The sequence below is a fragment of the Balaenoptera physalus genome (genome assembly GCF_965194825.1).
Source record: "Balaenoptera physalus genome assembly, chromosome: 4".
In the NCBI taxonomy this organism is placed as follows: domain Eukaryota; kingdom Metazoa; phylum Chordata; class Mammalia; order Artiodactyla; family Balaenopteridae; genus Balaenoptera; species Balaenoptera physalus.
This window is the reverse complement of record NC_138891.1, coordinates 11548119-11692297: the sequence shown is the minus strand read 5'-3', so window position 1 is coordinate 11692297 and position 144179 is coordinate 11548119. Positions and strand designations below refer to the sequence as shown.

Genomic DNA, 144179 nt, shown 5'->3' with positions numbered 1-144179 from the left:
ATTTCTTGAGACGGAAACTACTCCTGGTGAAGATGCTGTGAAGCTTGTTGAAATGGCAACAAAGGATTTAGAATATTAAATTTAGTTGATAAAGCAGCAGCAGGGTTTGAGAAGATTGACTCCAATTTTGAAAGAAGTTCTACTGTGGATAAAATGCTATCAGACAGCACTGCATGCTACAGAGGAATTTTTCATGAAAGGAAGAGTCAGTTGATGTGGCACACTTCATCGCTGGCTTATTTTAAGAAACTGCTACAGCCACCCCCACCTCAGCAGCCACGACACTGATCAGTTGGCAGCCATCAACATCGAGGCAAGATCCTCCACCAGCAAGAAGTTTATGACTTGCCAAAGGCTCAGATGATGGTTAGCATGTTTTAGCAACAAGGTATTCTTAAATTATGGTATATATATATATATATATATATATATATATATATATATATATATATATATATATATATATATATATATTTTAGGTATGATACCATTGCACACTTAGGCGACAGTATAGCCTAAACATAACTTTTAAATGCACTGGGAAACCAAATAATTTGTGTGACTCGCTTTATTGAGATATTCACTTTGCGTTAGTCTAGAACCAAACCCACAATATCTGTGAGGTGTGCCTGTACCACATTGTCTTGATTATTGTAGCTTTATAGTAAGTATAGTCTTGAAGTTGGATAGTGTCAGTCACCAACTTTGCTCTTCTCATTTAATATTGTGTTGGTTATTCTGGATCTTTTGCCTCTCCATATAAACTTTAGAATCAGTTTGTCAGTATCTACAAAACAACTTGCTGGGATTTTGATTGGGATTGTGTTGAACCTAAATCAAGTTAGGAAGAACTGATATGATATTGATATGGGGAAATGCTCATCTGTGACATATCCACATCCCTACACTTATCCCTATATCTATATATCTATGTACCTATCCTTCCATATCTGTGCTGTCCAATACAGTCACCACCAACCACATGTGGCTTTCAAGCCCTTCATATGTGGCTAGTAAGAATGAGAAACTGAATTTTTAAATTTAAAATTAAAAAATTTTAAATTTTTTAAACTTTAAATTTTAAATTTAAAGTTAAATTTGAATTTCATTTAACTTTAATTACTTTAAATTTAAATATAAAAAAAAGTCCGATTCAGGTATTGGAAAACTTTTACATGTTTGAAACAACTTGGGTATTTCTATCTCCCTTTTAAAAACGTAAGACTATCTTTTAGAGTAGTTTTAGGTTCACAGCAAAATTAATAGGAAGGTACAGAGATTTCACATTTGCCCTGCCCCATACATGCATAGCCTCTCCCATTATCAGCATCCTTCACTAGAATGACAATCGATGAACCTACACTGACACATCATAATCTCCCAAAATCCATAAATTACATTAGGGTTCATTTTTTTTTAAACATGTTTAATGGAGTATAGTTGCTTTACAATGGTGTGTTAGTTTCTGCTCTATAACAAAGTGAATCAGCTATACATATACATATATCCCCATATCTCCTCCCTCTTGCATCTCCCTCCCACCCTACCTATCCCGCCCCTCTAGGTGGTCACAAAGCACCGAGCTGATCTCCCTGTGATATGTGGCTGCTTCCCACTAGCTATCTATTTTACATTTGGTAGTGTATATATGTCCATACCACTCTCTCACTTCGTCCCAATTTACCCTTCCCCTCTGCCGTGTCCTCAAGTCCATTCTCTATGTCTGCGTCTGTATTCCTGTCCTGCTCCTAGGTTCTTCAGGACCATTTTTTTTTTTTTTTTTAGATTCCATATATAGGGTTCATTCTTGATATTGTACATTCCATAGGTTTGGACAAATATATAATATGTATCCATCATTATGGTATCATACAAAATATTTTCGCTGCTCTAAAAATCTCTCTCCATCTATTCATCCCTCCCTGACTCAATCTACTTTTCTTAACTTTGAATTTTATTAGATTTAAATACTTATAACTATTTTAAATGAAAATTGAGCATCCAAATTGAGATAAGCTTTAACTGTAACGGCAGATTTTAGTGTAAATTGCGTTTTTTAAATTTTCTATAATGGACACATTATTTTTATAATCAGAAGAATATTAGTTCAAAAAGAAAAAATAAGGTCATCTTTAGCAGCAAGAAATAATGAAAATATTTCCAATGTGCCTTTCAAGACATTCACAGTACAGATATTCTTTTTTTTTTTTAACATCTTTATTGGAGTATAATTGCTTTACAACAGTGTGTTAGTTTCTGCTGTATAATAAAGTGAATCAGCTATATGTATACATATATCACCATATCCCCTCCCTCTTGTGTCTCCCTCCCCACCCTCCCTATCCCACCCCTCTAGGTGGTCACAAAGCACCGAGCTGATCTCCCTGTTCTATGTGGCTGCTTCCCACTAGCTAGCTATTTTACATTTGGTAGTGTATATATGTCCATGCCACTCTCTCACTTTGTCCCAGTTTACACTTCCCCCTTCCCGTGTCCTCAAGTCCATTCTCTACGTCTGTGTCTTTATTCCTGTCTGGTCCCTAGGTTCTTCATAACCTTTTTTTTTTTTTTTTTAGATTCCATATATATGTGTTAGCATACGGTATTTGTTTCTCTCTTTCTGACTTAACTTCACTGTGTATAACAGTCTCTAGGTCCATCCCCTTCACTACAAATAACTCAATTTCTTTTTATGGCTGAGTAATATTCCATTGTATATATGTGCCACATCTTCTTTATCCATTCATCTTTTAATGGAAACTTAGGTTGCTTCCATGTCCTGGCTATTGTAAATAGTGCTGCAATGAATATTGTGGTGCATGATTCTTTTTGGATTATGGTTTTCTCAGGGTATATGTCCAGTAGTGGGATTGCTGGGTCATATGGTAGTTCTATTATTAGTTTTTTGAGGAACCTCCATACTGTTCTCCATAGTGGCTGTATCAATTTACATTCCCACCAACAGTGCAAGAGGGTTCCCTTTTCTCCACATCCTCTCCAGCATTTCTTGTTTGTAGATTTTTTGATGATGGCCATTCTGACTGGTGTGAGGTGATACTTCATTGCAGTTTTGATTTGTATTTCTCTAATGATTAGTGATGTTGAGCATCCTTTCATGTGTTTGTTGGCAATCTGTGTATCTTCTTTTGAGAAATGTCTATTTAGGTTTTCTGCCCATTTTTAGATTGGGTTGATTTTTTTTGATATTGAGCTGCATGAGCGGCTTGTATCACAATACAAATATTCTGCTTTTCAGGAATAGGAGTCTCTAGACTGTTGGTGGAGCAATACATCATCAGGCAGTACCTAAGTTTTGAGGAAATCAGTCAGTCTGAATGTACATGTCGGAATTTGAGAACATTTGTTAATATTTCAAATACAACTACACAACACATTTTATTGTTAAACTCTTTTCTTGAGCCATGAATGATTTGTTACTGTCTTTCTGAATTTTGACTCTGAGTTAATATTTTCAAATTCCTGAGGGATTTTATAGTTAGATTTTGAAAAATATAAACTGTCACTGGAAACTATGTAAAAGACTAACTTTTCAGTCAGCCTTATTCTTGTGAAGAAGTCATATTTGGACCAAAAGAAGAGAGAGCTTACAATTTTCATTGACATTTTTCTTCCTTTCCTTTGCATTGTAACAGTTTGTGAGTTATCTATGAGGATTGTTCTCCATCATAAGATTTCTGAGACAGGATGATTTTGTTATGTTAGTTAAACGATCACTCCCCATCGTCATTCTTTTATTCCACGCCGGGGGGTGGGGGGAATGCTGAGGGTCTGCAGGGATTGCAGGAATTAGCCTAAACTAATTGTGACTTTCTTCCTACTGGTGATCCCGTCAACTGTAAGTAATCTCCAAAGTGGAAATCATGAACACAATGCACTAGCATTGACTATTCACAGGTGGTTCAAAGACAAGGAAGCTGAGTTTTAGGAACTTTAAGTGTGTAGTAAATAACAGAACTGGTGTCTATTTATATCTCTCTAATTCCAATGCCAGTGTTCTAATTTAACTAGAGGTTTCTCACTAAATACAACATTATAATAGAAATATTTGCTGTGTGTTGTACATTAGAAAATAACTTCTGGCTCATCATGGTGGATGAACACACACACACTTCTGTTCTTACAAACACTTTATATGAGAGAAAGAAAGAGAGAGTTGGTTGACAAACCTCTCCCTCACAACAAATTTTCAATCACTTATTTGCTGCTGCACTCTTAAATACAAACAGACAGCCAAGGATCATTCGGCATCTGAGGGAAGTTCCCAGTATGGCAAAGACCCAAACAAACAGAAAAAGAAACATGGAGAAAAGAGAGGACATAAAACCAAGGAAATCTCTAAGAAAGTAGAACTTGCTCTAAGAAAGCAGAGCAATTCCAAGTATTTCTTGGCTTATAGATGCATAAAGCCAAGAAAACCTCTAAGAGAAGTAGAGACTAGGAAATGGGACAAGAAATTTGGGGAGGTCAGTCTGGAAGATTTTAATCTTCAACAAATAGAGAAGAGGAAATTTGCAAGGAAATCACACAAGAAAATTCCCCAGGACTGAAGGACTTGACTTGCCAGATTGATAGGCTCGTTGTGTACCCACCTCAATTAATTAAAAAAAGAAATACCTAAGAAAGATCTTTATGAATTTTAGGACACCAGTGATAAAGAAACATCCTAAAAGCTTGTGGTCAGAGAACACTTACACATACAAAGAAATGGGAATTAAAGTGGCACTCGACTCCTTAAACCAATACTGGAAGTTATAATGCCATGGAATAGTGCTGTCATAATTTGGAGGTAAATTATGTTCAATTCTATGCTCAACGTAGAATTTTACACCCAGATAAACCATGGATTAGTTTCCTAGTACTTCCATAACAAGGCACCACAAACTGGGTACCTTAAAACAATAGAAATTTATTCTCTCACAGTTATGGAGACCAGCTGTCCAAAATCAAGGTGTTGACAGGTTGATTTCTTCTGGAGGCTCTGAGAGAGGTTTGTTCCATGTTTCTTTCCTGGCTTCCATGGTTGTCAGCAATCGCAAGTATTCCTTGGCCTATAGATGCATCACTCTAGTCTCTGCCTCTGTCTTCACATGGACTTCTTTCCTCTGTGTGTGTTTCTGTGTCTTCCCATGACCTTCTTATAAGGACACCAGTCTTTAGGTTTAGGGCCCACTTTAATCCGGTATGACCTCATCTTGACTAATTACATTACGTTTGTGAAGACCCTATTTATAAATAGAGTCACATTCTGAGGTTCCAGGTGGACATGGACATGAACTTTGAGGGGGACACTTTTCAACCTAGTGCAAACCATGAACCAAGTATGAGGTCAGAATAAAGACATTTGGGGTCATGTAAGGACTGAAAAATTGTATCTCCAGTGCATTGGTTCTTAGGGAAGTTACTGGAGGATGTGCTTTTTCAAAATCAGTAAGTAGACTAAGAAAGTAGAAGGCATGGAACCTGGTAAAAGGAAATCTAACAAGGAAAGAAGAATTAAGAGTCCACACATAGCAGAAGAATGGGGTACTCTGGGGGTGATGTCTCCCAGGGCAAGGAAAAGAAAATGCTAAGTATGTGATATATTTGAATATTGGAAAATAAAATTGACAGTTTTTTGACAGCTCTGAAAGTCTAAGATAAAACAGAAGTCGAGTAAGAAAGAGATATTCATGGTCCCTTCTTGGCTCAATACTGAGTGATCTTTACATAGTCATAAACTAACAATTCTAACTCTTTGTTTAACTTAAGGGACTATATGAAGAAGGTAAGGATGGATGATTATGTTGGATAAATTGCTAAATATTCATCAATCATTATAGGAAGTCAGCAGATAATGTCTAAAATCAATATGACATACAGTTGCAGTATTAGCACATTATCTAGAACTAAGTAAAAAATAAAAGAAGAAAGAAAAGTTTATATGGTAATCTCTGGGAAATGGATCTGGGCGGGGGAAAGGAAGTGATGGCTGACTTTAATTATGAATATTTTAGTGTTATCTGATTTTTTAAAAGTTTGAGCTAGTAATACTTTTATAGCAATTCAAATTTAAAAAATATAATACAACATGCATAAGAATCACCTAAAAATGTGTTAAAATGCAGCTTTGATGTTTACACCCAGAGATTCCAAGTTAATAGAATTGGGGGAGCCTTGGAACTCTTTATTTTAACAAGACCTATGAAATTCTGATGGGAGTGGTCTTGGACCCCACTTTGAGAAACACATGTCTGGAAAATAGCCACAATATTGCTGGGACATCAGCTCCAGCTGGTTTCTGGTAGAAACCAAGCAAATCTGATTCTATGTTAGTCGTGTCCATCCCCTATTGGTTTTGGGGTAAAACTGTGTTGCATGGTAAAACCCCACTTGATTGAAAGTTATTCTAACTCCAGGAGTAAGTGATGAAACAAGAGATCTAGACACCAAGTTCAGAACATGTTTTCAGGCAGTTGAAAAAAAAGTCTTCCAACCTGGCAGATTGCAAACACTGGCAGAAGCCCTGCAGACATTCCCTCCCGTGTTTACAGGGGGCTGAACCAGCCTGCTGGGTACTACAAGGCACGTGTGAAAAAGAATGCCATGACTCTGCCCCACCACACAGTCAGCCCATCGCTATGGAACAGCCATGAGTGTGAAGGTGTCTGAGATCATATTCCAGCCTGTGTGGAGGAGAATTCTTAGAAATGTAGTGGGAATGTTGAAATAAAATTGCTGCTGAAATATGCTACTTAAACAGTGATAGAAGTGTCACAGTGACAGCAAGTCAAATGTATTGTAAAAGGCTTAGAAAGTCATGATTAGCACTCTCCAAAGTTCTATACAACCCTGTTCCCTGCTCTACCTTGAAATTTATCACCAGCTTTCCAGATAGAGTCATTAGGATGGTTACTAACTGCTGTTGAGTAGCTACTGCAAACTGAACACTATCTAATGCACTGTATACACACCACATCTCACAAAACCAGTTTCACAGATGAGAAAATTGGAGGTTCCAAGAAGTTAAGCCACAGGTTAAGCCCAGCATACATAACCAGTATGTGGTAGAACAAGTCTTACTCTTCCCGTGATTCCAAATTGCATACTGGATCATCTTCAAACCCACAGGATATCAGATAGCAGAACAAGGTCATCAGCATCCAAGCTGTGGAGTGTGGTCCATATATCACTGCACATGTGTCCAGAGGACAGAAATTCCACTAGTCTGGCATCAGAGCTCTCACACACATGCTGTAGAGGGATCTGAATACAGCAACTCAGCACAGTGGAGCCCCTGTGAGAGTCACCACAACACTGACCCAGTTCTATCGCAGCTATGGATGAAACACTCACAGCTGGCTGGACATCCTGGGGAAGCTGGAGGAGTGGGAGGGTGACAGGAAGGGTCTGGCTGATTTTAGCAAATACCAATTCTTGAGATCAGGTCACTCGTTGAAGGGTTTCAGAAAGAAGCTGCAAATACCAAAGAAACCAGCACATTCTTAATCACAGAATTTATAAACTGAGGGAATTTTAGGGAAGATGAGCCCAGTCCCATCATTTTACTGTAAATAATGATAAAGAGAAGGAAGAGAATAAGAGTTAACATTATCTATTTTCCATACGCCAGACATTGTGCTAGGTATTATTTCACTTAATCCAGTGAGATGGGTACTGTGTTTTTTTTTTTTTTTAAAGCAGGTTTTGCATCTCAATCCTACTTAAACATTTTTCTTTTATTGAGGTATAATTTACAATGTGGTGTTAGTTTCAAGTGTACAGCAAAGTGATTCAGATATATATATTCTTTTGCAGATTCTTTTCCAGGTATTACAAGATACTGAGTATAGTTCCTTGTGCTATACAGTAGGTCTTTGTTGTTTACCTATTTTATATATAGTAGTGTGTTAATCCCAAACTCCTAATTTATCTCCCTCCCTTTTCCCTTTGGCAACTATAAGTTTGTTTTCTATGTCTGTGAGTCCATTTCTGTTTTGTAAATAAGTTCATTTGTATAATTTTTTTTGATTCCACAAATAGTGATATCATATTATTTGTCTTTCTCTGATTTAGTTCACTTAGTATTATGATAATCTCTAGGTTCATCCATGTTGCTGCAAATGGCATTATTTTATTCTTTTCTATGGCTGAATTATATTCCACTGTGTGTGTGTATGTGTGTGGTGTGTGTGTGTGTGTGTATATATATATATATATATATATATATATATATATATACATACACACACACCACATTTCTTTATTCATTCATCTGTCAATGGAGCTCCATCTGTCGATGGAACTAGGTACAGTTTTTATCCCCATTTTATTGATGAGGAAATCAAAGCCAAGGGATGCAGTGATTCACTCAAGGTGGCACAATTAGTTAGGCATAGAGTTAGGGCTAGAATTCAAGCACCTGATGTCTCATGGTGACTATTTTTCTCTGTACCTTATAGCTAATTTCTCTCCCCATGATAATGCATGAAAAGAAGATGGTCTTTGGAAGAACCAGGCAAATCCAGATCTATATCCCTCTTTACCTTTGACTGTGTGACCATTTCTTTCTGAGTCCTGGATCCCTCATTTATACAATGGAGATAATGATGTCTTACTTTTCCTTTTTTTGTCAGCATTAAATGAAATAATGTATATAAAGCACTGATTACAGCATCTGGTACACAGTAAGAACTCAACAAATGTGTGATATTTTTCTTTTCTTTTCCCTCTTCCTCTTGCCTTAGGTTGGAAATAGTATCTATTTGGTCTTTTCAGTATATGCCCTTTCAGATAGTAATCACCATATATCATATTGATCTTCCAAATGGATCGGCTATATATTCCCACACAAATGAGGACACACATAATGAAGCATTTCAATACAGAATTCATATAGTCAACGCTCCTTCTCCGTGCGCACAATAGAGTGTATGCTTTAAACAAAAACCTATTTTAAGAACAAAGAGCCAGGAGAGATGATTACTTTTTGCTGGATTACTTACCTGATTTTACAGGAAAATAAGAATATTAGGAAATAATTTTGATAAATTTAAGAAGCACCAAAATGGCTCCGTTGTCTGTGTTCCAAATATGATTAAGTGGTATTTAGCTGGTATTCAGCTGCACGATCGAATCACCTGGAGCTTTAAAAATGCCCAATGTCCTGGCTGCACCTTGTACCAACTTAATCAGAATCCCTGGGAGTGAAGTTCAGGCATCAGTAGTTTAAAAACCTCTGCGGGTTTTCCCAAGGAGCAAAAGCAAGAACCATTGAGCTGTGCTTGAGCAGTGGTTCTGAAAGTGTGGTCCTGGGACAAGCAACATCAGTATGGGCTGAAAACTTGTTAGAAATGCACATTCTCAGGCCTCACCCCAGACTTGTTGAATCAAAAACCCTGGGAAGGGAGTGGTGCCTTCTGGGGATTCTTCTGCACAGTCAAGTCTGAGAACCACTGTTCTTGATACCCAGCCCTCTCTCTCTTGCTGTCTGTTACAACTAGACAATTATCATGTCCTGCTCATCTTACCTTTTAGATATTTTTCTTCCATGCCCACTCATTTCCAACCTGAGCAGCACTGTCCACTCTTGCTTGGATATCTACCCGATTATGCTATGCCTAGTTCTTCTCCCCTCCAATTCCCTCTTCCCTCAGCAGCCAGGACCAACCATAATAAAAGTCCAACCACATCCCTCCTCTGGTGCCTCCAGAACAGAATCTAAACATGGTCCGCATGGTTCTCTGTGGCTGGCCTGTATTCACCTCTCCATCCTCATCTCCATCACCCCTAAACCTAGTTAGCAACATGGAATCCATATAGTCAATCCTCCTTCCCCAGGAACACAATGGGGTTTATGGTTTAGACAAAAACCTATTTTAAGGACAAAGAGCTGGGAGAGACAATTTACTTTCTGTTGAATTACTTACCTGATTTTTGCCTGGCTAAGTTGTACTTATTTTCTTCCAGATCAATGGACAGCTTCTTGATGAAACCTTCTCTGGGTCCCTAGTCTGGAGTAAGGAGTCCTCCATATTCCCACAGTTCTTTCTGCACACCTTCACCTTAGCACTACTACATGAAATCGAAGTGATCTCTTTCTGACTCAGTCTTTCCAGCTAGACCATGAGCTCAAAAGATCACCTTTACTTACCTTTACATTCCTTATTTCTGGCAAAATGCATGCCACATGGCAGATCTCCAAAATACGATGTCAACAAGCTGAACTGAAAAATTAGCAAAATGCATCTACTCATTTGCAGAGTTTCAAGCTAGTGAATTCTAGACCAGCACTTCACAGACTTAGATGTGCCCAGGAATAACTTGGAGATGTTCTTTAAAATGTAGATTCTGATCCAGTTGTCTCGGGGCCAAGCCCAGGAATTCTGCATTTCCAACAAGCTCCCAGGTTATGCTGATGATGCTGGTTTGTGGGCCATCAACTATACTTATAGTACTTTGGATTGTGGTCCTCCAACACCATGAAACACAGGGCACTTGTAGATCAATTTATATCATACTAGGAACAACTGTTTTACTTTGCAGAAGTGCTAGTAACTAAAAGAATTTATGGGGGGGAGAGGGATAAATTAGGAGTTTGGGATTAACATATACACACTACTATATACATAAAATAGATAAACAACAAAGACCTACAGTATAGCATGGGGAACTGTACTCAATATTTTGTAATAACCTATATGGGAAAATAATCTGAAAAAGAATATAGGTATATATAACTGAATCACTTTGCTGTACACCTAAAACTAACACAACATTGTAAATCAACTATACTTTAATTTTAAAAAAGATGACTTACACTGTTTACTCATCTATTCTTATAATATCCATCAACCTGGAGTCTTAGATACGCTTCTGTAAGAGATTGCAAACAGTCATCTTGTGAGCCAGGCCCCCACACAGCTGTTGTACTCATCACAGGAGGCGAGAGCTTCCTTCTCAGTGGCATTTGTGTAGAGGACAGCTTCTAGCCCTTATTAGACTTTTTCTCAACACAGAATCCAAATTCAGTCTGGGAAGTAGAAGCCAGGGAAAAGAGAGGGATGCCAGTAGGAAATTAGGCAGGCTCAGCAAGACAGCTTATTCATTCATCCCTTCCTGCACAAAGAAAAATAGTTATGGAGCACATATTAAGATCCTAGCATATGAGGGGAGAGGTGCAAGCATGGTCAAGGTGGATGATGGGGGACTGGAGGAGAAATTTAAAAGGAAATCCCAGAGTTCTGGGTCAGAGATGGAAAGAGGTTCCAATTGAGGGAGTCCCACAGGGGTTGCACAAATTTTCAGCTGTGACTATTCAAATTCTCAACCCCACTGCTCACACTCAGATAAAAGAGTTAGGAATCAGATTTAAAATGTCATATGAAGTTTTCCAGAAATATCACAGGATTCTTGGTCATCTGTAATTCTGACCAGCTATTCAGCAATGCATGATCCATGACATGGAAGCCTGCAATGGCTCAGCTAGAGGTCTTTTCTGCACAGAACCCCTGGGAAAATGTGGGCTTAATGCATGTGCCATGGCTCCTTTCCGAGGACATGTAATTTTGCTTATAGAACACTCCAAATTCAAATACTTTGGCTACTGGGGAGTGGTTCAAACTAAATCTTTAAAGAAGCTCGCTGGGTTTTTTTAAAGCTTTAAAAAAAACTCTTTTCAGCAATTCACTACACTTGCCGTGGCTTCAGCTTCCACTAGTCCCCAGATTTCTAATCCAGCCATACTGGCTCCCTTACAAACTCTGCTCGCATACTCCCAATTTCCCCACTCACTTCAGTGCACAAACACACACACTTTTGTTTTGTTTTGGCTTTTATTTCCTTGTCATTGTTCATGCCAATCACCCCCCACCCCACCCCCATCAAACTAAGCCACATTTCTCTTTCAAGATGAGTTTGTTCATTCATTCAATCTTTATTGGGTGCCTTTTAAGTGCCAGGTACCATCCTGGGTGTTGGGGATACAGTGATGAACAAATAGGGATGCTCTCTTCACTGTCCCTTGGGGACATAGACAAGTGAATGGGTGGAGTCAGTATAACCTTCCCTGGTGAGGACCCAGAGGGAGCGATCCTGGACTGGGAGAAAAAATGGTGGGTGTTGGGGATGGGTTACTCTGCCCAGCTTCAGGAATTTATGGAAGGTGTTCCCAAGCAGGTGAGAGCCAACCAGAGGATGAATAGTAGGTAGGGAGGGGAAGAGGTTCCTTGCAGTGGAGAAAGATTAGGCTGGAAAAGTGAGCAAAGGTAAGATTTTGCAGGATCTTTTAAGGCATTGAAGGAGTGTGTACTGTTATCTTAAAGAACTGGAAGGAGGGACCTGGTGTGAATTCTATTTCTTCTTTGAAGTTTCTCCAGTATTTAAATTCCAAGTGATATTTTTTCCTTCTTTGATTTCCAAAGCAATTACTGGCTCTACTTAGCAGCCTTACTCTGAATTCATACATGGTATTTTTATCATCCTGTGGTCATTCTCTGCTGTTTGTTCTCAACTTTTTTTGTGCCCACAGCACACATTCAAGTATTACATTTTTGACTTGAATGTCCAAAACACATAACATATCTATTTAAAAGTTCCCAGTGTAATTGTTCCTCCCATGAAACAATGTCATTTAATATCACCCTTCTTACCTCTTATATGCATCAAATTGTGACCACTCAGATATAAAATTCACATCAAAATTGAATGTATACTCAATGGTAACAAAAACTAATTTTATACATTGATTCAAATTCTGTGGCATACCAATGAAGGAGACAAGTTTCCCTGATGCTTGGTGTTAAAGGTGTGTTGGATTTTATATAAAAACTATCCTTGCCCCTGAGGAGTTTGCATTAATTCAAGGTTGCTAGAATATATATAAGTATATATTCTCTATATAGGATATATAGACTATATATATGTATTAATTTCTCACAATCTTATCCTGGTTCTAGATGTAGCATAAGGCTTTACTTGAATTCTACATTTATTTCTATGACTTGGTGTACACTTTTTAAATCAAGAAATATGTCAGATATCCAAAAATGTATAAAAAAATAATATAAGGAACACCCACTTTCCACCACCCAGCTTAAGAAATAAAACATTACAATGACAATTGGACCTTAGCTTTACCCATCCCCACTGAAAGATAACCACTGTCTTGAATTTGGTGTTTATCATTCCCACATATACTCTAACTCCAGTTCTGGGTACGCATGAACAATGTGTAGTATTGCTTCTCAGATTTTAGAATGTTGTATGAATGATGTCATAATGTATCCTTCTGCAACTCTTTTTGACTCAGTACTGTCTTTGAGATTTGTCCATGTTTATAGGTACAGCTCTAGTTTATCAATTTAACTGCTGTATCGTATTCCATTCTATGAACATTTAGGGCATTTAGGTTGGTTTCAAGTCTTCACTAAAATACACAGTGCTGCAGTGAACGTGTTTGTATTTGGTTCCTTGTGTACCTGTGTGAGAGCTTCTGTAGGCATGTAGATCTAGTGTGGGGTTGCTGGATTGTAGGACATGTGCATCATCAACCTAATTAGACATGGCTAAGGATGCTGTTCAGAGGCAGGACAATTCACACTCCCATCAGCAGAGTGTGAGTTTCTCTGGCCTTGTTCTATTTTTTTAAAATTAAAGTATAGTTGATTTACAATGTTGTGTTAGTTTCAGTTGTATAGCAAAATAATTCAGTTATACATACATGTATATATGTACATATGTATGTATGTATATATACTCTTTCATATTCTTTTCCTTTATAGGTTACTATAAAATACTGAGTATAGTTCCCTGTGCCATACAGTAGGTCCTTGTTTGTTAACTATTTTATATACAGTAGTGTGTATCTGTTAATCCCAAACTCCTAATTTATCCCTCCCTCTCCCTTTCCTCTTTGGTAACCATAAGTTTGTTTTCTATGTCTGTGGGTCTGTTTCTGTTTTGTATATAAGTTCATGTGTATCATTTTTTTAAGATTCTACATATAAGTGAGTAGTATTCCACTGTATTTATATATCATATCTCCTTTATCCATTTATCTGTTGATGGACATTTAAGTTGATTCCATGTTCTGGTTATTGTAAACAGTGCTGCTATGAACATTGGGGTGCATGTGTCTTTTTGAATTATGGTTTTCTCCAGATATATGCCAAGAGTGGGATTATTGGATCATATGGTAGCTCTATTTTTAGTTTTTTAAGGAACCTTTATACTGTTCTCCAGAGTTGGCCTCACATTCTTGATAATCCATGTTACTTTCAGATTTAGGGATCTGATGTACTCTTAGGGTAAAACAAAACTTTATTAAATGAGTAGAGTTTGCTTTAGAACTTCCCAGAGAACAATAAATGGCTACCGTAAAATTTTTGACAACCTAGAATTAGTTGATTGGATTATTTAAAAAATATTCAAACACAAGAGTAATGTTAAGAAGAATTATAGAAAAAGCCTTTAGTATTACCCCCTTAACACAGTCACTTTTAAAATATACAACATATATTCATTGACTTGGTAATTACTCATTGACTTAACCAAACTGAATAATTTTTAAAACCAACTCACTATTGGCTTATTTTACATTTTATGTATTTTTTCCAAATATGTTTACTCCTGTATTGCTGTTCAAATGGGTCTGAGTTGGACTACAGTTAAGTAAAAATGAGTAGAACAAGTGCCCACATCAGACTTGCCTTTATTTTAGAACTTGTCTCTTGCTAACATTGTAATTCCCAAGAACAGTTCTGGTCAGATAGAGTATTCATGCTTTTCCATAATGTTTTATTTTGTTTGAAGCAAAAATCAAGTACACACAGAGCAAAGCATGCTAAAACATAAAACAGATGATCACAGCACAAAATAGCAGTTTATAAAATTAGCCTCATCTCACTTTTTTCTTTCTTACAAATTCCATTGTTTTGTAAATGCCCTGGAAAGAGCAAGCATTGCCTATAATGATGGGTTTCTATTTCTCTAAATAGACAAAAGACATTCTTAGGAAATTCTAATTCTAAATTGTTTTCACTCGAGTCCAATTTGAGATATAGATGTGATAAAAAATTATGGCAAAAATATCCTTTAGGCAGGTACATCTTCACAATTGATGCCTCATGCAGAGTTGTCAAAGAAAGGATTCAGTTAATTCATCAAGGTCAGTTGTCCCAATTCTTAGGAGAAATGAAATCATTCCTAGTTTCTTGGTTTACTCATTGATATCTTCACTCAGAGAAGTTTTTCCCTCAGATTTGAAACAGAACAAATTTATCATGTTATTAGCCAACTGTTTTCATGAAAAATTCCTGACGCTTAACATTCCACCTCTAATAGATGACTTATGCTTCCTGGTTAGAACCACATAGAATTACGCATGCCAATGGACCTATGTTCTTTTCTGCTATGATTATCTTGTGTCCTCACCATCTGCAAAACAAAAATATGTGTTGCTCTTAATGTCACTGGATTTGTTTAAAATGTTCCCTTTAGAGTCTACTCCTTTTTATGCCACATAAAAAAAATGCATAGTTTTGTCATTTTCAATAGTTATAACAAAAGAGTGATGTGATAATAGATACAAATGAATAACATGTAAGTAGAACTGTAGATATGCTTCTTCCTGGGAAAATACTGGTACACTGATGATCTGAAATTTGATGCTTAGCATATTTAGTGGCTGGTATCACTGATTCAGAGCTAGAAGGAATGTGCAGAGCTAGAAAGACTATGCCCAGAATCCCTCTGATTTTTTTTTTTTTTTTTAGCATTAATTTCTAGGACAACATTCCTTCCCTTCCTATCCCTCTTCCCCACTCCTCCCCGATCACCCCCGTGTGAACTTTGGCTTCCGACATCAGCACATATTATTCTTTGGAGGGCTGATGTCCAGCTACTAGAGTGGCTTTAACCACATAGAGCATATCTGGGAGTTCAAGGCAGCCCTTGACCAATCAATGATCTATGAAGGAGTAAGAAAGCCTTTGGTCAGGACGACTCTGCAGCACAACTCACACACCTGAGTGACTGGAAGGAGCGAGCTAAAGCTGCCCTCTGTGACACTTTCCTGAGATGACACCCTTGTTTGCTTCTACCCCTTCCCTGTCTTGCTGCCTCCCTTTCCTTCTGATTCTCCCCTGAGTGAGTGCCACCTCCATAAGTCACATTCATGTGAATCCACATCTCAGGGTTGGCTCTGGGGAACCCGGCTCAAAACAGGATCTGAAAGACAATCTCGCTTACTTGTCTTCACACACTTTTGGTTACATACCCACCTCAAAGGAAAATAAACATGTACTCTTGCCTTGCATATTTTAAAGTGTACATCTATTTTTTTTAAATTATGAGTTTAAATAGTTGGAAAAGATGTAATTTGTAACATATTGTAAAAACTGACATTTAAAGATAAAACTTCCACATTTCTCCTCTTTTAATTTACCCAATGGAATCTAAACATCACAGTGATCTGATACCACCATTATTCATTTAAATATACCATATGATTTCACTTATATGTGGAATCTAAAAAAACCAAACAAATGAACAAATATAATAAAACAGAAACAGACTCATAGATACAGAGAACAAACCAGTGGTTCTTGGGGCAGGGTGGGAGAAATAGGTGAAGGAGATTAAATGGTACAAACCTCCAGTTATAAAATAAATAAGAGAGGTGTGGCCAAGATGGTGGAGTAGGAAGACCCTGAGCTCACCTACCCCCTGGGTACACCAATATTATTTATAGAGTGACTATCTGTGAAAACGACCTGAAGACTAGCAGAAAAGATTTTTCACAACTATGAGACCAGCATAACCTGAATACCAAAACCAGACAGACAAAGATGACACAGAAAAGATATTACAGACCAACATCACTGATAACACAGATGCAAAAATCCTCAACAAAATACTAGCGAACCAAATTCAAAAATGCATAAAAAGGATCATACACCATGATAAAGTGGAATTGATCCCTGGGATGCAAAGATGGTTCAGCATCCGTGAATCAATTAATGTGATACAACAGATTAACAACTGAAGAATAAAAATCATATGATCATCTCAAGAGATGCAGAAAAGGCTTCTGACAAAACTTGACATCCATTTATGATAAAAACTCTCCAGAAAGAGAACATCTATCAACATAATAAAAGAAATATATGATAAACCTACAGCCAACATCATATTCAACAGTCAAAAACTGAGAAATTTTCCTCTAAGATCAGGAAAAACAGAAGAATGCACACTCTTGCCACTTCTATTCAACATAGTAATGGAAAACCTAGTCACAGCAATCAGATAAGAAAAATAAATAAAAGGCATCCAAATTGGAAAGGAAAAAGTAAAACTGTAACCACTTGCAGATGACATGATATGATATATAGAAACCCTTAAGAAACCACACACACACAAAAAAAACTATAGGAACCAATAAATAAATTCAGTAAAGTTGCAGGTTACAAAATTAATATGCAGAAATCTGTTGCATTTCTATACACTAGCAAACTATCAGAAAGAGAAATTAAGAAAACTATCCCATTTACAATTGCATCAAAAAAAAATACGCCTAGGAATGAACTTAAGCAGTGAGGTAAAAGTCTTGTACTCAGTAAACTATAAGACATTGATGAAAGAAATTGAAGATGATACAAATAGGTGGAAAGATATACCATACTTATAGATTAGAGGAATTAATATTAAAATGACTAAATTCCATAAAGCAATCTACAGATCCAATGCAATCTCTATCAAAATACCAATGACACTTTTCACAGAATGAAAACAAATAATTCTAAAATTTGTATGGAAACCCAAAAGACCCTGAATAGCCAAAACAATCTTGAGAAAGAAGAACAAAGCTGGAGGTACCATGCTCTCTGATTTCAAACTATCTTACAAAGCTACAGTAATAAAAATAGTATGGTACTTGCAGAAAACAGACACATAGATCAATGGAACAGAATAGAGAACCCAGTAATAAACCTACACCTATATGGTCAATTGATCTACAATGAAGGAGACAAGAATACACAATGGAGAAAAGACAGCCTCTTCAATACATTGTGTTGGGAAACTGTATAGCTACATGCAAAAGAATCAAACTGAACTGCTCTCTCACACCATAAAAAAATAAGCTCAAATGGATTAAAGACTTAACTCTAAGACACATACAACTCCTAGAAGAAAACATAGGCAGTATGCTTTTCTTAAGGACTGGTTAAGGACTGGCTCTTTAGCAAGAGAAACAAAAGCAAAAATAAACAAATGGGAGTTCATGAAACTAAAAAACCATTTGCACAGTTAAGGAATCTATCAACAAAACAAAAAGGCAACCTACTGAATGGGAGAAGATATTTGCAAACGGTATATCAAATAAGGGGTTAATATCCAAAATGTCCAAAGAAGTTATACAACTCAACATCAAAAAACCAAACAACCCAATGAAAAAATGGGCAGAGGACCCATGTAGACATTTTTCCAAAGACATACAGATAACCAACAAACACATGAAAAAATGCTCTTCAGTGAAATGCAAATCAAAACCACAATGAGATACCAATTCACACCTGTCAGACTGGCTATCATCAAAAAGTCAATAAATAACAAGCTTTGGTGAGGATGTGGAGAAAAGGGAAAACTTGTGCTCTTTCAGTGGGATTGTAAATTGTTGTAACCACTGTGGAAAACAGTAGGGATGTCCCTCAAAAAATTAAAAATAGAACTGCCATAAAACCCAGCAATTTCACTTCTTGCTATTTACTCAAAGAAAACAAAACACTAATTCAAAAAGATATATACACTTCAGTGTTTGACGCACCACTATTTACAATAGCCTAGATATAGAAGAAACACGATGGATGAATGGATAAAGAAGATTTGGTATATATATATATATATATATATATAATGGAATATATATATATATAATATAATATATATATATAATGGAATATTACTCAGCCATAAAAATGAAACCTTGCCATTTGTGACAACATGGATGGATCTAGAGAGTATTATGCTAAGTAAAATGAGTCAAAGATGAATACCACATGATCTAGAGAGTATTATGCAAAGTAAAATGAGTCAGACAAAGATGAATACCACATGATCTCACTTATATGTGGAATCTAAAAATCAAAATAAACAAACAAAACAAAATGAAAGTAGACTCATAGATACAGAGAACAAATGGGTGGTAGCTGGAAGGGATAAAAGGGGATTAAGAAGTACAAACCTCCAGTTACATAATAAATAAGCACATTGGACGCATGTACTATTATTATATTCTTTGATAAAATAATATTTCTTATAATTTTTTTTATTTTATTTTTTTCAGAATTTTGAAGCTGCAACTTAGCTCATTCACTTTATAGGACATATCCTCATATATCCTAATGGGCAGAACTAGTCTTTACTGTAAAACCAATCAACTAGTCCTTACTGTAAAACCAATTTCTGCCTTAGAAAGACTGATTTCTTCTTCCAATTGAAATAAGTATGTTACTAAGGGTCTCTGTTATGACATCTTGAGATTTCATTCTGAGATACTTAAATGATTAAGGCTCTTGCTATGATTTTTTTGGTCTGATGAAACCACACTTGCTCTCCATTGATATTTCTCTTGGGTGCTCTCTTTGCTTTGTCCTCACAGAATTCTCACTCAGGAGAGATGCACCCTTTGACAAGAGTTGGGAAATGGAACAGGCCAGATTAGTAAGTGAAATTTATCACAACTCCAATCATGCCCACACTATAACATATCTGGGTTCAGAATATCCAAGCATGAGTTCAAATAACAAAGCTCTAGCAACACACTTCTTCTGTAACAGAAACATGTACAGGATGGGAAAGACCTGAATTCTTACCTGGCTTAAAGGAGGTCTACAGATCCAATATTTAAAATGACACTTTGTTTGACAACATGCCCCCCCCATTCTGTGCTTCCCTAACAGGGTTTTACATCTGGACAAAGCACCATAAGATTTAGAATGACTGAGAAATAGGCCATTTTTGTGTGTGTGTGATGTGAGGAGCACTTGTAAAAGGGGATGCAGGAGAGACCTCCATTATTCTTCAGACAAAAACATTCTCAGATAGATAGAGTCCTTTAGTACTAGTTTTTAGAAATCCATGCACTTTAAAGTCTTTGCAGGTCTCCCATGGTCCCCAAGTATAAAAAACACTAGCGTTGCCCAAGTGCCTCCTTAAACAATAAAGTTGAGGATCAGGGCAATCAGGTGACTTTTCATGATCACAAAGCTAGCTAGTGACAGAACCAAAACTAGCTTCTGGATCTCTTCATTCTCAGTTTGGCCTTCTTTCCACCATGGTCATCAACCTCATCATCCTCATCATCTTAAACAATAGCTAACATTTATTAAGCTTTTACTCTATGCAAACTGCTGTTTGAAGGACTTTACATTCATTTACTGCTCACATTAGCCTATGATGTAGGCTCTACAATTACCCCAGGTGGAGAAATGGAAGCTCAAGAGGCAAAATGATATGCCCAAGATCAAATGACCAGTAATTGCAGAAATAAGATTCAAATCCATGTCTGACCTCTGGATTCACTCTTTCAACTAGTTTCCCAAAGTGATTTCTATAAAACATGACCGCAGTAAGACGCTCCCTGATACAAAATGCTGTGGTCAAATTGGTTTGAATATTAGCCCTTTTCTCAGAATCACAATGAACATGAGCCTATTAAAGTCACTGAGAAGTCCTGCAAAAAGGACACCTATTTATTAGTGTTTTACAGAAAAATGATTTTTCCCAAATACTTTTAATATCTAGTGACAGAACGCCCTATTAAGAAGACTAATTTAGGCTCAATATCTGTACACTAAGTCACTGGATGGCAAACTCTAGCCTGCATCAAAATCATCTAGAGGGCCCCAACCCAAGCTTCTGACTCAGTAGGTCTTTGGTGGAATCCACAAATCTGCATTTCTGATGAGTTTGTAGGTGATGTTGATGTTCCTGGTCCAGGGACCACACTTTGAGAAGCACTGCACTTGATGCTGGAAAAATAAAGGCTAAGAAACAAGCCCTGGGTTCGCCCAATGGAAAAACGAATACAGTTACACTTTTAAAAATGTACATTAAAATCTTGCAAGTGTACATTATAATGAGCAAACAGAAAATGTGTACATTAAGTAGGTGGATAAAAGTGAAAACATCAGAAAAATGGGCAGGTGAAAAGAAAAGCCCTCTCTTTGGGAAAACAAAAACAAACCAAAGCAGTGTAAAGGCTGATCATTCTTCACAATGAATTTTTATTTTTAATTGTCAAACATATTACCAGAAAGATAATTCATAGAGGGATAAACCTCGTTGGTTATGTGCCCAACACAGTATATTCTGAGCTTCATAGGTAGCATTTCCAACCTTTCAACAACGCAGAGGTAGGTTTTATTATCTCATTTTCAAGCTTTAAGGTGAACTTGTGTTCTATAAACATAATTATACAGTATGAAACATTGTGACAAACAGTATAGGATTAGGTGCTGAGAATGTTCTTTGGGAAGACACTTCAGATGTCTGCAGCTTCCATTTCCTTATCTGTGAAAGGATACAGTACAACTCAGAGATTTCTAAAGCCATTCCAATTTTCAAATTCTAACCTCCCATAATTCTAAGAAGAAAGTGAAACTGAGATTTTCTGAAAAGACTCAGGCTGACTTCAAGGAGCAGGGCTGTCCAAGTCACCAAATCAAGCTGTCAGCTAGAACTCTCTGAGGGAAATGATTAAAGATATCATCCACTTCTATATGTATGATATATAATTAAATAGAAAAATGGGGAAACCTTTGAAGGAGAAAATTATGAGAAATGATAATAAACAAGAAAGGTATTGGTAATGCTCACTTGATAATAATCCTTTTGATTCTAAGCTTATCATTTTCAGCCAAAAACTGCCTTGAAATATCTAACAGAACTGATTCAATCAGGATTTATAGTAGTGTTTTTCAAACTTGTATGCACACTAGAATCACCTGTGCAGCTTCTAAAAAATATGGATACCTGTGTCTCAACCCCAGAGAATGTGACTTAATTGATGTGGAGTGTGGGGTGGACTGTGGAATTGTCAGCAAATATCCAGCTGATTATAATGTATAGACACGTTTGAGAAATGCAGATTTATAAGGTTCCTTCCTGTGCTTACACTCTTAATTATATCCCCTGCTATGGACTAGACTGTGTGCCCCAAATTCATATGTTGAAGCCCTAACCCCCGCCATGTGGCTGTATTGGAGGTAGGGCCTTTAAGGAGGTGATTAAGGCTAAGTGAGGTCATAAGGGTGGAGGCCTGGTCTGATGGAAGTGGTGTAATTATAAGAGAAAGAGACACCAGGACTCTCCACCATGTGAGAACACAAAAAGGAGGTGGCTGTCTGCAAGCCAGGAAGAGAGCTCTCACCATGAGCCAAACTGGCTGGTTCCCTGATCTCAGACTTCCCAGCCTCCAGAACTGTGAGAAAATAAATTACTGCTGTTCAAACCACCCAGTCTATGGTATATGCTATGGCAATCTGAGCTAAGACATCCTCTCTTACACCCACCCACTCTGCCTCTGATTTACCCCGAGTCCTACCTCCCAGTGTTGGGAAAGCACACTGAATCAGGAGTTGCTAGACCAGGGTCATGTCCAAGTAAAGCACTAAACCTCTCTAAGCTTCAGTTTCTCCATCTGCATAGGAAGGATATTGATTCCTGTCTCCTGCTTTTGGAGGGGAACAAATGAGGTCATGTTTATGAGATTGCTTATAAACATGGAGCTCTGTACCTGGATGAGCTACATCAGTACCTGCCACTTTCCCTTACTCAACCAGCTTCCCTTCCACCCCCCTACTTGATTTCTCACTTGTGTCCCTTCCTCAGTGTCACCTTCCCAGTGCGTCCTCTCCTCCGTCTAGTCACCAGTCACTTGACCTCACTCCAATTTCCTCCTATCAGAGTTGTCCTTTAGAATAGATACGTTGGCAACGAATTCTCTTAGTTTTCCTTTATCTGGAAATGTCTTTATTTTGTCTTCACTCTGGACAGCTATTTTCGTTGGGTATAAAATTCTGTGTTCACAGTTCTTTTCACTCAGCACTTTAAAGAAAAATGGTGTTCTACTGTTATTTGGCTTCCATGGCTTCTGATGAGAAATCTACAGTCATTTCAATAACTGTTCCTTTCTTTTGTAACATGTACTTTTTCTCAGCTGCTTCCAGATTGTTTCTTTATCTTTTGTTTTCAGCGGTTTGATTATGATATGTCTGAGTGAGGTTTTCTTTGAGCTTTTAAAATCTGTAATATTATGTCTTTTACCAATTTGGGAAGTTTTGGCCATTATTTCCTCAATTTTTTTTTCTGAATGAATCTCTTTCTACTTTCCTTCTAGAATCCCAATGAAACAAATGTTGGACCTTTTGATATTGTTCTTCAAGTCTCCAAGGCTCTGTTCATTGTTTTCAATTTCCTTTCTCTCTTCAGATCATGTAATTAATCTACCCTGAAATTCACTGACTCTTTCCTCTGTCATCTTCACTCTGCTACTGAGCTCATCCAGGGAATTTAAAAAATTTCAGATACTGTATTTTTTACTTCTAAAACTTCTTTTTGGTTCTTTTTTGTAATCTCTATGTCTCTGCTGAGAATATTCTTCTGTTCAAGTTGTTTCCGTTTGTCTTATGGAGCACAGTTATAATAGCTGCTTTAATGTCTTTGTCTGATAATTGCAACATCTGAGTCAATTAGAAAGTTGGCATCCATTGTCTTATCCTTTGAATACCATTCACATCTACTTGTTCTCTCTTGTGTTACATAATTTTGGATTGTATCTTGAAAAAAATTTTTTTTTAGGTTGAAGCATCTTGGTTTTTAAAACATACATATAGTTTCTATTGAAGTATAGTTGGTTTACAATGTGTTAATTTCAGGTGTACATCACAATGATTCAGTTATATATACATACATAAATATACATATATGCATATATATATATATATTCTTTTTCAGATTTTTTCCATTATAGGTTATTACAAAATATTGACTATAGTTCCCTGTGCTATACAGTAGATCCTTGTTGGTTACCTATTTTATATATGGTAGTGTGTATATGTTAATCCCAAACTCCTAATTTATCACTCCCTGTCCCTTTCCCCTTTGGCAACCATAAGTTTGTTTTCTATGTCTGTGGGTCTGTTTCTGTTTTGTAAGTAAGTTCACTTGAATTTTTTTTAAGATTCCACATATAAGTGATACCATATGATATTTGTCTTTCTTGGTCTGGCTTACTTCACTTAGTATAATAATCTCTATGTCCATCCATTTGCTGCAAATGACATTATTTCATTCTTTTTATGGCTGAGTAATATTCCATTGTATATATATTCCACATCTTCTTCAAATATTACATTTTATAGACTCTAAATCTATTATAATTCTCTGTATAACTTTAATTTTTTCAGCAGACAATCAATGTGCTAGGTTCAGAATGTCAGTGCCTCACTTTCTGTGGGTAGTGGTTCCAATCTCAGTTTAGTGTCCAAAGCCTTTGCTATCCTGTTTTTGAGTCTTTCCCATCCATGTACAGCTTAGGAGAGAACCTGGGACTTATGTAGTTCCCATCGTTAAAATTAGAGAACCCCTTTCTCCAGCTCTCTTCTCTGAGGCTACCCCCACATGCTGACCAACAGGTCCTCTTTTCTTGGTTACTCTGCCCCCAAAGATAGGGGACAGAGTAATTTCTCTTTAAGTTCAGCTATCTAACCTTCTACTCAGTTCCAAACTGGAGCCCACCTTTAGAGCAAAACCATGAGAGAAAAGAAGAAAAAAATGGAGATTTCTTCTATGATCTTTGACACACAGGGGGCCCTTTTCCTAGTTCTTCTGGCCAGAAATATGGGGGTTTTATCAAGTTTAAGCCACCTGCTCCATGGCCACCATGGAGCTCCAGGACTGGGGCTCTGCACAAGGCCAAAAAAGAAAATGAGAAACTCATGCCTCTTTACAATATCTGCTTCTATTTACTTTTCAGAGTTCTTCAGTAGTTGCTTTTTGTGTTTTGTCCAGTTTTCAGTTGCAATCAGTGGAAGAGAGAGACAGCATGGGCTCACTCCATCCTGAGGCCAAAGTAAGCTTAGTCCTTCTTGACCAGACCATATATTTCATCATATTTATATCTATTTTTCCTTCTTACATCTTATCTTCTCTCTCCTCTTTGCTTATATTTTTCATATTTCCTCTTTCCTTGTCTCTTGTTTTCCATAATTTTGCTGATTTTATTATATTCTATATGCTATCTGTATCTACAATTATACCCATATCTAATATATGTAGTATATATAATATATAACATACAATATACATTGTATATATGTATATGTATACATACATTATATATAATATACATACATTTTATAGATATAGTATATACCATATATAACATAAGATACATTGTATATATGTATATATGTGAAGTATACATACATATATAGTATTTTACATATGTACTGCATACATATATAGTGTTTTATTGCATAATTATACCAACATTTATCATGTGTGCAGTTGAGCATTTTTGTTCCCACTTTAAGGCCACTACAAATAGTTCTGTTATGAACATTCTAGTACCTGACCCTTAGCGAATATATATTTTTCTGTTATATACATTGGGATATATATACACTGGGGTAAAATTGTTGGGTCATAGGATATGCACATTTTCAGCATTAGTAGACACCCAGGAATATTTATTTTAAAATAACTTCTCCCATGATTTTGATACATAGCAGGGACTGTGAACAGCTGCCCTCGAACTGACTATGCTTGCCTCTTCTCCATCTCCTATTTTCTCTTTAGCTATACGTCCACAGCCACTTCCCCACGCAGCCTAACAAGTGTACAGAGATCTCAGAGCCACAGCAGCCTTGTCCTCTCCAGGTTCCACTGCGCTGGGGCTCGGCCAGGAGCCTACATCTCAGACAAGGAAAGCCCTGGTCATCAAGGGAGAAAGCAGACCCTGAGTCTTCAAATTCTGGAGGTCTGTCGCTCAGTTCCTCTCCTATCCCATCTCCACAAGAATGCAGGGCTCCTCCTGCTCCCCAAGAACCTGTGGTCCTTACTCTTCTCCCTCTTACGTTTCTATTCCTTGACCCACCCCAGGCATTTATATCTAGTTCTGGTTTTGTCAAGGCCAGTGGCTCCTTTTTTTTGCCCTCTGAGAGTTTTATCTCCGTTGCCCCTTTGTTTTGGGGACCCCTGCAGCCCTAGTTGGTAAGCCCCTCTATTCTACAGTCTCTATTTGTCTCCATGAGTTCTCATTGCTCATCTTCTACCAGGGAAAATCCAAACAAACAAGGGTATTTCAGAGTTGTCAACTCTAATGCACTCAGGTTACATTTTTCATCTTGTCTGACATTTGCTAGAGCTGTAATTTCTTCCGAATGTGCCTCTTCCTTGTCTTTCATCATCAGTTCCCTAGTTGAAGAGAGCATGTATAACCTCTGGACCAAATCAGTGGTGGTCCCAGAACTGTTACTATGACCATTCCCTAATTCAAAGAAATGCTGCTGCTGGGAATCTAATTCACCCAAAGGCTCACTGTTCTCCATCTCTATTTCATATACCTCAGGAAGAAGGCTGAAGTGATAGAGAAAAACGAAGAAAAATATGTTAACCAAGTCCCTTTCAGGATTCAGTGTAGATACAGACAGATAATGTAACAGGAATCAATTTTATGCATGTTATTGGAATAGTCCAAATGCAGTTTGTGGATGAAATTTGACTGAGGGGCAACTTTTTAATTCCAAAGGGAAATTAGACATTTGTGCCCATGGTTTAGGGTTCCAAACCAATATTATTCTCATCACTGAATTTTTACTGAGTACTTAGGGTTGGACTTTGCGAAATCAAACTTAAACGAATTCTTCCTGCCAGTCTCCATATGGGTTCTGTTTTTGAAACAGGAAACGTTTTTGTTGCCGCTTTGTGAGTTTTTCTTTTTCATCTTTTTCTTCTGCTCTAAAACTATTACATCTAACCTTTGATATTATATGTTTTCTGTTTTAACAGTACCCAATATTTGAATGATATGATATAGTTACTAATAAGGTATTAATAGGGGTCTCTTTTTTCATAAAAGCTACAAAATTGGAAACATGGTTCTTTCAAATATGGATCATATTCTATGTACTATTAACACCAGATCTGTGGTGTTGTCACAAATCAGGAACATTTAAAACACACCCCCCCCACCACACACACACACCCCACAATGAAACTTGCATCCTGAAAACTAAAATGCCATTTCTTTCAAATTATTTTCTTAAGGACTGTTTCCAGTGGTAGTATTACCCAAATTGTGAATGTGTCAACTCACAATACAGTGTTTTCTGTGCCACCATTCTCTGGGTTGGGAGAGGTGATGTTAACACATTTGGGTCTCATATCTGCAGGGGGATATTTGTTGATGGCACCTGGAGAGAGAGTGGGTGGTTAGTCTAAATTTTATCCTTCCATATTCTATCACCCAAAGTCAGTTCATCTTTTCCTGTGGTTGGAGGTGTTTCCAAGAGCAAGCTAATTTTATAAGGGACTCAGCAAAGTATGAACCTTCTGACTTTGCAATACCTTGTTGGCAAAGTCAGTGAGATATAGCAGTGATTGAGTCAAAAATTCTCATGCTCTGTGTGTCACAGGCTTGCAATATAATTCAAGGATATCTCTTAATCCCTTATAACATCCGGTTCTCTCACTCTAAAAGGAAGATGTTTCTAGAAGACAGTATTACTATTGAAATTGTCTGCCCTATTTATCTTGAGGTTGGAAGAAGGCATCATTTTTTTTTTTGCAAGTGACAAGCTTGCCACTAAATATAAATTCTGAGTGCCAAGATGCTGAGGGTTCCATGAGCCCTGGGCTTTATGAGTGCCAGAAAATCTGCATCTCTCTGATTCCCCATTAAACTTGCGGTAGCTACAGACAACCATTCAGGGTGGCCTCTGTCACACTCCTAATTCCCGGCACAGGCCCGGACTTGCTTGATGCTACAAGCTCTTAGGTTTACTACTATAATCATGCCTGGAATTACAGCTCATGGACAGAGACTGGGCAGTCTCTCTCAAATGCTTACTGTGAAAAGACTCCCTTAAACCCCTTGCCTGGCTGTGCCTGAGCCAGCTGTCTGAGACAGAGGCTCTAGAAGAGATTTGTCCCCATGGCTCTTAAGAATTCAAGTCAGAAGCAAAGTTGATTTACAGTGACAAGATGAAACAGAAGTCCTTGGAGTAGGTGGAGGGTGGTGGGAATGGGGTATTATTCATTACAGTAATACCACTGTAATCGTTTATTAAAGCTTTAGTAATTGATGTATAGTTTAATGGATTAGAGCACAGCTCTGGGGTCAGAATGCATAGGATTGAGTCTAGAATTTGCCAACTATTAACTGTCAGCTTTTGAGCAATTGATTTAATGTCTGTGAACCTCAGTTTTCTCACTTGTAAAATGGGGATAATTCTACTTTCCTTAGAGGGCTGTCCTGAGGATTAAATGATACAATCCTTTAAAAAACTTGGCACATAGTAAACACAGATTAGGATTAAAAGACACTTTTCACTTTCTGGCAAAGACCCTGACAGTGGGACAGCAGAGCTCAAGGTCACTAGGACCTGGGATTTTCTCTGTGGTTTTCTCATTGCCTCCTACTCACACCTAGACTCCACCACTCTTGACTGAAGCGAGAATCATGTTACTAAGTCAACTGGTGGATTGTACAAAAAGGTATCTATTGGAAAAGCAACAGAAGAGAAAAACTTAAGTGACTTACGTCTGATTGAATGAACAAATGGCTTGACATATTTGACGATATAGTTCAAATCTGGCTTGTGGGTTCGGCCAAGCTGGACTAAGTGATGATCCAGTGGGTGGCTGGCTAATTCTTCTAATTCCTTGTCATTGTGTAGAGGACCAAAGGAAAACACAAATATGGAGTAGCCCTGACACTTGGCTCTCAGAGATACATTTCTTAAGACTCCCCTGTCTAAAGGGTTGGTTTCACCAGCAGATATAACAAAGATAACTTTGTTTTTCCTCAGGTTGGGGGTTCCGACAAAGACATTGTCAATTGTCCACTGTAAGGCATGGCCAATAAAAACATCTCCATTAAGCTGCTGAAGGGAGTCTTGGAGATGATGTTTCATTTGATGTATACTGTTATAAGTAACCAAATCAAATTCTAGGTAGATGGGGCATTCTTCTGTGTTGGGTATATAGCCTGGAGGAGAGTAGGTCAGGACTGCCACTCTGTCTCCCAAGGTGGAGGTGAGTGGATCTGGGGCCAGGTAAAAGTAATCAAGCACTGAGGTTATAAAAGCTTTCACTTCCTTAAACTCATCATTTCCTATTCTTTGGGAAGCATCTATGAGAAAAGCCACATCCATGTAATATCCTTGAAGAGAGGCATCTCTAAGTTCATAAGTAGGACCTGGTTCTTCTTTTCTGCCATGGTTTTCCTGTCCTGCAACAGAATAACTCAAGTCACTATTTTTAGTAGATGGAAAACCTTGAAACTCCTAGCCAAGAATGGCAATACACAGCATGAGGTGTTGTCATACTTCATTCCCACACCCATGGTATACGTTACTAATCAATATCAGTACTTGTTCCCAGATGCATTCTCTAAGTACATCTCTACACAGTGTGTGGAGAGCCATTACCACTTGACAGGTATTGTCACATGTGAAGAAACCTATTTGCTACCCCATCTCTGATCTTTGTCAAAGGATTGATGGATCCTCCAGCTATTTTCGTATGCAAGGTGAAAAACATACAGTGATTTTTAGTGCATGCCACATGGTTACAAAATTTGGAGTACATACTGCATGAGATTTCATTATACATAATGACCCCAAGAGAAAAGTAAATATGTCAAAGTCACATTTATTGATGACATCTTTATATACATGCTTAAAATATGCACCATAGTATGATGTCATGAGAAGAAGTATAAATGCTGACTTTAGAATCCAAATTCTGTGTAAGACATGACATACTCTAAGACCTTGGTACTCAAAGTACCAGTCCGCAAACAGCTTATTGGCCCATGACAAGATAAGAAGTTTGCACCATGATATAAGTCAACTACATCACTAAGCACACAAATTATTTCATCTGATTTTATTTTATTTATTTATTTTTTGTATCAAGACCTTCTCAAGGAAGGAAACAGTGCCCCCGTTACACTCTGATGCTAACTTCTTATCTTGTTGGAGGCCAGCACTTCTAGTGGCTCTGCTCTAAAGGGTCATGAAACCATGTCTACAATCATGGGGACGATGGCTGGTTGGTGAGGTCACAACAGGAAATGTCAGCTCAGAAAGACAGGAGGACGTGGTCAATATTCTTTTTTTTCTATGAAAGAAGTATGTTTGTGAACCTAATCAAGCAAGAAGTAGATTCCTAACTGGCAAAAACTTATTACTGTCCAATTGTGCTTGGCCCATTATTCATGCTTTGCATCTATTACTTTATTTAATCCTCACAGCAACCACCCTCACAAATGAATTGATTAACCTGTATAAATGCCACAAAAGTTTAATATTGAAATAGAATGCAGAAAAACAACACCAGGGATAATGTTATTAACAAGACAAATACTATCAGATGACTTCTGTATGCTCAATGATCTCTGCATTCCTGGGGTCAACTCCACATTATCTTTTTTTATCTATTGTAGGATTTTTTTCTGACAAATAAAATTTGTATATATTTAAAGTGTACAACGTTCATCAAAAAGTATACAAATAAGAAATGCTAGAGAGGGTGTGGAGAAAAAGGAACCCTCCTACATTGTCGGTGGGAATGTAAATGGGTGCAGCCATTATGGAGAACAGTATGGAGGTTCTTTAAAAAACTAAACATAGAACTACCATATGACCCAGTGATCCTACTCCTGGGCATATATCTGGAGAAAACTATAATTCGAAAGGATATATGCACCCCAATGTTCGTAGCAGCGTTATTTACAATAACCAAGACATGGAAGCAACCTAAGTGTCCATTGACAGATGAATGGATATGGTATATATACACAATAGAACAGTACTCAGCCATAAAAAAGAATAAAATAATGCCACTTGCAGCAACATGGATGGATCTAGAGATGATCATACTTAGTGAAGTAAGTCAGACAGACAGAGAAAGACAAACATCATATAATATTGCTTATATGTGGAATCTAAAAAAATGATACAAATGAACTTATTTACAAAAACAGAAATAGACTCACAGACACAGGAAAGAAACTTATGGTTACCAAAGGGGAAAGCGAGGGGCGAGGGATAAATTAGGAGTTTGGGATTAACATATACACACTACTATATGTAAAATAGATAATCAACAAGGGCCTACTGTATAGCACAGGGAACTATACTCAATATCTTGTAATAACCTATACTAGAAAAGGATTTTTAAAAGAATATATAGATACACATATATATGTATGTATAACTGAATTACTTTGCTGTACACCTGAAGCTAACACAACATTGTGAATCAACTATATTTCAATAAAAAATTTTAAAAATTGAATAAAAAAATTAATAATAAAGTGTACAATGTTTTGATATAAATATACCTTGTATAATGATTGCCACATCAAGCTAATATGGTTGCATTTGATTTGCTAACATTTTGTTTAGAATTTTTGCACCTATGTTTACGAGGAATGTTGGTCTGTAGTTTCCTTTACTTGTAATGTCTTTGTCTGGTTTTGGCCTCAAAGAATGAGTTTGTAAGCATTCCTTCCTATTTAATATTCTGGAAGAGTTTATGTAGAATTGATATTATTTCTTCCTTAAATGTTTTGTTGAAGTCACCAGTGAAGTCATCTGGGCTTGGAGTTTTCTTTATGGAAAGTTTTGAACTACAAATTCAATTTCTTTAATAGGTTTAGGAATATTTAGGTTACTTTTCCTTGAGTGAGGCTTGGTAACTCATGCATTGCAACTAATTTGCCTATTTCACCTAAAATCTCTAACTTATAGGCAAAAACTGCTTATAATACTCCCTGATTATCCTTTTAATATCTGTAGAATATTTCTCCTCTCTCATTCCTGATATTGGTAATTTGTGTAATTTCTTTTTTACTGGTGAGTTTGACTATGGGTTTATCAATTTAGTTGATCTTATCAAAAAACCACTTTTGGTTTTATTGATTTTCTCTTTTCTATTTCATTGAGTTCTGCTTTAATTTTATTACTTCCTTTCTTCTCCTTACCTTAGGTTTAACTTGTTCTTCTTTTTCTAATTTCTTAAGATGAAAGTTGAGGTCATTCATTTGAAAACTTTCTTCTTTACCAGTATAGGCATTTAATGCTATGAATGACATCCTAAGTACTGCTTTAGTGGAATCTCACAAATTCTAGTATATTGTGATTTTATTTTCATCTATTTCAAAATACTTGCTAATTTTGCCTTTGCTTTTTTCTTTGACCATGGATTATTTAGAAGTGCTTTATTTAGTTTCCAAATACTTGGGGATTTTTCAAAGATCTTCCTACTATTGATTTCAACTTAATTCTGTTTTGGTCAGAGAATATACTTGGAATGATTTGAAACCTTTCCAATTTTGAGAATTGTTTTATGGTCTACAGTATGGTCTGTCTTGGTAAATGTTTCACATGTACTTGAAAAGAATGTGTATTTGCTATTTTGTGTGCAGTGTTCTATTAATATCAATTAGGTCAAATTAACTGATACTGTTGTTCAGGCCTACGATATTCCTGCTGATTTTCTGTCTATTCTTTTGTCAGTTATTGAGAGAGGTATTGAAACCCACTGAGGATCTTTTCATTTTTTTTTTAAAGTCTTTATTCTCCTTGAGTTTTATTTTGGATAATTTCTATGGCTACATCTTCAAGGTCACTAGTCTTTTCTTTTATCAAATCTAATTTCCCATTAATCCCATCCAGTGTATTGTTCATCCTAGGCACTGCAGCTTTCATCTCTACAAATTCTATTTAATTTTATTTTTTTTTACATTTTCCATGTCTCTGCTTAACTTTTTAACATATGGAGTATAGTTACAATAACTGTTTTAATTTCTTTGTTAATTCTAACATCTTTGTCAGTTCTGATTTGGTTTTGAGTGATTGTACTTTTGATGATGGGTTCTTTCTGCTTTTTATGCCAGACATTATGAAATTTGCCTTGTTGGATATGGGATAGTTTTATATTCTTATAAATATCCATATGATTTGTTTTGGGAGACAAATTACATGAAAATGATTTGATCTTTTTGGGTCTTGCTGTTATGATTTGTTAGGTATGTGCAGAGTGGTACTTAATTTAAGGCTATTTATTCCCCACTACTGAAGCAAGACCTTCCTGAATTTTCTTCCCAGTACTCTATGAATTATGAGTTTTTCCAGTCTCGCTGGTGGTAACAGGCACTATCCCTGGCCCTGTGAGCAATGGGCATTATCCTCTAATTCTTTCAGAAGAATGTTCCCCCATGCTCAGGTCATTTCCTCACATGCTCATGCTATCAGCACTCTGATGAATGATGAAGGGGCATCCTCTGTAGAGCTCTGGGTTTCTCTCTCTGCACAGCTCTCTCCTCTCTGGTGTTCTGTCCTGTGAACTCTTACCACCTTGTTCTCCCTGAACTCTCAGCTCTGTTTCCTCATCTCAAGGAGTATACTGGATTCCACCTGAATTCCCCTTCCTGAACCATGGCCTGGAAACTCTCTCTTGGCAGTAAGGTGGAGAAATCATAGGGTTCATCTCATTGGTTTCTCATCTCTCAGGGATCACTTTTATTTCTTGAAGTCCAGTGTCCTGACAATTGTTGTTTCATTTCATATACATATATACATATATATATATATATATATATATATATATATATATATATATATATATAGTAGGTAAATCCAGTTCCTATTACTTCACCTTGGGCATTTCTAATAGATGAGAACTAACCATCTTGTTTGAGATATTCCTATATTCTCTCCCTTCTTACAAAGGACTAAGAACTGGTCATTAATGTACCAGACTTTTCCTTTATCAATACATTCATAGTCATTGAACAGGATTTTACATTTCATGAGCTGTTTGAAATCTATGTACCTCCAATCCTCCACCAAGAACCTAGTTTCAAATTCTTAGAATTTTTGATCAATATCAAGATTCTTAATTACTAAATATAAAACTGGAAGTGCAGACAAAAGCATAAATATATTTGTCTATGCAATGGATGCAATGTAATATACTTTAGCCCTAAAATACTGCCAAAATCTCTTCTAGAGTTCTTGGCAATACTGTATCAGGATGTGTGAAGATTAGTTAAATGGACATTTCTTTCCTTTTGAGTTTACAATCCTGGAATTTACTAATCATTACCTGCTCTGCCACCAGGATCTCCATTTTGGCTTTTTAAAAAAGGCCAATCAACACACTTTGTTAAAACATAAGGAAAATCATTTCATAAAAGTTCTGGTAGAAGAGGAAGGGGTAGAAATGAAAAAGGAGAAATTACAACTGATATCACAGAGATACAAAACATCACGAGATACTACAATCAATAGTTACATGTCATACATACTACTATATATAAAATAGATAACTAATAAAGACTTACTATATCACACAGGGAACTCTACTCAATACTCTGTAATGACCTATATGGAAAAAGAATCTAAAAAAAGAGTGGATATATGTATATGTATAACTGATTCACTTTGCTGTACAGCAGAAAGTAACACAACATCGTAAATCAACTATGCTCCAATAAAAATTAAAGAAAAAAAAAACAGTTACATGTCAACAAATTAGACAACCTAGAAGAAATGGATAAATTCCTAGAAACATACAATCTTCCAAGACTGAATCAGGAAAAAATACACAGTCTGAACAGAGTGGTCACTAGTATTAAAATTGAATTAGTAATCAAAAAGCTCCCAGCAAACAAATGTCCAGAACTGATCAGCTTCATGGGGGAATTCTACCAAACATACAACAAAGTGCTAATACCTATCCTTCTCAAACTATTCCAAAAAATTGAAGAGGAGGGAACACCCCCAAATTCATTGCAGGAGGCCAAAATTACCCTGATACCAAAACCAGAAAAAGACACTACAAAAAAAAGAAAATTACTGGCCAATATCTCTGATGAATATAGATGCAAAAATCCTCAACAAAATAGTAGCAAACCTAATTCAACAATATATAAAAAGGATCATACACCATGATCAAGTGAGATTTATGCCAGGGACGCAACAATGGCTCAATATTCACAAATCAATCAGTGTGATACACCACATTAACAAAAGGAAGGACAAAAATCACATGATCACCTCAATAGATGCAAAAAGCATTTGACAAAATTCAACATACACTCATGATAAAAACTTTATAGCACAGGGAACTATACTCAATATTTTGTAATAACCTATATGGGAAAAGAATCTGAAAAAATCTCTATATATGTATACAACACACACACACACACATAAGTGAATCAGTTTGATCTACACCTGAAAATAACACAACATTGTAAATCAACTATACTTCAATTTAAAAAAATAAATTAAAAGCAAACAAAACAAAACAAAGCAAAAACTGTGGATATGCAGGAAACATATCTTAACATAATAAAGGTCATTTATGACAAGCCCACAGCTAACATCATATGCAATGATGAAAAGCTGAAAGGTTTTACTCTAAATTCAGGAACAAGACAAGGATATCCACTCTTGCCACTTCTATTTAACATAGTATTGGAAATCCTAGTGACAGTAATCAGACAAGAAAAAGAAATAAAAGGCATCCAAATTGGAAGGGAAGAAGTAAAATTGTCACAGTTTGTAGATGACACTACACTATATATGGAAAACTCTAAAGTCTCCACCAAAAAACCATTAGAACTAATAAATGAATTCAGTAAAGTTGCATGATACAAGATTAATATACAGAAATCTGTTGCTTTTCTATACACTAATAATGAACTCTCAGAAAGAGAAAGCAGGAAAACAATCCTGTTTAAAATCACATCAAAAAGAATAAAATACCTAGGAATAAACTTAACCATGGAGGTGAAAGACCTATACCTTGAAAACTATAAAACATTGATGAATGAAGGAAATTAAAGGTGATACAAATAAATGGAAAGATAGCTTGTGTTTGTAGATTAGAAGAATTAATATTGTTAAAATGTCCACACTATCCAAAGCAATCTATGGATTTAATGCAATCTCTACCAAAATATCTATGACATTTTTCACAAAACTAGAACAAATAATCCTAAAATTCATGTGAAACCACAAAAGATCCTGAATAACCAAAGCAATATTGAGAAAAAAGGACAAAGCTGGAGATACCACCATCCCAGACTTCAGACTATACTACAAAGCTACAATAATCAAAACAGCAAGGTACTGGCACAAAAACAGACACATAGATCAATGGAACAGAATAGAGAGCCCAGAATTAAGCCCACACACTTATGGTTAATTAGTCTACAACAAAGGAAGCAAGAACATACAATGGAGAAAAGAGCCTCTTCAATAAGTGGTACTGGGAAAACTGGACAGCTACATGTAAAACAATGAAATTAGAAAATTTCCTCATACCATATACTAAAATAAGCTCAAAATGGATTAAACACTTCAATATAAGACCAGAAACCACAAAATTCCTACAAGAGAACATAGGCAAAACACTCTTTGACATAAATTGTAGCAATAATTTTTTGATCTGGCTCCTAAGGCAAAGAAAAAAGAAAGCAAAAATAAAGAAATGGGACCTAATGAAACTTAAAAGCTTTTGCACCGCAAAGGAAGCCATCGACAAAACAAAAATACAACTTACTGAATGGGAGAAAATATTTGCAAATGATATGACTGATAAGGGGTTAATATTCAACTTATATAAAGGGCTCGTAGAACTTGTTATCAAAAAAACAACCCAACCAAAAAAAGAGCAGAAGACCTGAAGAGACCTTTTTACAAAGAAGACATACAGATGGCCAACAGGCACATGTAAAGATGATCAACATTGCTAATCATCAGAGAAATACAGATCAAAACCACAGTGAGATATCACTTCACACCTGTCATAATAGCCATCATCAAAGAGTCACAAATAACAAATGCTGGTGAGGATGTGAAGAAAAGAGAACCCTCCTACACTGTTGGTGGGAATGTAAATTTGTGCAGCCACTATGGAAAATGGTATGGAGGTTCCACACACAAAAAAACTAGAAACAGAACTACCATATGATCCAGCAATCCCACTCCTGGGTATGTATCTGAGGAAAGTGAAGACACTAATTTGAAAAGATACATGAACCCCAATGTTCATAGCAGCATTATTTACAATAGCCAAGATATGGAAGCAACTTAAGTGTCCACCATCTGATGAATGGATAAAGAAGACATTACATATATATATATATATATATATATATATATATATATATATATATATACATATACATACACACACACACGAAATATTACTCAATCATAAAAAAAAATGAAATTTTGCCATTTGCAACAACATAGATGGACCTGGAGGATACCATGCTTAGTGAAATAAGTCATACAAAGACAAATATTGTATGTTTCTACTTTTATGTGGAATCTAAAAAATAAAACAAATAAATGAATGTAATGAAACAAACTCACAGATACAGAGAACAAACCAGTGGTTACCAGTGAAGAGAGGGAAGGGGGAAGGGGCAAGATAGAGGTAGGGGATTAAGAGGTACAAACTACTATGTATAAAGTAAATAAGCTACAAGGATATATTGTACAGCACAGGGAATATAGCAAATATTTTATAATAACTTTAAATGAAATATAATCTATAAAAATATTGAACCACTATGTTGTACAACTGAAATTAATATAATATTGTAAATAAACTATACTTCATTAAAATAAGAGGAAGGGTTGACTTATCATGTTAGTAAAATATTTTTCATACATTGCCCACACCAGAAATAGTACTCTTTTTTTCCCGTTTTCTCTTTATAAATGAGCAAAATCTCAATCCTTTTCCAAAGTACCCAGCAGAACTATTTTCTAAAGAGGTATATTTAACCTCTAAAATCTCTAAAAATAGGGTTTCTACCTATTACAGGATTAGCATGAGAATCAAAGAAGTTAAATGCTGAACTTTAAAATTTAGTCAAACACTAAATAATCACCTATGATTATTCTGCTTTGAGTCTAAATTATCTTATTAGGAAAGATTGGGCCTTTAAAAACATTTTCCTTCAAGAAAATCTGGCAGAAGTGTGGATAAAGGTTACCCACAGCTCAGAGCAATGTTGTGTATTTTCTGGAAATGTCACCATGCCATATTCTTATCTCTAACTCTGTGGAAGAATTTCCTCAGAATGGCAGAGGAGGAAGGGTTTGCTCACTTGTTATGGCTTGAAAGGAATGAGGGATGCAGCTGGATTTCCAGGGAGGTGCCCCCAGGGATTAGCCTAATTTCGGCTGAGATTTAAGCCACAGGGCCAGCTGTACTCTGGTAACTTTTGGGAGAAGCGGAGGTGGAAAGGGAATTGAAGGAGATTGAGCCATCTGGACTGGGATTGCATATGCTGTGGAGCTATGGTATTTGTGAGAAATCTCAAGATATGCATGAGTTATCTTGTGGTCTGCCTTGGAATTTGTACAGGGGCCAAAATTAGCCATGTGTTCTCTATAGGCAAGCTATATGGACAATTGTGGCTACTTTATATGTACATTTCTGTCCACAAGGACTGCAGCAGATATTTTTCAAGTTAACCTTTTTTATAAGACTTCCTATGAGTCTGGCAATGCTTTCTTTTTCAATTTTTCCATTTTCTCAGTATTGAATTGAGCATCCAGTATGCTTCAGGTCTTGTGCTCAGCTCTATGCCTATCTCCTCTCATTTAATATTCCACACAGCACTATAAGGATGAAATTATCATTGCACCCATTTTACAGATGAGCAAGCTGAGGCTTGGAGGGGGCAAATGACTTGGTCAAGAAAAGACAGCCTGTAAGTGGTAGAGGCAGGATTTGCACCCAGCTCTGTGTAACACCTTCAGAAGAACTGCTCATCAGATTTGAGTGTGGAACAGACACATTAAGGGATACAGTAGCCACCTTGCCAAAGGCCCAGGACTTGGTTTGAAGAACAAGGGTCTCAGTCAATGCTATTCCTAGTGATTGAAGCTACTAAAGAAAATTTTCTTCCAAAAGTAAGCCGTTAAATAAAATTTGCAGTATTTTCTTCTCTAGGCATTATGGAACAGTGGTTATGAGCAGAACCTTTGGAGTTTGAGGTCAGTCTATACCATTTGTTAGCTCTGTGATTCTGAGTCTCTCCCATGCCTCTGTTACATTATCTAAAAATTTATAAAATTGTTATAATAAACTATAACCTTATAAGGTTTTGAGAGAATTAAATAAAAATTTCACAGTGCCTAGCATATCCTAAGCACTCTATAAATATATTTTTTAGAAGGGAAAAAAACAGAGAAAAGTCTAAGATATCTGAAAATCCTACCCATGATACTATATTCTGTAAACCAGAATTTCCAAAAAATGCAAAGTCAGCTGATATTAGTGGAACACAATGGACATGCGTACAAGCTCATTCTGTTGTGTTTACACATACTTTAACTGCAGAGGTGTTGGAATGACTTACACACCTCTCCATTTCACACTGCTAACCCAGACCTGTCTGGTGAGGCCACTGGTCAAGCTCTAGGCTGGGGCACATGTCTCTTATGGTCTCTTATGTGTCTCTGACTGTGTGTCATTGATTTTATGCCAAAGGGAAATAGAGACATATTTTTCAATCTCTTGTTTTGTTAGATGTGTTCCTCTCTCAACCACTTGCCTGAACAAGTAGGAGTCCCTGTCTTAAAATCAACTTCATCATTTTCCCCGAAGACAGAAAAAATATCTTTCTTGGCCTAGACTTTTCTAGGTGGCATTTGGTCCAAACGACTCACCCTTGCCATCTATGTCACACTCTGAAACAACAATCTACAGAAAGGTACCAGCACACTGAGAAAAGTCATGCATGCCTTAGGAGTTATTTATACCCAGACCACATGAATCTTTGTTTTTTTAAAATTTTTATTGAAATGTAGTTGATTTACAGTGTTGTGTTAATTTCAGGTATACAGCAAAGTGATTCAGTTATACATATATATATATATTCTTTTTTAGATTCTTTTCCATTATAGGTTATTACAAGATATTGAGTGTAGTTCCTTGTACTATACAGAAGGTCCTTGATGTATATCTATTTTATATATAGCAGTGTGTATATTTTAATCACGAACTCCAAATTTATCCCTCCCACTTTGGTAACCATAAGTTTGTTGTCTATGTCTGTGAATCTGTTTCTGTTTCATAAATAATATCATTTGTGTTGTATTTTAGAGTCTATATATAAGTGATATCATATAATATTTGTCTTTCTCAGTCTGACTTATTTCACTTAGTATGATAATCTCTAGGTCCATCCATGTTGCTGCAAATGGCATTATTTCATTATTTTTTATGGCTGAGTAATATTCCATTGTATATATACATCACATCTTCTTTATCCAGCTATCTGTTGATGGACATTTAGGTTGTTTCCATGTCTTGGTTATTGTAAATAGTGTTATTTTGGTTTTAATGGTGTTAGTTTTTGCTCTGGCCTCTGGATGAGTTTATAAGCAGTTTATAAGGCCAATTTATTCTGGTCTTATGTCCTCTAAATGAGTTATAAGCAGGAATTTTTAGAAATTAAATTAAAGAGACCTTCAATATGGCAGAGGAGTAAGATGTGGAGATCACCTTCCTCCCCACAAATACATCAAAAATACGTCTACATGTGGAACAACTCCTACAGAACACCTACTGAACACTGGCATAAGACCTCAGACTTCACAAAAAGCAAGAAAATCCCCACGTACCTGAAAAAAGAAAAAAGAAAAAACAGAGGCAAATAAATAGGGGTGGGACCTGCACCTCTGGGAGGGAGCTGTGAAGAAGGAAAAATTGCCACACATTAGGAAGACCCTTCACTGGCAGAGGTGGGGGGTGGGCAGGGGGGAAGCTTCAGAGCCACGGAGGAGAGTGCAGCAACAGGGGTGCAGGGAGCAAAGCGGAGAGATTCCTGCACAGAGGATGGGTGTTGACCAGCACTCACCAGCCTGAGAGGCTTGTCTGCTCACCTGCCGGGGCGGGTGGGGGCTGGGAGCTGAAGCTTGGGCTTCAGAGATCAGACCCCAGGGAGAGGATTGGGGTTGGCTGCATGAACACAGCCTGAAGGGGGCTAGTGCACCACAGCTAGCCAGGAGGGAGTCTGGGAAAAAGTCTGGAGCTGCTAGATAGGCAAGAGACCATTGTTTTGGGGTGCATGAGGAGAGGGACTTCCTGTTCTGTGTGCCCACAGATGGCACAGCATGACCTAAGTGAGCTCCAGAGACAGGCATGAGCTGTGGCTATCATCTCAGACCCCAGAAATGGGCATGGACTGCTAATGCTGCTGCTGTCACCAAGAATCCTGTGTGCAAGTGAAGGTCACACTACCACACACCCTCTGGAGCCTGTGCAGCACACCACAACCAGGGACCTGTGAGCCAGGGACAACTTCCATAGAAGAACACATGGTGTGCCTCAGGCTGTTGCAATATCATGCCAGCCTCTGCTGCTGCAGGCTCGCCCCGCATTCCAATTATGGCTATGGTACCCCTCCCTCTCCCCGGCCTGAGTGCACAAAAGAGACCTAATCAGCCACTGCTTTGACCCCCTCCTGTCTAGGTGGGGAACAGACACCTGAGGGTGGCCTACATGCTGAGGCGGGGCCAAAACCAAAGTTGAATCGCAGGAGCTGTGCAAACAAAGAAGACAAAGGGAAATTTCTCTGTGCAGCCTCAGGAGCAGCAGATTAAATCCCCGCAATCAACTTGATAAACCCTGCATCTGTGGATACCTGAATACACAACAAATGTTCCCAAAATTGAGACAGTGGACTTTGGGAGCAACTGTAGACTTGGGGTTTGCTTTCTGTGTCTGACTTGTTTTTGGTTTTATGTTTATCTTAGTTTAGTTTTTAGTGCTTGTTATCACTGGTGTATTTGTTTATTGGTTTGGTTGCTCTTTTCCCTTTTCTCTTTTCTTCTCTTTATGTGAGTGTGTGTGTGTATGTTTCTTTGTGTGATTTTGTTTGTTTAGATTTGTTTTACCATTTGTTTGGGGATTCTATGTGTTCGTTTTTTTTTTTTTTCTTTTCTTCCAAGCCGTGTGGCTTGTAGACTCTTGGTGCTCCGGCCGGGTGTCAGGCCTGAGCTTCCAAGGTGGGAGAGCCAAATCCAGGATATTGGTCCAACAGAGCCCTCCCGGCCCCATGTAATATTAATCAGTGAGAGCTCTCCCAGAGATCTGTCTCAACACTAAGACTCAGCTCCACCCAACATCTAGCAAGCTCCAGTGCTGGACACCCCATGACAAACAACTAGCAAGACAGGAACACAAACCCACCCATTAGCAGAGAGGCTGCCTAAAGTCATACTAAGTTCACAGACACCCCAAAACATACCACAGGATTCGGCCCTGCCCACAAGAAGGACAAGATCCAGACCCACCCACCAGAGCACAGGCACCAGTTTCCCCCACAAGGAAGCCTACACAAGCCACTGAACCAAACTCATCCATTGGGGGCAGACACCAAAAATAACATGAACTATGAACCTGCAGCCTGTGAAAAGGCAACCCCAAGCACACTAACTTAAACAAAATGAGAACACATAGAAATATGCAGCTGATGAAAAAGCAAGGTAAAAACCCACCAGACCAAACAAATGAAGAGGAAATAGGCAGTCTACCTGAAAACAATTCAGAATAATGATAGTAAACATGATCCAAAATCTTGGAAATAGAATGGAGAAAATACAAGAAACTTTTAACAAGCACTTAGAAGAACTAAAGAGCAAACAAACAATGATGAACAACACAATAAATGAAATTAAACATACTCTAGAAGGAATCAGTAACAGAATAACTGAGGCAAAAGAATAGATAAGTGACCTGGAAGATAGAATAGTGGAAACAACTGCTGCAGAGCAGAATAAAGAAAAGAGAATGAAAAGAATTGAGGACAGTCTCAGAGACCTCTGGGACAACATTAAATGCACCAACATTCGAATTATAGGGATCCCAAGAGAAGAAGAGAAAAAGAAAAGGTCTGAGAAAATATTTGAAGAGATTATAGTTGAAAATTTCTCTAATATGAGAAAGGTAATAGTAATATTAATCAAACTATCAAAAATTAAACACAAAGAAAAAATACTAAAAGCAGCAAGGGAAAAGCAACAAATAACACACAAAGGAATCCCCATAAGGTTAACAGCTGATCTTTCAGCAGAAATCTGCAAGACAGAAGGGAGTGGTAGGATATATTTAAAGTGATGAAAGGGGAAAACCTACAATGAAGATTACTCTATCCAGCAATGATCTCATTCAGATTTGACAGAGAAATTAAAACCTTTACAGACAGGCAAAAGCCAAGAGAATTCAGCATCACCAAACCATCACTACAACAAATGCTAAAGGAAGTTCTCTAGGTGGGAAACACAAGAGAAGGAAAAGACCTACAATAACACACCCAAAACAATTAAGAAAATGGTAATAGGAACATACATAACAATAATTACCTTAAATGTAAATGGATTAAATGCCCCAAACAAAAGACATAGACTGGCTGAATGGATACAAAAACAAGGACCGTATATATGCCGTCTACAAGAGACCCACTTCAGACCTAGAGACACATGCAGATTGAAAGGGAGGGGATGGGAAAAGATATTCCATGAAAATGGAAATCAAAAGAAAGCTGGAGTAGCAATTCTCATATAACACAAAATAGACTTTAAAATAAAGACTATTACAAGAGACAAAGAAGGACACTACATAATGATCAAGGGATCAATCCAAGAAGAAGATATAACAATTGTACATATTTATGCACCCAACCTAGGAACACCTCAATACATAAGGCAAATGTTAACAGCCATAAAAGGGAAAATCGACAGTAACACAATAATAGTAGAGGACTTTAACACCCCACTTTCACCAATGGACAGATCATCCAAAATGAAAATAAATAAGGAAACACAAGCTTTAAATGACACATTAGACCAGGTGGACTTAATTGATATTTAAAGGACATTCTATCCAAAAACAACAGAATACACTTTCCTCTCAAGTTCACATGGAACATTCTCCAGGAAAGATCATATCTTGGGTCACAAATCAAACCTCAGTAAATTTAAGAAAATTGAAATCGTATCAAATATCTTTCTGACACCAACATTATGAGACAAGATATCAATTACAGGGAAAAAACTGTAAAAAATACAAACACATGGAGGCTAAACAATATGCTACTAAATAACCAAGTTATCACTGAAGATATCAAAGAGGAATCAAAAAATACCTAGAGACAAATGACAATGAAAACATGATGATCCAAAACCTATGGAATGCAGCAAAAGCAGTTCTAAGAGGTAAGTTTATAGCAATACAATCCTACCCCAAGAGACAAGAAAAATCTCAAATAAACAACCTAAACTTATACCTAAGGCAATTAGAGAAAGAAGAACAACAACCAAAAAAACCCACAGTTGGCAGAAGGAAAGAAATCATAAAGGTCAGTTCAGAAATAAATGAAAAAGAAATGAAGGAAACAGTAGCAAAGATTAAGAAAAATAAAAGCTGGTTCTTTGAGAAGATAAACAAAATTGATAAATCATTAGCCAGGCTCATCAAGAAAAAAAGGGAGAGGACTCAAATCAACAGAACTGGAAATGAAACTGGAGATGTAACAACTGACACTGCAGAATAAAAAGGATCAGAGAGACTACCACAAGCAACTATATGCCAATAAAATGGACAACCTGGAAGAAATGGACAAATTCATAGAAAGTACAACCTTCCAAGACTGAACCAGGAAGGAATAGAAAATATGAACAGGCCAATCACAAGTAATGAAATTGAAACTGTAATTAAGAATCTTCCAACAAACAAAAGCCTAGGACCAGATGGCTTCACAGGTGAATTTTATGAAACATTTAGAGAAGACCTAAGACCTATCCTTCTCAAACACTTCCAAAATATAGCAGAGGGAGGAACACTCCCAAACTCATTCTACGAAGCCACTGTCACCCTAACAACAAAACCAGACAAAGATGTCACAAAGAAAGAAAACTACAGGCCAATATCACAGACGAACACAGATGCAAAAATCCTCAATGAAATACTAGCAAACAGAATCCAAAAGCACACTAAAATGTCATACACCATGATCAAGTGGGGTTTATCCCAGGAATGCAAGGATTCTTCAATATATGCAAATCAATCAATATGATATATCATATTAACAAATTGAAAGATAAGAACCGTAGGGTAATCTCAGTAGATACAGAAAAGGCTTTTGACAAAATTCAACACCCATTTAGGATAAAAACTCTCCAGAAGGCAGGCATAGAGGGAACCCACCTCAACATAATGAAGGCCATATATGACAAACCCACAGCCAACATCATTCTCAATGGTGAAAAACTGAAACCATTTACTCTAAGATCAGGAACAAGACAAGGGTGCCCACTCTCACCACTATTATTCAAGACAGTTTTGGAAGTTTTAGCCATGGTAATCAGAGAAGAAAAAGAAAAAAATGGAATCCAAATCAGAAAAGAAGTAAAACTGTCACTGTTTGCAGATCACATGACAGTATACATAGAGAATCCTAAAGATGCTACCAGAAAACTACTAAAGCTAACCAATGAATTTGGTAAAGTAGCAGGATACAAAATTAATGCACAGAAATATCTTGTATTTCTATACATTAATGATGAAAAGTCAGAAAGAGAAATTAAGGAAACACTCCCATTTACCATTTCAACAAAAAGAATAAAATGCCTAGGAATAAAGCTACCTAAGGAAACAAAAGCCCTGTATGCAGAAAACTATGACACTGATGAAAGAAATTAAAGATGATACAAACAGATGGAGAGCTATACCATGTTCTTGGATTGGAAGAATCAACATTGTGAAAATGACTATACTACCAAAAGCAATCTACAGATTCAGTGCAATCCCTATCAAATTACCAATGGCATTTTTCACAGAACTAGAACAAAAATTTTCACAATTTCTATGGAAACACAAAAGACCCCAAATATCCAAAGCAATCTTGAGAAAGAAAAACGAAGCTAGAGGAATCAGGCTCCCTGACTTCCTATACTACAAAGCTACAGTAATCAAGACTGGCACAGAAACAGAAATATAGATCAATGGAACAGGATAGAAAGCCCAGAGATAAACCCATGCACATATGGTCACCTTATTTTTGATAAAGGAGGCAAGAATATACAATGGAGAAAAGACAGTCTCTTCAATAAGTGGTGCTGGGAAAACTGGATAGCTACATGTAAAAGAATGAAATTAGAACACTCCATAACACTATACACAAAAATAAACTCAAAATGGATTAAAGACCTAAATGTAAGGCCAGACAATATAAAACTCTTAGAGGAAAACATAGGCAGAACACTCTATGACATAAATCACTGCAAGATGCTTTTTGACCCACCTCCTAGAGAAATGGAAATAAAAACAAAAATAAACAAATGGGACCTAATGAAACTTAAGAGCTTTTGCACAGCAAAGGAAACCATAAACAATATGAAAAGACAACCCTCAGAATGGGAGAAAATATTTGCAAATGAAGCAACTGACAGAGGATGAATCGCCAAAATATACAAGCAGCTCATGCAGCTCAATATCAGAAAAACAAACAACCCAATTCAAAAATGGGTGGAAAACCTAAATAGACATTTCTCCAAAGAAGACATACAGATGGCTAACAGGCACATGAAAAGATGCTCAACATCACTAATCACTAGAGAAATGCAAATCAAAACCACAATGAGGTATCACCTCACACTGGACAGAATGGCCATCATCAAAAAATCTAGAAACAATAAGTGCTGGAGAAGGTGTGGAGAAAAGGGAACCCTCTTGCACTGTTAGTGGGAATGTAAATTGAGACAGCCAGTATGGAGAACAGTATGGAGGTTCCTCAAGAAACTAAAAATAGAACTACCATATGACCCAGCAATCCCCCTACTGGGCATATACCCTGAGAAAACCATAATTCAAAAAGACATGTACCACAATGTTCATTGCAGCACTAGTTACAATAGCCAGTACATGGAAGCAACCTAAGTGTCCATCAACAGATGAATGGATAAAGAAGATGTGGCACATATATACAATGGAATATTACTCAGCCATAAAAAGAAACGAAATTGAGTTATTTGTCACGAGGTGGATGGACCTAGAGTCTTTCATACAGAGTGAAGTAAGTCAGAAAGAGAAAAATAAATACCATATGCTAACACATATATATGGAATCTTAAAAAAAAGAAAAGAAGAAAAATTGGTCATGAAGAACCTAGGGGCAAGACGGGAATAGAGATGCAGACCTACTAGAGAATGGACTTGAGGACATGGGGAGGGGAAGGGTAAGCTGGGACAAAGTGAGAGAGTGGTAGTGTATATATGGACATATGTACACTACCAAATATAAAATAGATAGCTAGTGGGAAGCAGTCACACAGCACAGGGAGATCAGCTTGGTGCTTTGTGACCACCTAGAGGGGCGGGATAGGGAGGGTGGGAGGGAGAGAGATACAAGAGGGAAGAGATATGGGAATATATGTATATGTATAACTGATTCACTTTGTTATAAATCATAAACTAACACAGCATTGTAAAGCAATTATACTCCAATAAAAACGTTAAAAAAAAAGATGTGGCACATATATACAATGGAATATTACTCAGTCATGAAAATAAATGAAATTGCGTAATTTGTAATGAGGTGGATGGACTTTGAGTCTGTCATAGACAGTGAAGTAAGTCAGAAAGAGAAAAACAAATACCATATGCTAACATATATATATGGAATCTAAAAAAAAAAATGGTTCTGATGAACCAACATGCAGGGCAGGAATAAAGATGCAGACACAGAGAATGGACTTGAGGACACAGGGAGGGCGAAGGGTAAGCTGGGACGAAGTGAGAGAGTGTCATGGACATATATACACTACCAAATATAAAATAGATAGCTAGTGGGAAGTAGTTGCATAGCACAGGGAGATCAGCACGGTGCTTTGTGACCACCTAGTGGGGTGGGATGGGGTGTGAGATAGGGAGGGTGGGAGGGAGATGAAAGAGGGAGGGGATATGGGTTTATGAGTATCTGTATAGCTGATTCACTTTGTTATACAGCAAAAACTATCACAACATTTTAAGGCAATTATACTCCAATAAAGATGCTAAAAAAAGAATTAATAAATATTTATGGCTTTATTCATGTATGGTTTATAAAAAAGCATGTGAGAAAAATAATTAAATTAAAATTTGAAAATTGAATTATACCACCAAAATTGTTTTAAGAAAAGCTCTCCCATTGATGACATGATGATCGTGAAATTTGGCAGCTGGATATATTCCGTCATTTGAAAATGCAAACAATGCCTTTGCCAGACAACACAGACTACATTGTTAAGTTAACGTTTTTGTGGAAATGGGCATGGATTTGAATCCTGGCTGTGCCGCTTACAAGCTGTGTGATGTTGCTTGAGGATCTTAACCTTTGCATCAGTGTCCTCATCTGTAATATGTAATAGTCATTATAATAATAATAATAGATTTTCAGGGTAAGGATTAAGTTAAATCATGTATATAAAGTGCCCGGCGCATAGTTGCACTAAATAAGTGGTAGCTTCTGTCATTACTAGTATTTCTCATGCATTGTTTGATCATCAAGTGAGACAGTGAATACAATGCTGAAATGAATACTGGCCCCCAAAGCATTCCATCTGCACTTTTTATTAAACTGAATACTTTCTTACTTGTATTAGGCTTTTTTTTTTTTTTTTTTTTTTACTCAGAGTATACTTTGATTATCAGACTACAAGCTCCTTGAAGACAGGGCCTCTGTCTGGATCTTTTTTTTTTTTTTAATCTCTCTAACCCCCCAAAAGACTAGCATGGGGCTTAATTCAGAACAGGAGTCAAGTACATATTTGCTGCGTGGGTATTCATGGGAAAATCCATGTAAACGCTTGGCAGAGTCCTTTCCTATAGGAAGCCCTCAATGAGGGCTGCCACTGCTTTGTCGATCGCCACCACCACCACCATCACCCAATTATCACTTCAACTATCTACGTTTTATTCCATTAGCAAAGAGTCCCCATGAAAACAAGTGTTGCTAACACTATAGAACATTGCTTTAGTAATTGCAGCAAATGATTGCATGAGACCTACAGAAGCAGCGTCCATGAAGTCAAATCATCCACATCCCCTGAACTCGCAGTTCACATTAGCTCTGCCGCATGCAAAATCTTCAAGGAAGACACCCAAAGTATAATAGCTATACAATAAATTCTCAAGCAAAAGTGAATGTCACAACCTCAGTCCACAGCTTAAAATGAACAGGAGACTCAGTTTATCCCCCAAAGAGCAACCAGATGATTGAGATTTCCTAAAGCGTACATGAAACATGTCATTACAATTCAGACATGATCCTAATTCTATCACTGACCTCTTTAGCATGTGTACAGATATGAAAGTAGGACATTCAGCTTGGGGACTGCTCCATTGGGTGACTCAGAAGCCAGTTCTGTTGCATTTAATTCCAGTACAGATTTAAATGTAGCAGAAGATATATGTCTTCAAGTTCAACACATGACAGAAAAAATTGGAAGCAAGCTAAGTGTTCAACAACAGATAAATAGTTAAATACATTCATTCATTGAAAGTAACATTATGAGAACACAGAAAAATCAGTATGAAGCTTGCAGCAATATGTAAAATGTATAACATATGTGAAAAGCAGGATATGAAATTGAAAAAACTATGTAAACCTATATGCCTGTGGAAAAACCAAAAACTGCACTCCACACCACAAATAGCTCAGTCTGCTAAATTGTGTGACTTGTGACTCTGTATTACAATTTTATATGGTATGATAGTACTTTTACAATTTTTTAAAAGTTAGAATCCTGAGGGTGTACTGGGAAACAGTGGACAGGGTGTAGAAATCTTGAGTCCCTATACTGAATGTTTTAGTTCCCTGATCTTGGGGACTTGAAGTTTCTTCTAAAACAGGGTTTCTTTCACTATTGACAGTCTGACTGGATAATTCTTTGTTGTGAGAGGATGTCCTGGGTGCATTGTAGGATGTTTAGCAGCATCTGTGGCCTCTACCCACTAGATGCCAGTAGCACCCTCCAGTTATGACAACTAAAAATATCTCCAGACATTGCAATATGTCCCCTAGGGTAGAGCAGGGTGGAATCATCCGCAGGTGAATTTGCAAGAGCTAATCACTAAATACCTTTCCAGCTCTAATACCTTATGATTGATTCAAAATCAAAAGATACATTGGCTTAAAAAAAAAACAGATTGTAGATCACGATCAAAGTTAGCAAAATAAAAATGTAAAACAAAATCCATGCAAATTCCCTTGAGCACAACTCCAGCCTAGTTTGAAGAGGGAAGTGTTGCCTCTTATTTCTTAATAAAATTCATTGAAAAGAACGTCAGCTGAAATTATCCTAAGGCCAGGGAGTGCTTAAAGCTATGAGTGTGCCCTAGGTTGAGTTTGGGTTGGTATTTAACATTCATTAAAAATTATCCTGTCCCTCTTTAATCTTGACAATAGACTAACTGTATCTTAAGTACTAGTTAACATAGCATCTTTGAGAAAGTGCTAGGCTCACCATTGGGTCAACAGTTGCAATTTAATTAGAATTAAACCACCCATTTTTCATTACATAATTCCAAAGAACTATGTGTATTCCATTGGTGAGTAATTAAGAGCAACTGAATTTTCCAAGGAATTTTTATATTGTGGATGCCATGGTCAAAATGCATAATAGTATCTCTAGATAACCCCTACATATTTGGATCTTAAAATGTCTTGTTAGATAGATGTTGGATGAATAGATGGGTGGATGAATGTTCAGTGTTCTTGGATGAGTAAAATAAAATTATAATCCAGTTTACCTGGATCCCTTTGACAATAAGAATTCTTCTGTTCTGTGATACTAGTTACTCAATTGCTTTTAGCTGAGAACACAGAGCAAATCTGAAAGCACACCAAAGTGGTAGCATGCACAGTAGTTCTTAAACTTCAGCCTGGATCAGATTTTTTGCTTGTTAAAAATCAGATGGCTGAGCCCCACCTCCAGTTTCTGCTTCAGTAGGTCCAGGATCAGTGCATTTCTAACGAGTTCCCAGGTGATGCTGATGCGGCTGGTTTACGGACACACTTTTTGAGAATCACTGGGATAGTGGATCTGAAAAATGAGGACCTACAAAAATCACCCATGGTGGCTTTAAAGCTTGTGGCTTTTTCCTGGCCACTCACACCCCTAAATATGAAGCAGTAATACTGAGAAGGGCTTAGGAATCTATGCTTGTGAAGGGCTTCCAGGTGATCCTGATACAAATTGTCTTTGAGCTGCTGTAAGGAGTGGAGAGGGCCAGGAAAGGTGATGGAATTAAGGATGAACTTGGAAACTGGAGTAGGGAGGAAGAAGCAAGGGAGAGGCCTAGGTAGAGAGATAGTGGTTGTGTTTCTTGTGAAAGAGAGTGATACACAACTCATTGCCAGCCCACAGTACTCTGGGAACTCTAAAAGTTTCTTAAATGGTTAAGGTTCTTGACTTCCCCAGGACTCTCCATTCAAGGGCACAAAAATCAGCCCTTGGCCATAAAAATCACATTATAAATGAGTAATAAGCATAGCATGTGGCAGTTCTTACAGAAGTTATCAATCATTTTATTTGTGAAATACATCTAGAATGTATCAAAGCTCATCTCTTAGCGACTAGATAAAATATCTGAACTACAATTTACTCTCCTTGAGGATGGCACATTATACAGAAAGTTCTCAGCAGCTTTTGACAACTAGCTAGCAATGATTTTAAAAAGAAAAAAAAGAAAGAAAGGAATAGTATGAAGTCCCTAGACAGCACTGATGATCTGAGACTCAGATTTATTTAAATGATAAAAAATATATATTATCCTTAGGTTTGAGACTCTGTTTCCAGGCAATCACAACTCAACATAATCCTCCACAGAACTCCCAACACACTTCAATCCACTGCAAGAGAAATTGGGTGTGGTGGGTGTAACAGCAAATTGACATTTTTTTCCTATAGAGCCATGCAACAATTATTTCTGCAGCCAAATTGGACCTTAAACTGGTTATGAGTATCTTGATACCCAGACATCTGAAAAACCAAATGAAAAGTGTTTCTATTATTACTGAACAACAGTCATTAAAGATGGCTGCAAAGATGAGTTTCTCCTTTTTTCCCTTAAATATCCAATTAATTCTGTCTTTCTTGAAAAGTTCCACACTTCTGAATTATTAGACTTTAAAATGCTTACCACTAACAATACTATCACAAATGACAATTGGGTATTCCAACTCTGCCAAAATAACTTCTCTTTTTCTTTTTTATTCTTCCTAAACCAAACCATAATAAATTCCTATGCCTCGAGGGCTGTTGTAATTACCATATCGTTAAAATGAATACCCCAAATTAACTGCATCCATTAAGAAGAACAAATTTTGTATTTTCTTCTTTGAGCTATGTCTATATAATGATAAAAACCTGTTTTAAATAAGAAATCACACATTTGAATGCCTTAATGCCAAGGAACTACGTACATCCAGGTTTACTTCATTACTTTTTTTTAAAAAGTCTTATTTTTCAACTAATGAGTAATTGACTTTTTAATTCTCAATTCTAGTTTCTATAAAGGAAAGCTTAGCTGCTTTAAAGACAAAATTCAAACGTGTATTTCAGAAATAGGGGGGAAATATGGGGACATCAGTGTTGAACCCAAGGAAAAGAACATTTATTTATCCAAGGAAATTACTAAGAATGAATATTATGAGATTGGCCACCTTTTCTTTCAAACTTGCATATTCTAACATCACACATGATACTTACGACATAATGCTTTAAATGCTGGCATTCTGGCCAAATAAGCATTTTGGGAGACTCTAGATACATAGATGGAATAGCTGAATAGTCTGTTTAGAATTCTTACCCTTTTAAATGAAAATACAGCCAAAATTCTATGATCTGATTTGTTTGAAACTATTAAATCCTGACCAAAAGCATTACTGCTTTGCCATTAAAATGTATAGGGTAGGGGCTTCCCTGGTGGCGCAATGGTTGAGAGTCTGCCTGCCAATAGAGGGGACACGGGTTCGAGCCCTGGTCTGGGAGGATCCCACATGCCGCGGAGCAACTGGGCCTGTGAGCCGCAACAAGAAAGGCCGCGAAAGTGAGAGGCCCGCGCACCGCGATGAGGAGTGGCCCCCGCTCGCCGCAACTGGAGAGAGCCCTCGCGCAGAAACGAAGACCCAACACAGCCAAAAAAAAAAAAAAAAAATGTAGAGAGTTGGGTAGTTTATTTTATTTCCAGTGAAAAAACCTTACACCTTCTCGTGCAATCACATATCACAAATTCTGGGGCACTGGTCAGGCCAACTTTTAAAAATTATTTTAATTCCTCTTTTGCTATGTTATTCTCTATAGTACCTCCTTCTACATCATACTAACCTAAATTGTGGTTTCTAGAGAAATCTTAAGTTTGGTGAGCATATTAGGGACATTTCTTAGAGCTTATCAGTGATTTCCAGAGTGGTACCTGTGACCATTTAAATCTTCAGATCAAATAAAAGCTGCAGTTGTAGCCACCATCTTGAACTTGAAAAAGTTGCTTTTTATAGCCACCTTATTTATTTGATTCTCTATTAGTGTTAAAGGATGAGGATCCAGTTATTTTAAAATTACTGCTATAACTTTTCATTTCCTTACCAGAAGTGAGACTTGCAATTTCTTCAGAATCCTGATCTTTGTCATATTTAGTTGTTAATTTCTGTGGCATAAACATTTGGCTTGGAATGTAAACCAGATGGTCACTTCCACTGTCTTCCAACACAAAAGATGAATCTCTGCCCACACTCAATTCCTGGCCAATGAAGCTCTTCTCTTCTGAAGAAATCTCATGTGGCTCAGGGGTAAATCTAGAAGATAAAAGGGAAAGTTTTAGGTGAACCTATATAACTTTGGGGAATACAAATAAAATATCCCAACAATTTAATATAGTTAATTATTTCTTAGAAGAAAGAAAATTGGGTGATAAAAATCTAAATTTATTTCAATCAAATAATTCATTATACTACAGGGGAATTCTACTAAACATGTAATGAAGAACTAATACTTATCCTTCTCAAACTATTCCAAAAAATTCAAGAGGATGGAACACTCCCAAATTCATTCTACAAGGCCACCAGTACCCTGAAACCAAAACCAGACAAAGACACTACAAAGAAAGAAAATTACATGCCAATATCTTAGATGAGTACAGATGCAAAAATCCTCAACAAAATATTAGCAAAATGAATCCAACAGTATATAAGAAGATCATACACTGTGTCAAGTTGGATTTATTCCAGGGACACAAGAATGGCTCAACATACACAAATCAATCAGTGTGATATGCCACATTATCAAAAGGAAGGACAAAAATCATATGATCATCTCAATATATGCAGAAAAAGCATTTGACAAAATTCAACCTCCATTCATGATAAATACTCTCATCAAAGTGGGTACAGAAGGAACATATCTCAACATAATAAAGACCATTTATGGCAAATCTACAGCTAACATCATATGCAATGGTGGAAAGCTGAAAGGTTTTCCTCTAAATTCAGGGACAAGATAAGGCTATTTAACCACTTCTATTTAACATAGTTTTGGAAGTCCTAGCTACAGCAATCAGATAAGAAAAAGAAATAAAAGGCATTCAAATTGGAAGGGAAGAAATAAAACTGTCCCTATTTGCAGATGGCATGATACTTTATATAAATACCCTAAAGTCTCTACCCAAAAACTATTAGAACCAATAAATGAATTAAGCAAAGTCACAGGACACAAGATTAATATACAGAAATCTGTTGCTTTTCTATACACTAATAATGAACTATCAGAAAGAGAGAGTGAAAAGCCAATCCCATTTAAAATCACTTCAAAAAGAATAAAATACCAAGGAGGTAAAAGACCCATACTCTGAAAACAATAAAACATTGATAAAGGAAATTAAAGATGATACAAAGAAATAGAAAGATATCCTGTGCCCTTGGATTGAAAGAATTAATATTGCTAAAATGACCATACTACCCAAAGCAGATTTAATGCAATTCCTATCAAAATACCCATGAAATTTTTCACAGAACTAGAACAAATAATCCTAAGATTCATATGAAACCACAAAAGATGCTGAATTGCCAAAGCAAGCTTGAAAAAAAGAACAAAGCTGGAGACACCACCCTCCCAGACTTCAGACTATACTACAGAGCTACAGTATTCAAAACAGCAAGGTACTGGCACAAAAACAGATACAGAGATCAATGGAATGGAATAGAGAGCCCAGAAATAAGCCCACACACTTATGGTCACTTAATCTAGCTATGACAAAAGTGGCAAGAATATGCAATGGAGAAAAGACAGTCTCTTCAATAAGTGGTGCTGGGAAAACTGGGCAGCTACATGTAAAACAATGAAATTAGAATATTTTCTCACACCATATACACAAATAAACTCAAAATAGATTAAAGACCTAAATGTAAGACCAGAAGCCACAAAATTCCTACAAGAGAATATAGGCAAAACATTCTCTGACATAAATCACAGGCAATATTTTTTTTTGTCTCTGCCTCCTAAAGCAAAAGAAATAAAAGCAAAAATAAAGGAATGGGACCTATTAAACTTAAAAGCTTTTGCACAGCAAAGGAAACAATTGACAAAACTAAAAGACAACCTATGGGGTGGGAGAAAATATTTGCAAATGATATGACTGATAAGGGATTAATATTCAAAAGAGATAAATAGCTCATACAACTCAATATCAAAAACCAAACAACCCAGTTAAAAAATGGGCAAAAGAGCTAAATAGAAATTTCTCCAAAGAAGACATACAAATGGCCAGCAGGCACATGAAAAGATGTTCAACACTGCTAATCATCAGAGAAATACAAACCAAAACCACAACGAGATAGCTCCTCACACCTGTCAGAATGGCTATCATCAAAAAGTCTACAAATAACAAATGTTGGTGAGGATGTGTAGAAAAGGGAACACTTGTACACTGTTGATAGGAATGTAAATTGATGCAGCCATTATGGAAAACAGTATGGAGGTTCCTTACAAAACTAAAAATAGAGCTACCATATGATCCAGCAATTCGCATCCTGGGCATATATCTGAAGAAAACACAAACACTAATTTGAAAAAATACATGAACCCCAATGGTCATAGCAGCACTATTTACAGTAGACAATACATGGAAGCAACCCAAGTGTCCATCAACAGATGACTGGCTTAAGAAGATGTGGTATACATATACTATAGAATATTACTCAGCCATAAAAAAGAATGAATTATTGCCATTTGCAGCAACATGGATGGACCTAGAGAATATTATACTTAGTTAAGTAAGTCAGAGAGAGAAAGACAAATACTATATGATATCACTTATATGTGAAATCTAAAAAATAATGCAAATGAATGTATATAGCAAAACAGAAACAGACTCACAGGTACAGAGAACAGACTAGTGGTTACCAGAGGGGAGAGGGTGGGGGGGGGGGAGGAGCAGGTTAGGGGTAAGGGATTAAGAGATATAAACTACTGTGTATAAAATAGATAAGCAACAAGGATATTTTGTATAGCACAGGGACTTATAGCCATTATCTTGTAATAACTTTTAATTGAGTATAATCTGTAAAAGTACTGAATCATTCTGCTGTAATCCTGAAACTCATATAATATTGTAAATCAATTATACTTCATTTAAAATAAAAAGCATATACTGATACATTTGTGTAAATTCCCATTATCTTTCCCTTTCCTGCCATCTGCTTATAGCCTATGAAACACTACTTTGGAATAAATCAAGTCTGATTTGTCACAGAGTTTTAGATAAATGACAAGAAACTCATAGGTTACTTGGGACAACCAAATAATGTGTCTTAGTTTGATATCAATCTCCACAGAAAATGTAGAAAATAGTCATTTAATCTACCATCAACTGCTCTGAGAAGAATAAAACTATATAAAATATATCTCATTGACACCATGCTTCCTAAAATGGTGTCTACATTTATATTCTTTGGAGTAAGAATGATAGTTTGAAAATATTGTGTTTTTATTTAGGTGATGATAAAAAACATATTCAATATAAGTTTATTCTTATTCTATTAATGCACATTTATGCAATTTCAAGTCCATGTTTACGTTTGCATTGATACTGTTGTTTGGCACGCGGTGGTACTACTTTAACTGTTGAGAGTTAATGAGGAAAGGAAATAAAGTCAGACATAATGTTATCAACAATACATTCACACCAAGCAAAAGCCAAATGATACGATGACATAGAGTGGGAATGACCGTTTTGCAGTAGTGCAGGTGAAGACAAGTGCTGGGGAATCAAGCACTCACAGAACTGAGTGGGCAAGCTGAGAGCAGAGGTGACTCTGCAGCATGCATCATGTTTTACACATTTTACCAATATGCACCATATTATTAATACTTTTTTAATTGAAGCATAGTTAAGTTACAATGTTCTGTTAGCTTCAGGTATAACAGTAAAGCGATTCATTTATACATACATATATATGTGTATATATATACATATATATGTGTATATATACACATATATATGTGTATGTTTTCAGATTCTTTTCCGTTATAGGTTATTACAAGATATTGAGTATAGTTCTCTGTGCTATACAGTCGGTCCTTGTTGTTTACCTATTTTATATATAGTAGTATGTATATGTTAATTCCAAACTCCTAATTTATCCCCCTCCCCTGCACCTTTCCCCTTTGGTAACTGTAAGTTTATTTTCTGAATCTGTGAGTCTATTTCTCTTTTGTAAATAAGTTCATTTGTACCACTTTTTTAGATTCCACATATAAGCGATATCATATGATATTTGTCTTTCTCTGTCTGACTTCACTTAGTATGATAATCTCCAGGTCCATCCATGTTGCTGCAAATGGCATTATTTCATTTTTTATGGCTGAGTAATATTCCATTGTGTGTGTGTGTGTGTGTGTGTGTGTGTGTGTGTGTGTGTGTTTGTGTATGTACGTATTATATCTTCTTTATCCATTCATCTGTTGATGGACATTTAGGTTGTTTACATGCTTGGCTATAAAATTTCTTATTTTACTTTTTAGGAATTCTATTTTGGCAAAGCAGAATCATCTAATACATTAAATTAGTATTTTAAATTTGTGTCTTATTGAGTTTCCTTGGGTTTGATGTACGAATTTGTTTTTGTTTGATAGTTGCATAGGAACTATACACATATGGTATTTGCAGCTAGATTTGTGTTTGTACATGTTAAAATAACATTATATTAAAATGTAGTCCTGTAAGAAGGGATTTTCCTTTAAATAAGAGTATTGTCTATTCCATGTTGGGAAACACTGCTTCACAGGACATCAGTGCCATATTGTCCTTCAGAAGGTGTGAGCTGCTGGACACTTCCTTGTTAAACTACTAAGTATAAATGAAACCTGACATGAGAGGAACATGTATTTGCATGAATTCTGAGGAACACTTCATCTTGCCATTTTGGATATATGGGTTTTATGGGAAAGACCGCATCTATTTTGAGAAGCTCTTGGCTTAATTGCAATCTGACAGGACAGGGCCATTATGGTCTAACTCTGGGCTTTCACAGACTGTAGTCAGGGATCCAAGCTTGGTGAAATAGAGAGAAAAGCACAGAGCAGCCAAATGGGCCATTCTCGTTCTGTTTGAGGTTCAAGTCCATTCAGATTAATTATTTCTATTTTCACTCAAGATAAAATTTTAAAGAAAATTATTTACATGTGCAATGATATTGTGGGGTCTTTCATGCTGTTTTGGGAATGAAACAATGAATCACATGGAACCCCATACTTCAGTGAGACAAGATATTGGGATAAACTGTAATAAGTGCCTCAGCAGAGGTGTAAAAAGTTATTTAAAAAGGAAAAACTGTGGATTTTGACTGAGAGTAAATATGGGCTTTGAAGAGGAGACAGGTTTAATCAGGGCCATGAAGGATGGGTAGGGTTTCACTGGAAGGAGCAGGAGCCCAGGCAGTGTGACCAGAGGTCCAGGAGGGTGAACTCCTGGACCTCTGGTCACACAAGGCAGACAAGAGTCCAGTGTGGCCGGAACTCAGAGCTTATGATGGGGAGAGATGAGAAGTAAAGTTGAGGTGGGTTGAGACTGAACTCTGGGTTCTATTCTGGGGTAAATTTCAATTTGGAAATTTCTGAGGAAACCATGAATTTTAAAGCAAAATTGTAATAAGCTCATGAGGATGTTATAAAAACATCAATCCAGAAAGCATGCTTGTGTGTAACTTCTGTTACGGAAAATGGAATACATGAAGAGCCTTTCCTTCAGAGACCTTATCATCTGCCATCAGCCAGTTACACACCCCTCAGTCAATCAACAGTCACTTGTAAATATCAGAGCTTTCTAACTCACAGAAGATTGATACTTCGATTATCCTCTTCCTTTGAATTGATGAGTCTGCAGATGTTTTCAAGCATCAGTGGTGGGTACTGATTGAATCCTCCTATTGAGAGAGGAAAATTATAGTTAGATTTTTAAACTAGAAATTGTATTTGCTAGGGAAAGAGAATTCCAACAGGAATCTTCTTGAAGCGATAAATGTCACTAAAGTATTTCAGCACAATTTGGCTGGGGTGAGAAAAGAAAATAGTAACAACTAGAAATAGCATTCAGAATTTGATTTTAGAACATTTTGCAGCCAAAGAATTACCGGGGTCATGGAAACGGACCTCCTCAAATTGTTCATTTAAGGGTTAATTGTGATGCAGAGACACGATTTCCATATGTTCAGGCTAACGTAATTTTATTCTGATCCTATAATACTTTTTCACTCAGACTTATGCTAATAGAAAAAGTAATATTTTATTACATGATGCTATTTCTGTGCTTCTGCACCAATTAACACTGATTTCCTAGGAGGAAAATAATCACAGGAAAGATTTTAGCTTACTGACCTAAATAATATGTTCCTTTACCTCTTTCTATTGTTGTTATATAAACTGTGGAATACTGAGAAATATATAATTTCCCCCTCATTCAGGAAAATAAATAGGTTTTAGTGAAAGGAGATCTTTGACCATTGAATGATCGAAGACTCCGTGAAAATATCTCACAGAATGTTTATGGTTTTATAATAATCATATTTCTCTTGTTCTAAGATGAGCATCTTTTTCTATTTCTCTGAAATGAGACTATGTCTTCTAATCAATTGTAGTTGACAGTTGCTATTGGTGAGGAAGGAATCGTGATGCCATTGTTATCACCTGTGCATGTGGGAACAACAAATGTGCCAGCACCAAAACTTGTAGAATTGGGGTCAATAGTTTAGAAAAAATTCCCGGAAGTATTAGTAAAGGAGACTTTTAACCTCTACAAACCAAGTGGTTATGGGAAGACAGTGAATTGGATGTGTTTAACAACATTGCTCAGATGGAAATCAAAAGTAAGCTAGCTCTAATAATTGCAAAGCCTAATTTAAGAGCCCAGCAAGACCAGTTTTGTGTTATTTCATAGAGTCTTTTTAAAGTGCTGTTCCTTTGGGGTGCATTGACATATACACACTATTATACATAAAATAGATAACTAATAAGGACCTACTGTATAGCACAGGGAACTCTTCTCAGTACTCTGTGATGATCTGTATGGGAAAAGAATCTTAAAAAGAGTGGATTTATGTATATGTATGCCTGATTCACTTTGCTGTGCAGCAGGAGCTGGCATGGCATTTTAAATCAACTATACTCCAATAAAAATTAAATTAAAAAAAAGATTTTCTAAAAAAATCTCTCATCGATCTTGATGGTATAAAGAAAAATATTGCATGGGAAAAGATGGGTATCAATGACTCTGAGTCAAGAAAGAGCTCACAAAAGTCAAATTTTGACTAGAAGAAGTTTTAGGAATGCCTTAACCAAGTCTATTTCACGTATATTCCCTTTTTATGTATGCACAAGAGTGACATATCATAGTCTGTCTAAAAGAACTTTTTTGAAGACTATAAAATAAAAAACTCTAACAGGAAAGTCAGTATCAACATTTAACTGGAAGCACTTTTTCTTTCATTTTTCATAATATAATGGTGCATTATACAATGGAAGGCATTTAGAGTTAAAGAAATAACATGATATCCCCAAAGGGGCAATTATTGGATTCTTCAGTCGAATATGAGTCACAGGAGAAAGGGGAAGCTCCTTCTGCAATGAAGAGTGAACTTCCAAGACGTTGTCACTATGGTGGTATTGGAGATTCCTTGAATACCAGGGCGACTTTGGAATCCAAGGGTGGTGGGATTGGTTCCAACAGAACCTAACTCTACACTTGTCAGATTCCCAGAAAGAAAAGGTTCAGCTCTGATTCCATGGGATCTTCTAGAGCAGGATTTCTCAACCTCAATGCTATTGACATTTTGGGCTGGATTGTTCTTTGCTGTGGGGGGGGGGGCGCCCTGTGCATTGTAGGATATTTAGCAGCATCCTTGGTCTCTATCCACTAAATACCAGTAGTATCCTCTCTCTTAGTTCTGACAACCAAAAGTGTCTCCAGACATTTCCAAATGTCATCTGGGGGGGCAAAATCATCCCCAGTTGAGAACCACCTCTCTAGAAAGAGCATTTCTAAACCACTTGTGGTGAAGGACAAGGTATTTTTATTTCTAGCTTTTTGCAGACTGATACTTTTGGTTTATATCTTGTTCAATGAGACAAAGTCCACTGTTTATACACTTGTATAATGTGGCAATGTCAAATTGCTTTAAAAGTTTCCAGATGCTTATTCTCAATTTCTGTATTTCTTTCTTTCAGAAATATTTCTGTATTTCTTTCTTTCAGAAATATTTCTGTATTTCATCAGTTTATGAAATTTCTGTATTTCATCAGTTTATGGATTAACACTGGTCCAATGGGTGACGTTTTGTAGTACATTGGCCTAGAACCTTTCTACTCAAAGTGTGATCTGTGGACCAGAAACATTGACATCACTGAAGAATCTGTTAGAAATGCAGAATATTAGGCTCCATCCTACACATACTGAATCAGAACCTCCATTTTAACAAGATTCCTGTGTGGTATGTATGCTCAGACTCTTTGGAAGCAGCACTCTCACAGAGGTCTCCAGGGTACTCCAAGGTTGGAAATAAACCAGGTGTAGCAGGAAAAACTTTTATTTAAATGATCAACCTGGAGACCACCTAAGAGCTGCTAGAACTTCTTTATGTTGGGCAAGTGTAGTTCAGGAGATCTCCAGTCACTCTGTTCCTTCTAGTGCTGAGATTTTGGCTAAGAGACATTGTATCGTGAAAAAGGTCTCACCGCATTATGACCAAAGCATAAACAAGGTATAACCAAGATGTGTCCTATTCCTGTCCCCTTTTCATCATCTAATTCACATATTTTGGTTAGCTATAGATACAGAGGTATGTTAGGTTATCAATACTACTAACAAACACTAATTTATTAAAACATAGAGAAAATAAAATAGTGACTTACGTCTAACTGAGTACACAAATGGCTTTAAAAACTTCACAACGTAATCCAGGTTTGGTTTATGAATTCTCCCAAGCTGTATCAGATGATGATCAAGTGGGTGGCTGGCTAGCTCCTCCATGTCCTCCTTATGTGTAGAGCCCAGAGAAATCACAAATATGACATAGCCTTGACACTTGGCCTTCAGAGCCATCTTCTTTAAGAATTCCTTTCTCTCATGATTTTCTCCAGCGGAGACCACAAAGATGACCCTATGTTTTCTCAGTTTGGGTGTTCTTGGGAAGAGATCCTCCACAGTCCACAGTAGGGCATGGCCAATGGTGGATTCTCCATTTAGTTGTTGGAGGTAAGTCTGGATGTGCCTCTTCATTAGAGCTTGATTTTCATACGTTGTAAACTCAAACTCTGTTTTTACCACATCCTTCTTCCTCCCATCCCAAGGAGAGTAGCTCAACAAGGCAATCCTATCACCAGAGTCTGAGGTTACAGGGTCTGAGGCAATATCAAAGTTGTCAAACATTGAGCTCACCAAGGCTTTGACATCCTTAAATTCATCACTTCTTATATTCCTAGAATTGTCTAAGAGGAAGGCGACATCCATGTATGAATTTTCAGGTAAGAAAATCTCTTTCTTGCAAGTATTTGGAAAACATTTATCTGAAAACACATAGAGACTTATTATTGGTTCAATGTCAGCACAAGAAGACACTGTTGTTTGAGATCTTCAAGTGAATAAAGGACTGATTACCAAAAATTAATCATCTGATCAATACCTCTTCAATCTCACATCATTTAAATTAATAAGGAATTTTCAAAGTCCCCATAATTTCTGTGGCCACTAGCAGACAATTTGGGAATGTCTTTGTTGAAAGCAGATGTAAGTAACATGTATACTTAAAGTCTATAAGACATGTCCAAACTCTTTTAGAAAATATTTTAAATATTTTAGAAGCTTTTGATACAAACTATCAAATTGTCCCCAGGAAAAGCCGAATCAATTGGGATAATCTTCTAAACCAATTTTCACATTCTATGGAAACTTCAAACATTACAGAGATTGAAACTCTGACATATGGTGTTGAAAGACTGGAAAACTTAAAATAGAATCTACAATCAAAAATAGAATTCTTTGATAAAGGTAGATTTAATAACTCACCCAGAAGGCATTTAAGTGTTTCAGCACAATAAATTCTTCTCATTAGTCTTACCATAGCAAAGAGTACAGTGCCGAAGTCTTTCTAATGGTTCATATTCCCCATTTGGAGGAACAGGCAGCACCTGAAATGTTCCCGTGTTGTCAAACTGCATTGAAAAAGAAGTATATGTTTACTTGCTCATTTTCTTTGGTCATCATCAGGAATACACTGTGCACACACTTTAAGAGTTTGAAAAACACCTAACTAATCACCATCACCTTGCATTGTAGCCCATTGCTCTATTCAGTGCATCTTTATGCATACACACACACACACACACACACACACACACACACACACACACACACACACTATCCCCCCTTGATCCTAAACATAACCCAAGGAAGCATATAGAACAGGTATCAGCAACCCAATTTTATGATGAGGAAACTGCCACAAGTTAACCACAAGATTCACCCACTGGGGTAGATATTAATATCTCATTCTTATCTCTAAACCTGCAATTCTGCATTGAATTTTCACACACTTCTGATTATGCACCAGCTGTTTATGTACTATACATCAGTTTCTGGGGTTGGGTCTTGCAGAAATTTTACATTCACAAGTTTCCTTTAGCCTCTTTAAGTAGTGATTCCAACTATTTCCAACCAATCACACTATCTAGAAGAAGGCATATCTTTCAGATGTCAAGTGGATTTCTCCAATCACAAATTCCAATTAAAAGTTTATTCCATACTACTCAGCCATAAAAAAAAGTGAAATAATGCCATTTGCAGCAACATGGATGGGCCTAGAGATTATCATACTAAGTGAAGTCAGAAAGAGAAAGACAGATACCACGTGACATCACTAGTGGAATCTAAAATATGACACAAATGAACATATCTACAAAACAGAAATAGACTCCCAGACATAGAGAACAGACTTGTGATTGCCGAGGGGCTGGGAGGGGAGGGATGGATTGGGAATTTGGGATTAAAAGATTCAAACTATTATATATAGAATGGATAAACAACAAGGTCCTACTGTATAGCACAGGGAACTATATTCAATATCCTGTGATAAACCATAAGGAAAAGTATATAAAAGAGAATGTATATGTATGCTTATATATATGTGTGTGTGTGTATACATATATATATATACACATATATATATATAACTGAATCACGTTGCTGTACAGCAGAAATTTACACAGCATGTAAATCAACTATACTTCAATTTTTAAAATGTCTATTCCAAAAGGATGTAGACAGAGGACACTAAGTCTATTCAAAATTCTTGGTAGTATACTGCCTGATTTTGTCTGTTTCTTGATTATATTTTTGCTTTGATACTCACTGAAGTGGGCAATATATAGCATTCATTCATTCATTCATTCAGACTCAATAACTATATATTGGGCATTTACTCTGTATGAGGCACCATGCAATACAGACACTTTAATTACAGTAATAGAAATCTATCATTCCCAGGTGATGAGGGGATCTTTCAATCGACAGAGATGCTCATGCTTTTGTTCTTTTTCCCTTGGGAATTTAAAAGGTAGAAAAACCAACCCCTCTGTTTTTCTGTAAAGTGCTGACTGAGCATTTGGTAATATGTATTATCATTCCAGCCTTATAGTTAGAAAGTAGTTACTACATTCCTACTCTAGTTTTTATGAAACTGGATACTTTGGGTGTTATTTTGTGTTTGACCTTGTTGGTCCCCCATGTAAAGATTAACTGCAACCTTGGTAATCAAGGAAGTTTATTCACAGGAGTCAACCACATGCTCTTCATTCATCCATGCATTCATTCAACAAATATTTATTGAATGCCTACAATGTTAAATAGGTAATATTCTAGGTGCTGGGGATACAGAAATGAACAAAGCAGATAAAATCTCTATCGTACATTCTAGTGGGGGTACATATACCATAACAAAACCAATAAATAAATTATCTATGTTGGGAAGTAATTATTTTTATAGAAAATACTTCAAATTCCTACAATCCTTTCTGTCAGGATCTATTCTACCTATGACTCCTATTTCCAAAATATTCATGGATACCTTACGAGCAGATTGACTCTCTTCATGTTATAGAGAGCTTTTCTTTTTATAGTAGACATGTGTATATGTGTAAAAATAGACCTTTATAACCTCTTGGATGACATAATGATTCCACCCAGGTCCAGGAGCATGTATTTCATGGATAATATGAGTAGATTTTAAAATAGTTGAAGAGTAGATGGAGAAGTTCTTCAGTTTGTGGGGAGAAAGAAGGAAGCACAGATCCCATGAGAATCTGTGAATCCAAAAGGGATGGAACCTCTCTTGGGAAAAAGGTTCATACCCATCAAAGTTTTACACAACATTAAGGGTTCAAAAACCCCCTAAACTTCACCCATTACAGTTTAAGACCAGCTGTTCAATGAGATACAGCTAGCAGATGACAGATTTGAGAAACACCAGGTTGGCAGAGGGCTGGTAAAGCATTATATTGACAGCCCTAGTTCAAATCTTGATTTAGCCACTTAATAGCTGTACAAAATTGAAGAGGTCACTCAAACTCTCTGGGTCTCAGTTTCCTGATTTTTAAATGGAGATAATGTGTATTTACTTCAGAGGGTTGGAGAATGCCTGAGTGTGTATGTAAAGGGACAGTGTCTGGTGCCCAGCAGGACCTGAACAAAGGTGGCTGCTATCATTGGCTACTGTGCTTATTAAAAATTGGATTTCATGGACCCTGGCAACAATACAGCTGTAAAAATTGCAAAGGGGGTCAAAAGGCCACATCTGTCCCCCTACTCCCCAGTATTCCCGTCCTGCCAGTACCAATATCTTAAAAATAAATACGTTGACCAGGGAAGTACTTACCCCAAAAGCCTCGTCAAGGGAAACCCTTTCATTAGAAGCAAAGACTGCAGGTCTGATGTCCAGGGCGCTAAACTCCATGGTGGCCGTGATGATGGATGACCTACTGGCAGATTGTCCATTGCTAAAAAACACAGCGACTCTCTGCACATTGGCTCCTCCTAACGTCCGCTTGAAGATGTTCCGAGCCACAAACTTCATCGTGTTACCAACGTCTCGAACTTCCCCAGAGTTTTGATATTTAATTTGGGAAAGAAGCTGAAGGAGTTGCTTCTTGCTATGGTAGTCAGACCCACGGATGAGGTAGCTGGTGCCTGAGTCGAAGGAAACCACGACAACTCTTGCTCCCACAGGGCAATTATTTTCCCTGATGTGAAGGTCATTGACAATAGAAATGATGGTGTCCCTCGTTTCATTAAATCTCTGCTCTGTGATATCGTAGGACTGGTCCAGGGCAAATACTAGCTCTGTTGGATACACTGGACACTTTTCTACAAAAATGAGAAGCAAAAGTATTAAGTTATTTCACTGGGTCAAAAGTCTTTCCCATTCCCTTTACTCCAGTGAGATAGGTTGACACTGAGGTCTGGGAAAATGCAAGTGTCACGTAAACTCTGGAACCAGAGGTACCCACATGTAAAGGGAGGAAAAGACTCTCCTTTGTTAGCCTGAAGGTGTTACCTAAATACAGAGCAGTGATATTTTGCTATATAATGGTCAGGCTTCACTGCCCACCATCAGTGCTATTTAAAAAGAAATTGGAAGGAGTATTTGGGTTAATGGAACTTCCTGTATCCTGATTGTGGTAATGATTACATGAATCTATGCATGTGTAAAACTGAACAAAAGAGTGAATTTTACTGTATGGAAAAATTTTAAAGGAAACTATGGCTTATCAGAAAATCTGAAGGTAAGGGAACCCTCTTGCACTGTTGGTGGGAATGTAAATTGATACAGCCACTATGGAGAACTGTATGGAGGTTCCTTAAAAAACTAAAAATAGAATTACCATATGACCCAGCAATCCCAACCCAATATACTGGGCATATACTCTGAGAAAACCATAATTCAAAAAGAGTCATGTACCACAATGTTCATTGCAGCTCTATTTACAATAGCCAGGACACGGAAGCAACCTAAATGTCCGTCGACAGATGAATGGATCAAGATGTGGTACATATATACAATGGAATATTACTCAGCCATAAAAAGGAACGAAATTGGGTCATCTGTAGAAACATGGATGGATCTGGAGACTGTCATACAGAGTGAAGTCAGAAACAAATATCGTATATTAACACATATATGTGGAACCTAGAAAAATGGTACAGATGAACCGGTTTGCAGGGCAGAAATAGAGACACAGATGTAGAGAACGAACATATGGACACCAAGGGGGGAAAGTGGTGGTGGGTGGTGGTGGTGGTGGGATGAACTGGGAGATTGGGATTGACATGTATACATTAATATGTATAAAATGGATAACTAATAAGAACCTGCTGTATAAAAAAAAATAAAATTCAAAAAAAAATCTGAAAGTTTATTCTCTACAAAAATCTTCAGAAATGATCTACTAATAATGATAAAGTCAGCTGGAAGATTTTCATCCACTTATGTGCAAACATTTATTGAGTATCCACCATGTGAAATGCAGGGTAACATGTGCTGTGAGATACATATGAAGATGAACAAATGCAAGTTTGCCCTCGAGGAACTTGTCTGGGGAGGATCATGATATTGAAAGGTAGAGAGTGATTATTATTCTTCACAGGTATTCAGAGGACAAAGAGACTGTTTCTAGAGAGAGAGGATTTCAGGGGCTTTGGGATGACAGCGAGGGTGGCAGGAGGAAGGGGGCAGCACAGTTGACCATGGCAGGCTTTCAACGAGCTATTATAAAGATGGGACTGTCTGTAATCTCCAACTCAATCCTAATAGTTTTATGATGACTGCACTTTGGGAATTTCATAGGTAATCTGCCCTATGTATCAAACCAAACTTTTCAAAGTCCTTGTTAAAGTCTGAACACAGGAAGAGAAAATAAAATTATTTAAAAATTAAGCACCCCCTCATCTACATCTACTCTCCCCAATCTGGCTAACTCTCAAAATGCATTAAACTCAAAATACAGCATCTCCCAACCGTTGTTCCCAGTAACAGAAATAGAAGAGGAAGTGTTGATTTCGAGATGTGTTTTGAATCAAGACATTTTGCTGCGAAGAAATTTTTAAAATATGCAAGCCAATAATGAACAAGAAAATGAGAAAAATGTACTATGCCTTATTTCTTAGCCCTATACTAAAAAGGATTAATGAAGTGGTAGATAGCATCTTCAGAGCTGACCTATCATCACAGATTTTCCCAGAAGACAGCACCAGTTTCCATTTATTTTTAATCTCTCCCTTTCTTAGTGCCCAGCAGGGTACCTGATAAATTTAATTCAAACCCCTGAAGTTTTACTGAGTGCTTAGATTTACTAAGATTTTTTATTTTTTTTGAATAAAGTGAATGGTGCCAAACTTTGGGATGAGCTCAAAGATCCGGTGGATCTATGTCAGCAGGCCTCTAGGAGACCAGGAGCTCTTGGAATGGACTTAGCCGGCTCAGGGGTGACATCATCCGAGTGGTCTAAGGCACCACGGAACACCGACTGCAGTCTAGGCTCCAGGAAGACCATCCTCCATCCTCCGGGTCAGGCTGACGAGTGGTGGGCACGTGGAGGTGAAAGGTGTGAATGGAGGTCAGAGGGAGGAAAGGAAGCATCGCCCGTCCAAGGAGCCAGTGTTCACGGACTCAGCAGCAGATGGAGCAACAGAATGGGTCAGGCAGTGAGCAGCCCTGCACTGAATTGTCCAACAACACAGGACCTACCCCGTGAAGAAAATGAGTTGGAAACTGGCAGGACCTGGAAAGAACAGCAGTGTGAAGGGTCTGGGAGCTGGCAGTCAGCATTTTATAGTCAGGTCCAAACACGACACTTAAAGTTATAGTCATAATAAGTGTCTACACAGAAGGAAGAAGTCTCTTTTCCCGTGGGGATGAGAGTTTCTTTCTTTTCCTTTGTGAAGTGTTTATTCAAATATTTTGCCCATTTACTTTTTTTTTTTAAAGTTATTGAAGTATAGTTGATTTACAGTGTTGTGTTAGTTACAGCAAAGTGATTCAGTTATACATACATGTATATATCTATTTTTCCAGATTCTTTTCCCTTATAGGTTATTACAAAATATTGAGTATAGTTCCTTGTGCTATACAGTAGGTCCTTGTTGGTTATCTATTTTATATATAGTAGTGTGTGTATGGTCTTGTCAGAATGCAAGAATTGTTTCAGCAAGCTGCATAATATGGTAAGAATACTCACCTTTCCAACAAGCTATAAAGAGGAGAGAGAGAGAAAGAGTCTGTTACATTTTTGCAATGCTGACTAAAAATAATCCAAAAAATAAAATTTCAAAAAAGTTTAATATTCTGTTTAACTCTAATTGCAAATGGGGCTAGTTTCTAATTATAGGAAGCCAAGGTTAAAGGATGGAGGAGGGCGGACACAGAAGTTTATTATTTTGTGGATCTTCCTGATCTTTCCTCCTTGTGAGCTGTGGCCAGCAGACATTAGCAGAATTCTGGCTGAAATTTGAATCACTGATCACTTGTTTTAGAAACAGAACAGATGAGCCTCTGATTAAAAGGCAAGATAGCTAATATTCAATTTGTTTTGTCTCTATTTTACAGCCTTCTGAGAGCCATTCAACAAGGCAGGACTAAAATACGGGGTCTTATTTTCTTCACTGATGAACACCTTGGGAACCTCTCTTTTTCTGCAGAGCTGTGGGGATTTCCAAATGAACTTTGTCTCTGCTAAAAAAAATACAGCTCCTGTGTTTGAGTGATCTTGTATCCAGACTGAGGGAACCCCCTGCTTTCTCCCAAGTATCTGGTTTCTCCAAGTGATTTACCGGTAAGCATGAGATGTAACAGGGGGAAATATTGGCAAATCTTGAAGAAAGCACAGGCCTGACAATTTCCATGTTCATTTTACTCAATTCCTAGGAAGCAAATGAATCACTCCGAGACTATAAAAGATTTTACTAGCCCTGGCAACAAACTGGTCATCCATCCTGCTGGCCCACAGCCCACAAACCCTCTCACATCAACCCTAGGAACATTTTTGTTTGTCTTCATCCTGCAGTTGCTGAGATGCTGACTGCCAACAGAGAGCACACAGAACCCACGGCCTCCTCTGCATCTCAAGGCCTGAAATAGATCTCTCTTCCTGACTGAGAAGTCCCATTTGTTAACTTCCAGCCCAGCTGTGAGACCAGAAGGACAAACTCTAGAATTAAGTGCATTTGTCTGAGTTTCAGTCTGGGGAAACTACTTGACCTCTTTTAGGGTGTTTCTTTTTTTTAATTTAGTTTTTCCTGAAAATTCTCTTTCTTATGTCTCTCCTAAGACTCCAATTACTTGGGCCCTCCTGTTTTATTCCCAACCTCCCTTTCTCTCTCCATTCTCCCCAGCTTCCTAGATCTCTTACTTTATTCTGGGGGAAGTTCCCACCCACCAGCCCAGGGCCCTCATGCCAGTGCAGCTGGAACTGCTGTAGGGCTGAAGAACAAACATGGTGGAGCAGGAGTCCAACCTTGCAGGGCATCTGAATTTGCTCCAAAGGCCTGTCACCCAAACCCCTATCTCATTTCTGCATTCTAGAGTTCCATGCTCTCTGATCAGCACCCTGTCTGGTTATAGACTCCGCCCACTTCCCGACAACCCACTAATTTCCTGGCTAACTCCTTTCATGCAGTGTTGGAAAATGCCCTCACATCCCAAATCCTCCAAGATAGATATTCACCTCCCTGCCCCTTCCACCCCTTGGGTCTTCCTTGATTTAGATCACACACTCCTCTCCCTACAATAGCTCTCCCCTTGTCCTCTCCCTGTGCCCCAGGCTGGTTCTCACCTCCTCCCTGTGCTGGAGAGCCTTTCAGCTCTCAAGTGACATCTTTGACATGGGTTCCTCCACTCAACCTTGGAGTTTTCTCCATTGACTGCTTCTTGCCTCTTTCCAAGTTGCCCACACTTGGTGGGACTTCCTCATCTCTGCAGTGCCATTTTTTCTGGTGTTGGGCCCACTCTTTTTGGTAATGCATCTCCCTGGGTTCATTCTTTAGAATTCCATTTCTGTCTCTCTAGTTTCACATCCTTTGGAAGCTCATTCATCCCTGCGGCTCTAAGGACGTTAGTAATTTCAGCTTCCATTCTGCCTGTAGATCATTTCACTTTAGGGTCTACACAGCATTCCTCTGCCTTTAAAATGTTTAAACTCATCACTTCTTCCTACCAATAGATTTTCTTCGCAATTCTTCCTCTGCCTCCTCATCCACAGTGGTACCAAACCTCTCCCGCTGTGGCCTTAGAGTTTTTATTTATTTATTTATTTTAAATTTTATTTTATTTATTTATTTTTTTATACAGCAGGTTCTTATTAGTTATCTATTTTATACATATTAGTGTATATATGTCAATCCCAATCTCCCAATTCATCCCACAACCACCCCCTCCCCCCTGCTTTCCCCCCTTGGTGTCCATATGTTTGTTCTCTACATCTCTGTCTCTATTTCTGCCTTGCAAACTGGTTCTTCTGTACCATTTTACCAGATTCCACATATATGCATTAATATACGATATTTGTTTTTCTCTTTCTGACTTATTTCACTCCGTATGACAGTCTCTAGGTACAACCACGTCTCTACAAATGACCCAATTTCATTCCTGTTTATGGCTGAGTAATATTCCTTTGTATACATGTATTACATCTTCTTTATCCATTCATCTGTCAGTGGACATTTAGGCTGCTTCCATGACCTGGTTATTCTAAATAGTGTTGAAGTGAACATTGGGGTGCATGCATCTTTTTGAACTATGGTTTTCTCAGGGTGTATGTCCAGTTGTGGGATTGCTGGGTCATATGGTAATTCTATTTTTAGTATTTTAAGGAACATCCATACTGTTCTCCATAGTGGCTGTATCCATTTACATTCCCACCAACAGTGCAAGAGGGTCCCATTTTTTCCACACCCTCTCCAGCATTTATTGTTTGTAGAGTTTTCCATGATGCCCATTCTAACTGGTGTGAGGTGATACCTCATTGTGGTTTTGATTTGCATTTCCCTAATGATTAGTGATGTTGAGCAGCTCTTCATGTGCCTCTTGCCCATCTGTATGTCTTCTTTGGAGAAATGTCTATTTAGGTCTTCTGCCTGTTTTTTTTTTTTTTTTAAATTAATTAATTAATTTATTTTTGGCTGTGTTGGATCTTCGTTTCTGTGCGAGGGCTTTCTCTAGTTGCGGCGAGCAGGGGCCACTCTTCATCACGGTGCACGGGCCTCTCACTATCGCGGCCTCTCTTGTTGTGCAGCACAGGCTCCAGACGTGCAGGCTCAGTAGTTGTGGCTCACGGGCCTAGTTGCTCCGCGGCATGTGGGATCCTCCCAGACCAGGGCTCAAACCCGTGTCCCCTGCATTGGCAGGCGGATTCTCAACCACTGCACCACCAGGGAAGCCCCCTGTCCATTTTTTGATTGGGTTGTTTGTTTTTTTAATATTGAGCTGCATGAACTGTTTATATAATTTAGAGATTAATCTTTTGTCCGTTGATTCATTTGCAAATATTTTCTCCCATTCTGAGGGTTTTCTTTTCATCTTGTTTATGGTTTCCTTTGCTGTGCAAAAGCTTTGAAGTTTCATTAGGTCCCATTTGTTTATTTTTGTTTTTATTTCCATTACTCTAGGAGGTGGATCAAAAAAGATCTTGCTGTGATTTATGTCAGAGTGTTCTTCCTATACTTCCTCTATGAGTTTTATAGTGTCTGGCCTTACATTTAGGTCTTTAATCCCTTTTGAGTTTATTTTTGTGTATGCTGTTAGGAAGAATTCTAATTTCATTCTTTTACATGTAGCTGTTGAGTTTTCCCAATACCACTTATTGAAGAGACTGTTTTTTCTCCATTGTTTATCCTTGCCTCCTTTGTCACAGGTTACTTGACCATAGGTGCGTGGGTGTATCTCTGGGCTTTCTATCTTGTTCCATTGATCTAGATTTCTGTTTTTGTGCCAGTACCATACTGTCTTGATTACTGTAGCTTTGTAGTATAGTCTGAAGTCTGGGAGAATGATTCCTCCAGCTCCGTTTTCTTCCCTCAAGATTGCGTTGGCTATTTGGGGTCTTTTGTGTCTCCATACAAATTTTAAGATTTTTTTGTTCTAGTTCTGTAAAAAAAATGCCACTGGTAATTTGAGAGGGATTGCATTGAATCTGTAGATGGCTTTGGGTAGTATAGTCATTTTCACAATATTGATTCTTCCAATCCAAGAACATGGTATATCTCTCCATCTGTTTGTGTTATCTTTGATTTCTTTCATCAGTATCTTATAGTTTTCTGAGTACAGGTCTTTTACCTCCTTCGGTACGTTTATTCCTAGGTATTTTATTCTTTTTGTTGCAATGGTGAATGGGATTGTTTCCTTAATTTTTCTTTCTGATCTTTCATTGTTAGTGTATAGGAATGTAAGAGATTTCTGTGCATTAATTTTGTATCCTGCAACTTTACCAAAATCATTGATTAGCTCTAGTAGTTTTCTGGTGGCATCTTTAAGATTATCTATGTATAGCATCATGTAATCTGCAAACAGTGACAGTTTTACTTCTTCTTTTCCAATATGTATTCCTTTTATTTCTTTTTCTTCTCTGATGGCCGTGGCTAGGACTTCCAAAACTATGTTGAATAATAGTGGTGAGAGTGGACATCCTTGTCTTGTTCCTGATCTTAGAGGAAATGCTTTCCATGTTTCACCATTGAGAATGATGTTTGCTGTGGGTTTGTTGTATATGACCTTTATTATGTTGAGGTAGGTTCCTTCTGTGCCTACTTTCTGGAGAGTTTTTATCATAAATGGGTGTTGAATTTTGTCAAAAGCTTTTTCTGCATCTGCTGAGATTATCATATGGTTCTTATTCTTCAATTTGTTAATATGGTATATCACATTGATTGATTTGCATATATTGAAGAATCCTTGCATCCCTGGGATAAATGCCACTTGATCGTGGTGTATGATCCTTTTAATGTGTTGATGGATTCTGTTTCCTAGTATTTTGTTGAGGACTTTTGCATCTATATTCATCAGTGATATTGGTCTGTAATTTCCTTTTTCTGTAGTATCTTTGTCTGGTTTTGGTATCAGGCTGATGGTGGCCTAATAGAATGAGTTTGGGAGTGTTCCTTCCTCTGCAATTATTTGGAAGAGTTCAAGATGGATGGATGTTAGCACTTCTCTAAACGTTTGATAGAATTCACCCGGGAAGCCATCTGGTCCTGGACTTTTGTTTATTGGAAGATTTTTAATCACAGTTTCAATTTCATTACTTGTGATTTGTCTGTTCATATTTTCTATTTCTTCCTGGCTCAGTCTTGGAAGGTTATACCTTTCTACGAATTTGTCCATTTCTTCCTGGTTGTCCATTTTATTGGCATAGAGTTGCTTGTAGTAGTCTCTTAGGGTGCTTTGTATTTCTGTGGCGTCTGTTGTAACTTCTTCTTTTTCATTTCTAATTTTATTGATTTGAGTCCTCTCCCTCTTCTTCTTGATGAGTCTGGCTAATGGTTTATCAATTTTGTTTATCTTCTCAAAGAACCAACTTTTAGTTTTATTGATGTTTGCTATTGTTTTCTTTGTTTCTCTTTCATTTATTTCTGCTCTGATCTTTATGATTTCTTTCCTTCTGCTAACTTTGGGTTTTGTTTGTTCTTCTTTCTCTAGTTCCCTTAGGTGTAAGGTTAGATTATTTATTTGTGATTTTTCTTGTTTCTTGAGGTAGGCTTGTATTGCTATAATCTTCCCTCTTAGAACTGCTTTTGCTGCATCCCATAGGTTTTGGATCCTTGTGTTTTTGTTTTAATTTGTCTCTAGGTATTTTTTGATTTCCTCTTTGATTTCTTCAGTGATCTCTTGGTTATTTAGTAACGCATTGTTTAGCCTCTGTGTGTTTGTGTTTTTTACATTCTTTCCCCTGTAATTGATATCTAATCTCATAGCTTTGTGGTTGGAAAAGATGCTTGATATGATTTCAATTTTCTTAAATTTACTGAGGCTTGATTTGTGACCCAAGATGTGATCTATCCTGGAGAATGTTCCATGTGCACTTAAGAAGAAAGTGTGATCTGCTGTTTTTGGATGGAATGTCCTATAAATATCAATTAAATCTACCTGGTCTATTGTGTCATTTAAAGCTTGTGTTTCCTTATTAATTTTCTCTCTGGATGATATGTCCATTGGTATAAGTGAGGTGTTAAAGTCCCCCACTATTATTATGTTACTGTCGATTTCCTCTTTTATAGCTGTTAGCATTTGCCTTATGTATTGAGGTGCTCCTATGTTGGGTGCATATATATTTATAATTGTTATATCTTCTTCTTGCATTGATCCCTTGATCATTATGTAGTGTCCTTCCTTGTCTCTTGTAACATTCTTTATTTTAAAGTCTACTTTATCTGATATGAGTATTGTTACTCCAGCTTTCTTTTGATTTCCATTTGCATGGAATATCTTTTTCCATCCCCTCACTTTCAGTCTGTATGTGTCCCTCGGACTGAAGTGGGTCTCTTGTAGACAGCATATATATATATATATATCTTGTTTTTTTATCCATTCATTGAACCTGTGTCTTTTGGTTGGAGCATTTAATCCATTCACATTTGAGGTAATTATTAATATGTATATTCCTATTACCATTTTCTTAATTGTTTTGGGTTTGTTTTTGTAGGTCCTTTACTTCTCTTGTGTTTCCCACTTAGAGAACTTCCTTGAGCATTTGTTGTAGAGCTGGTTTGGTGGTACTGAATTCTCTTAGCTTTTGCTTGTCTGTAAAGCTTTTGATTTCTCCACTGTATCTGAATGAGATCCTTGCCGGGTAGAGTAATCTTGGTTGTAGGTTCTTCCCTTTCATCACTTTAAGTGTATCATGCCACTCCCTTCTGGTTTGTAGAGTTTCTGCTGAGCAATCAGCTGTTAACCTTATGGGGGTTCCCTTGTTTGTTAGTTGTTGTTTTTCCCTTATTGCTTTAAAATTTTTTTCTTTGTCTTTAATTTTTGTAAATATGATTACTATGTGTCTTGGTGTGTTTCTCCTTGGGTTTATCCTGCCTGGGACTCTCTGTGCTTCCTGGACTTGGGCGGCTATTGCCTTTCCCATGTTAGGGAAGTTTTCAACTATAATCTCTTCAAATATTTTCTCAGACCCTTTCTCTCTCTCTTCTTCTGGGAGTCCTATAATGCAAATTTTGGTGCGTTTAATGTTGTCCCAGAGGTCTCTTAGGTTGTCTTCATTTCTTTTCATTCTTTTTCCTTATTCTGTTCCATGGCAGTGAATTCCACCATTCTATCCTCTTCCAGGTCACTTATCCGTTCTTCTGCCTCTGTTATTCTGCTATTGATTCCTTCTAGTGTATTTTTCATTTCAGTTATTGTATTGTGCATCTCTGTTTGTTTGTTCTTTATTTCTTCTAGGTCTTTGTTAAACATTTCTTGCATCTTCTCGATCTTTGCCTCCATTCTTTTTCCAAGATCCTGGATCATCTTCACTATCAATATTCTGAATTCTTTTTCTGGAAAGTTGCCTATCTCCACTTCATTTAATTGTTTTTCTGGGGTCTTATCTTGTTCCTTCATCTGGTACATATCCCTCTGCCTTTTCATTTTGTCTATCTTTCTGTGAATGTGGTTTTTGTTCCACAGGCTGCAGGATTTTAGTTCTTCTTGCTTCTATTGCCTTCCCTCTGGTAGATGAGGCTATCTAAGAGGCTTCTGCAAGCTTCATGATGGGAGGGACTGGTGGTGGGTAGAGCTGGGTGATTCTCAGGTGGGCAGAGCTCAGTAAAACTTTAATCCACTTGTCTGATGATGGGTGGGTGTGAGTGCCCTCCCTGTTGGTTGTTTGGCCTGAGGTAAGCCAGCACTGGAGGCTACAGGCTCTTTAGTGGAGCTAATGGTGGACTCTGGGAGTGCTCATGCCAAGGAGTACTTCCGAGAACTTCTGCTGCTAGCGTCCTTGTCCCTGCGGTGAGCAACAGCCACCCCCCACCTCTGCAGGAGACCCTCCAACACCAGCAGGTAGCTCTGGTTCAGTCTCCTATGGGGTCACTGCTCCTTCTCCCTGGATCCTGATGCACCCACTACTTTGTGTTTGCCCTCCAAGAGTGGAATCTCTGTTCCCCCAGTCCTGTTGAAGTCCTACAGTCAAGTCCTGCTAGCCTTCAAAGTCTGATTCTCTGGGAATTCCTCCTCCTGTTGCCAGACCCCCAGGCTGGGAAGCCTGACATGGTTCTCAGAACCTTCACTCCAATGTGTGGACTTCTGTGGTATAATTGTTCTCCAGTTTGTAAGTCACCCACCCACCAGTTATGAGACTTGATTTTGTGATTGCACCCCCTCCTACCATCTCATTGTGGTTTCTCCTTTGTCTTTGGATGTGGGGTATCTTTTTTAGTGAGTTCCACTGTCTTCCTGTCAATGGTTGTTCAGCAGTTACTTGTGATTCTGGTGCTCTTGCAAGAGGGAGTCCTTACAGTTGTTTTAAACTTGTTTTTGTTGTTGGTCTTTCCTGGCTACACACTTGCAATGACTACATTTTTATCCAGTCTCCTACAATGTCTTTCCGATTTTCCCATTTTCCATTCTTCTGATTGTGATTGTATAGGCATGATTATAAATTGAAATGGAAACATGAAGAAAGACAAATCACCTAGAATTCTACCACCCTAACACAATACATGGTTACATTTTCCCAATTCCTCTTCTAGTATTTGCTTCTATGTACATATATTTACCTATATGTAAAAATGAAGTTAATTTAATTTTCTGCTTTTTAATGACAATATTTTTCATATTTGTGTGAGTCTTCATAAAAATCATATCTGCTTAATATTTTGTCAGAGGATGATGGACTATAACCCAATTATTCTATAAGTATAAACAGTCTACATATATAGTCATTTTTCTCTAATGAATAATATTTCAACAACCTCTGTATCTATAATTTTTTTCCTTTATTTCCTTAGCATAAATTTCCAGAAATGAGATCACTGGGATTTTTTCTACCTCATATTCTCCTTGATCATAATGACAGACAACCTCTCTCTTTGTTGACCCTGCTTTATTCCTTTGCTGAAACTACTCCCTTCTTCAAAAAATTTATTTTATTGACGCATAGTTGATTTACAATGTTGTGTTAATTTCTGCTGTACAGAAAAGTGATTCAGTTATTCATATATATACATATACACATTCTTTTCCATTATGGTTTATCTCAGGGTAGTGAATATGCTTCCCTGTGCTACACAGTAGGACCTTGTTGTTTACCCTTTCTATATGTAATAGTTTGCACCTGCTAATCCCAAACTCCCAATCCATCCCTCCCCACCCCCCACCCCCTTGGCAACCACAAGTCTGTTCTCTATGTCTCTGAGTCTGTGAAACTACTCTCTTGCTGCTTCCCATCACTTCCTATAACCAGATTCAATGACTTCCATTCAAGCAGCCTTCTTTAATTAAGTAGCCAAGCAACCCCAGATCCCCATGTTCTTCCCTTTAACACCATGCCCTCCAGGCCTTTGTACATAATTGTTATACTAGTGTGAACTGAGTCACACACCTTTTGAGTTGATCACTGATTGTTTCCCACAGGCATGTTTTCTCTCCCTCTAGGAAGCACACCTCTGAGCTAAGGCATGTGCCTTTTCCTTCTTCCTTTGTTGTGAGCTGTTCCCACAGCAGGCACTCACAGCAAGCCTGCTGCCGAGGACATATGGCTTCTCCACCAGTGAGTTCAGCCTACTGATTCCACATCCCCACACTGCCTTCATCCTAAGTGCCCTCACTAATCAATGATGCTCTACGACACACAGATACTCACGACTATGGTCCTGCATGAATTGGATTAGATCACATTGCTGTACATGAAAAAGGAGAGAGAAAATAAGAAACATAAACACAGCGAATTCCAAGTGGCCATATTCATTTCCCAGTGAACATGTTGCATTTTTGTGTGTGTGAATAAGACGATACATACAGAATATACCCGCTGCCCTGCCATGCCTTTAGGGCCCTAGGAAAACAAAAACAGAGAAAGTTATTGGTATGTGAATTGGAGTCTTCAGTGCTCTCCCCCCACACACTGAGAGTATAAACCTTTCTGTTTCAGTGTTTGATCAATTAAGCTAATGTCTATCTAGACTGAACTGAATGATTTTTCTAGGACGACAAGAAGGAAAGAAACAGAAGTACTTTTTAAAGATACTTGTACTGCAGATAGAACATTTAGAAGGCATTTCTCATAAGAATACTTAAAATTATAAACAGCAGGCTTCCCAAAGAGTAGCATGAAGGAGAGCCATTTACTGAAGTATATTTAAAACACTGGCAGCAGCACACAACCCCAACATATGTGAAAAAAAAAAAAAAAAGACAATTACATAGCCGAATGGACATTACACAGAAGAAGAGCATACACACTAAGCTCATAAATGCTGAAAGGTGATGGTGGAAAGTAGTACAGATAATTGGGTGTGATGAGTCAGGGAAGGCTCTAAACACAGTCAGCTGCCTTTCTTGATAGTGTCAGCTTTTCTCTTTTTCCTTTTAATTCCTTTTTATCAGGATCAGCCTTCTTCTTGGCAGTTGGTTCCTAATGTGTTTGCACATATGAATTCCTTTGGGCAGCTGTTGAAAGCTAGGATGTTTGGTGGCTTCAGAAAATGCTGTCACATGCTCATGATTGCTGTACAATTTCACTGATCCCTCAGAAGCTCATCCATAAATGTCAGTGTAAGAACCTCTGTTCTAAACGACAACTGGGCATCTGTCCATCCATCCATCTATCCATCTATCCATCCAACCATTCATCCATCCAATGAACAGTTAAGTGTCTGCTGAACGCTGAGGTGGCCCTCTGTGTGCTGCTGGTAGTAGCCGGAACTGTCATGGCATCCATGATTCTACCCACTGGGGACATATTTTCTTCCTGACCCAAATCAAGAAATACGCATCTCACTAAAAGATTCAGAGACTTATTCTTCCCTTTACAAGTGACAGCAGAAAACAGAAAAGAATGCAGAGCCATTTAAACAGAGAGAGGAAGAGTTTCCAGCTAAAGAATAGAGTAGGCAGCCCACACCCTACAGAAAATCAGAACTGTGGAGAGTAGGTTCCAAAAGACTGAGTTTAACAATAACTTCGAGCAACTTCTTAAGGAGAGACTGAGAACCACAGGCATGAGACAGAGAAACCATGGTATACCAGACCAGCATGGCCAAACACAAGAGCAGGAAGATATGGGACCTCCAGGGAGAGCTCCAGAATCTGGAAAGGAGGCAAATCCAGACCAGTCCAGATTGACTCAGAGACCAGATTCTCACCCACCTGACTGAGAATAGCCACCAGTTCCTTAATTCAAAAGAAAGAAAAGATTGTACCAGAGTATCCTTTACAGTGAGTTGATTACCATTCTACTACGGATTCAGTTTTCCACAAAACATCCATGTTTTTGTTTTCTTTATAAAGTTGCAAGTTAAAGAACCCCTACAGGTAGTCAGAAAACAATCACAATACACAAAACAAGAGAAGCAGTTGCTCCTGTCCTTACACACAAGGTAAGGTGCTTCCTGCACCTCACACACAAAACACAGATGGTGGCAACATTTAGTTCTTATTTGACTGTTCTCTTTAGGGGAGAGAGACATGTTAATGTCATCACAATAACACATAAGGCACTAAAATAAAGATATGGATATCTTGTCAGTGGGAGATGTGCCTGGCTCTGCCCAGGAACGCTTCTAGAGGTGCCATTTCTTTTGTAGTTGAATCACAGTGGAAAGTTGCAATTTTATTTCCAAATCTCCCCAGCGTCTAAATCGAGAGGTCAGGAAGGCAAAAATAGTGGTTTGGGAAATTCTATCAACTTGTCAGGACACCTTAATGAAGCTTATGCATTCCCGTCCCGATTTTTAAACCTTCAGTAAAAATTAACAGTCACAGCTCATATTTGCATTGAACTTTATAGTTTATGAAGAGGATTCACATTTGATTATCTGATCCTCACAGCTACCTTTTGAGGTGTTTCCAACAGGACATGTCATTCCCATTTTAGAAGGAAATTGAGAGACCCAGAGACTAGTCCAAGGGCACCCAGGTAGCAAGAAGCAGAGTCTGGACTTGAACCAGTGCTTCTGACTTTAAATTCTGTGCTCATTCCAGTGGGCACCCTAGGAAGCAGCACATGCCCCTTAGTTCTCATGAGTGTACTTACTCTCCGTCCAGGAGGGCCTTGGGGTCCTTGAGAGCCTTCTTCACCTTTCAAGCCTACAGTGAGCTGCAGGTAGAAATATTCATGAGTTTCCACATCCTCTATCCATGGAGACTACCTCAGCCTTAATGTGACTTTATAATTAAAAAAAAAATTTTTAGCAAAAGCAACTATTAATTCAAGTTAAGCAAATTCCTTAGGTGTAATATAAATAGCCATTCTTTTTTTCCCACAGAACTCACAGAAAAATTAATTTTTCCAGTAGTTCATTGTTAGTGTATAGAAACACAACTGATTTTTATATGTTGATTTTGTATCCTGCAACTTTACTGAATTTGTTTATTACTTCTAACAGTTTTTTGATGAAGTCTTTAAGATTTTCTATCTATAAGATCATATCATCTGCAAACAGACACTTTTTCCTTTCCAGTTTGGATGACTTTTATTTCTTTTTCTTGCCTAATTGCTCTAGCTAGGACTTCCAGTATTATGTTGAAAAGGAGTAGTGAGAGTGGACACCTATGTCTTGTTCCTGGTCTTAGCAGGAAAGCTTTCAGCCTTTCATTGTTGACTGTGATGTTAGTTGTGGATTTTTCAAATATGGCCTTTATTATGTTGAGGTACTTTCCTTCTATACCCAATTTGTTAAGAGTTTTTATATTGAAAGGATGTTGAATTTTGTCAAATGTTTTTTCAGCATTTATTGAGATGATCATATGATTTTTATCTTTCATCCTAAATAGTCATTCTTAATTATTGGTAAACATCCATTTCCCTCTTAGCCTCTTCATTTAGTGATATCCTTTGCTCTGGCACTGGCTGTGCATTTAAATCTAAATTAGTCATAAGCTAGAATTGGTGCTTTAAACAAGTGAATACACTAGAGCATATGGCGATCTAATAAAAAGCTGCCATCTACAAAGAATCAAATAAGAAAAATAATTCCCCACATATATAAGGACATGGGTTGGCTGTATCATTCCCATAACTCAGGGTGATGGATTTAGATGCTAATGAAATTTGTCCAGCCAGATGTAAAATATCTGTTGAATTGCATCTCTTTCATGCTGGTAATGACCATCGATATTACACTGAAACTTTAAAATGAAAGGATGCTTGTCTTGGCATTTTGGTTTTTTAATAAGTATAACACTCTACTCTGCACTTTGCTATTTAGAACATCTCAACAGCCTTCCTTAAAATGAATACCCCAGGTGACCTTGGCTCTGGGGACTGGAACTGTCAGAAAATCCTCCAGGACACAGTAGGAAGATGTCAGCTTCATTTCCACTCACAGGGTTAATATTCTGGGCTTTAATATGTGCCCTAGAAAAGACTGGAAAACACTGGTACTTTTTAGAATAGCCTGTTATCAATCTGTAAATACTTAAAATAGTTCAGATTCATGGAACCATAGAATTTTAGAGCTGAAAGTAGCTTTTGTGTCATTAAGTTTAACTCCCATGTTATAGAACTAGAGAACTTGAAAAGATGTGTTGAAGATCACACAGCTAGGAAGTGGCATTTCAGATGACCCTGGGTTGGATTGACAATCCACATTTATAATTACAACATAAAAGCCAGAATCTTCCAAAGAAACATTTATTATTTCTGGAATTACAGGTCACTTACTGTTTGTCCCCTAACTCCTTTGGGTCCAGGCCCCCCAGGAATTCCAGGATCACCAACAACACCCTAAAGATTCAGATATAAGAAATCAAGATATTAAAATACTTGCTATGAAAGAATAAAAATAATTCTCTCCAAACCAAAATCTAATTGATCTTATAACTATATCATATATTAAATATTAAATGTCATTCCTTCTTGTCATTTAGAACTAAGTCATTGATACACCTAGATATTCTCCAAACTATTTTAATTTTCTGAGAATACAAATATTTATGCATCAATATCAATACAATGGCTATCCAATCAGTTACTAAAAATACCTAAAGAAAAATGCTTGAAAATCAAGGAAAACATATGGGGTATTGACTACATAAAGTACTAAATAACGAATTACTTCCTAAATTCGTGAATCATTTCTCAAAAAGTTGAAGGTAAAAAGAAATTTATTCTGACTTTGGTGGAAAACTAATTTAACACTTATCAATATGCTAATTTAACATTTATCTGTAAATTGAAATATGCTAATTTTCTCTTTATCAGCAAATTAGAAAATTGGTCCTTTACAATGAGAACTCCTATCCTAACAGTTATTTATATAGTCCCTTCTTGAACCCTTCTCCACTTAAGGAAAGAATCTCTTTTAGTAATTCATCAATTAAAAGCACTTTTAAGGGAATCAAAAATTGGTTATTTTCCTATACTGTAGTTGATTCAATTTACTTAGACATTCTATTTTTTAATCCATATTTTCTATTTTAATTTGAGCATCAATGATTGGAAGACATACAAGATACTTTCATTTATTTAATTAATTTTTATTGATGTATAATTGATTTACAGTGTTGTGTTAGTTTCAAGTGTACAGCAAAATGACTCAGTTATACACACACACAAATATAATATATATATATTCTTTTTCAGATTCTTTTCCTTTATGGGTTTTTACAAAATATTGAGTGTAGTACCCTATGCTATATATACAGTAGGTCCTTGTTGTTTATCTATTTTATATATAGTAGTGTATGTATGTTAATCTCGAACTCCTAATTTATCCCTCCCCCCTTCCCCTTTGGTAATCATAAGTTTGTTTTCTATGTCTGTGGGTCTATTTCTGTTTTGTAAATAAGTTCATTTTTAAGGATTTTTTAAAAAAATAAATCTTATTATGGAATTCCAGTGTATAAAACAGATATAACCTGAGCTACTCTGGTTGAAATGGAAGGAATGTCTTGTCGTAGAGCTTGGAGGTGAATTTCAGGCTGGTAGGCAATGAGGAATTCTAGAAGATGTTTGACCAAGAGAGTAACATAACTAAGTTATACTTTGGGAAAAATCAAGAGAGTAGTGTTTGGGATTAACTGAAACAGGTTAAAGTTGCAAGTAGGAGACTAATGAGACTATGGTAATCTTTCAGGTAAGAGGAAGTGAAGGCCACGATAATGAAGGGCAAAGTACAATAGCAGAAGGCAAGAGTTTTGCATGAGATCACCAGGGTAGAGAAATCAAGAAAAGGACTAAGGACTAAACTTGAGAGGGTACCTAGAGGTAGGGTTTCAAGATAAGGGACATCAGGCAGTGAAGGACAAATTTTCCAATTTAAAGGTTCATAGGAGTTAAGTATGGTCCTTTCTTCATGAAGCTCAGGCAAACCGATTGTCTTGCTTTTTTTTTCCTGTTTCATTCAGATCCACAGACTTATCTTAATTCTCAAGTAGAAGGTCAAGATCATTGTAACTTTGACAAGTTATGTGCACAATACCTTTTGACCCATATCTCCAAGGAATCCTCTTGGGCCCTACGATTTTCAGCAGAGAACATAAATAAATCAACACACCATTTAATTGATTCACCAGTTAAAGAAATAATTGTTTTCCATATTTACCTTTACTCCTTTTCGTCCCATAGGACCGTAGCCCGGAATGCCATAATCACCCTGTGAATATATCAGTTCATTTCAATTTCTCAAGAGTGAAAATTAATTGTAACCTATACTGGGAAGATTATGGTGTCAGGATAAAAGCACCAGGGACTTCCAGGTGGAGGGGGCCTGATGAACTTGAACTCTTACACTATTCATGCCGTTTAGTTTTCCACACTTCCTGGTATGTGCCCTGGTACTTCTTTGGTCAGCTCCACTGTGCAGACATGACAGGAGGCAGAGGGATGGTCGTTTAGGAGTAGTGGAGTCAGTGGCAGTTACTTGCCTGGAAAATTAGGAGCTGGTCCAAAGAACACTGGGTGAGGAATTCCCCAAAAAGGAATTGTAAATGGCCAATAAACATATGGAAAAATGTTATCCTCACTAGTAACCAAAGAAATGCAATTTGAAACAGTAATGAGACATCATTTTTGGTCAGTAAAATTGGTAAAGATGAAAGAAAAGAAAGTGACAGTACCCATTGTTGGTGTGTATGCCCTGAAGTGAGCACTCTTCCTGCACAACACAAGGGTATATATACGTCCTTGGAATTTTCCTAAGGACACTTTGCAATAGAGTTCAAAGCCTTAATTAAACATGTACCTATTCCTTGACCCAGCTATGCTACTTCTAGAAATTTCTATGTAGAAATTAATTATGGTTTTATCCAAAAATGTCATTACATACAAGAATGTTCATTGCTGTGCTATTTTAAGACAGTGAAAAACTGAAAGCAAACTAAATATACAGTAATAAGAAGGTGGTCAAGTGAACTAAGGTATATACATTCAGTAGAATATTTTGAAGCTATTGAAAGTAACTTTGAGGGAAAAATATAATGACATGGAAATATGCCCATGATACATTGTTAATAGGGAAAAAGAATGTTTTTTTTCTATCTCCAGGACATTAATGATAAATATTTCAAAATGGTGGGATTATGGGTAATTTTTCTTTCCCATTTCCCATGTTTTATGCTTAGTCAATTTTCTACAATATCTATGCATAACATTTGTAATAAACGTTATTTTTGAAAAGAAATTAATTTTTTTCCTATTTTTTTTCTTATATTGACTGCTTTATGAACTGAGACTCTGGTACAGCCAGAGCAACTAGAACAGATACCCTGTTTCTTGATCCTACTACCCTCTTGTCACTCTGGAGTTTTGCAAGAAGTCACCTGATTTTCAACTGACATGGCCATATAGGTTGTTAAAATACTGAGCTCATCCTTTATTCCCTCTGCTTTCTCCTTTCCCTCTTGCTGTTCTCCCTTTGTTTTAGCAGACAGACTAGCTATAGAATGAGTGCTTCAGGGAGCAGGAGGAATGTCCCTACATCTTCCTAGGAGGTCCCAAACTACTTTCAGGACCCCAGGTGCTTAAGCTGATGGTGTCAGCCCCCTTCTCTTTACTGAGCCCTTGGAGCTGCTAAAGGGTAAGAGTCCTAAAACCTCATACTTGCTTTCCTCGCCGTCCAGCTTGCCCCAGTGGCCCTGGATCTCCAGGAATTCCAGGTTCTCCCTAGTGAGACAAGGAGAGCTTCAGATCAGTAAAAATCAAACTTGGCTCCCACCATAGGACGTTCTGTACACTAGTTGGGGACACTCAGGGTTCTCAGTGAGGGCTCAATGCTCAGTAAGCAAGATAGTGTAGGAAACAAATAACCATCTTCCCAAAGGCAAGCAGGAAACATTAGCACAGCCCAAAGCTGGACTCAGTACTGCTTTCCCAGTGCTATAGAAAGACTAAAGGAGAAGAGAAAGAGTGGAAAATTTACTCCAGGGAAAGTGGATTCATTTGCTGATTTATTCACCCATCCAACAGTTATTTATTGTCCTGGAAAAGGAACTGTTGAACATGCCCGATGTGGTCCTGCCCTCACCAAGAATACTCTGGTTGGAACGAGAGACAATTAGGCAATTCTATACTGTGTGATAAAGTTCAGGGTGCTGTGGCAGCAGAGAGAAGGGGACTCTGAGTCAGATTTGGTGGGGCGGGCAGGCTGGCTGCCTGAAGGAAGGGAGCAGGGATGCTGAGGCTTAAAGGATAAGTTGTGTGAGCTGGAAGAAGGACCAAGGGAGGAGTGAGAATGGAGGAGGAAGGCACAGTGAGAAGCCTGGGAAGGCACACAGGAGGGAGATGAGCTAGGAAGCCTTAGAATTAAACAGGGTCAAAGGGTCTTCTAAGCTACTGGAAAGTTTGGAGATTTTCCTAAGGGTCATCTGAAGTTAAGACCAGTGACATAATCTGTGGGACTCAAATGAAAGCATGGGCCCTTAACTCAAAAGCAAACTTTCCAGACTGTGATAGCAGAGCTTGAGGCCAAGTAGGGGTGCCTTCTAAGCGAGGCCCCCTGTGTGAATGAATGGGTCCCAGGCCCACGAAGCTGGCCCTGGGGGAGGGAGCTGCTGAAAGGTTTTGAGCATGGGAGTGAGATTCTGAACAGGCCAATGGTCTGTTCTCTAACGATCTCCAATAAGGACATTTCTGAGAAGGTAGGTTGAGTTAGACCGAGAATTGCATGCATGAACAGATCTGAGTTCTGACATCCCCCATGCCCCTGGCCGACTCTACCACCAAGTGTCTTGACACATTCAGGAAACCAGCGAGTTGAGTTTATCAGAGTTGTTTCATGATAGGTGAATAAACCTTGTCTCTCCTAGTGAAATGGGGCAGTTTCAGAGAGGAAGGAAAAGAATATTGGCAGAAAGCTGGTGAGTGGTTGATTGTGCTTGGATCGTGTGAAGAATTAAAATGAAAATCAAGAAAAAAAATGGAGCTACTATTTTCTCAGTATCTGAAATCTGTAAGAAATAACACGTACCTTTTTCCCCAAAAGTCCAGGCCTTCCAACACTCCCTTTATCTCCCACTGGCCCAGGAGGACCCTGAAAGAATATAGGAAACACAGATGTTGGTGCTACAGCAATTTGTACAAAACCTGTTAGATTAGTTTTGCTTTTCTTCGTGTCATTTCTAACAATTTCTTGATGCCTCCTTAACAAGAAACCCAGCCTGAAACCAGGTGACTCGGGCTACAGTCCTGGTTAGAGGACCCCAAGTCTTCATCGGCAGGGACATCGCTAGTCCAAATGGGGGCTTAGTGAGAAATAAAAAAGGCACTCTTGACACAACACATGTTATTTCTGAATGTGGCAAGTTTGTTATGGACTGATTTTGTTAGAACAAGACTGTGCTGTCATTGTCACTTTTGTGCTCTGTGCCATCCACACATATAAAATGGGATGTCAAATGTGTTTCAGTTTCCCGATCTGCAAAGGGGCAAAACGGTCTTTCACAAATATGCTGGGAAGATAACTGAGCAAACATGGGTATCGCTTGCCTTCTAAACTCTCGCTATCTGAGCTGAAAAACTGAATAGATTCAGAACATTTTTCATATGAATCTCTCACCATCCAAACTCTCATTACTTACTGTCAGAAACTTGGGAATCAAGTAGTTTCAGAGGGTGAATTCAAAGCTGAACTTAAGAATCAAATAAATTTGGGTAGCGAGGGATCTTTGCAGAGTCCATTTCAAATATCTATAGTCAATGGAGATAGGCATGGCACTGATAATTTTTAAAAGTTAGAAAAAGCAGAATAACGTATCAGGTTTTGAAATGTTCAAGAGTCAGCAAGAGGTGCATTCTTCTAAAGGCTTCCTTCAGGCGGATGAAGTGAGTTTGTGCTTTCCAAGTCAAACCCCCGGGAAGGAGAAAGGCGAATGTACAAGGAATCTGAGTTGTGCTAAAGATTTGTCCCCAATTTGTCCCAAGTTAATCCCCAAATGAAATACTCCATACTAGATAATATAAAATAAACTCTACTTGAAGATGTCTTTGAAGCAAGAGGAAAATGAAGGTTGGAGACCATTTATGGTACCATCTGAGTCACGCACCTGAGGTCCTTTGTGCCCCTCATTTCCCTTCTCTCCTTTCCTGCCGGGAAGTCCATTTGACCCCTTTGGTGGTAATAAAAGAAACACAATGCAATGAAGTCAATGAAAAGGGACTTTCTTCATTAGCGCTTTTGAAACACCTGCATAGAAAAGCATCTATCCAGCCCTTCAATCAGCTTTAACACTGCGATTAAGCATGTCTCAGAAGAGGAGTTGAAAGGAGACCCAGACTCAGTGGAGCAGCTCTTATGAAGGAATTTCCTGCCTGGGTGTAAGACCTCATCCCTCTGTGGCAGGGAGACATGGAAAAGAGACTAAAAGGAGAAATAAAACCCATAGAAGAGGGAAGTGAGACATAAACAATAGGCAGATGGATTCCTTTGATGGGGCAGGTTACCTGGGCCAAAGTGCATCAATGTGTAAAAGAGAAAGCAAGTTAGCACAAAAGGACATTTTAGCAGCAGATCCCTATCAGAGGAATTAAAGCATATTTTTTTGGTCATATTTCCCATTAAATGCATGGATCTCATATGGTTCTCTCACACAGAAAGAAAAACTAGAGGTGCTGGTACTGTTTCTCATCACCAAAGCAGTAGCTGTAAGATGTTCTGGCTGCCCAGTGCAAATGGTGGTTACAGCCCCTGGGCTGGCCTTGGTTCACAGCCTGAGCATCAGAGGGACACTGGAGGGGCTGAGGTAATGTCATCCCTCTCCCTAAAAAGTCTGGGGATGGATTTAGGCTGGTCCCATTGTTACTCATTCTAGAGGACACCAGAACCACTCAAGAGAATTCCAAATTCAGTCTTAGTATGAAGAATCTAGAACTTTCTAGAAGAAAAATGAACTCCTGGAAAGGTCTTAGGATGGACACATCTATGTAGGCAGATCCTTCCAGACAAGTTCAGGCTTAAAGTAGACTCCATCAGGTGACTATGTACCCATGTGTTGCAAACCATTCTCTAGGATGACCCTGGCATATTTCTGACATGGAAAAGAAACAGAGATGTCCTAATTCCAATGCCCATCTCACTAATGTTATGACCAAGAAAAAATGCAGATGACTCACATAGAGCCCTATCGGTGATATTCCAGAAGCACTGTCACCCCCTGTAGAGTCAGCTTTGGAAGAGGTGAATAATAGTTGCCAATTCCTAACTTTCCTTCATCGGAGTCTGTGTGCAGGACCTCACTTAAGAAAAATCAATTTGTTGATCTAGATACTGATTACTAACATAGTATTAAGGTCTCAATAATTCACTATGACTAAAATGCAGACATGATGCCAGGTATACACAAGAGCAAGCCTTTCTTCTATTAGTGAGCTACAAATTTTGACGGAGCAAAATCACCCACCCACAATGGGAAATGTAGAATCCCAGAGAAATGTACCATGGTGGACGGCGGGGGCAGCTTCAAATTGTCTCAGTTATTTATTTTTTATACAGAACTACATCTTCCCATCAGAATAACAGCATTATCAGTATTACAAATATTCCAACATACCTGTAAGCCTTGTAATCCTTCGGCTCCTGATGCACCTTTAAGTCCAGGGTTCCCTGGTTCCCCCTGATGGATGAGTTTTCAGTGTTAAGATTCTCTTCACATGGTTTCCATATACGTTTTCTCTTCATAGTACCTAGTGCTCCAGGGCTTCAGGGCATGGTACCCAGGAACTGTCTTGTCTGACTCTTGGCTCATGCCCTACTTGGCCTAGGATTGTACTCTTCCAAAATGTCTGAGAATTGAACTCCAGGTCATTTCTTACTCTAAGACAGAATTTCACTCTCTTGCAGTCAATGCCCAGGGTGTGTGAATAGCACAGCCTGCAGGGCTGCACAGGTCCCCTGTCTCTGAAGTGTCTGTGAAGGAGGCTTGCTTTAGGTCAGCCCTGTCCTGTGTCTGGCAGTCTAACTGATCCCCCAGTCGGTGGGGCTCATGTCCAGTGCTCAGCACTTCCTACAGCAGCCGCATCAAACACTAACTCATTGGCAGTACCATCTGCCTGTGAGACATCTCCTTGGCCTCACCTCCCACAGAGGACAGGGTGGGGGGGAAGGATACTTACCGAGGCACCCTGGACCCCCCTCTGGCCTTCTCTTCCCTGGATCAGAAAAGACAAAATGTTAGTGTGTGGGTGTCTAGATGGAGACTCCTTAGAGGCAACCTGACCTGTCTTGTCCCTGACAGACAGAGTAATGAACAGCTCGCAGAAATGGTTTCCTCGAATCGCTCTCCAAAGACAAGTTTACACACTGGGCATTTAATTACCAACTAACATTTGGAGGATTGATCGCAAACCAACCCAAAAGTCATTACAGACCTAGCTCCAGTCTGACAACCCTGACAATTATCTGGGAGGCTGTTTGGAGAATGAAATCATCCTGAAGCACCTGTCTGATACCTCCCTTCTCCAGCAAATCCTACAAAGTACTGTCTGCTGATCAGAGGTTTCCTGCATGAGAACAAGCTGTGCCATATCCGTCTCTCTCTGTCCTGGGTCCCTGATGGTATCTTAAGGGGGATTACAAACACGTTATACACAGTGCTTCCCATGGGCCCACTGGGGTTAGACTCCATGGAATTCTCCAAGGAGGAAATGGCTGATGGGGTCAGGTCAGCTCTGTGCTGGTCCAAATGCCACCATCAGGGTTGTCTGAGAAAAGCTGGTCTGAAGCTAAAATCTGGCATCACCTCTCCAGAAGCTACCTCAAGTTGCCAGTGCAGGCTCTCCACCTAGTGGCTGTCTCTGCTTTCCAGAGGGTAGCCAAGCAGGAAGAAGATCCAAGCCCCAGATCCTAACTTTCTCCCTAAATAGCAATGATGTCTGCTCTCACCCCTCACCTCCCACCTCTGTCTCAATGAGAGAGCCACGGAACATCTCACCCATTGATCTACTTTGTGTAGTGATAAACAACTATGATTATTTTATGTACAAAACAAATACTTAAAAATTCTTCCTACATTCACTTGGAAAGGTAGCCATGGAAATGATTTCAGAGCAGCAGTTTTCTTTCAACTGCCCAGCTTCTGAACCTCCTTAGAATAAAACACCTGACCAAATATCACCTCACCAGTTTGGCTGATGATTAGAATTCTTCCACGGAGGTTCTACCCCTCGATTCAGGTACTCTTTGCTTTTAAAGTGCAAATACCCTTTGGGAGAAGTTACCCATTGTAACTTGTCAGCCATTTGTACCTTGATGTGACTCACAGAACTCTTGACAGATGAAAGCAGAGCAGAAACAGTAAAGTTTGAAGCCACTGTTTCCATGATGTCATAATTCTGTCTACATTAAAAAGCAAGGATAAAATAGCATTCCTATTTTAGTAGCACAATGGTTAGGGATGTGTCCTCAGAAGTCAGACAGCCTTGAGCTCACCCCTGCCCTTTAAAGCCTGGGTGGCACAGAGCAATTGCACAATAGGTCTGAGCCTGGCTGATTAGGAGTGAGACTCCCTGGGTTCAAACCCCAGCTCTACCATTTACCTATCCTGATCCTAGGCAACTTGTCCAAGGTTTCTTGCTTTTTCTCATCTGTAAAATGGATATAATGATAGTATCTACCTGATATATTTGTTATGAGGATTAAACAAATTAATATTTGAAAGTGATTTGATTAGGAACTGGCACAAAATATGTGCTCTAGAAGTATAAATACTATTATTTATATGTATTCCTTGTGCCTGACAGGCCAAAGGCAATGGGCCTGGAACATGGTTTCAAATGCTCTGGTTCTTAGTACATGGATCCGTTGCTTTGTCAATAGCTGGGGCAACAATTAATTTACACAGGTTGAAATTCTGTCATGTGGGAGGAGATGTCTTAGGTTTGCTTGTGTTTTTAGAATTTGTCATCCATTTAAGATCCTCTGACCATCATAGAGAAGTCTAGCCTTCACTGGAAAGGTGAAGGAGGGTGTAGAAAAGCCATTGTTTTATATCCATCCATGTTGATTTGTTTAATTACAAAGGAGAAGATGGGCAGGAAAGTGGGTGAGAATGGGGGAGGGAGGCTGAGAGCCTCCTGTCCATGGAGTGACTTAAACTCATTGGCTGGTTTGTCCAAGTAATAATCCCCTACCCCACCCCACTATTTTTTAAAAGTGCCTGATTAATGATGACAGTTATAAAGCTATTTCAAACTAAAAGTATTTTCTCTTAAACCAACAAAACTACATATTTGTCTTTAAAATTTATAGCATTTAGTTCATCTTGCTGTTCTCCTGCTTCCTCTGATTAATTGTAATTCTCTTGTATGGAGAGGAGGGCAAAGTCCCAAAGAATTTCACCAGAAGCACTGGGAGGCCTAAGCCATCCAACTGCAGACCCTTTCCCTTAAGAACTAAGAGTCAAGATAAACAAAGGCAAGAGGAACTAAAACGTTCATCCACTATCTTTCCCAGAGGGAGAGGCAATCAGCCACAGCTTTCAAAGTGGTGAGACGATTCCAAGTTTGTGACAGAAAAGGAAGCCAAGTATTTTCAGTGTCCTCGTGAACAAAACTCAGGGCCAAATCTACATTTGGACATTATTCTCTTTTGAGAATAATGAGTGCATGATGAAAGGGTTTCTAACACATTATAAATAGCCTCTCTAACTTTGGTAGTCCACAAAGGGAAAAGTGATTTCTTGGTTGTTCCTTAAAAAGAAGCAGAAATCCAACATTTCTGTTTTAAGCTTGATATCACATGGGATGCTGTAAAATTACCACAGCATCTTCAGGTTGCCACCGGTTTGGCCCTAATCGCCAATGTTTTGGTTTATTCAGGAAGAATTTATCTGTGATTCTTCTTTCCTTTGGTGACATATGAGGAGGAAGAGAGCACATTTACCTATTTCTTAATATTCTACAGAAGCTCAAAGATGCTAAGCTACTGGAGGAAGGTTTTTATGTGAAAGTCACTGGCTCTCTTCAAAGACATTTAAAAGTTTCTGGAAGGTGGAAAGGGAAAGGCAGACTGTCACAGTGGTTCTCAACCAGGGGCAATTTGCCCCACCACCACATCCCGCATTACTCTCGACTACATTTGGCAAGATCTGCAGGCATTTTTGGACATCACAACTGGGGAGGAGTGGGTGCTACTGACATCTAATGAGTAGAGACCAGGGATGCTGCAAAACATCCTATAATGCACAGGCTAGCCCGTCACAACAAAGAATTACCTGGCCCCAAATGACAACAGTGTCAGTATATCTGCCCTGGATCAGCTAACTGCAGCGACACATATTCTGAATGCCTCTTGGCATCTCCAGGTGATAAGGAGGGGAAATAAATGTCCACGGAAATACTTACCCTGCTCCCTCTGGAACTAGGACTGCCTTGTGTCCCTTTCGGGCCGGTTCTACCCTAGAAACACAATTGTTCCCCCAAGATCATAAGGCAAAAGATTCTGAGTAAATGACAAAGACATCAGCATAAAAATCTCAAGCACTATTAAAACAGAACAAATGTGTCATGCCAGAATGTTTCTGCATATTAACCCTATTGGGTATATATCCATTAAAGAGGAAAATGGTATAGCAACACACACTGCTAATGACCAATTTCCCCATATAATATCACCTGCTAGAAACTTAATAACTTTGCCTATAGAGGTGTAACCTACTACAGGCATACCTTATTTTAAGAAAATAAGGCTCTCTTAAATGGGAACTTAGGGGTGATTGTTAGAAAAACTGTTATGTATTTTACTAAATTAATTTAGACTTTAGGAAAGCCTCAGCTCGATAACAGAATTAATCAACTCAACATATATGTAAAATAGATCCAATTACTTGTCTTCCTTGTTTTCCTTTGGAGCCCTTTTGTCCTTTGATGTTATTGCTTTGTCCTGGATTACCCTAGAGGAAGATTTTAAAAGTACTTTAGAATCAAGAAATATCAGGGTTTTTTTTTTTTTTTCTCAAAATGGTACAATATTAAGAACTAAACTAATTTGGGTTAAGTAATGAGAGGTGTGAGAAAATTCTCCATATTTGAAACTCACAAATTAAAAAAAAAAATGAAACAATATTTCTCCAAGTCTGAAGGAGGCTTAGTGATAAATGAAGAATTAAAAGAGTGCTTGCTGAAGCTATGGCGAATTTTCCCTTCTCTGTACTGGCAGCTTCACTGATGCACTCATCCAAACATGCTTATGCCAGTCTCTCAAAGGTGTAGTAAGATTCCCCTATAATCGAGTCTTCAAATAGGGAATCAATAAGGTTAGAAAACCAATAAGCAAAATTATGGAAATTTCATTCCCAAAGGAACTTGAAAGTCTCAAGATACATAAGGATGAATAAGATGGTATTTTAGTTCCCATCTCTGAATTTTTGACATAATCAGCCCAAATCAGATGCAGGTTTTCCCCAAACCAATAAGCCTCAGTCAACACCTACCACCACTTCCCAAGACATGCCTTTGCCTACAGGTTAGCAGGAGACACAAGAAGTGTGGAGTAAACTACACAATTCAGAGCCACTTGGGCCCCAGTAACTTACAGTATCCCCTGGGAAGCCCTTCTCCCCATATCCCCCAGGAGGGCCTCTGGAACCTGGGCTGCCCTGAAAAAAATAAAATGAGCTTCTGAGTTAGCTTGTAGGAGGGTGTTAAAATGTCATGGGTCATGGTGTTTGGAGGGGAGAAAATCAATCAGACAAAATGATCCATGTTCCTCTAACCCAGCCAGATTCCCTTTGACCTCTCAAGCAGTACAAGGTCCAGTTTTAAGCCTATAGTCAGGATTATTTATAAAAAGGCTGGGGAAAGGGAAAACTTCTTATGGTCTAGCAGAGTACTGGCCAGCAGAACTTTCTGCAGAGATGGAAATGTTCTCCATCTGCACTGTCCAATATGGTAGCCACTGGCCATAGTTGGCTGTCGAGCACATGAAATGCGGCTAGTACAATTGAGAGTAGAATTTTTCATTTTAGTTAATTTGAATTTACTGGTCACATATTGCTAGTGGGTATCGTATTGGACATCCCAGCCAGTCTAGCAACTTCTGACATCTGTAATTAAATTGTCCACTGGAAACCACCACTGGGATGTTCCATTGTCACCTCAAACTCAACTGTTCCCAACTAAACTTGCCCAAGCTGGGATCCTTGCAGGCATTTTGACTGGCTTCTCATTCCCCGCTCCTCTGGCTACCTGGAGATCTGATATCCCGGAGTCAGAACTAGGGCGAGAAAAACAAGGTACCTAGGGTGCAAAATTTAGGCAGGCACTCACGCTTTGCTTCACTCTGAGAAAGAGTGCTTCCTTAAATTTTGCACACTAGGTCCTCACTCCAGCCTGGACCCTGTTACAGCCTTCATGGGTCTTGTGTCTGTTGCTTTACTTGAAGTCTTCATCACTTCTCACCTTGATTATTACAGATCTGCCTCTCATATTTGCCTTACCTCTATGTCATCCCCAATGTATCCTCCACACTACTGTCACGGAATATTTCTAAAGTGCAAATTCAATTGTGACCTCCCTACTTAAAATTTTTCTAAGGGTCCCCATTCCTTAATGGCTAAAATCCAGACTCCTCCTCCTTGGCTCACCAGTGCCTTCACCAGCTCTTCCCACCCGCTCTTGAACCTCACCTCCCTCCACCTGTACCCTAAAGCTCACACAAAGCAGAACAACTTGCAGGGTCCCCAAGCCTACATGTCTTTGCTTATGCTGTTCCCTCTGTCTGGACTGCCCTTTCTCCACATCTTACTAATTCCTATTCATCTTCAGCTCAGAGATAATTTCCTCCGGGAAGGTTTCCTGCACTCCCTCCCCACCCTGCAGAGTTTGGTGCCCTTCTCTGGGCTCCCACCTAGTTACCTATAACATGACCCCAACCACACACTGTGTCATCATTAGCTATTGATATGTCTGTCTCTCCAACTACACCGGGGGATCCTTGAAGACAAGGACAGTGTGGTTCATCTCTGAGTCGTTAGCACATAACTTAGTGCCTGACAAATGCCAGGTATTCAGAAGTATTTGATAAATAAGTGAATCAGAACATAAAAGGAGAGCCGCTTGGAACCAAGGAGGCACACATTAATGAGTGTCAAAATGAATTGAAAATAAAAAAATGTTTCTCTGTGATTTGCTACACCAAGGCCACCAAAATAATTTTGTCTCTTTCTCTTGCTTTTTATTTTTTTCTGATACAATAAAGAGAAGAGGTAAGCTGCTAACAGGCAAATGCATTCATTTGCAGACTTCTGAAAAACGTGCTCATAGAAGATCCTTGCAAGTCTTGAATCTTTCTAGCTGGAAATTCTTGAAAACTGCATAGTTACCCACTTGCCCCAAATGGGGATGTAGCATCTATTCGGTGGTAATAGGCTTCATTGCTGTCAACTTTATTCCTCATAACCTGTGACACACAACAATTAAGACCATCTCTAACACCAAATTCTCCTTCTTTGATGTAATGAAAAGTGTTACCTGGGATCCTGGATCACCCTTTTCTCCCTTTTTCCCAGGAAGTCCATGAAAGCCCTAAAAGAAGACAAGGCAAAATTTCCCATTAAAGAAATACATCAACCTCATGATGATTTCATGGTACTTGAAGAAAAATGGCTTACCTCTTCCCCATCGAGTCCAGCAATCCCATCGTCTCCATGTTCTCCCTGAAAGACAAAGATGGGCAGCAATCAGGTCAAGGGAGATCTCTGCCACGTGCTTATCAGTAAACTGAGTCCATTAGGAAGTGAAATTTGACTGAAGAAGTAACTACAGTACCTTATATCCAGCAGATCCTTTGGCTCCCTGTAAAAGATTAAATATCTCTCACTGGCATGTCAAGGAGAATGTGGATTCGCAGTCTGTTGAGGCAGGAAGGGGCTGCCTCCGTTAAGAGAGTGATTTTGTATTTCTTTAGTTGCTTCTGGGTTTCCAACGACAAAGAGGTTATAGGTGGAATTTAATAATGCTCAAAATTTCTTGAGATGACTAAATAGACTTCCTCTGCAGAAGAGGAAACTAACATGTAATTGGAGAAAGGGAAAGTGGGAGGGGGGATGGAAGAGAGAACACAGAAGAAGGAGGAGATGGAGAGGATGCCATAGAGAATTTAAAATACAATATTTACCTTTCGACCCCGCTCCCCTGGACATCCTGCAATCCCTCTGTTTCCTTGGGGTCCAGTGTCTCCTTGTCTTCCCTAAGAAAAGGTACCCAAACAGGTATCCAAAGTGACTCTTTTGCCAGAAGCTGCCAACTGTTTACTTTTCAAGAGTGAAGCCGGAGCAGCTGGGCACTCTGAGCTCTAGACAAAGCAAACTCTCCTGCAAATTCATTAATTAACTCTGTTTTTCCCCTCGATTCAAGCATTTTCCCTTCAGGGCTTCCTTACAGATCCAAGATCACACAAAGGTGTGGGATGGGCTCAGTTGCTCCCCTGCCCTTATCAGAAAGCACAGCCAAAGGTTTGAAGTCACTTCACTTCACAGCCACATTCCCAATGCTCGACTGATACCTGTTGGCCCTAACATCTTGCCCAGGCCCTAACGCTGGCCTGGAAAACTCAGATTTGCTCATGGCAGAGAAGCAAGTTTGTGCCAGGGGACAAGAACTGAGTAGAAGCAGTTGATAGGAAATGACACTGCCCCAAGACAGTGCTCATGGGAAGGACCACCAGGCTAAAGATCCCCAAAGTTAGAGCATCCACACAGGGAAGAGCACTCAAGGTCAATGACATGTGCTTCTCCCGTTAGTCTGCCTTCTCCCAGGAAATATTTAAATACAGGCAAGGGCTAGAGTAAAATGAGTCTCAAGAGAAGAACGATATTGTGTTTCCTGAGATCAGGAACCCCCAACTGTCTCTTTTCCCGTTGTGTCCCTGGTGCCTGGCTCAGATCTGTGTGCACAGAAGGTGCTAATGGTTTGCTGTGTGGATAAATACTCATCTAGCAATGAACTTAGTTCTTCCTTTCCTGGTAGGTGAGGGGAGAGGTGATTTTCCTTTTGCTGCTTTGCTTTCTTTATTCTGAGGATTGTTCCCAGTAAAAGCAGGAGGCCTCACCTATGGCCACAGTTGCTGAGAGCCAGCTGTGGGCTCACAGTCAGGCATTGGGTGACACTCTTCCCCTCACTCAAACCCTGGCTGGCTCAGTGGGCTCCATGACCCCTCTGCAGGTACAGGGTGGATAAACTACAGTCTTAGAGGAATTTATAAGTGTTTACAGATGAGGAAACTGAGGGTCAAGTAGTTACATACCTTGTTAAGGTTTCAAGGTCAGCCCTTGACTGTCTGACTTGGGAGCCTATACTTTTATTTATTTATTTATTTATTTATTTTCAGATCTCAAAAATGATTTTACTATTCTTTTTTTTTTGAATTTTAGAATTTTATTTATTTTTTTATACAGCAGGTTCTTATTAGTTATCCATTTTATACATATTAGTGTATATATGTCAATCCCAATCTGGGAGCCTATACTTTTAATCACAACTTGCTGTGCAGATAAGGATTCTAAGGGGATGGAGATGCAGGCTGGATGCCTCCTAAGCTTTTCTTATCCCAATGGAGCCACCTAAGTGGTTTCAGTTCCTCCAAATCCATTTTTATAATTTGGTGAACCAAGTGAGAGCTCTGGTTTGGGGGTCAAAGATTGAGATTCGAAAACCACATGTGGCGTGGGACCACGACACCATGTTTAGGGGGTGCTTTGCCGTCTTCTATTTCCATGTCGGAAGCACTGGGCTGCAGGTCCAGAGAGAGCCCCTAACGGATAACCCAGTTTCACCCTGTGCAGGGGCAATAAAGAGGATGTCCAGCTCCCTGCCACCCACAAAAAAGTGCCGGGCAAAATGTAGGTAAGCCTGCTCCCTCCTTCTCCCAAAAAGTAGGTTTAGCAAGTGCCTCATGATTAAGACAAGGAAAAGGAAAAAATAAAAGAAAAGCAACCCATTCCCCCTCCCCCCAAACTACAAAAAATATATAAACAAAACCCCATTATCCCTTCTGGAAAATAAAGCTTTTTTTATGAAAAAAGGAAATCAGTAAGTATGATGGGCAGTGGGTCACAAAAACTTACAGGGTCTCCTTCCTCTCCGCTGTGTCCTCTGCTGCCTTTCAGACCTGGAAAACCCTGGGAGGAAAGAGAGAAAATTCGATTTTAGTCATCTTCCATCAACTCAAACTTGTTACATTAGGCATTTTAGGCAAGACCCTCCTCCATCCTGGTTGTGGTTTTTGCAGGTGTGGCTGTGAGTGTGAAGAGAGTCAGACAAGTTCTGGGGCTGGCTTTTGTCCTTGTTATTGGCTCTGAAGCCCTCTGCGGAGGTGGCCTCCTGATGCCTACAGGAGGCTGAGTTTGGGACCCAGTGCAGCTCAGGGCTTCAGGGTCAGCCCTGTGCCTGGGGGGGCGTTGCATGGAGGACAGTGGTGGCCACCAGGACCCTTTCAGCAGGCAAACTGATAACATTTCCAAAGAGATCATTTTACTTTCTTCTGCTTTTTTGAGAGCTCAAAAAAGAATAAGCCCTTCTCCAACAACAAGATTATGCATATTTAAGTTGCTATCATCTCTCCCTCTGCGTTTAACTGCCTCGTGGTTTATTTTTGGCAAGGATTTCCTTTAAGGTTTGCTTTCCTCACCCTCTAACACAGGTCCACACTGTCTGCTCAGTATATTGGGGAGTTTTGCTCTTGGAATAGAATTCTATTACCAAGCAACATAATAATAGAGGAAACTGTGCTAAACAAAACACTGTAACTTAGTAAAAAGTCAAGGGGAGGGATCAATTAGGAGTTTGGGATTAACATATACACACTACTGTGTATAAAATAGATAAACAACAAGGACCTAAAGGGAGGTCCTTGATCAATTATCCTTTCACAAGGATGGACAATGCAGCACTCAGGAGCAAGAATCGTGTTGAGCTCTTAAAATAAAATAGACCAGACTCCTTTTCATTGTGATATCTAAAATGCATTTGAAAAAGTGCATAAAAGTAAATAAAATAGAAAGGTACAGCTTAATTATTACAAAGTGAACATCTGTGTCACCACCACCCAGGCCAAGAAATAGGACATGGCTGGTACCCAGACACAGTAGCTACCCCAATCACAAACAATTCCCCACCCCTCCCCTGGGAACACACTCCTGCTTTTATGATAATATTTCCCGGACTTTAAAAAAAAAAAAACTTCACTACTTAATCATTCATCCCTAGACACTATGGGTTAGTCTTGCCTCCTTTCAAACTTTTTATAAATGAAATCATACCATACGTACTTTTCTGTGTTTTGCTTTTTTTGGCCATTACTGTGTTTGTAAAATTTATCCCTGTTGTTATGTGTAGTTGTAGTTCATTCATTTTCACTACCTTAGAGCATTCTACTGAATTAAAATACCGTGATATATTTATCTATACTATTGCTGTGTAATTGATCTTTCATAATCTTTTTTGAAGGGCTATTAATCTGCAGTGCTATGTTCTTTTTGCAGTTCAATCACCTATCATTGCTGATGAAGCACAACTTTCCCCACCATTTCTAACACCTCTTGCTGCCTTTCAAACTGTCTAACGTGCACCACCTAGAGGGGTGGGATAGGGAGGGTGGGAGGGAGGGAGACACAAGAGGGAAGAGATATGGGAACATATGTATATGTATAACTGATTCACTTTGTTATAAAGCAGAAACTAACACACCATTGTAAGGCAATTATACTCCAATAAAGACGTTAAAAAAAAAAAGACTTTAAAAAAAATAAAAAATAAAAAAAAGCAGTTTCACGTGAATTAAAGAGAAAAGAAACCTCAAGGAATGATTAAACATAAAAAAAAAAGTATAAATTGCAAAGCCAAGGAGCAACACCACCAAGGATACATAAGAGAAAAGGGAGTCATTCTTAATAGTAGCATCAAAAGTGAGCCTTCTGAACCCTCTTACACTGTTGGTGGGAATGTAAATTGGTGCAGCCACTATGGAAAACAGCATGGAGGTTCCTCAAAAAACTAAAAATAGAGTTGCCATATGATTCTGCAATCCCACTCCTGGGCATATATTTGAAAATATTCTAATTCAAAAAGACACATGCACCCCAATGTTCACAGCAGCACTATTCATGATAGCCAAGACATGGAAGCAACCAAAAAGCCCATCAACAGAGGAGTGGATAAAGAATATGTGGTATATTTATACAATGGAATATTACTCAGCCATAAAAAGATGAAATAATGCCATTTGCAGCAACATGGCTGGACCCAGAGATTGTCATACCAAGTGAAGTAACTCAGACAAAGACAAATATCATATATCACTTATACATGGAATCTAAGAAATGATACAAATGAACTTATTTACAAAACAGAAATAGACTCAGACATAGAAAACAAACTTATACTACCAAAGGGGAAGGAGGGAAGGGATGAATTAAGAGTTTGGGATTAGCTTATACACACTACTATGTATAACATAGAGAAACAACAAGGTCCTGCTATATAGTACAGGGAACTATATTCAATATCTCATGATAAACCATAATGGAAAAGAATATGAAAAAGAATGTGTATATATGTATAACTGAATCACTTTGCTGTATTGTAGAAATTAACACAACATTGTAAATTAATACTTCAATAAAATATATTTTTTTAAAAATGTGAGCCCTTCTGATCTGGCTCCTACTCCATAGAAGTCACACAAATGGCCCAAAGTAATTACATCAGCATCAAGCAAAAGTTGCAAACCCAACTACTCAATCTCAGCTCCACCTACACCAAATCAAAGCCTGTTAGGTAAAAGCATGTCACAACTGAATGGCACCTTTAAGGTTTGTGGTCCTCGGATCCCTTGAGGTCCTGGAGTCCGTGAACACTTGCAAAACGTACAGCAGCAAGTCCTCTCTGCAATGTTTCCCTGGAAAAAAGAAAAAATGAGTGAGCAACTATGGTGAGGAACTTCATCACATAAGAACTGAATTGACATAAATCATAATTCACCACCTACAGCCTGTCCTCTCTCATTGGGTGAGGGGCTGCAGAGAATAAGAGGTGTTTTTTGACTTAACCCTGAAGAGAGAGCACCAGATCAGCAACTGCACTGGTGAACATACCTTTTCTAAGGAAATGACCTCTATTTATAGAAGGGGCACTCACCACACAGATGGCCACAGGCCAAGTGTGCACAAGACTGGTTGGTTCCTAGTTGACAGCTCTTGTTTCCTGGGATTTCTGCAGCATAAACTGTTGGGGGCTTTTGATTTGATTAGGGGTTGGTTGGATTTTAGCTTCCTATGCATTCATTTGGCGAGATGACAAAGGATGAAAGGGCATGGAGAAGCAAAAAACAATGCTCTGGGCTTTCACACTTTTTCATATGCTAAAGACCATGTAACTGAATTTAGGGCAAACAAGGGAATCTTTGGAAATACTCAACAGGATTCCAATTCCAATTCCAATGTTCCCAGGGCATTTTGAATAATGGGTTTTTTTCTTCAGCAACTCACCAGATACTGTGATAACCTATTGCCCAATTCTCTCATTCCAATGGTCAGGTGAGTCCTGTAATCAAATCCTTTTCCAAATTCAAAGCTGGAAAACTCATCATGAGAGGTTGAGTTTAGTGAAACCACCAGCAAAGCATCAAGTCCTAGGCAGTAAAAACAACAGATATAAAACCCCAGGAATTGTACACAGAAAAGAAGAAAAGTCCATCTTATTTCCATTCAGTGAACATGACTCGAAGAATCAGAAAGGGGGGAAAAATAAGAGAAAAGAGTGTTCTTGATACTGAAGAACCCAAAAGCGCTTTGCCTGCATCTTCAGTACACACATGAGGCACTGGTTCCTGACCTCGGCATGAAATCTAAGAAATCTTACAGAAAAACACTAGCAGAAAACTGTGTTTAATTCCTCACCACCAATCTTAATGCAGTTCTTGGGCATTTGAAAGCAATTTTTTAAGAAAGGATATTGTCCATCTTCAGAGTTCTTCTGAATTTTCTTTTTAATATGGTAGTTAGTAACTTTTTTTTAATTTATTTTTTTCACCATTTTTAAAAATTGAAGTATAGTTAATTTACAATGTGTTAGTTTCAGGGGCACAGCAGAGTCATTCAGTTATATATTATATATAACAGAATATATATATATATTTTCCATTATAGGTTATTATAAGATATTGAATATAGTTCAATATCTGTGCTATACAGTAAGTCCTTGTTGTTCATCTATTTTATACATAGTTGTATGTATGTGTTAATCTCAAACTCCTAATTTATCTCCCCCACCACTATCCCCTTTGATAACCATAAGTTTGTTTTCTATGTCTGTGAGTCTATTTGTGTTTTGTAAATAAGTTCATTTGTATCATTTTTTTAGATTCTGCATAAAAGTGATATCATATGATATTTGTATTTCTTTGTCTGATCTCCTTCACTTAGTATGATAATCTCTAGGTCCATCCATGTTGCTGCAAATAGCATTATTTCATTCTTTTTGTGGCTGAGTACTATTCCATTGCATATATGTACCACATCTTCTTTATCCATTTATCTGTTGATGGACATTTAGGTTGTTTCCATGTCTTGGCTATTGTAAATAGTGCTGCTATGAACTATGAACTTTTCTGAATGTAAATTAATTACATTAACTTGTAAATTAATTACAAAATTTGTAAATAGAATGTAAATAGCTCTCAAATCATCTACACTGCCAAACACCCTGGGAGCTGGGTGGGCCCTGGAAGCTTGAGGAAAGCCCAGGGTGATTCCAGTCTCAGCTGAACTCCTGGCCATACCCAGGAACTCATTTATTCACCCATTCACTCACTCATTAATTCATTCACTGGTCCATTCACTCTTTCCCTCCTTTCATTAAACAAATATTTGCTTATTAGGAGTCTATTATTTATTAATCATTGTAGCAGGGAGAGGGTCAGGATGCTACAAAAGTCTGAAGAAGAAGCTCCTAACTCGGTTTTGGAAGGTCACACAAGGTTTCTGTGAAGAACTGATGTCTAGACTGATACTAAAGGGTGAATGGAAGTTGGTCAAGGGAAAGAACCAGAGAAGGGAGGTGGTGAGAAGAACTTGGGGGAAGCTGAGAGTGGGGAGAGTACCAGGCAGGAGGAAAGAGGACATGCAAGGGTGGGGAGGGTGAGGTTGAAAAGGACATTGGAGGGAGAATGGAAAAAGTTCTGATGCTGGAACAGAGTGTGAGCAGCAAGGTAAAGCTGAGTGGGAAGTGGGGCCAGATCCTGTAAAGCCTCACAGGCTGTATGAAGGAATTTGATATTCTAAGAACAGTGGGAATGTATACTAGGGATTCAAGAAGGGAGGGTGACACAACCAGGACATTTATGGCCCCTGGGAGTTTCCATGGAAGCTGAACACTGGAAGCCATGAGGGCTACACCAAGGAAGCCTCCAATAACATGCCCCACTTGCCAGTCACCTGCCTGCCTCCTGTCTCTGTATGTGACTCTCCACTTCTGCACTTAGCTCCCAGCTCTTCTGAAACTATGACATGGACAGGGGAGGTATAGTGAGAAGTGCTTTTCAAAATCCATGTTGCAATCTTTCCCATGGAAAATCAGACACAATAGGAAGTGTCTTAGGTTCCCTAGAAGCAGAATCTGAGGGAGGAATCTGTGTGTAAGTGGCTTACAGAGGGAGAGAGAGAAGCAGGAAAGGGAAGGGGAGGTTGTGAGCAAGGATGTGTCTCAGTAAAGTCCTCACCTGGGTCTGATTCCTGAGGGTCCCTGGAGTGTAGGCTGTACCAGAGTTGACCCACTTCAGGCAAGAGTGCTGGGTTTCTGTTTCCCTCTGCAATAATTACCCCTGCTCCCATCCCTCAGGTGGGATGTGTGACCCCAACCCCCATTCCAAGCATCAGGTCACTGTTGGGGTCAGTCAAGGGCACACATCTATAGAAGGTCACAGGTATAAGAACTTGGCTGTAGCGTTTGCAGCATTTGGGGGATAAGTGGGCAGCTGGTCAAGGGGGTTTGGGCAGGACACCAGCAGCAGTTGCTTCAAGTGGCCAGGCAAATCCCAAGCTCCAGAGCACCCTAGTAGGTACAGACTTGTTCAGCAGATTCCATGCTTCATCATTTACTTTTTCAATTTCAACTTTACCTGCTTCTCTGAGTCTGTCCGATTTATCTTCAAGCATTATTTTGCTTTCACCCCCAAGACCATCTGAAAAGATGAGTAATACCTAGAGAAAGAGGAAAGCATAGAATGGGATGACATGATAACAAAACATATAACTGGGAGGGAGAAACCAATACAAGAGCATGGAGATGGGAGCTAGAATGTGACACGGATACCTGTCCTCGGGATGCAGACGTATCCTTAAACGTGTCCCACATGGACTGCACGAACTGTGCATTCAGGTGAGTTGGCCCATTGACGGTGACTTGCAGTAGGCTGTCAAATATTGTTTCCTGGTAGATTTGGAACTTGGCAGGGAAATTCTGGTCACTATTCACCTTAAAGGCCACGCTCACCTGTACCTCTGCGCCTGCCCCGCAGCTCACACCCCTGAGGGAGGTAATGTCCTCTAAGATGCCTGGGAGGTATGATTCCAGCCGGGGGTGGCCATGGAACAATGGCTGCCCCAGCAGGTGAGTGGAAATGTCGAAGCTGACCACTATGTCCAGAAAGCAGTCTGGAGAACAAGGGAAATAAGGCCAAATTAATGAGCAGACAGGAGCAAGGAAGGGCAGACAGGGCAGGAAAAGGGGAAGCAGTCATGGTCTAGGGCTGGAGGGTCTCTAGGACCCAAAAGTGTCCAAGAAGGAAAATACTGTAGCACAGGTTCACCCTCACCCTCCCCTCCCTTGCATGTCCCGTTCAAATGTTACATGTTTCAGTAACTGTTTGAAGTCTAATCATGGTTTAGTTTTATTCTCAGTGGCTGGTCTCATGTGTGTGTGTGCGTGCGTGCATACATATTTTCTTCTTTTAATGATGACATTATGATTCATATAATTATAACATATTAAATATTTGAATTGTTCTTAGAGTTTATTTAATCCAGAGGCCACTAACTCAGATGGCGGCAAAGGCCAGGAGGGTAATGTCAACGAGTCAAGTGGGCAGGGAATGAGAAAATGAACGCAGAGCAACGACCCATCTGTTCACCGTTCAGTTCCAGCTGAGAGTAGCCATGTGGGAAACGGGGCCTAATGTGGTTACGTTGTCTGATTTTTCAAAAAGAAACCTGAAATCTGCATTTTAATGCAATATCTCCAGTTTGTAAAAGTTATCAATTAATTAAGAAGCTGTCAACACCAAATAGGACAAACCCAATTCAGCTACAAGTTGCCACTTGGTCACCTCTGACCCTGTCCTGTCGCTCATTTTACACACGAGGAGATGGTCATGCATGGAGGTTGCTGCTGCTGAACCAGAGTGGGAACCCTGGTGTTCTGATTCCAGTCTCGGGCTCCTCCACCACTGTCATCTGCCCCCAGTGAACACCCCAATGGAGAGCTTGGAAAAACCAATGCGTTTTGTAAAAGAAGTCGCTTCCATCATAACGAGTCTAGAAACAGAAGCACTCTGGGGAATTTCTGCCTGTTGTGCAAATTCCACAAAATATTAACCTTCACTGTTGCTCTGTCCTCCCAACTCCCAGCTCCAAGTGTACAGAACCTGAGTCCCACATGGCAACTCTCAGCTGGAGCTGAAGAATGACATCGTCATCAGGTGAGCCATGGCTCTGCGTTCATTTTCTTCACTCCCTGCCCACTTGACTCACTTCCATGACCCACCCGACCTTTGTAGCCATCAGCATTGGTAAACTCTGGAAATTAAATAATCCCCAAGGACAATTCAAATCTTTACTATGTTATGATTATACGAATGCCATCATTCAAAGAAGAAAATGTACGAGATGTGTGCTGACACATCTGACACAGATGGACAACATACACACACATACACACACTGAATCCCTTACAAGATGGTTTAACAAAGTTAAAATAGGAAAATGTCCAATCAGCAAATGCTTATTTTACTTAATTCCTGTGGGATGCAGGGCATTGCTCTAGGACTTCCAGAAGCAGAGAGGGTAGAAATAAGCTGAGTTCCAGGTGTTAGAGGAGCATAACCACTGGATTACATTGGGGGTCAGGGATGACCAGGGGACACAACTCAGGGCCTCCTCCGGCCTCTGCACCCTTTCCCCTGTCTCTGAGGGAGGCTGACCGATCTCAATTTCTGGAAACAGAGGAGGTGTCTATTCTCACCGCACACGTGTTCTGCTGGACTCGCCCACAGACACCTTAGGAAATGGACAACTGGGAAGCTGCAATCAAATAATAAAAAAGAAAGAGCAAGGGAGCACTCACTGGTTTTCCCGCAACTCTGGCAGATTTCACGGACCATTCTTTTTTTCACATCCACATTCTTTAGTTTATCAAAGTCTTTAAAAGTGATGATTTTTTCAGAATTGCCCGTTATTGACAGGAGCTGTTCCTTATAAACATCTCCTATGCCCAAAGCCAGAATGCAAATGCCATCTTCTCTCAGGGTCTTCACTGCTTCTGCCACATCATAGCGGGGACCCCCAGATGTGATAACCACCAAAGTCTGAGGGACACCAGCCTTCCTTCTCCCACCAGCGGATTGCTCAAACATAACGCTCACTTGTTTCAGGGCCAAGTCCATTCGCGGAAGCCCGTTGCTCTTCGTGATAGTTTGAATTCGAGACTTCCACTGGGTTTTAGTCAGAGAGTTTTGCAACTCAATAATTTCTTGGTAACGACTCCCAAATTGTGCTATCCCAATTTTCATCCTTTGAGACTGAATGTCAAAATTATCAATTAAGTCTGACAAGAAAGTTGTCATGGTAACAAAGTCTGAATCAGATACCATGTCAGAGCCATCACAAAAGAAAATCACATCGGCTTCTTGAATGTTACAGACTGCAGTTGAAAAAATAAATCAGTTACTGTCCTTGTGAATCATTCCAAATTTTCCCTTTGCTCAAATATTTAAATTGCTTTACTAAATCCTCACATTCATGGCAAATTGAGATAAGGTAACAGACGAGAGAACCACTATTGGCCCTCAAAGAGAAGAAAAAATAGTGGGGAGGAGAAAGCTAATAGACTTTGTTTCAAATTTTAATTATTTACATGATTCATTTGAAAGGACACTGAACACTACTCTGAGAAAGAAAGTAAGACGTTTGACTAGGTTGAATATATTCATTAAAAGGTCATTACAAAGGCTTGAAATCCCTTCAAAATACCCATACTGGAATGTTCACCCAAGCCAAGTACCACTGTACTATTATTAGTAATCCTGTTATTATTAATGCTACCATTTTACATTTGTGTTGAAAATTATCATTTAAAAAACCTGTTTAGCATACAATAATGGTTAATATTCATGACCACCTTATGAGGAATTATTCTGTTTGTTAGGTAGAGAAATGGAATTCAGAGGTTAAGTAAGTTGCCTCAGAATACGCAATTACTATGCAGAGGACTGGTACCTAGGTCCCTTTTATCCTTAAATCCAGCACTTTTTTATATTACAAATTGTTTTAATAATATCATAACCCAAATATTAAAATTTCATGGACAAGTGTTAATAAACAGGGTACAGGGTCATCTCCCTGAAGTCCAGTGTGAAATGGTCCATAACCAAGGGATGATGCTCGGTTCCCTTCAAATGCAAAGGCTGGGATTGGGCAGCACTAAAGTGATCACGGAAGGTAACTGAGATGACGGAGCATGTATTGCTGACTTCTACTGCCTGTTCTGCCTTCCTCTCTTTCTTTCACAGCTGTGCCTCCCTAATAAAATTCTTGCATCCCAAACTCCATCTCAGCATCTACCTCCAAAAAGACAGGTGTGGAAGATGAGAAGAAAGCAGTCCCCATATTCCTAGGAAAAGACTGTAGTCCTAGTAATGTCCTAGATTTGGTGAGGACCCAGTGATAAACAAGAGCCCAAGCCTGCCCAAGGAGCTTGTAGTCTTGTGATGGGTACAGATAAGGAAACAGCAAGTATGTGTTAAGTGCTACCACTAGGAGAAATAGAAGGTGCAGGAGTTGAGGGACACGGTTGGGACACTGCCGGGTGCTGGGTCAGGAAACTGGCAAATAAAGGCTGGATGTGACAGATAAGCTAGGTGCAGCCAAGGGAAGTGGCAGGCTGGTGTGTTCGCGGTGGGTGGAATGATGCATGCAAAGATGGAGGAATTTCAGGATGATGGGAGATACTGTGAAATGGGGGGCAAGAGGTGAGGTGGGAGATGTCAGCAGGGGCTACGTGGATCTCAGGAGTTTAGGAACTGTAACCTGTGAGCAGATCAGTGACACAACGCAGTGTGTATCAGAAAGATCACTCCGTGCTAAGGATGGTCTGGAAGGCAGCAGGACAGATGGCAAGGGTGAGAGTCTAGGGAAGGACCAGACAGGTGCAAGAATTGAGCTGGCCCCACTCCCTTGGGAAAAGTCATGTTTTTCTTAAAGATGATACCATTATTCAGTATCTGAAACCAAGAAGATGTATTTATTGCTTACTTAAGTAAAGTAGAGCTGTGGAGGTCAGAAGTAGTTTCACACAGCCCAGCAAATGCTGGTCCGACACAGGATATGGGGGGAGGTTTTGTTTGGGGTCGGACTATTTCACAGAGATGAGAGTGAGTTAATGTCAGTTGTAAAAACATGATTTCTGTTGGATACAAAAGCAGGTTTCAAACTGGTAGAGAGGAAGGAAGGGAGGAGGAAAGGAAAAAGAGAAGGAAGTCAGAAGAAGGGAGGGAAGAGGAAAGAAGAAAGGAAGTTAGCTGGTTGACTGATGCATCTGCCATGTCGGGAGGCCTGGACTAATATCTGGCCAGGATTCCAGCCTTCCAAGGAGGCACAGAGATCTCCTAGATGACTTGTCAATAACTGCTGCTTTGAGGTCAGGTGGCAAATCTCACCCTTTCCTCACTCAGATGTGATGCCTCCAGCCCCTCCTGCCCCGGGGTATCTCATGAATCAGCTTTGGCCCCTTCCCTCCTGGTTCCTAGCAGCCAGTCTCTATTACCCCATTCCTGGCCTTTATCCGGAAAAGCTCACTATACCACTTGGACTTCCAATGGCCCTACAGGATGCCGACAATCTGATTTAGAGGGCCCTGGAACTTTGAAGACAAAAGTCTATCTGTTTAAACCATGAAACTCTCCACTTGAGTTTAGCCTGAAACTGATACCGAGTAGTTGCACTTGGGGTCATTAAGCAAATGGGCAGCTGTGAAATGAGGAAAGGTGAATATGGCCCTAAGAAGAGTCCTTTCTGCCAAGAAAAAGGAAACAGGGAGGCCAGATAGCAAGGACTGCTTCTGAAACCTTCTTGTATAATGTCTTCAATATGGTGGCAAAGGACCTTTAGGCTCTTGCTTAATCAATAATGCATTTCTTTCAGAAATGAGAAAACTGGTAGCATGAGCAGAGAAATGTTCATCCTGTGACACCCAGGTAATGGGAAGCCAAGTTATCATTTATTTTTTGTGTAAACTTGTATTGCTATCCCTGTAGAAACTTTAACAGCCCAACTTACCCTCTTGTGCATTGGTACACATACTATCTTGCAGAGGCAGGTAAATATCTTTCAGTTTGTTGAAATTACTGACGTGGATAGTATAGTTTTTATTCCCCGCCATAGTCTCCAGTTCTTCTTGTTTGGCCTTTCCTACACCCACTGCATAGATGATGATGCCTTTGGCTCTTAATTTCGAAGCCACGTCACTGAGCTGATTTCGGTCATGGGATACCCCATCTGTGATGATGATCAGCATCTGCTTCACGTTTTGCTTGAGACGGCTGCCATGTTCCTCCGTGAACAGGTTGTTTGCATGCTTCAGAGCCCTGGCAGTGAAGGTATTCCCTCCCGTGCCCCTGGGCCTCCTCAGATGCTCAATGATGGCTGATCTGTTTGAGTACGTATTGAGGTAGAAGAGAACCTCAGGATGATCCGAGTATCTGAGCGCTCCAAACTGAACTCTGTCCGGGCCAACATCCGATTTCTTCACCAAATGGATAGTGACGTTGATCATGCTTTCTTGGTCTTGGGGCAGGATGCTGCCTGAATGGTCCAGCACAAACACAACGTCTAACTGTCTAATACTTTTACAATCTGAAAGGAGAAGAGAGCAGGCATCACAAACTTTCTGCAGTGTGTTCTGCACAGACAGACTAGAAGGGAAGCCAACTACGTTTGCCACGTCCCTCCCACGTGCCAGATACCGCACTTCACTTAGGTACTGTTGCCATTTTAAAGAGAATGAAGCTGAGGGCTGAGAGATGTACAACTTGCCCACATCATGATTCCAAGGACACTGGCACCCTTATCTATGTAACTCCATGATCAGATTGGTGCTCCTCATGCCTCCCGACTCTATTCTGCTAAATTTCATCGGGTCGTGCAACACCTTTTGCTAAGCAGGCTTTCAACTGGAAGGGAATGTCAGAAGGTAATTCAATGTAGTATAGTGGTGAGACACAACTAATGTTTGCCAGACTGGCCTGTAGTTTTGAAAGGGTCAGGGGCTCAGTGGATAAACTGGGAGTTTCATCCTGCTCCTTCAGGCTCCAGCTGTCTCCTCATCTTCTAGTAGATAAACTTTCCCACGTGCACCATGCCTCTTTGTATTTATATGTATTCCTTCCCCTGACTTCTCAAATTGGAACCCAGAAAAGCCCACGTAGGGGGAGAGCTAAGTCTCCTGTCACCTCACCCCAGCCCCAAGCCCTCTTCCACGTTAGAAGCCAAGCAACCACTCTGGCTCAGTCTCTAAAGTGTGAGCTTGTTTCCACTCTTTTCCTTCCCTAAGTAACTTAAGCACATGCTTCCCAAAGGTTCACCCTCCACCTGCCTATCTTACCTCCAAACCTTATTTCTGGCAATGAGGCCTCAAAATTTCAAGTCTCATCCACTGTGGATGAGCCCAGGCTATGTCAGAAAAACAACCCAGTGTGATTTGGTGACTAATCATAACTTGATAAATATTTATGAGTTGACTTGATAAATATTTATGAATTGATCTAATGTATGAGTCAGCTAAAACTTCACCTCATGCTATAGACAGGGTCTCCACAAACATTACATTTCTCAAAATGAAGAAAGGCCAGAAAGAGCCCTTTGGATTTCAAAGGTGGGGCCGTGGCCTTAAGGTAAGCCTTTCTTAGAATGTCTCCACAATCCCAAGAATTTGGGAATCACTGCCATTCTTGGAGGAAGAAAAAAAATTCCAGTTAAGCTGTTCCAAGAGAAATCTTAGAGCTATTGTCTAAAGCTCAGAGTTTATACTAAGACATCTTATTTGTTAACTTTCTGAAATTTTGAAACACATAATCCTGAAGAACAAAGTCCAGAGGAGGCCTCTGTTGCCAGAGGAACAATATACAATTACTAATGCTTTGGTTTGTTCCCTTAGTTGTATCCAAAACACAGATAACAACAGCACGTGGTAGATTTAATAGCACAGGTGCTGTTAGCCTTACATGTGGATTTATAGCAAGTTCTTACTCGAGTCATTAAAACTGATGGGCTCAAACTGAAGGTTGCTCAATTCAATTTGAAAAGGATTACAGTTTGTCAGATAAAAGTGATGACCCCAAGCAATTGTTTTAAGAAAAGTAGCAAATTAAAATTTTCCAAAGGGATAGACACACGAACAGCTGATACATGATACTTAGCTGATAGAGGGTAAGAGAATAATGTGAAGTAATGAAAATATACACTATAACTTTAAAATACAGAGGGTTTTTGTTGGGGGGATACTGTGCTTAGGATATTGGTTTTAATTTAACTAAGAGGAAGATGAATTTGTATTTCTATTTACTGCTTAACAATGGTTATAGGTAGCCAAGAAACAATTTGGGGAATCATTTGGGATTAAAAATTGGCTCTGGAAAATCTAGGTATGCAGGTATTAAAGAGTTGAAAATTTAATGTAAAATTCTGAGACCTTCTTGGAATATATTTAAAGTCATCAAAATCAGAGTACATTTTGCCAAATTAGTTGACAAAACTGTTATTCTAGAATATGCCTTGGTATTTTGTATATATGTTTCTGAGGTCATGGGTATTTTAACATAGCATAGATAAGACCAAAATTTAATACCAAAGTCCAGTTGGAGGCCAAGCCCAGTGTCCAAGTCACTGTTCATCCCACTATAAAGTCAACAGCTCACACCCTTGAGTCCTGAAGGATAACAGGGTCACTTACCATGAAGAGCACACACACGGAAGATGAGTTTACTCTCTATTGCCTTTAGATCATCGAAGCTCTCAACTTGGAAGACCAGGCTGCCGTCCCCACTGATCTCCTCCAGCTGAGTTCTATTGGCCCCGTACACCCCCACAGAGAAGATGACCACACCTTTGTCCCGAAGAGCTTTTGCAGGGTCTATCACATCATCTTGGGCTTCTCCATCAGTGATGAGGATGAGAAACTTTTTGACCATTGAACGGCCCCCCTTGGGCTCAGTGAAGTATGGATCCACAAAGGTTAGTGCACTTCCAGTCAAAGTGTTTTTGTTGATGGGAGACATTCTGTCTATTGCATCAGAAATTTCTTTTTGTGTATAGTATTTATCAAGCTGGAATTCTTCCCTATTATAATCACTGAATTGAATGACACCAATTCGGGTTTTGTCTGGGCCAATCTGAACCTTAGCTAACAGGTTTTTCATGAAGGTTTTCATTTTCCCAAAATTTTCGGATCCTATACTGCTAGAACCATCCACCAGAAACATGATATCGACCTTCATGTATTCACATCCTGCATGTAATCAAAAAGACCAGAAATAAGCCAGGTTGGAATTGTCCTCAGAATGTATACAAGACAGTAAAGCAGAAATAAATCCTTTAATCAGAAAACATCAAAAATTAACTCAAGCAAATTCCATTGCATTTGAAATTTTTATCTGCTTCTTTTGTAGAAGCCTGCTGACTAGAACCCTAAATCAGAAATTCACTGAAGATTACCTAAGAAGTTTTAAAGAAGAAATGCAACTTCAAAAGTATATATTCATTCACTCACTTATGCATATATGCATTATGCATTTATTCATAATTATTCATTCATAATTCTTGAAGTTTATGAAATAGAAAGCATCAGGCCATCATTAAGGATGCAATGTGATCAAAAAAGAAAGACAGAGAAAAGTAAGCAATTTTTGGCACTAATATGACTAATATTCCAGGGTTTTATGTATATTCTTGAAACACAAAATTCCAGGTAATCTTTATATAGCATTATTTTCTGGGATAATTTAAAGTGATTTGGGGGGGGGTACCTTCAAGATGGCAGAGGAGTAAGACGTGGAGATCACATCCCTCCCCACAAATACAGCAAAAATATATCTACATGTGGAACAACTCCTATCGAATGCTGACAAAAGAAAAAAGAAAAAGCAGAGACAAAAGAATAAGGACTGGACCTGCACCTCTGAGAGGGAGCTGTGAGGGAGGAAAAGTTTCCACACACTAGGAAGCCCCTTCACTGGCAGAGACAGGGGGTGGAAGGGGGAAGCTTCAGAGCCATGGATGAGAGTGCAGCAACAGGGTTGCAGAAGACAAAGAGGAGAGATCTCCTCAAAGAGGATCAGTGCTGACCAGCACTCACCAGCCTGAGAGGGTTGTCTGCTCACCTGCCGGGATGGGTGGGGGCTGGGAGCTGAGGTTCTGGCTTCGGAGGTCAGATCCCAGGGAGAGGACTGGGGTTGGCTGCATGAACACAGCCTGAAGGGGGCTAGTGTGCTACAGTTAGCCGGGAGGGAGTCTGGGAAAAAGTCTGGACCTGCCTAAGAGGCAAGAGATAATTGTTTTGGGGTGCACGAGGAGAGGGGATTCCTTCCCTGTCTGCCCACAGAAGGCAGAGTGCCACCTAAATGAGCTCCAGAGATGGGTGGGAGCTGCAGATATCAGCTCGGACCACAGAGATGGGCATGAAATGCTAATGCTGCTGCTGCAGCCACCAAGAATCCTGTGTGCAAGCACAGGTCACTATCCACACACTTCACCCCCCAGGAAGCTGTGCAGCCAGCCACTGCCAGGGTCCTGTGACCCAGGGACAACTTCCCTGGGAGAACACATGGCACGCCTCAGGCTGTTTCAATGTCATGGAGGCCTCTGCCACTGCAGGCTCGCCCCGCATTCCAATTATAACTACCGTACCCCTCCCTCCCCCAGGCCTGAATGAGCCAGAGACGTATAATCAGCTGCTGCTTTAACCCTGTCCTGTCTGGGTGGGAACAGATGCCTAAGGGTGACCTACATGTAGAGGTGGGGCCAAAACCAAAGCTGAACCCCAGGAGCTGTGCAAACAAAGAAGACAAAGGGAAATCTCTCCATTCAGCATCAGGAGCAGTGGATTACATCCCCAGAATCAACTTCATGTATCCTGCATCTGTGGAATACCTGAATAGACAATTAATCATCCCAAAATTGAGGCGGTGGACTTTGGGAGCAAATGTAGACTTGGGTTTGCTATCTGCAACTGACTGGTTTCTGATTTTTATGTTTATCTTAGTATAGTTTTCAGCACTTGTTATCATTGGTGGATTTGTTTATTGGTTTTGTTTCTCTCCTCTTTTTATTATTTTTTTTTTTATTTGAATAATTTTTTAAATTATTAAAATTTTTTTTTCTTTTACTTTTTCTCCCTTTTCTTCTGAGCCATGTGGCTGACAAGGTCTTGGTGCTCCAGCCTGGTGTCAGGCATGAATCACTGAGGTGGGAGAGTCAAGTTCAGGACATTGGATGAGCAGAGACCTCCAGGCCCCACATAATATCAATATGCGAGAGCTCTCCCAGATATCTCCATCTCAATGGTAAGACCCAGTTCCACGCAACAGTCAGCAAGCTCCAGTGCTTGATGCCCCATGCCAAACAACTAGCAAGACAGGAACACAACTCCACCCATTAGAAGAGTCTGCCTAAAATCATACTAAGTTCACAGACACCTAAAAACACACCACCGGCTGCAGCCATGATGACCAGAAAGACAGGATCCAGCCCCACCCACCAGAAGACTGGCACCAGTTCCCTCCACCAGGAAGCCTACACAAGCCACTGAACCAACCTCACCCACTGGGGACAGACACCAAAAACAACAGGAACTATGAACCTGCAGCCTGTGAAAAGGAGATGCCAAACACAGTAAGTTAAACAAAATGAGAAGACAGACAAAAATGCAGCAGATGAAGGAGCAAGGTAAAAATCCACCAGACCAAACAAATGAAGAGGAAATAGGCAGTCTACCTGAAAAAGAATTCAGAGTAATGATAGTAAAGATGATCCAAAATCTTAGAAATACAAGGGAGAAAATACAAGAAACGTTTAAGAAGGACCTAGAAGAACTAAAGAGCAAACAAACAACGATGAACAATGTAATAAATGAAAGTAAAAATTCTCTACAAAGAATCAGTAGCAGAATAACTGAGGCAGAAGAATGGATAAGTCACCTGGAAGATAAAATAGTGGAAATAACTACTGCAGAGCAGAATAAAGAAAAAATAATGAAAAGAATTGAGGACAGTCTCAGAGATCTCTGGGACAACATTAAATGCACCAACATTTGAATTACAGTGGTCTCAGAAGAAGAGGAGGAAAAGAAAGGGTCTGAGAAGATACTTGAAGAGATTATACTTGAAAACTTCACTAATATGGGAAAGGAAATAATCAGTCAAGTTCAGGAAGCACAAAGAGTCCCATACAGGATAAATCCAAGGAGAAACATGCCAAGACACATATTAAGCAAACTATCAAAAATTAAATACAAAGAAAAAATATTAAAAGCAGCAAGGGAAAAGCAACAAATAACATACAAGGGAATCCCCATAAGGTTACAGCTGATCTTTCAGCAGAAACTCTGCAAGTCAGAAGGGAGTAGCAGGACATATTTAAAATGATGAGAGCAAAAAACTACAACAAAGATTGCTCTACCCAGCAAGGATCTCATTCAGATTCGAACGGAGAAAATAAAACCTTTAGAGACAAGCAAAAGTTAAGAGAATTCAGTACCACCAAACCAGCTAAACAGCAAATGCTAAAGGAACTTCTGTAGGCGGGAAACACAAGGGAAAGAAAAGACCTAGAAAAACAAACCCAAAACATTAAGAAAATGGTAATAGGAATATACATAATGATAATTACCTTACATGTAAATGGATTAAATGCTCCAACCAAAAGACATACACTGGCTGAATGGAAACCAAAACAAGACCCATATATATGCTGTCTACAAGAGACCCACTTCAGACCTAGGGACACATACAGACTGAAAGTGAGGGGATGGAAAAAGATATTCCATGCAAATGGAAATCAAAAGAAAGCTGGAGCAGCAATACTCATAGTAGACAAAATAGACTTTAAAATAAAGACTACTACAAGAGACAAAGAAGGACACTACATAATGATCAAGGGATCAATCCAAAAAGAAGATATAACAATTATAAATATTTATACACCCAACATAGGACAACCTCAATACATAAGGCAAATGCTAACAGCCATAAAAGGGGAAATTGATAGTAACAAAATAATAGTGGGAGACTTACCCCACTTTCACCAATGGGCAGAAAATCCAAAATGAAAATAAATAAGAAAACACAAGCTTTAAATGACACATTAAACAAATGGACTTAATTGATATTTATAGGACATTCCATCCAAAAACAACAGAATACACTTTCTTCTCAAGTGCTCATGTAACATTCTCCAGGATAGATCAGGTCTTGCGTCACAAATCAAGCCCTGGTAAATTTAAGAAAATCGAAGTCATATCAAGTATCTTTTCCGACCACAACTCTATGAGACTAGATATCAGTTACAGGAAAAAAGATGTAAAAAAACGGACACATGGAGGATAAACAATACGTTACTAAATAACCAAAGGATCACTGAGGAAATCAAGGGGGAAATCGAAAAATACTGAAAAACAAATGACAATGGAAACAGGACGATCCAAACCTATAGGATACAGCGAAAGCAGTTCTAAGAGGGAAGTTTATAAGAATAGAATCTTGCCCCAAGGAACAAAAAAAAATCTCAAATAAACAACCAAAGCTTACGCCTAAAGCAATTAGAGAAAGAAGAACAAAAAAAAACCCCAAAGTTAGCAGAAGGAAAGAAATCATAAAGATCAGATCAGAAATAATTGAAAAAGAAATGAAGGAAACAATAGCAAAGATCAATACAACTAAAAGCTGGTTCTTTGAGAAGATAAACAAAATTGATAAACCATTAGCCAGACTCATCAAGAAAAAAAGGGAGAAGAGTTAAATCAACAGAATTAGAAATGAAAAAGGAGAAGAAACAACTGACACTGCAGAAATACAGAGGATCATGAGAGATTGCTACAAGCAACTATATGCCAATAAAATGGACAACCTGGAAGAAATGGACAAATTCTTAGAAAAGCAAAACCTTCTGAGACTGAACCAGGAAGAAATAGAAAATATGAACAACCAATCACAAGCACTGAAATTGAAACTGTGATTAAAAATCTTCCAAGAAACAAAAGCCCAGGACCAGATGGCTTCAGAGGCGAATTCTATCAAACATTTAAAAAAGAGTTAACACCCGTCCTAATCAAACTCTTCCAAAATATAACAGAGGGAGGAACACTTCCAAACTCTTTCTGTGAGGCCACCATCACCCTGATACCAAAACCAGATAAAGATGTCACAAAAAAAGAAATCTACAGGCCAATATCACTGATGAACATAGATGCAAAAATCCTCAACAAAATACTAGCAAGCAAAATCAAACAGTACATTAAAAGGATCATACACCATGATCAAGTGGTGCTTATCCCAGGAATGCAAGGATTCTTCAGTATACACAAATCAATAAATGTGATAAACAATATTAACAAATTGAAGGATAAAAACCATATGATAATTTCAGTAGATGCAGAAAAAGCTTTTGACAAAATTCAACAACCATTTATAATAGAAACCCTCCAGAAAGTAGGCCTAGAGGGAACCTACCTCAACATAATAAAGGCCATATATGCCAAACCCAGAGCCAACAACATTCTCAATGGTGAAAAACTGAAACCATTTCCACTAAGATCAGGAATAAGACAAGGTTGCCCACTCTCACCACTATTATTCAACATAGTTTTGGAAGTTTTAGCCACAGCAATCAGAGAAGAAAAAGAAATAAAAGGAATCCAAATCAGAAACGAAGAAGGAAAGCTGTCACTGTTTGCAGATGACATGATACTATACATAGAGAATCCTAAAGATGCTACCAGAAAATTAGTAGAGCTAATCAATGAATTTGGTAAAGTATCAGGATACAGAATGAATGCACAGAAATCTCTTGCCTTCCTATACACTAACAATGAAAAATCAGAAAGAGAAAGTAAGGAAACACTCCCATTTACCTTTGCAACAAAATGAATAATAAACCTAGGAATAAACCTACCTAAGGAGTCAAAAGACCTGTATGCAGAAAACTATAAGACACTGATGAAAGAAATTAAAGATGATACAAACAGATGGAGGGATATACCATGTTCTTGGACTGGAAGAATCAACATTGTGAAAATGACTCTACTACCCAAAGTAATCTACAGATTCAATGCAATCCCTATCAAACTCCTAGTGGCATTTTTCACAGAACTAGAACAAAAAATTTCACAATTTGTATGAAGATACGAAAGACCCAAATAACAAAAGCAATTCTGAGAAAGAAAAACGGAGCTGGAGGAATCAGACTTCCTGACTTCAGACTATATTACAAAGCTACAGTAATCAAGACAGTATGGTACTAACACAAAAACAGAAATATAGATCAGTGGAACAGGATAGAACTATCAGAGATAAACCCATGCACATATGGTCACCTTATCTTTGATAAAGGAGGCAAGAATATACAATGGAGAAAAGATAGCCTCTTTAATAAGTGGTGCTGTGAAAACTGGACAGCTACATGTAAAAGAATGAAATTAGAACACTCCCTAACACCATACACAAAAATAAACTCAAAATGGATTAAAGACCTATATGTAAGGCCAGACACTACAAAACTCTTATAGGAAAACATAGGCAGAACACTCTATGACATAAATCACAGCAAGATCCTTTTTGACCCACCTCCTAGAGAAATGGAAATAAAAACAAAAATAAACAAATGGGACCGAATGAAACTTAAAAGCTTCCACACAGCAAAAGGAACCATAAACAATACGAAAAGACAACCCTCAGAATAGGAGAATATATTTGCAAATGAAGCCACTGACAAAGGATTAATCTCCAAAATTTACAAGCAGCTCATGCATCTCCATTTCAGAAAAAACAAACAACCCAATCCAAAAATGGGCAGAAGACCTAAATAGACATTTCTCCAAAGGAGATATACAGATTGCCAACAAACACATGAAAGGATGCTCAATATCACTAATCATTAGAGAAATGCAAATCAAAACTGCAATGAGGTATCACCTCACACCGGTTAGAACGGGCATCATCAGAAAATCCACAAACAATAAATGCTGGAGAGGGTGTGGAGAAAAGGGGACCCCATTGCACTGTTGGTGGGAATGTAAATTGATACAGCCACTATAGAGAAGAGTATGGAGGTTCCTTAAAAAAACTAAAAATAGAACTACCATACGACCCAGCAATCCCACTACTGGGCATATACCCTGAGCAAACCATAATCCAAAGAGAGTCATGTACCACAATGTTCATTGCAGCTCTATTTATGATAGTCAGGACATGGAAGCAACCTAAGTGCCCATCGACAGATGAATGGATAAAGAAGATGTGGCACATATATACAATGGAATATTACTCAGCCAAAAAAGAAACGAAATTGAGTTTTTTGTAGTGCGGTGGATGGACCTAGAGTCTGTCATACAGAATGAAGTAAGTCAGAAAGAGAGCAACAAATACTGTATGCTAGCACATATATATGGAATCTAAAAAAAAAAAAAAAAAGTTTCTGACTAACCTAGGGGCAGGACAGGAATAAACACGTAGACGTTGAGAATGGACTTGAGGACGTGGGGAGGGGGAAGGGTAAGCTGGGAAGAAGTGAAAGAGTAGCATTGACATATATATATTTACTACCAAATGTAAAATAGATAACTAATGGGAAGCAGCTGCCTAGCACAGGGAGATCAGCTCAGTGCTTTTTGACCAGTTAAAGGGGTGGGATCAGGAGCATGGGAGGCAGATGCAAGAGGGAGGGGATATGGGGATATACATATACATATAGCTGATTCACTTTGTTATACAGCAGAAACTAACCCAACATTGTAAAGCAATTATACTCCAATAAAGATGTTTAAAAAAAATAAAGTGATTTGATAAACACTACAAATCAATATTAGAAATTTGGGTGAAAAGCTTTTACTAGAGATAATAAGTACATTAGTAGGCACATATCCATTCAACATGGACTGTTCCTTTATTTATATATAAAATTTGTAGATACCCTACTGACTGGAAGTGGACATTTATATGCATATATATGTATCTCTACATATATACACGCATAGAAGACCAATTTCTATAAGCCATAAAAAAGTGTTATTAATTCATGGTGCAGGAGTTGTGTGTGTATATATATACATATATATGTACCATAGTATATATTTATATTACATATTCTATATATAGTATAAATATATTTTCTTTAGCATGTATCTCCTTAGTCTTAACCCTTTTGTCTATCTGTTTTCACTGCCATTCTTTTACCAGCCCCTCCCTCAATATTCACAGAATCTATTCCATAGTATTTGAAAATGTATCATCATTTTCAAATGATGATACATTTGAAAACGATGATACAGTATCAGCCATAGAAGAATTAAAAGATGCCATCTGTTTTTTAATAACTTGTATAAGGCTCACCAGAGGGTATTAAAACCATCATTTGAGATCAAAATGCCCTGGAGCCATTTTGAAAGTTGTAAATAGGGAAGTTCCCGAAGACGTTTGTGGCCTTGGCAAAGCCCCAGCTCTGTGAAGTGTGGAAGGCTCTCTTCCATGAACACATGTCAAAAGAGGAGACTTTTACCTGTGGTTCAGTATTCACAGGATCTACCTCCTCATCTCTATTTGTGATGCAAGCTGATTCTTGCCCTCTACCATCTCCCACTCTTCCATGTCAATAAAAGAGTTTCAACTAGGCAGATGGTCGCCCAGGTAAAGACTATATTTCCCAGGCTTCCTTGAAGCTAGATGTGGCCCTGTGACTAAGTTCTTGCTAGTAGATATTAGCAGGACTGATTTGGCCACTTCTGGGTCTTAACAATAAAACAATTGAGCATGGTGGGCTCCCCTGGCCCTATCTCCCTTTCCACAAATGCAGGATGATGAGGACTGGAGCTCCATTTGACCTAGAGATGGGTGCTATGTGTTGAGCATGGACCAGCCTCTTTGCTAGATCTGGACTGCTTACCCTGGACTATTGCACAAAAGAGAAACAATATTCTATGTTGTGTAGTTTAGAGTCTTTTCGCTAGAACCACTTAACTTGCCCCTGAACCAATACACAGTGTCACTCCATCCACATGTGCTCTGAGACCAGTCAGTGGTTTCCAGGCCCTCCAGCATAGGGTCCTTAGTTTTCCTGCCTCTCTATTCACCATATTATGGCTCATTTCCTTGTCCACAGTTTGTCTCCTCCCTCAGGTGTGCCAGGGTTTTGGCACCTGAACTGCAACTACCTGATCAACAAAAAACGTATTGTCTTTCTTCAGATTGGTCCATGACTTTCTCCCTTGAGAAGACCTGAAGTACAATCTATTTTAGGTTTCCTGAAACTCTTTTACTTTCCTTGGCATCAACTCCAGGAAACGTCAGGGAACCTGTACTCTTACACTCATTCTAAGACATCCTGAAGACTCTACTCTACTACTGTCCATAACAGGAAGAAAAAAATCAATAAAGTTGTGATTTAGGATTTTGCTGTTAATGCTACTTATTTGCTGGTTTAGTTTTCTTTGGATTTTAGTGACTCCAAAAATATTCTAACACATTTTCACTTTTGTAAGTTCAAGTAAGTGAGAATTATTTTCCCTTCCACATCAGTGAACACCTTGACCAACTTTTAAAATAGCCACGTTTTATGTAGTACTTACCATGAACTAAGCCCTCTTCTAAGTGCCCTGCATGCATTAGTACCTTTAAGCTTCACAATAAGCCTACACATATGGGACAAAGGCAGGTAGACAGTAAGTAACCCATTCAAGGTCCACAGCCAATAATTGATAAATCTGGGTTGTGAACTTTGATGCTTTGACTCCATCATCCTTTATCTTAATCAGTAAGTAACATGACTCTTGGCAGACAATATTTTCAGGTGCTAATACTCACAGTCAGCACACACCACCTTCAATTAGTATGTGGCTATTATTATTTTTTAAAATTTTATTGAAGTATAGTTGATTAATAATGTCATGTTAGTTTCAGGTGTACAGCACAGTGATTCAGATATGTATATATATATAATTTTTCAGATTCTTTTCCCTTATAGGTTATTACAAAATATTGAGTACAGTCCCCTGTGCTATACAGTAGTAGGTTCTTGTTGTTTATTTTATATATAGTAGTGTGTATGTGTTAAACCTAACCTCCTAAATTATCCCTCCCCCCCTTTTCCCCTTGGTAACCATAAGTTTGTTTTCTATGTCTGTGGGTCTATTTCTGTTTTGTAAATAAGTTCATTTGTATCTTTTTTTTAGATAAGTGGCTATTACTATAAGAGAAATAACAATCAGGTGCAGGAATTTGCACATTGTTCTTCCTTACTTCTGTTACTTAATTTTTAGTCAGAACAAAAATGCAAATACGTGTTTCTGTTATAAATAAAAATAAGCAAGGGTTACATATGTTCTAGGTATGCATTCATAATAGAGAAATAATGGTTGGTGTTTATTATGCTAAACCTATACAGATACTCTGATGTAGGTATTATCCTCATTTTCTAGACAAGGAAGTACAAGGTTCAAGCAGTGAAGTGAGTTGAACCCTAATCTACTTAAAGCCAGAGCCCATTTTCTTTCCACTGTCCTCATCTGCCTGAATTAGTGTGTACACACACACACACACAAATATAAAGTTTCTTATCCTCCACAGCAGTGGGCTTTGTCAGAGCAACGACATTCGTAGCAACCTTCACACTTATGGCTTTCGAGATGGCCTTAGGGCAGCTGTCTATAGAGGGATTCTCCAACCTTGGCAATTGGCTTAAAGTGAGGGGTTGAATCCCTCCACAGTTATACAGGAAGTTAGCAAAATGTGAGCCAGACAACTGGTCACATCATTCCTTGTTTCGGCCTATTAGTCCGCCTGAAGCAACCAACGAAGTACAGAGAATAAAGCCTTTTTCTTTTGCTTACCTTTCTCAGTGCAGATGCTGCGAACAACTTCATTTTTGATGCTTTTTAAAGAATCAAAGTTCTGTCCAAAGTTAACCCTTTCCTCTGCCCCAGCAATTTGTTGCAGTTGTGTTCTGTTAGCCTCACCAATGCCGACCATGTGGATGGTGATGTGTTCAGCCCTTAGTCTCTCAGCAGGTTCCAGGACACCATCCATGGACATCCCATCAGTCAACACAATGAGGTAACAGGGTACCTCGTTCATCCTCTGCTTCCTTCCCTTCCGTATTAGTGGCAGAATGAAATCCAGGGCTGCCCCAGTAAGAGTGTTGCCTCCAAGTTGCTTGATGTTAGAAACAGCCTTTCTCAATGCTACATCATTAGTATAGTCATTGATATCAAATTCCACTTCCTTCTCGTGGGAATACTGCACAGCTCCAACTCGGACTTTGTCTGGGCCGATGCTAAACATCTTTATCACCGCCAACATAAATTCCTTGATTTGCTCAAAGTGTTTATTCTGAATGCTGCTTGAGCCATCAATGAGGAAATAGAGATCAGCCTCTTTTGTATCTACACAGCCTGCAGAAAAATGGAAAGCAGAAATTGCATTCTCTGTTAACTATAGAGAATCTGGAGAGAACATTGCAGGAGGGTTTGGAGAGGAGGATGAGGACACTTCAGGTTTGCACGGAGCCTGGACACTTCGCTGCGCACATTCATACCCATTTTCTCTGAAATTTACCACAACCTTCTGAGGATATTGAAACTGAATGAGGCCTAGTGGTTTGCCTGAGGTCACACAGCCAGTGAATTAAAGAGTAAGGACGAGATTCCCAAGTCTCCAGGCTTTTAGTTAAAATCATTTTTCTGGTATTGACACCTGGCTTTTTCGTTTATGCCTTATCATTTCCTGAGAAATGGGATGGGATAGATGACCTTCTGTTCTTACGTCCCCAGTAACCTCTTTTGCCCAGAGCAACTAGAATAATGTATTTAAAACTAGAACCAGATCATATTACTCTTCTGCTTAAATGATTGATCATTGTACTTAGAATTTAAAAATGAAAAATCAGCCTGATCTTTCCCCCTTCTTTTCTCTCTGACCCTATTTCCAGCAATTCTTCATCTTCCTCACTGTGTTCCAGCGACACTGGGCTTCTCCTGTACTCTAAATGTGCCCCAGAGTTTTTGCACCTGCCCTCTTTCCTGGAATATTCTTCCCCCAAAATCTTCATGGCTGGTTCCTTCTCACCTCCTGGACATGCCAATTCAAATGTCCATTCTTTAGAAGGGCTTCCCTTCCAGCTAAAGCACATCAATCATTGTCTATTCTATTAACCTGTCTATTTTCCTTATGATGCCCATTACTTTCTGAAATTACCTATTCATTTGTTCATGAACACAGCCTGTCTCCTGTCACAGAATGTCAGCTCCATGAGGGCGAGACATTGCCTAGTTTTCTGCTTCTGCCCGGTAGACCTGCTATATCACAGGATGTCAACAGAAAATTGTAAATAAAGGAGCTCTCAATGTTCCTTCCTTTGTTGAGCAGCTTCTCTGAAAAAGTGCTTTAACTTTCCTAATAGTCCATTTACAACTCTAGCCATTTTTGAAATTGGGTAGAAGGAAAAGCATACCTTTAAAATTTAGTTATGTGCACAATTACCTGGTTGAGTATGTGAAAAGGTTTTTAAAATACAGGACAATTTAGTCATTTCAGAAATATTTTCTTTCTTGATAGCTTGTTGGCAATATATGGCTATTGACACTACTTCAGGCTATGAGGAGTTGGTCCTTAAGAAATCAGAAATACTGGAAATAAGTTTGACTCTGAGAATTAAACTATGAAATCTACATATAAAGTATTAGGGCAGGGACTACCCTGGTGGCACAGTGGTTAAGAATCCGCCTGTCAATGCAGGGGACACGGGTTCGAGCCCTGGTCCGGGAAGATCCCACATGCGGCTAAGCAACTAAGCCCGTGCACCACAACTACTGAGCCTGCACTCTAGAGCTCACGAGCCACAATTACTGAAGCCTGTGCACCTAGAGCCCATGCTCCGCAGCAAGAGAAGCCACTGCAATGAGAAGCTCATGCACCGCAACGAAGAGTAGCCCCTGCTCCCTGCAACTAGAGAAAGCCCGCGTGCAGCAACGAAGACCCAACACAGCCAAAAATAAATAAATAAATTTATTTTTAAAAAAAGTATTAGGGCAAAGGTAAGCAGTTATCTGCAAAAGACAGGGGTGATGCCAGGCCACAAAAACTTGACAGCAACCAGAATGAATTGTCTTATATATGTAATAAAGAAGAATGGTGGTCAGTAATGAGGAAGAGAAAAATTCGAATCCGGGGGTAACCATGGCAACACCCATCCAAACCTGCCTGGAGCTGTGAGTCACATGTTGCTATTAAAATGTGAACTTAAACTGATTAAAATTAAATAAAATTTAAAAGTCAGCTCCTCAGTTGCAAAAGCCACATTTCAGGTGCTTAACAGTCCCATGTGTCTAGTAGCTATTATATTGGACAGTGTAATTACAGAATATATCCATCTAAAAAGTTAAAGTGGACAGGGTTGAAGAGAAATGTGTCTCCTGGCACAAGGCCTCACCTGCACAGTTATACAGAGAGATAGACAGAGATGTAGATCTATATATTTGATTTTAAAATAGTCATTTGCCTGATTAAATACCACTAGACATTTCAGTCATAAAACTAACTCCCTTGCTCTGATCCACATCCTCCAGCAGTCTTTTGATTACAGTTTAGCTTCTGACTTGTCTATATGTCTACAGGGAGAGACTATGTTGCTCAGAGGACATGAATGTCTAGGTCCCTGGGCACTAAGAGTTCCATTTCAGAGATAATCGTCAATCTTTTTTTATGCATTGCCTCTTGGTTTGGTTAATGTGAGTCTTTCCTTGCTTTAATGAAGTTCTATTTAATAAATTGAATACCTAGTGGTGCCGAAGGTGGTGGATACAGCAGAGACTAAGTCAGTAGAGATTGATTCTCTGTGTCTGACCATTCTGAAACTACAAAGCTGGCCACCCTACTGTAGACCATGACAAATTCACTGAGGTAGTGGTTCTCAGATATTGCTAGCGTGAGTTTGTTGGGGAGCTTTCTAAAACCCAGGTGGCCTAGGCCCTACTCGCAGAGACTGAGTCATTGGGTTGGACCACTGAATTATTAACAAGCTCCTCAGGAAGTCCTGATAAATTTACAGCAAACACTTTTGGTGCTCCGCCTGTATCCCCTCAAATCCTTTACCATTTCTGTGTAACCAGTTCCCAGCACTTTCATTCCAATAGCTAGCACCTGTGTCTGTGGGTGGGTGGGCTGCTCTCGGGTTGTTGAAACCCTTTTTGCTTGGTATTAAGCCAGAGGTGTCTGGAAATGTACATTCCCTTCTGTGTGCTGGAATATAAATTCTCCAGTTACATTGCCCCTTGACTAGGACAAATCTAAAGTTTAACCCACACTGTCTCTCAAATGGTCCTGTGGAATTGACCCTCCATGGGACTTTGCTTATCATCCTGTCCTTCCTGGTCCCATATCCTCCCTTCTCTACCACTCTCCAGTTTTTCCTGGGTATATTTTTAATATATCAGTTTCACATGAATCCTTATCTGACATCTACATCTGAGGAACTCAATCTAAGTCAGGTACCAGTATTAGAGAACCACTGAATTAATAAGAAGCCACCTACTGAGGCCTTATGGAAGATAAGGATGGCCCTTGTCCTAGCCTTGGTCCTATATCTTCCCATTTAGAAATTCTGTAATGACAATAATATTTTTTTGTCTCATAATTTCAAACTCTCTGAGAGAGACCACGTTACAAATCCCTCCTATGCCCTAAAAGTTGCTACTAGACCAAGGCAGCTGCCACTCTGAGAGACTCTTTTCTGTATCACTCAGGAGGTAATAGGGGACTGTTTTCTTGCTGCTGCCTTGTAATGTATATATGCAAGAGGAAATCAAGGGCTGGCCCAGGATTGCATCCTTAAACTTTCGATTGACTAATCTGAATTTAAAATTAGCCTTTAACATCATTGGAGGATTCTTTTCCATGTGAGTGCTGCCAAATTTGAGTTCCAATTGTTTGTTATCTGCAGGGAAATGTCAGCAGATATCTCAGAATTAGATAAACTCGAAGTAACATCAAGTATCTTTTGGCAGTATGTCCTGGCATCTTTGAAAAGAACTTGGTAAAACTAGAGCAGATTTGGTTGTGTATAAAGATATAAGTACAATGATGATCCCTGCAAGACTTTTATAAGAGTGAAACATTGGCAATGACCTCTATATCCAACAATTTAGGATATGTTAAACAAATTATGTTATATCCATAGGATGGAATATTATTCCCAACCTAAAAAGAATATTGCCAAAAAATATTTAAGGAGATGGACAAAAGTTCATGTTATAAGGTTGATAGAAAAGTGAGTAAGGCATATCATACCGGCTATCCCCAATATCCATTCTCTTTTCTACACTAATTTAGTCCCCAATATTTGCCTAGGTACTTGGCTGTCCCAAGTAAAGACTACATTTTCTAGCTCTCATTTTTACAATGAAGAGTGACATGTGACTAAGTTCTGGCCAATAGGATGTAAGCAAAGATGGCGAGTGTAATTCCTGGGAATATCCTTGAAGAAAAAGAGGGGGAAGCCTGCCTTTTTCTTCTCTTTTATAATTCTTGTTGCTGGATGTGAATGTAATGCCAGGAGCAGTTATCTTGGATTATGATGCTGGGAATAGAGACCACAAAGAGCAGAAAAATAACTTAGAAAGAGACAGAATCCCTGACACTGTGTTGTACTACCCAGCTCTTTATACCTACCTTATGACTTATTTGTGAAACAGAAAAAAAAGATAGTTTTATCCTATTGAAATCATTGTTATTTTTTCTTTTGTTAGTCACACTCAGAAGTAATTGTAACTGATACAAGTTACCTAACAGTGTGTTCCTGCATTGTCCAATATGACAGCCACCAGCATGTAGCTATTAAAATAAAAATTAAATTAAATTAAATTTAAAACACAGTTCTTCAGTTCCATTATCCTCATTCCAAGGGCTCAATAGCCATGATTGGCTAGTGGCCTCCTTATTGAACAGTGAAGATAAAGAACATTTCTATCATTACAGAAAATTCTGTTTGACAGCACTGATACACATAATGTTACATTGGTTTTTTAAAAATGTGTATGCATGTGTTTGTGTGTACATGAGTGTAGAGACAGAGAAGAGACTAAAAGATAAGAGAAATAAAGGATTAGAATGGCTTTATCTGAAAGAAGATCACAGGTGATTTTATTTTCTTCTTTATGTTCATCAACACTATCAAACTATTTTATAATTAACATTTTTTATATTTTATTGAGGTATGATTTACATGCTTAAAACTTTCATCCACTGCAATCATTCAATGATTTTTAGGAAATTCATAAAGTTGTGCAACCATCACCAAAATCTAGTTTTAGAACATTTTCATAACTCCTAAAGTTCCCTTACCCAATTAAAACAAGTCTTCACTCCTGCCCCAGCCCTAGACAACTGCTCATATTATTTTTATACTATGAAAATGATCTTTTAAGACATACCAGTTTTATCAAGTTCCATTTGTTCAGCATGAGTTGAAATTTGGGACCATATTTCATTCTGGAGCTTTTTCAAGAAGTTCTTACTGTAAATTTCCAAGTCTCCATAGGACTTCATCATGGAGATGGTCTGTCCTGGAGGGTAAGACACTATTTCTTCTAACTGGGTCTTGTTGGCCCTTTGGATGCCCATGGCAAACACAGTTACATCCTCCAGCCGGAGATTCAGTGCAGCCTCACGCACCTTGTCATCTGATGGTCTGTCAGTGACCAGGACTGCAATCTGGGGCACTCCCTGTGCCCTTCTGCTGCCACTTGATGCTGAGAAGCCTTCTCTCCTCATCTTCTCAATGGCAGCACCAGCATTGGATTTCCCAGCCTGCAGAGAAAGCTTCTGGATTTGCTTCTGAAATTCGGATTGGGTTGTGCTTGAGCTCAGAAGAGAAAAAGTCTGAACTCTGTCACTGTAACTCATAAGACCAAGCCGCAGGCAGTTGTCTTTCACATCCATGGAGAAGGTGATATTCTTCAGGAAGTTCTGCAGGTTCCTTAGATTCTGTTTGGTCCCAACAGACTCATCCACCAGGAACATGAGGTCGGCAAGTGAATCTTTCTGACAGGCCCTGGGGAAAGGGTCTATGGAGAGAGAAAAAGTAGGAATGTTAGTACAAACCCCTGGCCCAGAGTGAGAAAGGCACTGTACAGATTGTCAGAAGGCATTAGTGAAAATAGAGGCAGTCATGATGGATGTAGTTAGCATTTTTTTTAGTGAACAAAAGATAAAAATTCTCAGCAAAATTTACATTAGCCATTGACTTCAGAGGATTTGCAACGCTCTTCCCTCTATCTGAAGAATACTTCTTACGATTTTCCTACCACATCCCATCAGCATGTTCTTCATGAGCACCATCACCACCAGTATGACTACCACCACCACTACTACCACCAACAACAACCATCTCCACCACCACCACCATCACCACTACCACCTCTACTTCTACCTCCACTACTACTTCCACCTGTACCACCTCTACCACCACCTCCACCACCACCATGGTCTTCATGACCACCATCACCACCAGTATGACTACCACCATCACCTCCACCACCACCACCACCCCCTCTACCACCACTACCCCTCATCTTCAGCAACTCCACCACCTGGACTTCCAACACTATCACCACCACCACCTCCAAGTCCACCACTACCAGTATGAACCACCACCACAATCACCACCACCATTTTCAAATGCTGAAATATAGGCATAAATTAGTAGAAATATACCTGACCTCAGGGAGCTCACACTCTGTGGGGAGGACAGATAAATAAATTATGCTATTTCAGACCATAATAAATGCTAACAAGGAAATAAAATCGGTGACTCAATTGAGTTACCCTATGTTGGGGATGTGGGATGAGAACTCACTGATCTGAGCCATAAAAAGTCAGGGAAGACCTCTCTGAAAGGATTACATTTGGGTTGAGATAGATGAAGAGAAAGATTGAACTACACATTGTGTGAAAGGAAGAAGAGTTCTGGCAGAAAGAAAAGCAAGAAATAGAAACAAGCAAGAAACCCAGAGTAGCCGGAGCCAGTGAGTGAGGGGAACAATGATGGATGAGGTCAGAGGGAAGCAGGGCCCAATCATATGGGGCTCAGATGATCTTATTTAAATCTTTTAAATATCACCCTAGTTCCTGAGGGGAGGTAACGAATTCATTAAAATTCATTAAAAAACAATTGCCCTAGTCCAGGAAAGAGATAATGGTTCCTGGACAAGAATAAAGCAGGTAAGACAGAACAAAAAGAGTCGTTTTGATACATGAATTAGAGATAGAACAGAGAGGACTTGATGATAAATTAGATATGAGTATTGGGAGACAAAAAGGAAGTGGTGAAAACTCCTGGGTTTTTGGCCTGAACAACTGAGTGGATATTGGTGGTATCTTTTTCCAAGATAGGGGAGGTAGTGGGAAGAACAGGTTGGAGGGAGAAGTCAAGAGCTCCATTTCAGACATGCTAAGTTTGGGATACTATTGAAGATGCCAGGTAAGCTGTTGGTTGTATAAATCTGGAATCCACAGGCGAGTATACCACATTCACAGAATGCCCACTCCAGGAACAGGTGGAGGAGCCACAACTGTGGGGGGTGTAGCCAAGAGATAAGCTCAATCTTGCCAAGAACTATCCACAGGATTGTGAGCTCTAGAAGCCAGAAGGCATGTCTTACCTATCTCTAACTCTCCAGTACCTGGTGCCTGGTGGGAGCTCAGAAATATTTGTGGAATTATAATAATTCTCATAAATCTACCAATGTACTCTGAACCTCACATAGTTGGCTAAAACAAACTTACAGCATGGCCCACTCAGCTCAGTATTTATTTACAAAGAGCTATTACTATTAATGACAGTAAACTGCCAAACTCCATACAAGTCATCTCACCCATATCGTAAGGTAGATACTATTATCCTCACTTTATAGGTAAGGAAACTGAAGCTCAGAGGTTAAGTAACTTACTCAAGGTCTTTAGCAGCCAAGACAGTGTTTGAACCCAGACTCCAAAGCCCTTACTCTTAACCTCTAAAGGCAAGGATAGGGTCTTGACAAACAAAACCTTGTTGTACTGTATACTGCTGTGAAATAAATTAGGAGGAGTGAGAGAAACACAGATCAGTACACAAAGCTTTCTAAGAAGGTGGTAAAGTCCTATGGTCTTGGAGAGCTCAGGCTACCTACAGGGTTGTAAGATCTCCAAGGTCCACAGGGTGAAGGGTCACAGGAAAGTTTTTTTCTCTGGGAAGAGAAGCACATGTGCTGTAAGAACTTGCTATTTCACCCAAGGCAGGAAGAGTGAGGGATGGGAAGAGTGGAGGTAAAAGTACTCCCTGATGCTTCAGGGGCAGCACTAACTGTGACAGAGCCTTCTAGATACTTACCCAAACCCATTTCCTCTTCTTGCTCATAGGGCTAGACCTGATTTCTCAGCCTCACCTGCAATTAGGTGTGGCCATGGGACTAAGATCTGGCTAATGAAATGTGAACAGAAGTAGTGTGTGTCTCTTCCAAGCTTAGCCCATAAAACCACATCTTGAGTGACGTTCCATCTTTTTTCCCTTCCACCAGCTCTATACCAATTCCCAAGGCACCTTGAAAGTAATATTTCAAGATGAAAGAGCCACCACCAACATAATTATCTAAATAGAAGAAAGACAACTTGTCAACTTGAACACTGGCCCTATAATATTACAAGGGAAATAAATAAACTTCTTACTGATTCAGGAAGTCTATTTGTTATTAAGGCCTAGGCTGGTCTGAGTGCAAAATCAACCCATAGTGATAGCCAAGGAATTGGTGAATGATAGAGCAGGAAAAAATTTCAAGATCATTCCAACTCTCATATCTTACAAAGGAGGATGCTGATGCAAGGCTCAGAGAGATGACATCACTTCCTCAAGTTCACAGCCAGCTAGTGGCATTGTCTGGACCTCTTGACCTGTGGTCAGGGCACTTTGTACCAAACCAGGTGTCTTTCTCAAGTCTTAGAACTAGGTAGCCCCTACTCAGAATAGCCCCTCATCAACAATAGAGCACAGAGGCAGCCACGAAGATCCATTTTGCCGGGAGCTCTTTCTACCTCACTCTGGAGACAATGGCTGGGGCCCCTCATCAGTGCAGCACACTTACTGAGCACCTCCCATGAGTGTGTACTGGCCTGTTTCATCTGTTCATCAACAGTGCATGTGTAGCTTCCTGTCTCACTTTACCCTTTCTTTATTAATGCTTTTTAGGATTACCTCCCAAGTAAGCTACTTGTACTCAAGGGTCTTCTGTTTCAGGTCTTCATGGAGAACTTGCTTAAGACATAAATAAAGCATTTTTCAAATGAGAAGCTGTAAGTCATGGGGGTAAAAGTAGCTCTCCTTTCAGCCTAGGGGATCAAGACTGAAAGTTGATGAGAAGGAGATCTTCTGCATTTCCACATGAAATACTGAGATTTCTGGTGAGTGGCACCATAGAGATAATAGGAGATGGCTCTATGGACCAGACTACATGGGGATGGGACACCTCTTCAACCAAGGGCTTCCTTACCTACTGTATGAGAGTGGGCTGCTACCTCCTTGTACTGAGCCGCATCCTTGAGAATCTGCGTCATGTTTTGGGAGAACATGCTGAGGTCTCGGACCGTCTGGAGGCTGTAGTGGAACTGGCCTGTAGCCATGGCCTTCAGAGTCTCCTCAGGCGTCCCCTGCATCCCCACTGAGATGATCCTCACCCCGTCACTGCGCAGCGCCTTGGAGGCCTCTTCCATGGCATCCTCGGACTCGGCTGAAGCCAAGACCACCAGGATCGGAGGAAACTGCCTCCTGTCCCTCCCGTTTGAGAAGTAGGTCGTGTGCACCTCCCGGAGAGCATTCCCAATCCGCAGGGAACCGCCCAAGAACCTGACGTTCTTCTTGAGGTGGTTCAACATGGGGCCGCTGCTCTTGAAGGTGTTGAGCTGGAATTCTCTGTGGAGCCCATCACTGTACTGGGCCAGGCCCACACGGTACTTGTGGTCCTCTATGGGGAGACTGCTGATCATCTTGTTGATGAACATCTTCACAAATGGGAAGGATTTAATTCCCAGGTGGTTGGAGCTATCCACCAGAAACACCACGTCGGCATACTCAGGGCCTGGCCCTATCAAAATAAAATGACAACAAACCCTTTGGGTCAAGAGGGACAGTTTTTGTACCCACCTATCAGTCAGTCATCAGCTGCAGACTTCTCCCAAGAACTGGAGAGAAGGAGTGGAGGGTTACGGGTAAGGTGGCTCTGGGAAAGCCAAGGGCAATTGTCCTGAGAAAGTGGGGTACAGCCATGAGCCATTGCCATTGCAGGCAATATTCACAGCAGCTGTGGGTGGGGGCGTGTGTACCTGCCTCATAATGAGAGTCTGGACAAGGGGAGGCACCAGGAGCATTGACTTTAGCAGTCATGGTCAGCCACCTCCACCCACCCAGTTAGTGATCTGCTGGTAAATGTTTAACTAAGCAGGACATTTCTTTCAAAATGACCCTGAAATTCACTAGGAAGTCCTAGGGTAGCACAGTGCAGGGTTAAAAATACTTCTTTGAATGATGTTTTTAGTAATTACAGAAGAGTAGAAAAACCTAGCTTTCATATTCCATATATGCATGTATGGAATATGAAAGCTTTTATATTACTTATTATATATATATAAAATTTCCTCTGTGGTGTTCCTTTTTTCCTTTTCTTTCATTTATTAAAGCCAAGGTGCAAACTGACCCACAAAACGTATGGGTTGACTCTGTTCATACAGACATGGAACATCAGGACTTCAGCAAATCAATGAATAATTAAAGTTTTTCTAGCCAGGTGTAGCATAATTCATGCCTTTTGCCCATGGCTTTCCATCATCTTTGAGAGCTTGCATTTGCTTGATATAATATATCGCCAACTACAAATAAATGCTGCCTGCTTTGTTTTTTTAGTAAAGAAATAAATTCCTTGTTTCTATTTATTAAAATAAAGATTTGTTGAGACATAAAATATTTATTTTCCTAATAATAATAAAAAACATAAAATGTACTGGTACCTGGGCTCTGATATGTCAGTGTTTCAGTCCAAAGGATGAGAACAAATACAATTAGCAGAATCTTCATTTTGTTAGTGACGTTTTCTTGCTTTTATTCTGTAAAAAATGTTATTTACAATATAAAAAATCTCATTGTCTAACAAGAAATAACTACTGGGAAAGTTGGTTTAGAGCACAGTACACTGTAAACACTGTATTTGTCAACAATGCCAGTTGTGTTTAAAACATTCATCAAGAGTTTGAGTATTTGTTGAAAATAGATAATGCTAATGTTTGCTGAGTCCTTACCATGGCTCAGATACTTTTCTCAGTGCTTTTTAAGCATCATCTTATTTAACCCTCACAACCATCTTACTGGGAGGTACAACTACTATACCCACGTGACAGATAAGGAAACAGGCACAGGTGACTTGGTAAGTGGTGGATCCATCATCCTAACCCAGACAAGGTGATCGCAGAGCCCAAGCTCTTAACCACTGTGCCATGAGGTTTATACAAAATCTTTGGACTCAGAACTTATGTAGTCACTACACTTGACCATCTATTTTCATGTCAACAATGACTATTTTATATGTTCACAACTTGGCTCAAAAATCCAACAGCTAGGGCTTCCCTGGTGGCGCAGTGGTTGAGAATCTGCCTGCCAATGCAGGGGACACGGGTTCGAGCCCTGGTCTGGGAAGATCCCACATGCCACGGAGCAACTAGGCCCGTGAGCCACAACTACTGAGCCTGCGCGTCTGGAGCCTGTGATCCGCAACAAGAGAGGCCACAATAGTGAGAGGCCCACGCACCGCGATGAAGAGTGGCCCCTGCTTGCCACAACTAGAGAAAGCCCTCGCACAGAAACGAAGACCCAACACAGCCAAAATAAAATAAATAAATAAACAAATGTGGGGTTAAAAAAAAAAAGAAAAAGAAAAACCCAAAGCCAAAAAAAACTATATTAAGATGTATTAAAAAAAAAAAAAAACCAACAGCTACCCATGTTTCTTTCTTCATTAAACCCTTGTAAGAATTGTTCCCTCATTTCTGGTTATACTCAGTTTTATAAATTACTTTAACTTCAGTATTTCTCTCCATGAGCACACAATCAGAAAATTTCATGGGAATTTACAATCTTACAGAAATTCTACCAAGTCAAAGTTGTTCTCTATTAATAGGGAAATAGATAAAATAACCAATACTCAAAAATAGAGATGCCTTCAATGAGATACCAAAGGTATAAGGACTGGATTTTATTCTAGAAGTGACCTTTCCAGCGGTTACTTTGAAATTGCTAATCATGCGGGAAGACTGAGGGAATCACTGGAAACTAGATTTGGAAGTCACCCTATAGATCATTTAGACTAAACCCTTATTTTGCTAAGGAGGAAATCGAGGATCCCCAGTAGTTATTGGCTGAATCATGTTAGCAATGACTTTCAGATCTATACTCATCATATTCTAATATATCATATATTTTACTTATTCATTAATTTTATTATTGAGATATAATTCACATTCTACAAAATTTACCCTTTAAAGTGGACAATTCAATGTGTTTTAGTATATTAACAGTATTTGTATCCCAGCAGCAGCGATTTTAGTAAGTTCATTCTACCACAAGGACACTGGTACTAGTTACTGCCATTTTAGATTCCTCCCTCTAGCCTATTAGTGCCAGGGGACTTACACATTCACCAGCCAGTCAACACCAGGCCCAGGCCCAGGGGCCCTGCAGCCAGCCACCTGTGACCTGCCTCTATCCACCAGCAGGCCAGCACCAGCCCCTGGACACCATAAGCTCCACAAGCAGCCACTGGGGACCCAGCCCTGCCCAACAGCATGAGGCAGAGCCTGGCAACCAACTGGCCTGGAGTCCAGCCCTTCTTACCAGTGTGGCCAGTAGTAAGCCCCACCACAACAGAAGGACACATGCAGCCCACATAGGGGGCACCCATAGAGCACATAGCTCTGGTGACCAGAAGGAAGTGTGCTGTTGGGCCCCGTAAGACATCTCCTACATAAGACCACTTCTCCAATATCAAAAAGGTAACTGACCTACCTAATATACAGAAATAAAGACAAAGAATTAAGCAAAATAAATGACAGAAAAATATGTTCCAAATGAAGCAACAAGATAAAACTCAAGAAGAAGAACTAAGTGAAGAGACATAAGCAGTCTACTTGATAAAGAGTTCAAGGTAATGATCATAAAGATGCTCAATGAACTCACAGAAGAATGAATGAACACAGCAAGAATTTTAACAAAGAATTAGAAAATGTAAAGAAGAACCAAAGAGAAGAATAAAATAACTGAAATAAAAAATACACTAAAAGGAATCAACAGTAGATATGATCTTCCAGAGGAACAGATCAGCAAATTGGAAGACAGTGGTAGAAATCACACAAGCTGAAAAGAAAGAAGAAAAAAGAATTTTTAAAAAATGAGGCTAGTTTTAGGGATCTCTGTGACAACATCACACATACTAATATTTGTATCATAGAAGTTCCAAAGGAAAAGAGAGGGAGAAAGGGACAGATAACTTATTTGAATAAATAATAGCTGAAAACTTCCCTAACCTAGGAAAGGAAACAGACAAACAGATCTAGGAAGCACAGAGAGTCTAAAACTAGATGAACCCAAAGAGATCCACACAAAGACACATTGTAATTAAAATTGAAAAAATTAAAGGTAAAGAGAGAATATTAAAAGAAGCAAGGAAAAAGCAGTTAGTTACATACAAGGGAACTCCCATAGACTATCAGCTGACTTTTCAGCAGAAACTATGCAAACCACAAGGGAGTGGCACAATATATTTAAAGTGATGAAAGAAAAAACCTACAACCAAGAACACTCTACCCGGCAAGGATATAATTAAGATTTGAATGACAGATCAAGAGTTTTGCAGATAAGTGAAAGCTAAAACAGTTCAGCACCTCTAAAACAGCTTTACAAGAAGTGTTAAAGGGACATCTCGAAGTATCAGTAGAAAAGAAAATACCACAACGAGAAACATAAAAATTACGAAAGGAAAAAAATCTCATTGTAAAGGCAAATATAAGTAAAGGTAATAGATCAACCACTTATAAAGCTAGTAGGAAGGTTAAAGGACAAAAGTAATAAAATTATCTATATCCACAATAAGTAGGTAAGGGATACACAAAACAAAAAGATGTAAAATATGATGTCAAAACATTAAATGTGTGGTTGGGGGAGTAAAAAGGCAGGGCAGTTACAATGTGTTCGAACTTAAGAGATCATCAACTTGAAATATATATATATCTATAATATTAAAAAATATATATATAACTACATATATATTGCTATATATAAGCCTCATAGTATATATATTGCTATATATAAACCTCACAAACCAAAAATCTATAATAGATACACACATACACAAAAAAAGGGAATCAAAACATAATACTAAATAAAGTCATCAAATCACCAGGGAAGAGAGCAAAAGCAGAAGAAAGGAACAAAGAAGAACTACAGATACAATCCCTGAACAGTTAACAAAATGGCAATAAGTACATAGCTATCAATAATTATTTCAAATGTAAATGGAATAAATGATCTAATCTAAAGACGTAGAGTAGCTGGATGGATTAAAAAACAAGAGCCACATATATGCTGACTACAAGAGACTCACTTCAGATCTAAAGGCACACACAGACTGAAAGTGAGGTGATGGAAAAGGTATTCCATGCAAATGGAAATGAAAAGAAAGCTGGGGTAGCAATACTTATATCAGACAAAATATACTTTAAAACAAGAGACAAAGAAGAGACATTACATTATGATAAAGGGATCAATCCAAGAAGAAAATATAACAATTATAAATATATATACACCCAACATAGGAGCACCGAAAAACATAAAGCAAATATTAACAAATGTAAAGGAAAAAACTGACAGTAACACAATAATCATAGGAAACTTGAACACTGTACTTACTTCAATGGATAGATCATTCAGATAATCAACAAGGAAATACTGGCTTTAAATGACACAGACTAGATGGACTTAATAGATATATACAGAACATTTCATTCAAAAACAACAGAATACACATTCTTTTCAAGTGCACATGGAACATTCTCCAAGATAGATCACATGCTAGGCCACAAAACAAGCCTCAATCAATTTAAGAAGACTGAAATCATATCGAGCATCTTTTCTGACAACAGTGATGTGAGACTAGAAATCAGCTACAAGAAAAGAACTGCAGAAAACACAAACACAGGAGGTTAAACAATATACTACTAAACAACCAATGGGTTACTGAAGAAATCAAAGAAGAAATCAGAAATACCCAGAGAAAAATCAAAATGGAAACACAACAACCCAAAATCTATGGGATACAGCAAAGGCAGTTATAAGAGGAAAGTTTGTAGTGATACAGCCTACTTCAAGAAACAAAAATAATCTCAAACAAACGACCTAGCCTTACGCCTAAAAGAACTAGAAAAACAAGGACACACAAAAACCAAAGTTAGTAAAAAGAATAAAAATAAAAATATTAGCAGAAATAAGTGAAACAAAGACTGAAAAATAATAGAAAAAAATCAATGAAACTAAGATTCAGTTCTTTGAAAAGATAAACAAAATTGGTAAACCTTTAGCCAGACTCATCAAGAAAAAAAGAGAGAGAGCCTAAATCAATAAAATCAGAAATGACAGAGGAGAAGTTACAACTGACAGCACAGAAATATAAAGGGTCATAAGAGACTACTATGAACAACTGTATGCCAATAAAATGGACAACCTAGAAGAAATGAATAAATTCCTAGAAACATACAATCTCCAAAGACTGAATCAAGAAGAAATAGGAATTATGAACACACTGATTGCCCCTAGTGAAATTGAATCATTTATTTTAAAACAATCTCAACAAACAAAAGTCCAGAACCAGAGGGCACCACAGGTAAATTCTACCAAACAATTAAGGAAGAGTTAACACCTGTCCTTCTCAAAATATTCCTCCCCAAAATGAAGAGTATAAAATGCTTTTGAACTCATTCTATGAGGCCAGCAAAACCCTGATACCAAAACCAGATAAAGACATCACAAGAAAGAAGATTACAGGCCAATATCACTAATGAACACAGATGCAAAAATCCTCAACAAAATATTAGCAAACCAAATCCAACAATACATTGATCAAGTGGGATTAATCTCAGGGTGAAAGAGTTTTTCAATATCTGCAAATCAATCAATGTGATACACCACAATACATATTGAGGAATAAATCCCATATGATCATCTCAATAGATGCAGAAAAAGCTTTTGACAAAATTCAACATTCATTTATGATAAAAAACTCTTCAGAAAGTGGATATAGAGGGAAACATACCTCAACATAATAAAGGCCACATATGAAAAACCCACAACATCACACACCATGGTGAAAAGTTGAAAGCATTCCCTCTAAGATCAGGAACAAGACAAGGATGTTCACTCTCACCACTTGTATTCAACACAGTATTGAAAGTCTTAGCCACAGCAATCAGACAAGACAAGAAATACAAGGAATCCAAATTGAAAAAGAACCATTAAAACTATAACTGTTTTCAGAAGACATGATACTATATATAGAAAATCCTAAAGATGTCCCCCAAAATTATGAGAACTAATAAATGAATTCAGTAAAGTTGCAGTATACAAAATTAACATACAGACATATGCTGTGTATCTATACACTAGCAACAAACTATCAGAAAGAGAAATTAAGAAAAGAATTCCATTTACAATTGCATCAAAAAGAATTAAATATCTAGGGATAAACCTAACTAAGGATGTAGAAGAGTTGTACTTGGAAAACTATAAGACATTGATGAAAGAAACTGAAGACAACACAAACAAATGGAAAGTTATACCATGCTGGTGGATTGGAAGAATTAATATTGTTAAAGTGACCATACTCCCCAAGGCAATCTACAGATTCAGTGTAATCACTATCAAAATACTAATGAAATTTCCCCCCACAACTAAAACAAATATTCTAAAATTTATATGAAAATGTAAATGACCCCAAATAACAAAAACAATCTTGAGAAAGAAAAAAACTGTATCAACCTCCCTGATTTCAAACTATACTACAAATGTACAGTAATCAAAACAGCATGGTACTGGCACCAAAACAGACACATAGATCAATGGAACAGAATAGAGCCCAGAAATGAACCCACATTTATATGGTCAATCTATGACAAAGTAGGCAAGAACATACAGTGGGGAAAGACAACTTCTTCAATAAATTATACTGGAAAACTGGACAGTGACATGCAAAAGATTTAATCTGGAGCACTTTCTCACACCACATACAAAAATAAACCCAAAATGGTTTAAATATTTAAATGCTAAGACCTGAAAACTGCTAGAAGAAAACATAGGCAGTACACTCTTTGACATCAGTCTTAGCAATATTTTTTTGATATGTCTCCTCAAGCAAGGGCAACAGAAACAAAAATAAACAAATGGTACTACATCAAACTAAAAAGCTTTTACACAGTGAAGGAAACTATTAACATAATTAAAGGCAGCATACTGAATGGGAGAAGATATTTTCAAACCATCTATCTGATAAGGGGTTGATATCAAAAATATACAAAGAAATCATACAACTTAGTATATAAAAAAAAAATGACCCAATTAAAAAGTGGACAGAGGACCCAAGTAGACATTTTTCCAAAGAAGACATACGGATGGCCAATAGACACATGAAAAGATGCTCAATATCACTAATCATCAGAGAAATGCAAATCAAAACCACAATGACATAGCACCTCACACCTGCCAGAATGGCTATTATCAAAAAGTCTACAACTAACAAATGTTAATGAGGATGTGGAGAAAAGGGAATGCTTGTATACTGGAGGTGGAATATAAATTGGTACAGCCACTATGGAAAACAGTATGGAGGTTCCTCAAAAAATTAAAAATAGAACTACCATACAATCTAGCAAATCCACTCTGGCTATTTTACTGTAGAAAACAAAACATTAATTTGAAAATATATATGCACCCTCATATTCACTGTAGCGTCATTTACAATAGCCAAGATATGCACGCAATCTAAGTGTCTATCAATAGATGAATGGATAAAGAA

General features: G+C 38.6%; 1 protein-coding gene across 1 annotated transcript; it reads right to left on the bottom strand.

Annotated features, from left to right (window-relative positions):
- Positions 1-23296: 23296 nt before the first annotated feature.
- On the bottom strand, positions 23297-139518 carry COL6A5 (collagen type VI alpha 5 chain). The gene is made up of 38 exons (XM_082459367.1): positions 137080-139518; positions 135570-136160; positions 131481-132113; positions 125886-126446; positions 114747-115301; positions 112076-112651; positions 108867-109442; positions 106839-107179; positions 106645-106726; positions 104015-104157; positions 103333-103425; positions 100595-100648; positions 98647-98718; positions 98298-98324; positions 98141-98185; positions 98001-98054; positions 96065-96127; positions 95357-95422; positions 94875-94928; positions 91647-91682; positions 91085-91147; positions 89582-89644; positions 88507-88569; positions 87141-87203; positions 85645-85695; positions 85522-85557; positions 83763-83825; positions 82134-82196; positions 79899-79934; positions 79743-79779; positions 66785-67272; positions 63974-64067; positions 62769-63422; positions 59698-59788; positions 53958-54166; positions 28823-29512; positions 27377-27473; positions 23297-26637 (listed from the first exon to the last, which is right to left on the bottom strand). Exons 1-38 carry the CDS (start codon positions 137144-137146, stop codon positions 26316-26318), a joined length of 7872 nt encoding a protein of 2623 aa, XP_082315493.1. The 5' UTR covers positions 137147-139518; the 3' UTR covers positions 23297-26315.
- Positions 139519-144179: the final 4661 nt, after the last annotated feature.

Bases quoted from the DNA above. Each gene is read 5' to 3' on its own strand.
- COL6A5 (XM_082459367.1), bottom strand. From the start codon at position 137,146: ATGAAGATTCTGCTAATTGTATTTGTTCTCATCCTTTGGACTGAAACA. The intron at 100,649-103,332 runs GTGCCATTCAGT...CTTTCCTCCCAG, and splicing joins GAGGACCACAAACCTTAAAG to GGTTTTCCAGGTCTGAAAGG. The intron at 63,423-63,973 runs GTAAGACTAATG...ATGTGTTTTCAG, and splicing joins GCACTGTACTCTTTGCTATG to ATAAATGTTTTCCAAATACT.